Source organism: Myotis nattereri, assembly GCF_964212035.1.
Source record: "Myotis nattereri genome assembly, chromosome: 1".
Classification (NCBI taxonomy): Eukaryota; Metazoa; Chordata; class Mammalia; order Chiroptera; family Vespertilionidae; genus Myotis; species Myotis nattereri.
In genome coordinates, this window is record NC_138075.1 from 36970043 (window position 1) to 37114221 (window position 144179).

Genomic DNA, 144179 nt, shown 5'->3' on the forward strand with positions numbered 1-144179 from the left:
TTAATTTTCATTATTTTTCATTCTTAACACTTCCTTTCCATGACTGATATTAGCTGGATAGGTCTTTTCAGTGAATCAAAGCAAAGAAATACGGCACCTGCAGTGTGCAATCAATAGGATACCTTTGTGAAAATATCTGACAGTTTCCTTCTCTACTTAGTGTAAGCATGCAAAATGCATACAAAATGGAGCTGTTGTGTTTAAACTTTATCCTTTATCCCCGCAGACACTGACTTTATAATTCTTATTTCAGCCGACAAAAAAAAAAAATGACAGCTTTAAGTTACTGACTGAAAAGAAGAGATCCTCTGCCGGAAGCCGGACCACCCTAGCTGCTTGACACAGTCGCTGCGGGGAAGAAACATCTGATTTGTCAAACTCTGAAACTGAAAACAGCTCAAGTGCCATTTGAGGATGAAAGTGTTTTTTCTTTCCAGAAATAGATATTTCTTCTGGAAGCAAACAACAATTCACAAGAATTAGGCAGGAAATAACTGGCTCTTCCCAATTAAGAGAAGTTGGAAAGGAAGTTCTCCATGCCTTTCGAGCAGAATACATCTGAGGACATGTAAAGAAACATGCGACGTGGCCTCCTATAACCTCAACCAGCAGGTGCAGTGAATCTGTTAAGCAAGCCCGGTTAGCAGGCGAATGGCCTAAGAAAGGTTACTGGAAATACGCCGAATTCTCTGAGGTCTGACTTGAATTTGCAGGAAAGGGGCTCCAATTTGAGCCAGACTTAAGTGATATTGTCACAGATAAAGCCATAATTGAGAACCGCAACAAATGGACCTTTGAGTACAATGCAGAAGCGTATTTTAATAAATATCACCAAAGACTTCATCACAAAGACAGGTCCCGATTGATCCTGGCTCTCTTAAGTGGAGAATCAGATGATGTCAAGAAAAGAGTAGAGCCTTTCCTAACAAGGACATTGTGTGCACATGACCTCATTACTGTACTGGTGCCAAAGGAGAAAGAGTTAAAGGTTAAAGGAAGATACTTCTCAAAACAGTCCTGCAGTATTAGATTTCTTTAAGTTCAATTCTGCAAGAGCTTTGGGGGCACCGGAAGCACCAGCGCGTGGCCTTGGGGGGCTGGGGAAGTCTTTCTCGTGTCTGTGTCGCTGGCGTTCCCAAGCCGTTAGCTTCCGGACCTGTGGGCACCCTGTGTTTGCAGAAGCTGCGAGGTGCCCGCTGGGGGTTTTGCAAACATAGTCCTTTCTTTCTTTCTCTTTTCTTTTCTTTTTTTTTTTTCTTTTAATGCAAATTTTAAAAATCAGGGAAATATTATAAAGAAAACAAAAATAAGAACAAATTTACATAGTTTGATATTTCATAAGACATAATTAGATTTCCTACAAGTTTAGCTAAACAACTATACAATAATATTTACAGAAATCCTTTGTTGTATATAAAAGAAATACCTTAACACAGTAGAGCCTCATAATGCCTTGGCGAACACCAATTTGATGCGTTAGTATTTTGCTATGTTCACAAATTTTCAAACTCAAGCAAGTTTAGAAATGTCTTCATATTGAATTCCTTCAACTCTGCGTTCTTTTAAAGGGCCAGTTTCAATGACTATAGTAACTGAAAATGTCTTCTCATTGGTGGATTCTAACATGCCAAGTTGTGGGCTTGGTCCCCAGTACAGGGTGTGCAGGAGGCAGCTGATCAACGAATCCCTCTTATCATTGATGTTTGTATCTCTTTCTTCCTCTCCCTTCCTTCTGAAATCAATAAAAATATCTATACTAATAATAGCCTAGGTCAGTGGTCGGCAAGCTCATTAGTCAACAGAGCCAAATATCAACTGTACAATGATTGAAATTTCTTTTGAGAGCCAAATTTTTTAAACTTAAACTATATAGGTAGGTACATTGTTATTAACCTACCTATATAGTTTTACTGTTGATATTTGGCACCTCCCCCGCACTGCATATCCCGCGGCCCACCTGTGCCGCATCTCCGCTTGCTGACCGACTGACACCCCCCACTTCTTCTAATGCCACTTCTTCAAAATAGACTCGCCCAGGCCGAAAACCAACTTCTGTGCATGGGCCATGAAGTTTCAATCGCACTGTATGTGCGCACCCGCACCTGGTATTTTGTGGAAGAGCCACACTCAAGGGGCCAAAGAGCTGCATGTGGCTCACGAGCCACAGTTTGCCAACCACTGGCCTAGGTGGTCATCTCACCCTTACACATCACACCCTAATGTCATCACAAGATGGCCGTCAGAACAGAGGCGGGGCCTAGTGGAGGAAGTGGGTCATGGCAGGGGAGGGCAGTGGTGGGCGATCAGGCCAGCAGGGGAGGGCAGTTGTGGGTGATCAGGCCGGCAGAGCAGCAGTTAGGCATCAATCAGGCCAGCAGGGGAGTGGTTAGGGGCCTATCAGGCTGGCAGGCAGGCAAGCAGTTAGGAGCCAGTGCTCCCAGATTGTGAGAGGGATGTTCCAGATTGGAGAGGATGCAGGCCAGGCTGAGGGACTCCCCCAACGCCACCCCCCTGCACAAATTTTGTGCACCGAGCCTCTAATATAAAATAAAATGAAAAAGCTTACGTGATTTGTGAAAAATGCTCCCATCCCACACCCATATCCACACCCATTTAATCCATCTGTATCTTAGTGATTGTCAATTGGGATTGAAGAAGTTTATGTTTTATATTAAGCTAACTAGAGGCCCAGTACACAAAAATTTGTGCACTCAGGGGGGCCTGGTGCACGGGTGGGGGCCGGCTGGTTTGCCCTGAAGGGTATCCTGGATCAGGGTGGGGGTCCCCAATGGGGTGCCTGGCCAGTCTGGGTGAGGGGCTGAGGGCTGTTTTCAGGCTGGCGGGTGATTGAATCTCCCAACCGCTCCTTTTTTTCTTTTTCTTTTTTTTATTCTAGGCCAGCTTTAGCTCTGAGGCTTGGCTCCGGCTCTTAGGCCTCGGCTGCTGAAAGCAGGTATCTAGTTTGTTTGGGTTCTATAATCGAAACACTGTTTCAACTCCAGCTCTGAGATCCCGGCTGGCTGAAAGTAGGTTTCTGGGGTTTTGTTTAGCTTCTATATTTGTAACAGTGTCTCAAATTGCAAGCTCAGAGGCCGGCAAGGCAGGCGGGGAACGTTGGAGTCCTCCATCACTGAAGCAAGCAAGCCTCATGTTCGCTTCAAGCTGCCTGGCTGCCGGCCGCCATCTTGGCTGACAGTTAATTTGCATATCTCCCTGATTAGCCAATGGGAAGGGTAGCGGAGGTACGGCTAATTACCATGTTTCTCTTTTATTAGATAGGACTAGAGGCCCGGTGCACAAAATTTGTGCACTCGGGGGTGGGAGGGAAGGGTGCGTCCCTCAGCCCGGCCTGCGCCCATTTGCAGTCCAGGACCCCTTGGGGGATATCCATCTGTTGACTAAGACCCACTCCCCGGGGGATCAGGCTGAAGCTTGCAGTCAGACATCCTTCTGGCAGCCAGGGAGCCCTCGGGGGATGTCCGACTAAAGGCTTAGGCCCCCAAGGGTTGGGCCTAAACTGTTAGTTGGACATTCTTAGTGCTGCCACGGAGGTGGGAGAAGCTCCTGCCACCATCACTGCACTGGCTAGCCATGAGCCAGCTTCTGGCTGAGTGGCACTACTCCTCGGTCTGACCTAAACCCTAGAGATTAGTACTTCATTTTACAACTTTTTCTCGGTTTATAGGCAGCAGCAAACTCACACCACACAGTGGGGTGTGCAAGAAATGTTGCTTTCTTTATTGTTTAGTAACCAAACCTAACTTCAACTTCAGCCCCCATTCTGCCAAGTGAAAAAACAAAACAAAATATTTTTAACTTAGGTTCCCCACCCCCTTCTCTGGAGTTGTACTTCCATGTCAGACAGTTTATATCTCAGGCAGAGGTGCCAAAGAACCGAGCAGGGTCAAGGATATCTGGAACTCAGTCTTCTGTCTGGGCTGGCCCCCACCAGCTTCCCTTGACCCTCACCTCAGAGCTCAAGTCCATGCTGTCCCTGGTATAGACTCCTCATCTGGGCCTTGAGGCCTCTTGAGTCCAATTTGCTCTCTCCCTCCCTCCCTGCCAACTTCTCTCTCTCACACAAAGAGGTATTGGGCTTTCTGGGGTGAGGTCCTCTGACACCTCCTCAGCCCCGTTGCATGGACACCATCTTGGTGCCTGGGTCACGGCCACAAAGCTGTGTGGCTGCTCTCAGACCCTCCGTCTCCTGCTGCCTTAGGGAGTGACTCAGTGGGAGGGGAGGGTCCCAGTCCTTTTTACATGGCCGCCAACACACACTCAGCGTTCCTTCCCTCTAGTTCTCCTTCTCCTCCTCACCCAGTCCAGGCACGTCTATGTGCAGGGCAGGGGAGGGTGGGAGGCAGGGGTGTCTCTGACCCAGCACACAGGCTTCCAGATCCACTGCTCCCCCAGGAGGTCTTCCACGCTCTGGACCTCAACACCCAGAACCTTCCCCCTCTCAGCTGCAGGTCTTTGCCCGCAGTGGTCAAGTCTGTTTAGAGCAGTGGTTCTCAACCTTGGCTGCACATTAGAATCACCTGGGAATCTTTTCAAAATCCTGATTTCTGGGCCCCATCCTCCGGAAATGCTTGAAACAGCATTTCTTGAAACAGCATTTCCGGAGGATGGGGCCCAGAAATCAGGATTTTGAAAAGATTCCCAGGTGATTCTAATGTGCAGCCAAGGTTGAGAACCACTGGTTTAGAGGCTTGAAGTCAAGAAGTGCCTCTTTGTTCTCTGCTTTCTGGAGGCGGTCAGCGTGGAACATTCCTGCCTGGACTGGGGAGGGGTCTCTGGGTGTTAAGACTACCAGGAGGGGGAGCACAGACTCCTCCTAGAGCTCTGAGATGGGAAAGGCAGCACCCCCTCACCTCTAACCCCAGGACATTTCTTTAGAAGCAGAAGCCTCATCCTGTGCAGGGGCCTGTGCTGGCTGCCTCAGTTTCTCAGAGACAACAAATTTGATGAACATCCTTTCCCCACTGCAGTAGCTCCTTCATTTGTTCGTTCTTGCATTTTTCATTAGCTGCTAAATCGCCGCTGTGGCTGCAAACCTGTTGTGCCTGACTCAGCCAGTGGGGAGCTATGGGAGCTGTGCAGGGACAGGGGAAGGGGGAGAGGGGCCCCGCCTGCAGAGAGGGTCAGTGGTGCCTGCCCGGCTGTCTCAGAGGATGTGGCTTAGGATAGGTCCTGTCCTTTGGCGACTTTAGGAGGGGAGGCCGTGTCCTCCGCCCCCCACTTTGACTCAGGGGTGGAAGGTCTCCTTGCTCTCTGGCCTTATAACTCAGTGGATCATTGTGGGATGCGGCAGGCAGGCGGCTTCTGCGGCTGCACACAGGCACGGGCTGGTGCCTTCTGCAGCCACACATGGGTGCGGGCCTGCAACCCAGGACCGGATCTGGGAGAGTTTCTCAATTTCTCTTCTAATTCATATATTGAATTTCTAGTATTATACTTTTAATTTCCAATGATTCTTTTTTAAACTTTTCTGAATGTTCCTTTTTAATAGAACCTCCAGTTTCAGGGATACAATATTGTCTCATTTCTCTGAATATTTTAATGATAACTTTAAAAAAGTTTCCATCTCCTTCTATCGTCTTTGTTTCCTCTAAGTTGCAACTCATCATTTTTTTTCCCCTTTTGTTCATCTTGTCTTTTATGTTGGAGATTTTCCTCAGATATCTAAGGAGTCTTATCTGCTTAGTAATAATTAAGAGGATCACTTGCCCAGCTGGTGTTGCTCAATGGTTGAGCATTGACCCATGAACCAGGAGATCATGGTTCCATTCCCAGTCAGGGCATATGCCCAAGTTGCAGGCTCTATCCTCAGTGTGGGACATGCAGGAGGTAGCTGATCAATAATTCTCTCTCATCATTGTTGTTTCTATCCCTCTCTCTGAGATAAAATAAATAAATAAAAAGAAATAGTGGATCCCTTAAAAGCTCAGTGCAGCTTCTTTGTTAGCCTGGGAGGCTTGATAATTATGGGTCTCACTGTGGAGTGGTTGGGTGTCTGTCGATGAGAATTTCCACCTCACATCAGTATTTCTAGGTCATTCATCTTGGTGGGGTCACATTTCAAAAGAAGAAACTTTTCCGCTCTTGTGTGGGTGGTATGAACCTCACTATCTGCTTTTTTGGAGCCAAGTTGGGAAGGAGCACTGGCAGTGGTTTCAACATTTAGTATGTATACATATCTTACTTAATCCTCTTCTTTTCAATATAGTGCCCACACTATTAACTGTTCCTAGAGCCCCCAGTCCAGAGCCCCCTCCCCCTTTTCTTTCAGCTTTCTAAGGGAATCAGGCCCCAGTTGTCTGCCAGGCAGAAGAAGTGAATGCTGGTTTTTTGCTTTCCCCACCAGTGTCTTTGGTTTATTAGGTACGATACCTGTTGTCCTGCTTTCCAGCTTCCAACATTTTATTGCTCTCATTTCCTTTGAAACTTGCGCATCTTTAAAATAAAAAAGTACCTTTTTGTTTTTTGTGTTTTCTAAGGGTGTCAGAGGAAATGTGTAGGTTTAATCTGTCATCTTTAGGTGGAAGTTCAGCATGCCTTTATTGAGCACCTGCCTGGACTAGACTGTGCTGGAACAGTGGGGAATACACAGATATTCTGTTGTGTAATGTAATTGAATCATTGTCAGATCTCAGTTATGACCTGAAAATCTAGACCTAACCTTAGGAAGCACTGACTAATTCAAGATGCTGATGTCCTCATGATTGAGGGCCAAATTAAATGTGGGAAGTATGCTGACGGATGCAATAATTATGACAGAATGAGCAAGAAAACTTTTATATAAATACTTTATGTATTCAGATTTCTACACGCTGTTGTATTTTTTCATTCTTTTTTTTTATTGTTAGACCAGAGGAAATTAATGAAGAAGATGGAAAAAAGAATGACTTCACCACCTCCACCCCTGAGCAATGTCCAAGACAGTTTTGGATAAATAATTCCCCAGAATTCAAATATATTAAAATGGAAGCCACACAATCAAATGTCCATAGGAGCCACACTGGTACTATATTCAGTCACATTACAGAGAAATAATAGTACATAATAAGAATATATGGCAAGAAGCCTTTGGCCTCAGAGTGGGGTGACTGTAGAATGCTTAGGAACTGTAAAGAGAGTGCCCTGTGGAAGTGAGTCCTTGTTGTAGACTTCAGCCTGACGTTGCCTTGTGGAAATGAGTAACGCAAGTTTTCCATGGAAACCAGAAACCTATATATATTTTTTAAAATATATTTTATTGATTTTTTACAGAGAGGAAGGGAGAGAGACAGAGAGTTAGAAACATCGATCAGCTGCCTCCTGCATACCCCCTGCTGGGGATGTGCCTGCAACCAAGGTACATGCCCTTGACCGGAATCGAACCTGGGACCCTTCAGTCCGCAGGCTGACGCTCTATCCACCGAGCCAAACCAGCTAGGGCCAGAAACCTATATTTTAATATAACATATGAAAATGAGAAAGTAGAAGATGGAAATTAAAAAATATTAATATGAAATAATCCAATTTAAAGTTTTATTTATTATTATTATTTAATCCTCATCCGAGGATATTTTTTCCATTGATTTTCAGAAAGAGTGGGAGAGGGAAAGACAAAAAGAAATATTGATATGAGAGAAGCACATTTATTGGTTGCATCCTGCCCGGGCTGGGGAAGATCCTACAACCAAAGTACAGACTCTTGACCAGAATTGAACCCGGGACCCTTCCGTCCACAAGCTGATGCTCTACCCATGGAGAAAACCCAGCTAGGACCGCAATTTAAAGTTTTAAAACATTATCTAATAGTTTTAAAAATGTTTAAAAACTGTACAAAGAAAACATATTTGCAACCAAATTGAATTGCAGGTCTTTAATTTACAACCAATGCCATAGTCTTCATTTACCCTGGGTTCATTTTTCAAGATCATATAGGGTTATTCATAATTTTCATGGCAAATGTAATTCCGAAGTGTGACGTTAATCTCTGGGGAATTGTTAAAATGTAAAACAAACAAACAAACAAACAAACAAAAAAACAAAAGAGAGAGAGAGAGAGAGAGAGAGAGAGAGAGAGAGAGATTTACTAAAAAAAAATAATGGGTCTAGAAATTATGTATGCTCTTTGCCGTGGAATGAAACTCTTTCCTCATGGAGTTAACCCAATTCCTCAAAACCAACCTGCATTTCCAAGGTCCTTCGGATTAAAATGGATCCTATTATACTATCTAGCTGCTTAAAGGAGTGAAGAAGCTTTCTACCCATTGATAGGAGAAGGTTGACAAAGTACAGTTAGATGGAAAAAGCAAGGTGGAAAACAATAGGTCTAATGTGATACACTTTGTGTTAAAATAGAGGAACGTAGAGATACCATTTTATAGTAGCTTGTATATGCATGAAGAAAATCTTTAAGGTTACATAAAAAAAAGAATGTTAATATACAGGGTGGAAACTGGGCAGATGGGGACAATCTGGAGAGGAAGCTTTCACGATATCTCTTTTATTTCAGGCGTGCTATCACTTTTGTGAAAAATAAAATTTAAAAATATTTTTTATTTCAATCACAAATTCATATTCAATTAACTTACTCTAAAAGGATGGTTTGTTGGCTATGTACTGAGAGAGTCCAGTGGCAAGGTAGCTGGAAAAGCATGGCTGGATAAATCAGAACTTGTTTTTGTTCTCTGTCCCTAACTCTCAGCTCCTTGGTGTTGGCTGCAATCTCTCTTGCAGCAGATGGCTGCCCTGCAAGGTTCAGGAAAAATGGCCATAAGATGCATGAGTCATAGGCTTATATTATTCTGATAGCTTGCCAAAGAGGAAGAGAAAGCATCTTTCCTTCTCTGGCAGTGAAGTCCCAAGAAGAACTCTGGACCAACTTGGGTCACATATCCTCCTTGATCCCTGAACCTCATTGTGGCCAGGAGGTAGAATACTCTGATTGGCCAGGCCTAGGTCACATAGGGATGGTGAAGTTGCCCTCACTGAACTACATAGAAAGAGGAGGAATATTCCCCAAGCCAGAGGTGATAGGCAATGAACACATATCTACACTAATAAAAGAGAAACATGCAAATTGTGTCACTCCGCTACACCCACCAGCCAATCAGAGCGACTATGCAAATTAACCCAACAAAGATGGCGGTTAATTTGCATATGCAGGCACGGAGCAAAGACTGAAGACTGAAGACTGAAGGGGCTTGGCTTCTCCACTGCGGCTGGACCAAAGGCCTGGGTCCCGGGTGCCGGAGGAAAACTGGTGGCGGCAGCCAGGGACGAAGGCCTATTGCATGAATCTCTTTGTGCAATGGGCCTCTAGTCTACTATAAAGTCAAATGTGTTTAAAACCAGAAGAAATCTGAATTGCTGTGGCTCAAACCATTATGTCTAGACTTGCTGAAGAACTCGCTGAACCACAAGATGCTAGAGACATTGAAAATGACTGTTAACTTTACAACAGTATATTCTCCATTTAAATGAATTGCAAAGTTGAAACTGGAATATGACCTCTTTCTCTAAGACCCCGCCTAACTAAAGTTTTTGTTACAAACTGGCAAACACATCAAGCTCCTTTCCTTCACAGACTTTTTATTCCCTTCTGGTATTAGTAGTTTTTGAGTCTAAACTTAAACGATGAGACAAAGGAAAATTTTGGCCAAAGAAGGAGTAATACAAGAAGCTCAGATATCAGAAATGCTGAATTAATCTCCACAAAGCTGCCACATTTTTAGAAAATTAAAACCTCAGCTAAGCTTATCAAAAACTCATCTAATCTGATGACTGAAGGCAAAAGGGTGTCCAGTTAGCCAGTTACCTAACTCATGCATCTTGCAGCTTTTTCAGAACCTTGGGAGAACACACTTGCTTCAAGAGAGAACGAATGTACACTCAAAAATAGCTAGACACTACACATTGCAAGAGGAACCAGGTGAGCTAAGCCACTTGATACCCTCGAAATATCAGTTTCCTCATCTATACATGGAGATGATAAATTTGTTTTGCAAAATTATTGGGAGGTGTATTAGTGCCCTCTTGCTGCTATAACAAATTACCATAAACTCATAGCTTAAAACAACACAAACTTATTTTCTACAGTTCTGGTGGTCAGAAGTTGAAAATGGGTTGTCAGAGCTGCATTCTTTTTGGATTCCCTAGAGGGAGAAGCTATTTTCTTGCCTTTTCCAGCTTTTAGAGGTTGCCCAGATTCCTTGGCTTATGGACTCATCACTCTGACTTCTGCTTCCTTTGTCTTATCTTCTTTTCTGACTTTAACCCTCCTACCTCCCTCTTATAATGACCCTTGTGATTACATTGGCCCACCTAGATCATTAATAATAATCAAAACCCACACCTGCAAGTTCCCCTTTGCTCTATAAATTAACATGCAAGTTTCAGGGACTAGGACATGGACATCTTTGGGAGGCCATTATTCTGCCTATTACCGTGGTATAAAAAGAAGTAATGTCTGTGAAGTTCTTAGCATCGTGCTTGCCACATAAAAGATATTTGACCAATGCCAATGTTCAGTTTGTAAGTTTTAACAATCCAGATACAGAACTATGCATTAAATTCTTAATGTTAAATATCCTAATGGGGGTGGAATACATAATGTAACGTTTGCAATTTATTTTACATTTATGAGCTCCATGTACTGAACTTAGAAGATGATTTCTGTCCAAAAATAAAGGACAGTCCTCAAATGGAACAATAACATTTTGAACAGTAAAATAGTCAACAGGCAAGTTCTCTCTAGTTACTCTTGAGTGAAGACCAAATACAACACATAGGCTGTGGAGAGTGTTCACAGCACATGCAAAGTCCTAAAGAGTGTTCCATCTTGTAAAAGATGGGAAAGGGGTTATTTCACTGTTATGTGGTAGGAGGTCAATATCTGGCAATACAGGTGTTTGTGCTTCAACAGATCTCCTCATTGGTATTTCCCAGGTTCCCAGGACGACCCAGTATTCCTCTTTTGGGAAGGGTCCTGCTGGCTCCAAACTGTCCTCAGCACAGCCTCCTGGCCCTGAATCAGAAAGGTGGGTGCTGAATTTCTGTGTTTTTCTCCTGAACTCATTATACCCTACGGACTTCACAATGGCCAAACAAGGCTCCCCATCACTTTGAAGAGGGTGTGTGGTGGCCTTTGAGAGCATCTCCAAAAGATTCATGAAGCTCAGTTCATGTCTCAAGAAAGGTAAAGATTAACGCTCTGCTAATCTTAGTGAAAAAAATTAATACCGGTGATAGCCAGAGGGGTCAATCTTTGCAGGAATGAAGTTTATATTTGGTATGATGGGCCATCCCTGGTACATGTTCTTTGTGGTTAATAGCAGTCTTTGTTTAGTTGTCACTCTCCTAGGAGGGAATGCTAATGTAATACTCACTGGGTTTTCTGCTGCTGACTGGGAATTATCGATAGGTCATAAATAAACTACCACCACATAGGAAAGACAATAAGATTACAAATACTCCTACTACCTCCAATTACAGTAAGAGCAACAATTATAAGGTTGTGTTCCTAGAGCCACCCTGGGGAGAAAATGAGAGGAAAATGTTCCATTAGCTTAATGAAGAGAGCACAGCAGAGCTACAGTTGCATTTTCTCACTATTAGTACCTATGGTGTGCCCCACACCCGAGATGCAGGGGAACAATTAAACTTTCTGACAATTAGCCCCTACAATATACATTTCCTGAACTTGAAGGACCTATTTCAAAGAATTACATTTATATTTTTTTTCCACCTCTTCCCTATGAAGTTTGAGTGCGTCCTCTGCTTGTGGGAACGGAGGGAGTCGGGACCAAAGGTTTATCTTACAGAGGACTCTGAAGGATGGTTGGCAGCTTGCTGGAGAGCACACATGAACTGAGCAGCACCGTGTGGAAAAGGGGGCGTTAAGAAGATGCAAGCAGAGGAAAGGTCACACCAGCCTGGGTAGGGAAAAGATGGCTTGGATTAATGTGAGTCATCTAGCTTCAGTGTGCCCATGCTAGGAAGGAGATCACAAGAGGAAAAAAAAATACTTGTGAGGGCTCTCCAGCTGCTGAAGAATGAGGTTTGCTTCCTGGAAGGCCTTGTGTTAGCAGTGGCTCTCAACCTTCCTAATGCCGCGGCCCTTTAATACAGTTCCTCATGTTGTGGTGACCCCCAACCATAAAATTATTTTCGTGGCTACTTCATCACTGTAATGTTGCTACTGTTATGAATCATACTGTAAATATCTGATATGCAGGATGTATTTTCATTGTTACAAATTGAACATCATTAAAGCATAGTGATTAATCACAAAAACAATGTGTAATTATATATGTGTTTTCCGATGGTCTTAGGCAACCCCTGTGAAAGGGTCATTCGACTGCCAAAGGGGTCGTGACCCACAGGTTGAGAACCGCTGGTTTAGAGGGAGATGACCTGAGATTGGGGGCCCGGTGCTCACAGATTTTGACTTCACACTTAATCTTGTCACATGCCAATCCCTGTTCTACACAATGGAGGTTCCGAGCCTCCCTGGGTTACTGGGAGGATGGAAGAGAAAATGGCTAGGGATTAACTGATGAATGGAAAGTGCTTAACAGAATTTTATGGAGTTGTATGGTGTAAGGAAATATGTGATCATTTTATACTCTCAAGATTTCCTTGTGAGGACTAGGATTTAAACTTTATTTGGGTGGTAGACAGTGAAAAGTCACTTGGTTTCGTTTCCATTTAACCAGTAGAGATATTTGTTCAATTTGTAGGTGCCTGAATTGTTCTTCAAATTACTGATAAATGTTTGGATAAATGTGGACAAATCAAGGGTCTCTTCCCCCTTATCCCCCCTCATTAATCAGAGCACAGGGGGTTTTGATCAACTCTCCACACACGCAGCCAGATACTACTGACCTTGATCAGGCCAGTTCCCTCCTGTGCGCCAGTCAGCCCAGTACCTCCGGACCAGGACTGGTTCAGCCAGGAACCCACTCTCTCCATCCTTCGCTGGAGTTCACACCTCCAAGAATTGGGCAACTTCTCAGTATAAACCCTCAAAGCACCCTCAGAGGGGTTTCCTGTATTGCAAACTTCCAACCTCTGACTTTCAATACATTACTGATAGAAAGCCAAAAAAGAAAAATGGCAAGTTCAATAGCAGACTGCATCTTACTGAGAAACAGTATTCTCTAGGATAGAGTGTTTCAAGTATTATTTATGCTTAGTGTCTTGATTTTGCTGGTGTGTCAAGAGGTTAGTTGGCAACTGCAATTAGGTTTTAGATGTTTTGTGAAATTACTGCAGCTGTTTTAAAATCACTTACGTTGAGCCTGGCCGCCGTGGCTCAGTTGGGTGGGTGTCATCCCATGCACCAAGAGTCGCAGGTTCAATTCCCAGACAGGGCACATTCGTGCCTGGGTTGTGGGCTCGATACCCAGTGTGGGGTGTGCAGGAGGCAGCCGATCAATATTCCTCTCTCAAAATTCAATAATAAGAACATAACATAAAATCATTTCGTTTGTATCAAGATAAGGAGTTTGAGAAGTACAAGCATTTCTCAATTACACCTTCACCTGTTCTTGTGATACCTGCTGTCCTTGTGACAGAAAAGACCAGGTCACAGCACTTGTTGCTATTTTCCTGATTACCAGAAGGTTCACTCTTGCCTCTGCCACCCCCCTTTCTGTGACAGCTATGCATTATGTTATAAAAATTGTATCCACTTCCACCCCCCCAAACTCTTCATCCTCATTCTTCCATTTCTTCTTTTTTCAAACTCCAAAGACTGTATCCCTGGCTGAAACACTTTTACTGTTATGACTTAGCTAAATTAGCATTTGTAAGTAGAGGCCCAGGATGTCAGATGATAAGCTGAAGGTTCAACAAAAGACCAAAAGGGAAAGTGAAATAGAGAAATTTATTACTCACAGGTTTTGGAGGAGGTACACGGAATGTCTTGAGGGGCCACAGGGATGGTGGAGGGGGAGAGGAAGGCAGGTTGCAGGTAGAGCAAGCAGCAGAACCTGGAGCTCGTCTTTATTAGGGTCCACGGGTGGAGCGTTTTGGGTTCCCAGGCTAAGACATGATCAGCCCATTGAAACCAAAAAGAGTGGGGTTTGGGTAAGCGCCATGGGGTCACTGAGAGAGTTATATCAAGAATTTAGATTTATTTTGTGACTCTGGGCTGTTATCTAGTGCAAGCACTTAAGGGAGGGGCTAGTGTCAGTTCAAGTCCCCTGCAGGGTGCTTGGCCAGACAAGTGGATGCCGTGGCAGCAATACTATGGAGTAGCTTAGCTAAACACTCAACACCACTTATTATGTCTTTATTTGTTTTTATCTCCCTATACATAGGATGATCTCCATGGGAACAGTTTTATTTTATTCATTGTTGAATTCCCAGTCCCTAATAATGCCAAACACAGCAGCTGCTTAATTGATAGGTTAAATTAAAGAAGAATCTGTGGATAGAATTTATCAAAATCTTTGTGTGTGTGTGTGTGTGACCCAACCAAGAAAATCCTATAAGGGAAAGATTTTTATACTTCCACAACTTTCCTTCCTAACCATGAGCTTTGAAATCATTGTCACGCCATAATTTTTTTCTATTATTAATAATTTGTACCCTCTCTTTCCCAAAATTACATGGCTACACATGATAACATTTAGTTTATGTAACATTTGGTATGTCTATCTATCATCTATCTATCTATCTATCTATCTATCTATCTATCTATCTATCTATCTGAAGCAAAGAAGGTGAAAGGGACCTTAGAGATCATCCAAGCATCTTGCCTTGTTCCCACATGCTTCAGCTGAGGAAATTGACAATAAACAATGTAGTTGTGCCCAGCTACTGTGGCTCAGTGGTTGAATGTCAACCTATGAACCAGGAGGTCAAGGTTTGATGCCTGGGTTGCGGGCTTGATCCCCAGAGTGGGACATGCAGGAGGCAGCCAATTAATTATACCCTCTCATCATTGATGTTTCTCTCTCTCTCCCTCTCCCTTCTTCTCTGAAGTCAATAAAATATATATTTAAAAAATAATGTAGTTGTGATTGCATAGCTACCAATGCTGCCTGAATCTTGGGGTTTTTGCTTTATTTTATGATAGAAAGGACTTCTGACTTTATAAAAAAGATCTGAAAAGGTGTCCTCATCAGGATAGAAGCTCCTATAAGCTCAGGAGCCCTAACTCCCCGTTTGTAACCATAAGTAGTCGTTTGGGCTAAGTCACTTTATCAGGGTGGACCACACGAGTAAGGAGTCCTTGATTGTAGTATAATCTGAGAGGTAGTATGGTGGCCCTAATATCCAAAATATAAAATACTCCCAAAGTCAGAAATTGCACCACTGGTCTTTGTGCTAAGCTTTACTCACTGGAATCTTACTTGAAAAGCAAATCCTCTGAGTAGTGAGAGACACAGATTCCTACCACTTTAGTGGGGACACAAACTTTAAAGTGATCTCAGAAATCTAGGACTACAGGAGCACTGAGATTCTAGGTTGGGGAGGAACAGGGTGAAAACCTAGGAATATGCTCAAAGGAAAACAAAAAAGCTGAGGGTCAACTGCCCATTTACAGCCAGCTCTGAATTTCCTTTCCAATCAAGTGTTTTGTTTTTCAAAAGGTCTTTATAGTGTAAATAGTGGGGGTATAGGGCAGAACTAATCATGGTGTGTAATAGCACTGGGATGCAGGGACAGGGTTATTTAACAATTGCTAATTTTATTAATGGAGAGCACCCTCGGAGCTCCTCACTAAGTGGACCTTGATGGACAGGTAAAGTGAGCTTTGTGATCGGTGAGGGACCACTCTGGATACCTGGCACAAAACAAACCAGGCTTTGTTGGGTAGAGATGAAATTAGTAGGAAACCCTGTGTTGAAGGCAGGGTGGTCCTTCCTGACGTAGGCAATAAGGAGACGCACTGTTTGGAGAGAGGCTAAGCAAAAAATGAAACGGACCAAAAAACGAAGCGGTCTGCTTTTCATTCTCGTCATGTGCCAAGAATTCTAAACAATGTTAGTTATGAAACAATCCTCTTCCAAATGATCTCTTATTCGTCTAAATTCTAATCGATTGCTGTGGCTATTGTTGAGTTGAAGTAAAATACATGAAAGTTTCATATTAGCACATTTTGATAACTTATCCTTTCATAAACCTGCATCTTGCATGTAAGTCAATTTGGAGAATTCCCAGTTACACCATTAGCCCCTGCATTGAACTTGCCTGCCCCCATTTCTTTCCAGAGTAATAACGATGGCCGATTGATTGTTGACGCTTGCTTGCTTTGAAGCCATTTCTATCTCCAAACTTTGTGGTACTACGTAATTCTATGTTTAAAGGGTATATTTGAAATTAACAATTTAGCACAGTGATGTGAAAGATGAAGAAATAAAATTGAGTTACTTTGGTCATTCGGGCAGATTTTATTACAGTAGTGAAATAGCATGCTAACTTTGAGGTGTGATGTTTCCGTTTGAGAAGTGTAAATTTTATTTCAAAACTCAGATCTAAATTTGATGTTTTATTGTTAATTATTTGTTTTAAACTGACAAGTAATATTTTGTTTTAAACTAAAGAGGATCTTCAATCAGGGATATGATTTAATTGTCTAAATCAGTGATGGCGAACCTTTTGAGCTCGGCGTGTCAGCATTTTGAAAAACCCTAACTTAACTCTGGTGCCGTGTCACATATAGAAATTTTTTGATATTTGCAACCATAGTAAAACAAAGACTTATATTTTTGATATTTATTTTATATATTTAAATGCCATTTAACAAAGAAAAATCAACCCAAAAAATGAGTTCGAGTGTCACCTCTGACACACGTGTCATAGGTTCGCCATCACTGGTCTAAATTGTAGCTTTTGCAGATGTTTTAGTTTTATTAAAGTTTACTTATCATTTACTGTAATGTTATTATGCATTACTGTGACAGACCAATATATAGGTATAAATTCATCCCCTTTTCAAAATATATTCATGTAATTTAAAAGTATTAGTATATTACTTATTTGAGTTATTTTGAAATTATTTTATTTTGCATTTTTTACTGGCATAATTATGATATATATGTATATATCATATGTATATATATAACACACACATATACACATATACATTTAATAAAACACAATTTTCAGTATCTGCACGCCTTTCCTGGTTACCATTCTTATTCGTTTCATGATTATTCCTGAAAATATTATCATATGGAGGTGATGGGTGTTAAAAAATAATCCACTCTGGGTGTCAAATACTCTAGGTATGCTACAAATGTCCACTACACCGAGATCTTCTTCTAGGATCTATAGTAACTTGTTGCAGCATTGCAAACATACCTGCACTTTGGTTGATTTTTCTAGTGATTACTAAGCCAGTGATGGGCTATATAAAAACAATTTTAGTTCCATTTTTAACTACATCAGCAGATAAGAATTCTTATTATTGTAATTATTTTGCCTTTATTGGTTAAATTAACATTCAGCTTTTGGGGTTGCTGTGCAATATACGATATTATTTTACCTACTGTGTGTTCAAAGCAGTCTTGTCACAGTAACAGCATGCTAGCATGAAAAGCCTTATACCAAATAGGTAAATACATGTCTCTTGTGGATTAAAAGGGGGTAATTATGTCAGCCTTACTGCATTTGTGAGTGAATGGCTAAAAATAATAGAAGTAAAAATGTCAGGAAATATTTAACATTGAATACAAATAATCACAAGACTGTCATAAGCATGAGAATGTCCTATTAAATACAATTTTTAGTTTCTTTTGATAGAGTATTCAAATTAGAATATAGAAACACATACACAAATAATCTTTTATTTTCCTTTGATTTTAAGCAGTCCCAACCCTGTATACTACAGGTATAATTGCTATAATTTTCTTGTCAAAGTAGATCTTTGCTACAAAGGACCCCCAAATTATTATTTTTATTTTAAAATTTATCTTTATGCTTTATACAAACAGAACCCAAATAAATCCTGATATTGAAAATATTTGGCTTCCTAGAAACGTAGGATTATGCTGTATGAGGTGTGCTTATTATTGAGAATAATTTGAAAACAAACACACCAGACCTTGCAACTGAGCTTCAAAGTATTCCCTTTGTTAACCACACACTTACTCCATGACTCGGTCATCGTGTCAAATCTCTCTTTGTGAATGACCTGCAAGCCATGTGGCATATTCTTCCAAATATTTGATTTCTTAAAATTGAGCTCCATGAACATAAGATGGTTGATTAAGCTAGGTAAAGTAGTTTTTATTTAAAAAGAAGAGGCAATCATAAGGTTAATTTTCTTCTGTAGCTTCTAAGTTAGCTTGGAAGGCTTCGGCAAAGGAAAGTCCCCTGAATATTTTCTAGCTATGATGGCTTCACAAGTCATCTCTTGTAATTTGAAAGACAATCTATTTGACTACATGAACTGGTAGAATTGTTAATGATGTTAGTGTCATTTACAAAAAATAGTCAAATGGATTCATATGGCTTTTGATATAAAGCAATGATTGGTAGAATAACGAAATTAGTTGTGTTTGAGGAAGAATAAAATGCTTAAAGTTAGAAGTCATCAGGAAACTGACAATCAGTTTCAGGATCATAGTAAATTTTCTCCAATCTTTGTCTCTTAAATTTTGCCTATCACATTTATCAGTGGTGGACTAATAACACTACTTTGCATATAGAATGATTTTTAACCTTATTCCAAAAATAATTTGAGAAAGCTAACAATAAAAGATATAATAGTATGTAACATTAACAAAGATCAATATAACAGGATAGTATAGGATAATAGAATACAATAGGACAAGAAATTGAAGCAAAGGGAAAATAAAGAGAACAGTAAAATGAATACAATACAAAGATAATAACAAAACATGTATATAAAAATGTTCTGGAAAAGGTCAAATTTTCAGCTCTCAGCTTTTAGTTACCAAAAGAGAAGAAAATGACCCATTATAAGAATATACATGTGTGAGTGCATTTTCTCCGTGTGTGTGTGTGAGAGAGAGCGAGAGCGAGAGCGAGAGCGAGAGCGAGAGAGAGAGAGAGAGAGAGAGAGAGAGAGAGAGAGAGAAGCAGGGGGGCCGATTAGTGTAACTAGATAAAAATCTAAATCCGACTTTGCCATTAACACAAACTTTTAGTTTCTCTGTGTTGTAGTAAATGTGGGGATTTAATACTTCTCTTTTCCTCATTTTGCTAGCACATTACAGAAAAATGGAGTGTAAATAATTGGGACCTACTTCCAGTTCCTAATCTTTTAAGGAAATAGAAACAGCTGATATTATATTCGAGGGAGAGTCGAAGGGAATGAAGAAGGATTACCTATGTCCCATTCACTTTATATGTGCGGTGTCAGTTAATTCATACACCAGTCTTATGGAGTCAGATTCCTATTTTACAAATGAGTACGCTGGGTCCAAGGCTTACTTAAACAGAAGTAGCATTTGAACTGTATCTAACCCCAAGTCCAGGGTATATTTCCCACTAATGGCACTGCTTATTAACCCCTCCCAGGGCTTTACTGAAAAACTGTCTTAACTAGCATAATAAAGTTATCTCTATTTCAGATGCTCTAGTCTAAGCATCAATCTTTGACTTTCAAAAAACCCAGGATACTTTTGTGCACTTATTTGAGTTTCAACCTTTCTGTTAGCCATATAGCACCTGAACTATTTACTATTTTATTTTATATGTATTCATTTTTAAATGAGGAAACTTTATGTCACTATTAAAAATTTTAATCCAGTGTGTTTGCTAGAAATAAAATGAAGTATAAAGAGAAGTAACTATTAATAGATATGACTCCATGCAGCCCTTAGGAATCTCTCCGGCACCACCAACTGGGCATATTCAGAACTGGGAAGTTAATAAGCTCCTTCCCTCCTTGGGTATAGGGGCGTGGTCTTCAGCAAGAGTGCGTAGGTTCAGAGGGGCTCTGGCTCTCTGGTAGGTGAATGAATATGCCCACTGCTGTTAGAAAACTGTAGTTACAACCTAGAGTACTTTATTCAATAAAGTTAATTTTGGCAAAAGGGCTGGTAGAATGAAAAACAAAATGTCCCTATCCTATGAGAAGAGAACAAATTATTTTCAGATCTTTTTAGCATTGCTAAGATTTAAGTGCCCTTGTTCTGAAACTTCAGATTTCCAGGAAGGTAAATTTGACAATTCAAATAACGTTTCATTAAATCAATAAATCAAGTAATCTGACATTTAAAAATATGTTGTCAACTAAATCAATATTTTCTATTATTCTTAGAAAAAATATTTTAAGAAAACCCTAGGGATAAATGGCTGGGACTTAAGGCATTTCTACTATCTTTCAGATTATAAATTCTGGAAAAGCAAGCACCCAATCTTTACATTTTTCCCCCTAGAGTTTAATACAGTATATTACATAGTATATTACATAACAAATGTGTGTGTCAGAATATTCTGTATTCATTTCCTTACCAGACATCAAATTCAGGCTTAATCTAGTTTATTTTATGAAGAAATGACTTCCACTCATAGTAATTAGTTATGAATGGCACAGACCATATCTTGGACAATATAAACAAAAGCTTTCCAGAAGTTAATTGAGCTCTATTAGTAGTTGGTGGGTTATTACTGCATTTGTTCTATGTTCCTGTGGATGAATTTCAGTTTTGTTCAATCCCATTTTTGACAGAATAGGACTATTTTTTTCAAACCTTATTTGAATTTTGAGTAAATATCTTTCCATGGATAATGATGAATTGTTAAACTTGAGCAAACCTTTATAGAACACTCACACCCACTTAATTCTATGGATGTTTTAACTTCAAGCAATGGAGTAGGCATTTTTGCAATATGATGCATAGCTGAACATTAAAAACAAAGGTCAGATGGACAAGTCATACAATTTTGATAATTTGAGGGCATAACGGTAATTATAGACAGAACAATTGCATGTAAAGGCCATCCTTAAAACTCTGATATAGCAGGGAATGAGTACTGACTGACTACCTATGCAGGTAGAACTTGCTACCATTTAATGCTCACAATAATCCTATGAAGCTAGGAGGAAAGCGAAGACCAAAGAGGGTAATTGACCAGGAACCACCCAGCTTGTAGACGGCAGAGCTGGGATTTGAAATCAGGCCTGTATGAGTTGGAAGATTGCGTATGTCCTCTATACCATTCTGCCTTTATGGTTAATGGAAATGTACAAAATAATCACAATTCTTGGGTACTGGCAATTCTATTCCATAGGCACACAGAATTCACTGAGAAGCTGTGGCGTTATGGGGTGAGGGGAGTCGTATCAGGTCACATTATGTTGAACAAAATCAGGATCCACTTGGGTGAACAGTGGAGAGCTCACAAAGCCATTGGAGAGTGAGTTCCAGGAGGGAATTTCTAAGATGGGAGGACCAAATGCTTCAAAGTTCACTGACGCAGAATTGCAAGGATGTGACTTATGATGGGCAGCCACTGCAGGTCTCAGTTGCAGCTGGTCTAACAGGTTGAGCCGAAGCTCTGCAGTGTCTGAAGAGCAGTGTCATAGCGCCACATTCTCTGAATAGTGCCAGAGATGGCAATCACTGGCAGAAATCACCTGTGCTTCCTGTGGACTGAACTACTGTTTGCACAATGGACATTTTATACACGTGCAAAACAATCACTCAAACATCACTGATTTGCTTTAGGTGGAAAACAACCTACTTTCATATTTAATATTTTGCTACTTTACTGAATTAAGACTAAGCTTCTTTTGTGTTCTCCGGGCACTGAGAATACAACCATGCAAAGATGAATGTCACCCTCAAGTCAAAATATTGGCATGTGAAGTGTTGGAAAGTTTAATATAGTGTTCTAGAGATCGCATTTGTCTTGTTATACACACACGTACGTGTGCGTGTGTATCTATCTATCTATCTATCTATCTATCATCTATCTATATTCAACTGATTCAAGGGTAAGAATGTGTTCCAAGGTAGAAATTCTACCATAGGTAAACTATCCTAAACAAAAATTTAGCTTATCAATTAAGTATAATATATATTAAACAGATTATGTAACAGTTCATTTCTATAGTTTCCTCATAATCCTATTTATACATCATATTTTCTTCACTGGTAATACAGAGGTAAATCTCATACAAGCACATGTGAACATGCATCCATAATTAGGGACCAAGGGAGGTAGAAGGGGGAGACTGAGTGGGAAAGTACATTTTGTATGTAGGAGTGCCTTCATATTTCTGTGTATACTAGGCTGGAAATTAAATATGGAAACTACTTTCCTTAGAAATTTATTTTTGTAAGTTCCCAAATCTCAAACTTTTGGAAGAAAAAAAAATATTCTCCTGCATGCTTACTCTTACCATATAATATGTTCAGGTTCCTGGGATTCTGCTTGTCAGATAGACCTACAGAGATATGTTGCCCCTAGGATGCCCTTCTTTCGGTTGTCTGCCTGGAGAACCTCAACCACCACTTATTTGGACAATTTCTGTATTAGCAATATCCAGAAGTCTCCTGTATTACAGTGTTGATACATTCCAGGACTTACACCATTCAAAATCAGGTAGAATTGTTTTGTCTATCTAGTTCTGGAGTAGCATATAATAGACGCACAATAAAAGTTTAACATTAATTACCTTTTATTGACCAAACTAGAGGCCTGATGCACAAAATTCATGCAAGAGTAGGCTTTAGCAGCAGCGGCAGTTACCTCGATCCCTCCCTCACAGCTGTGGCCGCTGCCTTGATCCCACGGCTGCAGCCCCACCTTCGTCTGGAAGGACATCCAGAAGGTCCTTCGACTGGTCTAATTAGCATATTACCCTTTTATTATTATAGAAGATTAGGGTTTCCCTTTATTTTTTTTAAAAAAATGTATTTTTGTTGACTTCAGAGAGGAAGGGAGATAGAAACATCAATGATGAGACTCATTGATTGGCTGCCTCCTATACAACCCCCTACTGGGGATTGAGCCCACAACCCAGGAATGTGCTCTTGACTGAAATTGAACCAGGGGCCCTTCAGTCTGCAGGCTGACTCTCGATCCACTGAGCCAAGGAAGCCAGGGCAGGGTTTCCATTTCAACTAGATTACTCAGCAGTTTTTAATTCCAAGTCATGCCTTGTTTGTGTTTAGGCCTTTAAAATTAAATAAGATGGCATGTGCTATTTTAATATGTATAAGGGAAATACGTATTATGGGCACGAAGCCACTGATATTCATATTAGTTAAAAAGTCCTCTTGCTACGATTAGTTAACAAGTGATAAGCATCACTAACCACTTCTGGTTACTTCCTTAGCAAAGCAGAATTAGTGGCTTGCCATTTGCTTTAGATTAAAAAAATTTTTTTTTACATTATGGACAAAGATTGAAGTTCCTTAGGAAAATATTAAATAAGATATTTAAATATAAACTGATACACAGGTAATTCATAACTTTAAAAACAATTTTTATAAATTCTTCCAAATTTAATTAATATGATCCTCTGTAAATATATTATTGTAATGGTTAATAATAAAGTATCTGGCTAAAAGGTTCTCAGGAGCCTATTGCATGGGCTAATCATCTTTGCTGTGATAAGATTTTTAGGCTGAAATATGTAAGATTGTGATTTTACTGTTGGTGAATCTCAAATTAGTTCTTCAAAAATTAGTCAGTCCAAAAGAGATTACAGAATACTGAATTGTTGTATTCAATAACACCTGCTAGGAGACCAGGTTAAAAAAAAAAAAAGGGGACCAAGTAAAAAATGGTACTTTAATTCTTGTTAAATTCTATACTTCTATAACATGAGTTAATTTAAATTGTTCATTTTAGATATGTGAAAGCTTAAATTCTTTCTGAATTTTTAATTAACTTTCCCATTTTATAATACTTATTAAAGTGTTAGAAGTCCGATTGGCATGCATGGTTTCAACCGTTGTCTATTCTCAAGTTAGTTTTTATGAAGTAGCTTAAAATAATTGCTCACAAATGCTCTCTCAATTATCAAGCTGTTTCTCCAATGAACATATTATATATTCAATTACACACTCACTTCAGCAATTTCACAATTGTTTTCATATTTGCTTAATTTTCAGTTTATTATTTCTTATGCACTGTAGTTCCTAGGGGGAAAGTTACATAAAGCATTTGGAAATCCTTGGATTGCTTCTCGACCTTTTGGCTAAGAGCAGGTGTGGAGATAAACAGAAGGTATATTTAATGAGTTTTTTTTTTTTTTAATGAGATACATTTGCTGGAGACAGAAATCTTTAAATAAGAAAGTATTAAGTTTGATATTTATGCATTTTGAAGACAATCGACAAACACTTAAGTTAAATGTTACTTATTCTTTTAAAATGTACAAATTATTTTTATCATCACTCACGCAATATTATAGCAGGGAGAACAGTAGGCTGAAGTTGCAACAAATATTCTTTCAACACTTCAATAAATACAATGTAAACATTCACTTTAATAATGTTTCCTTTGTTAACACCAAACTGCACTTTTCTTTGCCTCTGGCTGAGCCATGACTAGCTGAGTAGCAACAGCAGAGTGCTGAAAGAATTTTTCAATAGCAATTTGCTTGTTCTAATTTACTTTTCAAGGTTGATGATCAGGATCACTATGTTCTTGCAAAAAGATCTATTTCTATTAATGTGACCCAATCATTCTTCTTGTTCTCATCATATTTAGTTCCCCTGGCAGCTTTAAGTGAATCAGATGTAAAGCTTTTTTAGTTTGAACACAATCATCACTCATCAACAAAATTAAGAAATAGAACTCATGTAATTTAAAAATTTTACACAATGCATATTGAAAAAGTAAAGCTTATTTCAAATGTATAAATAGTCTAATTATGTAATGGGAATTAAATCAAGTTATTCTCTACATCTTCAATAAATTTCAAAATAGCTAAATTTTCCCAATCTCCTTTCTGTGAGGGGCTTTGTATTAGTTCCAATGTGTATAGTTCCAATATTCAAAGAGCCCTAGCTAAGTGATTTGTAAAATTCAATGATATTACTTCACACTAAATAAAACTGGCCAGGAAAAGAAACTCTTCCTTCAATCACTGGAAAATCAACAAAGTTAACAATATAAATAAAATGGATCACATTTATGCAGGCTGTGCTTCTAAAAGGGAAAAATCACTGGTTTAAAAATAAATATTGCCATTAATTATCTCTTTATAACCTGCAGAGGGCACTCAAGTCCCTTGAGAGAAAAAGTAAAAATTTTAAGAGGGAAAACAATATTCTTTTACAAAACTATCATTTAAAAAGACATTTAAAGGAAACATACACTTTGACTTTACATGTTGACGGATTATTAAAATATACAAATTTTCACATATCCTATTGGAGAAACAATTCATCAGGTGGTTTCCATCCCAGGGCATCCGTCAATCTGTAAATGCTAAATGCTGTGCATCATATATTAGCACTACACTGCCAACAATTGTGCAGATTAGCCAGGGTCTTAGAGAAATCAACCTTGACCTCAGAGCAGCCTGCTTACAAGACAATAAACTAGTCATAGAGATATGGCCTTGCACTGCTGCAGGCTATATGTGGACAATATTATCATACCTCTAAAACAGTTGATGAAAAAAATTAGAAGCTAGCTGAAGCTCATAAAAGTTTTAATCATTTTGTAACAGTGATCTCATGAGTTCTTTGGAAATTTTTATGTTAATGAACCTCTTCCTTACTATTAACTAACACTGTGTTTGGAGGAAAGATATTTGAATATTTGAATTATTTCCTCTGACATGACACTTAACATATGTACTATATATATTACATATAGATACATGTACATATGATTTATACAGATTCTGATACATATTTCAAAATATATTGCAACATTTCATTAAAAATATTTACTGCATAGTGAATTATTAAAAATACTAGTTTCCTTAGCAACATAGCCAGGGGGTCCTCCCTTTCATCTTATATTTTTTCTGATCCTCAATTTCTGTGATTAAGTAACCAGCTATCAAAAGATATTTCGAAAGTTTGGTTACTGAATTGAAACAGGAGAGGCTGATACCCAGGGAAGTTAGAGGTACTTCTTTGAGTCATTGTTTCAATTTAGAAATTGGGTCACAGAGACTTTGGAACAAAATAATGTATAATTATGTAAATACATAACTTGTATTGCAAACTGCTACTAGGATAATGAACAATTATAAAGCACTTAAAATGCTCTGTCTGTAACAACATTAATCACTAATAATAACTTACTACTTAAAAACAAATTTTTGTTAAAGATTGTTTCTTTTTTAAGGGTCTTAAACTATATGCGGAATAGATCCGCACATTTGATATCTTGCAAGATAAATTTTGACAATGGTAAGTTTTTAAAGATGAATTTTTTTGAGAAACCGTAGCACAAAATGTATCTTAAAATGTTATTCTTAAAATATTGTGCAAGATTCCAAAGAATATTTCAAAGTCTTAAAGTTATGGAAGAAGAGGTACACAGCTAAATGGAAAGGCAGAAAAATAGTAAACAATGCTGTGGAAAATGGTTAGTTTGATAATTTAAAATACTTAGAAGTATTCTTGTAATGGCATCATTTACCTTTCTTTATGAACAAAAATCTTCATTCTGAAAGTGAACGCAATTATTCTTATGATGGGAACGTAAGTTGTTTTCCTCAAGAAAGGACAAAGTTAACAAATAAAGCCTTGAAATCAGAAGTCTTAAGATGAATACTTGTGTATTACATGTTTCCGCAATTGGATTTACCACATAGCATGACCTTTTAAATGGGAGGAGGGTGAGAAGAAACCATGCAATTTAATAAAACTGAAGCATTTTTTCAACCTAAATTGTAGTGACTGCTTTGATTTTTGGGCTATCTCAGGGTCAACGAGTATATTCTCTAGTACATGAAACAAAACTAGAAGATATGCTTAGAATGTAGTCTTTCTTCTTTTTTCAAAGCCTATGTTTCCTAAAAATCATTGTTAGACAAAGCAAAAAAGAAATGTTTGTTCTATTACGTAAGAAATAAACTTCATTTGGTATTCAATTGACTTTCTAACTTAGCAGACAGGACTTTACATCTTCAAATACTGAAAATAAATTGCATTCTTGGCCCTTGCTTTAAAAGGTTAGAGAGAATAAACGCACACCCTGGTAGTGTTCTAGTGATCTCCCTAATCTCAGTTGCACTTTGTCAGAACGAGGTAACTGGTAGTTAAGTGAAATACCCTAGATCAAAGGGGGATTAATCACCAACTGAATCCTTGCTGAATAAACCTGTCATTCAAGAAAATTATTTCCACTGAACTTAGCAGAGGATTGAAGGTATTTGCATAACAGGGACCAACGTACTTCAGCCAGGTTAAAAGGTTCAGAATTTATCCTATGTTTAGCTTTTTGCCTCCTTTTCCTTTCAGCAGCGTGGTACAATGGTTTCTAATCTGATAATACAGCCAACTATCTAAATGATGTCAGAACAGGAAAGTATTGCAAAGTTTGGATGAGGGATGGATCAATTTCACTTTCAGTAACTCCTAAATCTGATTTGTTGGAATTTAAGATGTAATCCTAAAAAAGTCCCTTAAACCTGAGGACTGTTTATTAACATCCTTTTCCTGACCTTTGTCTTAGAAACAACCGTTCTGCTGTGGCAGCAGTCCCTGCAGAGGCTCTGGATGCAAACTCGACCTCCCTCCCTCCCAGGGGTGGTATAGAAGTCTATGAATGGCTATGAAGTGGTTTGAAATACTATAATAAAAAAAAGGAGAATATTAGCTGTTGTTATGTACAAAATTGTGTTCCGAGAGACCTTAAATTATACAATACATAAAATCACAATTTCAACTCAAATACTTGGTTGGTGTAAAACAGAATTTTATAAGGCAGACTAATGTTTAATCAAGAAAACATTTTTAAACAAATAATTCTCTTAAGAATTTCTGACAGGGCTATTTACTTCAAACCTGATATTTAAATCAATTATTTTAAGAAAGTTAAAAAATGCCCACCTCTGTAAGGGCTTAAAAAAGTTTAAAAAATATTGTTTAGAAAAGAAGGATTTCACCAAAATCATGAACCATTTTTTCTGGAGCACATTTTCAGAAATTTAACACTTTTTGTACCATTTGGATCTACTGAAGAATAATCACCCATATGATAGATAACAGATTTCATAATCATATTTTGCACTAAAAAGGAATTTAGCAATTTTGCATCTAGAGTAGGTCTGACACCATCCAAATCTTTGGAAATAGGTGCTCATATTCACTGCAAACGCAAAGCATCTTCCAAGTTAAAAAATGCAAAGAATAGTTATCAAAGAAAATGAATAAAATCCATAGTGAGATAATTTTTTAGAAAATGATTGAAGTTTTAACCCAAGAAAGGACTCTTAAGAGTGTCTTATAGCTTAGAATAAGAACATGTCAATCACGATTAAGCTTCTGGATCGGAATCCCTTTGAAATGCAGCTGTTTCTTCTTTAATTGTGGCAGCAGAGTCTGAAGAAAAGAAAGGTCCAGCCTTAAAGATGAGTAAGGAATACAAAATAGCTCAGGATTAGTTGTGGAGTTCAAAGGTCGCTAATTACACTAAGGAGTTCCCAGACACAGGGAAAACATTAAACAGGTCACCTACCAAACGGGAAGCAGACTTTGTCTTCAGAAATTATTCCGAAGTGACAGGTTTCTAGACAAAATCAAAAGCATCACAATGTGTCCAGCTGATCTCAACGGGAAGAAAACAAGAGCTGGTTTTAGTTTTGTAGCATTATGTTAGAATGGAATGGCAACAGATGGCCTTAGGTTGCCCATGGCCCCACACTTTTCCAGTCCGCCCTAGATTTTCCTCAAGTTTCTAGAAATGTCAAACCAGATTCACTGGTTTTCTGATTGCTTACAGTTTTCCCGAGGGGATTATTATACTGAATCTCTGCCTATTCACTAGATAAACGCCTCATGCCTATTTTAGTATACTTTGCTGAACATTTATACAATCAAGATGTTCAAATGGCTCCATTAATATTAACATAAATTAAATATAAGCTTTCCTTGAGTTAAAGAGGGATCAAATGACTAAAGGGGAGTCTTTTTTTTATTCTTTCAAAAGGAAGGTTTCTACTACTATGATTAAGCTAGACTAATAAGTTAAAGTTCTGATCAGGCAGTTATTCTATTTCCTGTGTTACTAGGATAATTTTGAACAGAGAACATTATGCCACAATAATGCCTTGCAAAAAATAAGAGTTTATAATGAGTAGGATTGACCTTAATTAAAAAATCACATTTCAAATCCTAAATTTATATGCAATATCCCTTCAAACTATCACAATTCCCTTTCAAGGAGTTAGCAGCTTTTGCTAAGTTTTTCCTGAAGAGACTCCTTAAAAAATAGAAACTAAGATATAATTTAATTGAATACTAATCTGTAATGTGTATTTTTTCATAACACTTCTAATTCTGTTCCATGAAAAGAAACTTGACATGGATTAAGATTTGAGGATCTTGAGATTTTATCTTTTCTTGAATGGTCACTTAAAATCCAACTTGACAATGAACTGCTTGGAAAACAGAACGAGACATATAATTGTCAAGACAGGTAAAGAATAAAGAGTATGACTAGATGATTCCTGAGGAAACTAAGATAATGCTAATAAGAGAGTGACAATGACAAATTTAAAGAAAATATGCTATATGAATTTTTACCTGAATTTATTCATTAGTGAATAATAAAATATGAAAAAGGCAATATAATACCTAAATTTATCTTTAAAAATTTGGCTGCACACATTAAGTGATCACAAAACACCATGCTCATCTTCTGAAGATATACCACCCCTCTTACTATTCTTATTGACACCCTAAAGCAAATTGTTATTGTGGCAGATAATAAGCTTACCTGAAAAGTAACTCCAGAACAGAGATAAACACCGTAACTAGAATTATGCAGATTCGTTATAAGCCAATTGGGTAGTTCTGATGAAGAACAGTTTACCAGTTAAAGAATTTTGCTTTGTTTTCATTGGCTGTTTTTTTTTTTTTCCTCTCAAGAGATTTACAGTTGTTTCTAATGTGGTCTCTGGCATTCTGTAACAACACAATGTACTAGCTAGAAGCTTGGTACTCAGGTTCGGAACACCAATTCATCAAGAGTGGCTGCTTGCAGGTCTGAACTGAAGAGGAACCTGAGCCTGTATCCAGGAAGCTCAGTGGAGTAAAAGGGCGGCAATCGATTAGCCATGTCTGCCGTAGGTACAGGAAGGAACATGTGGCAGGGGAACTCAGGACTAGAATCACTACTGGTTTATGCTCTGAATCATAGTTGAGAAAAATCAAAGAATAACAAAATTGGAGACATTAGTCTTGAAAGTGTTTTTTTTTTGCCAAACTATGTCAGACTAAAAACATCAAACAAGAGCATTTTTATAATTAAATCATTTAATGTTTTCTCATTCATGAGTTATATGCATACACATTAAAAATAAAAGACTATGATTTAATTTAGGCTATGTTACTATTGTATAAGCCTTATTTAAAGATGAGATAATTACAGTAATAATGATCCATATGTTACTGGAGCAGGAGCTTTAGAATTCCAGATGTAATAGTCAGAAGAAATTAGTTTCCGGTCTGAAAAATAAAAGAAATAAATGATCAATGTTAATAAATTGTATTAACAAAAATTCAGTAAGAGACATATTTTAAAGTTGTGGAATACAATTATTTAAAGGAAGGCAATACTTTGAAATATCCATTTTAATTTGACTTTTTCAAGGCATTATTATAACTCTTACCATTTCAAAAATTTGGTTTCACTAAAACATTTAAATAATCCATGTTTAAGTTTATTTTTGTCAAATTTATGCCAAAATCGGCCATTTCCCCTCCTCACATTTTCCCTAAATTTTGTTTCTATGGATCATTACTTCAAGCACAAAAACAGTAAAAAAATTTACATTGGTTTCCCTTTTATAACCTCTTTACCAAGGTCCTGATTTTGACCTTGCAATTATTCTCTACCCATTGAAAGTTTCAGAGATAGAACTTTCTAAAAAGTTTTTAAAAGATTGCTTCAGTGGTTTCTCTTTTTTTTTAAATTTTATTATTTTTTTTATTGCTTAAAGTATTACAAAGAGTATTACATATGTCTCCTCCCCCCACCCCCCTGATATTCCCCCGGTCCCCCCTCCCCACCAGTGGCTTGTGTCCATTGGTTGTGCTTACAATGCATGCATACAAGTCCTTCGGTTGATCTCTTACCCCACCTCTCGGCTTCAGTGGTTTCTCATAGTTCTGATCAAATCTAAGCTTTTTGCTTTAATAGCTTTATAACTTTGGACAAATGACAGCTCTTTTTGAAGTAACGTTTTTTGCTATGTAAAATTAAGATAATGTTCATTTGGAGCTAGACACCTGTAAATTCTTATCACATACATCACTAAATATCTAATTCTGCCTTTTCTACCTTTCTTCTTCATGCCCGTCTTCACAGTGAAAAGGATATAGTTAGCATATATTACCCTGTCTTTCTATTTATTTATTTTTTCCCAGTTCGGGAACTTAGTGACACTGAGAGGCAACATAGCATATTGGGTAAGCGGCCAGGCTTCAGAGCTAGACTATGTGGGCTTGATTCCTAGATCTGCCATTTACTAGTTATGTGACTCTAATCTCTGTTCCGTCAACATCCTCCTCTGTAAAATGGAAATAACATATAATAGGATTATATAAAAATCAATGAGTTAACACATAAAATACTTAGAATTGTTCCTGGCATACAATAAGCAATACATGTTAGCCCTTATTATTATTATTATTATTATTATTTTTATATCTTATTGATTTTTTACAGAGAGGAAGGGAGAGGGACAGAGAGCTAGAAACATTGATGAGAGAGAAACATCAATCAGCTACCTTCTGCACACTCCCCACTGGGGATGTGCCCGCAACCAAGGTACATGCCCTTGACCGGAATCGAACCTGGGACCCTTGAGTCCGCAGGCCAACACTCTATCCATTGAGCCAAACCGGAGAGGGAAACCCTTATTATTTAAGTTAACATTTTGCATTCTGTATTCCATAGATACATTCTAAAATATTGGTCTGTTTGAATTTAGACGAAACCACTGGTTTGTCCAAACTGACATAACTATATTATGCCTTCACACACACACACACACAGACACACACACACATACACCATTATGAAGACCATTCTACATATAATCATCTCTTTAAAAAACTGCCCCCAAAAAATGGTGCAGGAGAAAACAGGAAAAACCTTAAGAAGGTAAAGAATATGACATTCTAATTACATTACACAGAACTTATTATTGTCCTTAACAAGTAATTGCTTAGAATCCTGAAGTAAATAATACTATTATTTCCATTTTACAGATGCGGAAACTAAAACTTTGAAAAGTTAACTTGCCTAAAATTACACAGATAACAAACTGTCTGAGCTAGACTTACACCCTTGTCTGTGCAACATCAAAGCCCCTATGAATAACCCCTGAATAAAAGTGCATATTATAAACAGAGCAAAATAAATCCAATTTTAAAGTCCATCTCTACACCAATTCTTGCCCATCCAGATAATTTCATAAACAGAAGAAGGCAGAGGACAATATAAAGTACACAAACTCTTACACAGAATAGGATCAGGCCAGAATTTTATAAATTGGGATTATCCCCTGATCTTTTTCAGTTACATTTTACTTTTACCTTAGGTAATAACTGTATAACATCATTTTAATTCCCTCAAGTTAGTATGAATCTATACAACTTACGTGTGCTTATTTTTGGTTTTCCTGATGCAAAAACTTGAACTGAATGCTGATCCGTGTAACACCCAGTAAGTGTGTAATCTAAGATCCTAAAATGAAGCTAGACAAAGAAGAAAAATGTTACCAAATTGAGGTGATTCTTTGGTAAAAATAAAAGATCACATTATTTTCCTTGACGCAATTTTGGGAATTCACAAAGTTCACAAATTTTAAATTACAAATATTGAAGCTGAATATTGTGTGTGTGTGTGTGTGTGTGTGCATATGTATAAATATACACACACCATTTCCCCTTTGCATTAGGGTCATTTCCTTGTAAGGCTGGCATCATGAAGTCCTTCACATATACCGGGCACTTCACTAATATGAACTCTGATCCTTACTGCAAGGTATCCTTATTGTATAAATGAGAGAACTGAAGTTCAGAGATGAAAGCAATTAGAATCGCAGTATGTAAGTAGCGGAGCTGGCACTTGAACTCAGACCTGACTGATTACCAAGCTAATGCTCCTTCCCCTATGGTGTCTGGTGTTCTGGATATTCTCTTCTACCTCTAAGGCTATGTGGTTGTGATATATTTAGATCATAATTCTTCTACAGGCAGAAACATAGATGTTCTACCAAACCACAAAAATACAATTACGAAAAGAAAAACACCAGCTTATTCTGGGGTTCAGAAGAAATGAGATGCTCTACTTAATTTTCCAGAAAAATGAACTTTATCTTTTATATAACTAAACTTAGAAATCACCCCTTCTCTCACCTGTAAAACCTTTCTAAAATGTAATCCATAGGTCTCGGATTTAATTGATAATATTGTGTCATCAGTATAAATGCCAATTATTTTGTGGGATTCTAACAGCAAGGGCCATTAGTACCTTCTCTGAAAGCATAGCCCTGGGTGCCTGAGTCACAATGATATTCACATTAACCATGAAGGTTCTATATCTTACATAGCTCCAGTCCCCTCGGTTCTCTTCATCTTTGCTGCTAAAGTTCATGATTTTGCAATACCCTGATAACATTTTTTATACTTTTTCTTTCTTCTATCTCTCCCTTCTTTGCAAATTTCTCCCACTTCCTAACTTTCTCATTTTGATTACAAAACTAACTGATCACTTGCATAGAATGTAATTTCCAGATCTTTGCAATGTCTTTCCTGTTGCAACTCAAATTATCTCAACAATAAAGGGCTTTTAATTGCTTGTTTAGCATAATTCTGGATGCTGAAAGTTATATGACATGGTTGATTTCCAAAAAGCTAGATATTATAAAAATAAGTCTATTTAGTGAACACAAATATGTAGTACATGCTTTCAATAAACTACATCTGGTTAGGTGATGGAAATGAATAGAAAAGTCATTAATCCCTACCTCTGAAAGACATACAATGTAGTAACCAACATCCCCATTTTTTCTGAAAAATATCTGGAAGCAGAAATATTTATAATAATCCTTGAAACAAAGCTTGTGGACATAGTTGAAATTAAGACAGAAGAAATAAATGTCACAAGTGTACTTCTGACTTCAGAAGTACTAATGCTTTTATGTATGGATTTCAATCTCTCTTCTTTGATACTATTCTATTTAGATTTTGCTGTTACTTTTGATCACCTCTCCAATTTCCTTCATTGGTTCTTCCGAATCTTTCTCCTTATTTTCTCGCTCTCTTTTTTAAAAAATCTTATTTCCGCCGAAACCGGTTTGGCTCAGTGGATAGAGCGTTGGCCTGCGGACTGAGGGTTCCCAGGTTCGATTCCGGTCAAGGGCATGTACCTGGGCTGCAGGCACATCCCCAGTGGGAGATGTGCAGGAGGCGGCTGATCGATGTTTCTAACTCTCTATCTCTCTCCCTTCCTCTCTGTAAAATAATCAATAAAATATATTCAAAAAAAAAATCTTATTTCCACTGACTCGACTATTTCTTTTCCGTGGATAACTCCTAAATCCTATATATAGTTGAGCTCCCTCCTGAGAATCCTGCTCCAAGTTTTTAGCTACCTTCTGAACACTTACACTGGGATACATTGCTATGACCAGCAACATTCATGATATGAAGCCCGCTCCCTCTCAACTTTCTCCACATCAGTATTTTCTTCTAACTACTATATTGATCCATTTATCAAATATTTATTGTGGCAGGTATTGGACTAGATGTTGGTAGTAAAACAATGAATGAATGAGACTCACATGGACTCCACTCTCTTGGAGCCTCAAGTCTTGTTTAAATTACATACGTTTTTAATAATACCATCTTTGACTTTCAAGTACTTACTGTCTCTATATTTAATTAGTGACCAAGGCTTTATATTTATTACAACTCCTACAGCAGTCTCTTCCTTTTATTCTCATCCTTTCTCTTTCTGTGACACTACAGGAGCTCAGCATCATTAACTTACACCTTTCATCTCGAATACTAACAGAGCTAAAAAATAGTTTGTCTATGGTTATTTTTTTCTCTCACCTTCTTCACATACATTCCAGCTTAATCTTTATAGAGTATCACTTTCTGAAAGACCACTCACTCCCCTACTCAAAAAAATTATAACATTTTCTAATAAATGAATAAAAATTAGATTGAAACCCTCTACAATCCACACCTAAACCATGTATCCAGCCTTATGTGCTACTATTGTTCCTGGCACTGGTTCCTAAGCGTGCTTTGTTATCCTTCAATCTTCTATGTTATCTCTTTAATTCATACAAATGTTAGTCTTCATGGCTTCACATTCATGCTTATCTGGGCCTCAGAGTTTTGCTTAAATTCCATTTCTACTGCAATGCTTTCCTTGACCACATTGGTCAGAAGTGCTCACTTTGTCTTTGAAATACCAAAAGCAGTTAGCACTGATCAATTGTTGACATGGATTATTGAAAATAACTCTAGGGGAAAAGGACTACATTTTACATTTTTGGTATACAAATTTCACATGTGATAATGATAGCTGGGCAGAAATAGATTAAGGTGAGGTGTTTAGGTCATACTTACCTGCTTCAACTTAAAAGTTTTACAGTATTAAGTGAAATAGAAAGTTACTAACACTAAACAAAAATAATCTCACAAAAATAAAAAAGGAACAGCACAGACAAAAAAACCCAGAGTTTTAAAAAACTACTAGAAAACATTAAAAATCAATTAGGTATATGTAATTTAGAAACAAAGGAAAGGTTTCTAAGGGAGTGAGTTATACAAATATATTTACCTTTAAATATGCTGTACCCCCAATGCAAATGTGGTCAAATGGCTGCTTCTCATGGCTCTTGGCTCCAAAAGTTACAGTTCCAGAAAGATTAATTTCCATTGATTTTGGGAACTTCTGTCCTAAAAACAAAAATTTACTAATCAAATAGCCTAAATTAAGTAGATTCTAAAGCAAATGAATGAAAAATAATCAATAAACAAAACCTGGCTCACCAATAATCCAGATCAATAAGCTTTTCTCTCGAAATACTTCGAGCTGGCCAAAACTAACTTTGTATTCCACATGTGTGATTGGACCTCTTTAAAAAAGGACACAATACAAAAAAAAAAAAAAGTCACAGATAGAACAATTTTAAGAAATCTAAGTCACATCTTGCTACTGTTACTTAATAGAAGGGAAGCATAAAAGCATTTCTATATTCAAGTTGGCAGAATAGAGTAGAACAAATAATATTATATCTCAAAAAATGCCAGAAGCACAATAAACATTTTGGTGATGACATATATTTCATTATTAATTCTAAAGATAAATATAAAATCATATAGAATATATTACTAGTCACATAGATTGACATAACATTAAAACTATAATTTTAATATACATTTAGATACACTTTGCAAAGAACTATGCTGCAGAACAAGTTTAAAAGTAGAATGATGAGGAAGTACAGTTGACCCTTAATTAACACAGGTCCCTACACAGTTCAAACCTGTGGTGTCCACAGGTCAACCTTTTCAATCTATACTTGGGAATCCGCAGGTGTGGAGGGTCAAGTGTAGATAAGTTTTTGAGGAGCCAAAAGTTATACATGGGTTTTCCACTGTGCAAGGTTGGTGGCCCAACCCTCAACTGTATATGAGTCAACTGTAATCTTATGATATGATTGATTTAATTCACCAGATAGTTGATAGCAAGGCATGACTTATATAGAGTAGAGAGAAATTGCTAGAAATAAAGCCAGGAGTGAAACAATCTCGGAGAAAGCTATGCTGGCTTATGTTTATATTTATTAGCATGTTTAACCAGAAAAATAAAGACACATTTAAAGGTAGAGATTATTTCTATCACTATGTTTTGGTTCAGAATCAGTATTCATTTGAATAGTATTAAAAAAATCTTATAAGTAAGGTTAAAAACAAAGACAGGTAATTCCCTGTAGGGCAGTGGAAATGTACTAGGAAGGCAGAAATCATGGCATCATGTTATTTTATTCCTACCTATTGTAAAATGGTATATGAGCTTCACAGAATTCAAAATTATTTTTCACACTTTCATGAAGTTTTAAATTAACTGTTATTTTTAGTTGTACTTCTTCCTCTTTCATTTGATAAAAGCCTAAAATTGGTGGGACAGGAACCTGGAAATAAACATATACAAACTTTTACATAATTGTCAGGTTAATGGGTCTAAAATATCAATGGCAATTGAGAAAAAAGTCTTGCAGTAATATATTCATTATTTAAAGATACATCTTTAATGACTAATGGGTTACTCCACATTGCTTGGATAATAATAGATGATGAAGCTACATTCATTGTAAAGGCAAAGATTCTTCCATCTCTTTTTGTTTCCAGAGATGAGAAAGGTGCCTGACAAAGGCGTGCAATTCATTTTTACATTCTTTTTCCTACTCTTGCTTACCCAGGTTCCCCTCTTTCGGGTTCTCTATGACCTGCCATTTAGGACAGGCAGTGACACTCTGCCCACATTTCCTGTTGCCCCATTTGTATACTGTGACACCCCACCTCACATCCAGCTCAGCAGTAGCTTACTAAATTGGTTATCAATAATTGATTGAAAGTGAGAGAATCTGTAAGCTGGGGTGAGCCCATCAATATTTCTAGTACATCTGAAGAAATAGGAAGGACCTACTTTTACAGTACACATTCTAGTACTGGAGGACATATGCAAGCTGAGAAAGCTAGGTGGGAGAGGAGACTGAGAAGCAGAGATGCACAGTGTAGACCTTGAGCATAGAGTGCTTTTAATTTTAATTTCTGATTCTAGTTTCAGTAAAGCCTGGGTCTACTTCCTATCCTTGAATGACAATGAGATTGCCTCTTGACTTCTCAAAGTAAATTCAGTTTACTTAAGCTAGCTTGAGTAGGCTTTTTTAAACCACTGATTCACAATTACAAGAAACAAATGGTAAAGTAGGTTTTGGAGTGTGGAAAATTTGGGTTCAAATCTAAGCTCTGCTACTTATCAGTTATATGACCTTGTACAAGCCATTGAACTTCTCTGAGACTCTCCTCTTCTGTAAAAGTGGCGATAAAAATACAAGGGTTTTGAAAGTGTTAGAGAACATACATGTAAAGTGCCTAGGACAATGTCTGACACAGCAGTTTTTCAATAAGCAATAAACAGCTACTAATAATATTATATATTTGTAACCACAGCTGCCTAGGATTAAAGGCATTTTTACATGTTCATGGTTCAAACCATAATTATACCAAGGTCTTCCCTATGACCATAAACTCCTTATTTGGGAACATTAAAAAAAATTCCATGACTTTGAAAACATTAAGTGCTGTTACAGACACCAGAAATAAGAAACATTTTATTCAAAGAACTGAATCTTCATTTTCATTCATCTGGTAAATAACTCATGAAAAGTTCTCCTTTGGACCAAATGTATGAATGATCTGCAAAGTCTCAACTTTTTCAAGGTTGTTTACCTGGGAAGTGTAGTAGCACAAGTTGAATGATTCTAAAGGTGGAGTGAATGGAAATTTGTAAGGTCCACTAAATGCAGAATCATCCATTGCATCAATGCTACTAGAAGTCAGAATGGCAGAGTCAAGAGAAGTCACACAAGGATGGACTAGAATATCCTGAAGTGGAGATCCATTGGTGGGGAGACTCAAGCTGATGGTAACATTTGGCATGATTCCTTCTAAATCACACTGTAATACAAAAGGAAAATTATTACCAAGATCTTAGAAGCAAACATCTTCTGGGCAAGGCTTTTCAGAATTTATCTGAGTCATTTTCCACAACATACTTACTTTTCTCTTAAGACATTGTTCTCTGTGCTGTCTGTTCTCCTTAATAGTGTTATCATGCTCTCAGACACCCAAGCCAGAGACTAGGAAAACCTTCCTGGAATCCTCTGCTTACATTTTCAACCCTTAAAAAGCTACATTAAACCCAGTGACTTCTCTCCATTCTTGTTGCAAACACATTGGTATAGGACCTTGCATTTTTGGTCATAGTCTTCTAAATGTATTTAGATTTGTTTTCCTCTAATCAATCCACCCTCCATTAGTGTCGTTATCTTAATGAAACATAATTTTAATTATACTGTATCCATGCTCAAAACCTTTCAGTAGTTGCCTCTCCGTTTTGTATTACTTTGAAAGCCTTTCATTGTTTGGCTCCCACCTACATCTTCAATCATTTTCTACCCTGCAACTAATGCTGTAGACATGACGAATTCTTGAATTTCCTTGAATAAGTCATAATATCCTATACCTCCATGCTTTTTATGTGCTATTCCCTCCAGCTACCATCTTTTCTCTTTGTAACCTCAGTTCATGTGATGCTTTGTGTGAGGCCTTACATTCTGTATTGTCAGCTCCACAGCCGACCTCTGCAATATAGAGAAGCCCAGGATCTTTTTTCCTGTGTGTTATTGGTTAGTTTGCCAATGAGAGGTGATGAGAGGCTTGGAAGGTAGAGGGGAAAGGGAAGTCAGTATTCTAGGAAGGTCGTGGAAGCTAGATTCGACAGCTTCACAGACCTGTTTTCTTCACCTCCTTAGTGTCTAGCACACTGCTATGCACATGAGACACCAAAAAAAAAAAAATGTTTGCTGAATGGATATAGTTTTCTAATTATGGAGCCTACGTTTGTTTTCCATTTTAATCTGAAATATTTCACCTTTTTCGTTTTATCTATTGATTGACATATATATATAAATTCAAGAATATATGTGCGATAAATGTAAGTACTTAGAGACTAGGCAGGCATATAAACAGCACCACGCATAACTACTGTCTTATAAAGGCCTTTCAGTGACAGTTACAATAATATCAATCACATTTGAAAATAAAAATGCCATATACTCTCACTATAAAACTGAAAAATATTTTAGTGTTTTAACTTCTACACCATGTCATTTCATCTCCATATATAAATTAGCAAGAAAAAAGGTTTTGTTTTTTGACAGATATTTATAAAATAACAAAATATGCAAATATTAATAGCAAATACTATTATAATTTTAAAGCAGTCAATTTATATTTCTTTAATTAGCTTCTAACATTCTTACAGGGATCAAGAAAACGCAGCCATTATGGAAACCACCAACAAATTATCTGCTTCCTAAGCATTTAAAATACCAGATCACCAGTCATTTACTATAGAATGAGGACATCCATTTTAGAAGAAATTTATGTACTACCCTTTAAACCAATCTGGCATATGTAAATGTGGACTTTTAACTAGAAATTATAAAACAGAAGGGCCTAGGAACTTGATTTTAAAAATAAAAAAAAAATTTAAGAATTAAGATTTTTCCAAAGACATGGAAAATTAGCGGTAAAGTGGGGGCTAGAACTTTAGTCTACTGGTTTTTGGTTATCTACTAGTACAGTGGGGCTTTGACTTACAAGTGTCCCGACTAACGAGTTTTTTGAGATACGAGCTCTCTCTCGGCCGATTTTTTGCTTTGAGTTGCGAGCTAAAATTCGGGTTACAAGCCAGCTTCGGATACCCCACTGCTAGTTGGCGCAGCAAATGTCACAGTGAACGCCACAACATCAGCCCAGCATCACGTGTCTCACTCGTTCACTTTATGATTTGACATACGAGTAATTTGAGTTACGAGCTCCATCACGGAAGGAATTAAACTCGTAAGTCAAGGCCCCACTGTACTAAGATAAAATGAGGATAATTACTTCCATTTACAACAGGCTTCACAATAAAACTTTGTATACTAAGCTTCTGAAGTACTTAAAAAATGTTTGGCTAACAGATATACTATTTACATACAAGTTTAAAGAAACATTTAATATGTGGGTTAAAGTAGAGCCCTACTCTTTTTACTTTTAGAAGAAAGTTTTTTGAAGAAGAAAGTTTTCCATAACTTGTATCAGACAAAAAAATAGAAATTGACCCAAAATTCCAATACACAATAAACTAGGGTCAGCTTATTAATGAGCTGAGACATTTAAACACCATAATATTAATTAGTAGTAAATTATATGTAACACTAGAGGCCCAATGCACAAAATTCATGCAAGGGGCTCTGCCCTCGCAGCCCGTTTCATCTGGAAGGTCATCCAGAAGGTCATCTGGACAGTTGTTCTGCTGTTTGGTCTAATTAGTATATTAGCTCTTTATTATATAGGACTAGAGGCCCGGTGCATGAAATTTGTGCCACCATGTTGTGTCAGCTGGGGTGGGGGTGTGCTCTAAGCTGCGAGGCCACTCGGAGCAGGCCCCCGGTCGCTGCATTGTATCTGCTGGGGTGGGGGCAGGCGCTCCTATGTGTTGTGTCTCCGCTCCGGCCCGCCCCCAGCCCCAGCCTCTCCGTGTGTTGTGTCTCCACTCTGGCCCGCCCCCAACCCCAGCCTCCCCACGGCCGCTGGGGTGAGGGCGGCACACAGTCCCCTCCCGCCCATCTGTGCACGCAGCTCCTCCTGAGCGGTCATGATGCTTGACTAATTAGCATATTCCCTATTTAATAGAGAGATTCCCTATTTATTGTCACAGAAATATAAGAAAAAAGACTTCAACTGTGTTAAGACTTACAAATAACATAACCCACGAACACCTCAACATTGGAGCTATTTATACTTCTGATAAACTTAATAACTGCTATGTATTTTTGATCATGATGGAAGTGAGTTTAAACACATATATTCATAAATCACTTTAAGGTTAAAAGGAAAAAGGAAGACCCAATTTGTCCCAGGACCGTTCTACTTCTCTATTCTTAAAATCTACTTTTATCTATAGGATTTGTACATAACCATTCAATATTAGGTTTGATATATAAAAAAGTTTATATTCGTAAGTACAGAGAATAAAGGAAAATAGAAAAATAAAGGTATCTGAGAATATTAATATCCACTTGTAAAAATTGTACTTGGAGGCTTTTATTTTAGATCATTATTCAACATGGTACTGATCACTGCTATCTATTATTATTTCTGTTGACTTTTCCTACTTTCTAACCAGAGAACCCCCATATTTACTCATTGACTTGTTTAAATAAATCAAGAGCCTTTCAAAATAGCTTTAGATATTAAATTCAAAGTTTGTAAATTTCACCCCTTCTAGGGAAAATGGTAAACAGATATGGTGGTTTTAAAATATTTTCACAAATTATTTGACTCTTTTTAAAAGGTGAAGCCTAATTCCAGTCCCCTTGAATGCAGACCAGATTTAGTGACCTGTTACTAAACAACCGAAAATGGTGGAAGTGAAGCTATCTAACCTCTCAGCTTTGGTAATAAAAAATATAGCTTCTACTTGTGCCCTGTGTCTGTCTCTTGTCTAATCATTTGATCTACAGAAAACTAGTCACTAAGTTGTGAGGACATTCTTAAGCACCATGTTGAAAAGTCCACATGGACAGGAACTAAGACCTCCCACCATTAACCAGTCATGTGAGTGAGCTACCTTGCAAGTAGGTCTTCCAGCCCCAATCAAACCTTCAAGTGACTACTGCTCCACCTGAAATCTAGACTGTAATCTCATGAGAGACTCACACCAGAAGTTCCAACTAAGTTGCTCCTGAAATCCTGATCCACAGAAATGATAATAAATGTTCTTTGTTGGGACAATGGGGCAATTCATTACTGTAGCAAGATATAACTAAGTAAGGAATGCAAAAAGATAATTTTACCAAATATGATATGAATTTAACATCTATGTATGATAAAAAATCAACAATCTATAATCATCCTATCTAATAAAAGAGAAACATGGTAATTAGCGTACGACCGCTACCCTTCCCATTGGCTAATCAGGGCAATATGCAAATTAACTGTCAGCCAAGATGGCGGCTGGCAACCAGGCAGCTTAAAGCGAACATGAGGCTTGCTTGCTTCAGTGACGGAGGACTCCAACGTTCCCCGCCTGCTGCTGCCGGCCTCTGAGCTGCGACTTTAAGCAACTATGTTACAAATATAGAAGCTAAACAAAACCCCAGAAACCTGCTTTAGTCCACCGGGCTTCAGCCAGCAGGATCGCAACATTGTTTCAAATACAGAAGGTAAACAAAGGCCAGAAACCTGCTTTCAGCAGCGGAGGCCTAAGAGCTGGAGCCAAGCCTCAAAGCTAAAGCTGGCCCAGAATAAAAAAAAAAGAAAAAAAGGAGCGGTTGGGAGCTTCAGTCACCCACCAGCCTGAAAACAGCCCTCAGCCCCCCCAGACTGGCCAGGCACCCCAGTGGGGACCCCCATCCTGAAGAGTGTGTGACCAGCTGCAAACAGCCATCATCCTCTCACCCAGATTGGCCAGGCATCCCAGTGGGGACCCCCGCCCTGATCCAGGACACCCTTCAGGGCAAACCAGCCGGCCCCACCCGTGCACCAGGCCTCTATCCTATATAGTAAAAGGGTAATATGCCTCCCAGCACGGGGATCAGCGGAGCTGAGAGGCCTCCCGGCACTGGGATCAGTGTGACAGGGGGCAGCGCCCAAACCCCCTGATCGCCCTGCGGCTGTGTGTGTGACAGGGGGTGGGGCCACAACCTCCCTATCCGCCCTGCTCTGTTCGTGACAGGGGAAGGCGCCCCAACCCCCTCCCTGATCAGCCCTGCTCTGTGCCTGATAGGGGGAGCTCCCCAACCTCCTGATCGCCCTCCGGCTCTGTGTGTGACAGGGTGTGGCGCCCCAATCCCCTGATCGGCCCTGCTCTGTGTGTGAAGGGGTAGAGCCATAACCTCCCCATCGGCCCTGTCCTGAGCGTGAGAGTGGCGGTGCCCCAACCCCCTGATAGGCCCTGCTCTGTGGGTGATAGAGGGCGGCACCCCAACCCCCACCCCACGGGCCCTGCTCTGTGTGTGATGGGGTAGAGCCATAATCTCCCCATTGGCCCTGCCCTGAGTGTGACAGTGGCGGTGCCCCAACCCCTGATCCACCCTGCTCTGTGTGTGACAGGGGGCGGTGCCCCAACTCCCCTATCGGCCCTACTCTGTGCGTGACAGGGGGGAGCTCCCCAACCCCCTGATGGGCCCTGCTCTGTGCGTGACACGGTATGGAGCCCCAATCCCCCTGATGGGCCCTGCTCTGTGTGTGACGGGGCAGCGCCCCAATCCCCTGATTGGCCCTGCTCTGTGCGTGACAGGGGGTGGCACCGCAACCTCCCCATCGACCCTGCTTTGAGTGTGACAGGGGGCGGTGCCCCAACCCCCCAATCGGCCCTACCCTGAGAGTGACTGAGGGTGGCATTGCAACCTCCCAATCCGCCCTGCTCTGTGCATGACAGGGGGCGACGCCCCAACTCCCCAATTGGCCCTGCTCTGAGCCCAACCAGGGGCTGCACCTAGGGATTGGGCCTGCCCTCTGCCACCCGGGAGCAGCGTTATCTCCAGAGGGGTCCCAGACTGCGAGAGGGCACAGGCCGGGCTGAGGGACCCCCCTCCCCTCGAGTGCACAAATTTTTGTGCACTGGGTCTCTAGTCTATAATAATGGCATAATATGCTAATTAGACCGGACAGCCAAATGACTTTCCGGACAAAGCTGGGGCTGCAAGGGCCAAGGGAGCAGCTGCAAGGGCCGAGCCCCTTGCACGAATTTCGTGCATTGGGCCTCTAGTGTCATGTAACAATGTAAACTAAAATTAGTAAATTTTACTTTTCTCTATAGGTGTAAATGGTATAAAACAAGTTCCAGAGAAAAATCTCACCTTGCAAGTGACAGTTCCAACTACTTGCCATGTATCTGCTATATCCTGTTTATCATATTGCATAGATTTTACTTTTTCAGTGATAGAAATAGAAACTTGTGGTTTTCCTTTGTATGTTCCAGGTTTCCAGGCTGGCTGCTTTTGTGGATGAGTCACAGAAGCAAAACTGATACTATCCAATGAATTCTGTAAGTTGGCATCTAGTAAAGTTCCAAATGGGCAAGCCTGTAGAAGCAAGTCAGGCAATTGGCTCAGTTTTGTATTTAGCTCAGTATCAATTTTTTGACTTGAGTAAAGAAAATCCTGTATCCCAAAAAGAAGTTCAAAGCCTTGTGAAATTGCACTAATGCTAATTAGTGCTGGACGAGGGGATAAAGTTTGTTCAACTAGTGGAACACAAGCATATACTATGCCATTCTTCAGAAAAGCAACAACTGGCCAGAGTTCTTCACCTCCTACTTTAAGTCCGTACACAGATGTTTTATTGATGCGAGAACAGCTATCACGACTCTCCATGAAGTCTCTATCTTCATCCAATAATCTAAGTTCGAAGAGTAATGATTTAAGAAAGGGACCATCTTCAGGGATAGGCACATAGCTTGTTCCATTGAAGACTTTGGCTCGTTTTTCAACAGTTGGATACCGTCTGCAGTATGGAAACAAAAACATTAAAAATTATTCTTCCAAGTAAAATAAAAATGGAAGAATCCAAAAACAAAACACAAACTAAAAACTAAAGGTAAATAGGAATAACAAAATACAAAGTAACACATACATACACACCCACGAAAACCATAACCAAAAATAATTTATATTGCTTGTTAAGTTCTGACTGTAGTAACTAACTGTTGCATAGTTGGTATATTATCTCAAATGATAAAGTATCGTTATCTACTACTAAACATAATTTAATATATTTTTTTAAATAGGTAGAGAATATAGTTCTAATCTGAAATTCTAGTTTCTTGGCCATTGAGATTCCCACTTGGTAGGCAAGGAATGTATATACCTGGACACATTTTAGGCGTCAATAAGAACTTTACTTTCTGATACCGTCATAGTAGAGTAGGATCAAAAGAAGTGGTTTGATTTAACCCTCTACAATTTTTAGTTCATTAGTTGAGATGATACAATTACAAGAGGATTGTTCTATTCTATTTAACCTATAGTGAATAACTGGTACCCCAAGTTTTCTTGCCAACCCCTAGAAAAATATATGAGCATTTTACTAATAATGGTTTACCTCTCTGGCCCTTGAAGATAGTATGAGGTAATAAAAAAAATCTGAATAATCCTTTATGATTTGCATGCTTTAGGCTGAATGGTAAGTTACTAATTCATCCCTTTTTGGGGGGAATCAGAATAGAAGGTGCTTTTGTTCATTTATAGAAATGTTAGATCATATTTTCTTAGTTCAAAAAATATGTGCTTTCCCTATTCCTTACCTTCCCACAATCCAAACAAAATCAACCTCTTGGTTATTAACTTCTGTGTAAATTACCTAACTTACCCAAGTCTTTTTTCTTATTAGTAAAATAAAGAGGTGGCTAAAGAACATACCAGTAATTCTCATCAAGGATCAAGAACATACCTTGGCCAAAATAATTTTTTTTCACTAATTGTACTAATAAAACATTGGTGTTTACTAATATTGTTTAAAAAGAAAAACAATGTATTCAAATTTATCAGTGTATTGGTGATCCTTATTCATTTACATTCTGATGCATTTTCTTGGTTGAGAAAGGGAAAGAATCAGTTAGCATTCCAGTAATGTAGTTGTAGGTGGATGCCATTTCTTTCTCCGAGTCTCTGGATAAGAATAGCTGAGAACTTTGGACTAAATTCTACTACTACACATAATTTAATAGTTAATTAAACTATTAGAACAGTATCTTACAATCTAGTTACTTAAAGGATAATCAAAGTTCTTAAATGCAAGAATCTAATGACTGAATGTAAACTAAGAAGTTAATCTGGGACCTTTTACAATGCTTCAATGTATGCTCAATAAATATTTTTGTTGGATGATTCAACTTGCCATTCTGGATTTATTCTAGGCCTTTTCTAAAATAGGACTCACACCTTGAGTGGCCCTACAACTGAGGTCCAATAACAACCTCAGCCAGACTTAACCTGATACTATTACTAGTATCTATCCGGGCAGCAAACTTCTAAAACAGAATCTAAATCAAGTTGCTTTTGTGGGGAAAAAGTAGTTAGACACAGGAAAGATCATTTCTTTTTTTAAGTATTAAATTATGGCCATTATTGTTTGGTATATATGTGGGTAATATGCTAGAGCATATCTGTTTAGCCCTACCACTGGTCCCAACAAGTCAGAAAACTGAAATAATAAAACTTAACTAACTAACTAATTCGGTCAACAATACAGAATAAGTGACAAATGAATTATTTGAACCGAACTTGTTGCTTCCATAAAGATGTTGAAGCGCTCAACCAAACATATCTGAATTTTTCTTCTGAAATATTCTGAGTTCAGCGGAAAAAAATTCTAAAAACAAACATGACTTCTTCAAGGAAGTTATTTTTGTAAGCGGGTAAAAATCTTACCGCTATGAGATATTGAGATAAGCTACAAAGCTACAGTTACAAATACAGTATGGTATTGGTACAATAACAGACAAATAACAGAACTGAGACAGACCAATGGTTATATGGGAAACATAATAAACTATCAAATAGCTCCACAAATCAATGGAGAAAATATGTATTGTTTGGAAGACAATGTTGGAAAACTGGCCCACTGTATAGAGAAAAACAAAATGGGATTCCTATATTAACACCATATCCAAAGATGGAAGATGGATAGATTAAAGATGTAAATTTAACAAATAAAATGATAAAGTTAAGAGAAGATAATGTACAGAGATATCCCGCGAAGTACTATTTTGTTTGCAATAAACAGTGATTTCTGTTTAATCAAGGACAGCATTAAGTTCATTAGCAATAAGTGAAGAGAAAATATCTGTAATAGCTAAAATGATGACATAAGACTATATTTCAAGAATACACAATTAACTCCTGCACATTAACAGAAAAAAAAACAGCAAGTCTCAAAGAAAAAAAATGAACAAAGGATATCCATAGGCAAGTCACAGAAGAGGAAACCGAAAGGGTTAACAATCATGCTACACAGAGAAAATCAAATGAAAATAAAATACTATTGTGGCCAAAACTGATTAGGAAAGAAAGGAGATACAGGAACCCTCACTCACGGCTAGTGAGAGGGTAGACTGGAGAAAGTATTATGAAGAGTCAATCATTTGGCAATATTTAGTCAAATCAGCATAGATATGCCCCATACACATTTTGAGACTATCTACTACAGCACTGTTCTCATGGCAGAGTTGGAGCAACCTGGGATACATCACTCCTGAAGAGGATTGGTAAATATCAAAGGTGTAAACCATGGATTACTACAGAGCAAGTAGAAATAATGATTTAGACCTGCACTGTCCAATATAGTAGCCATTAGCCATATGTGATTAAACATAAAGTTAAACAATATTGAATTCCTCAGTTGCAATAACCACATTTCAAAAGCTGCATGTGGTTAGCATAGATTTAGAACATTTCCCATGTCCATCACTGCAGAAAATTGTATTGAACAGTGCTGCTCTAGATGAATACAAAATAATGCTGAGAAATCTGAATGGGAATGAAGTCGAAGGAACAATGATGTAATTTGAAAAATACACAAACACACAAATACAAAGATAGCAACAAAGATATGTTACCTATGAGGCAAGAAGAATGGCAGAAATAGATACCCAAGAGAATATATAAATAAAACGAAGAGTACTTTGGATAGAACAATGAGGCTGATAAACCACACTAGCGAATATTATTATCACCCTTACCTGAGGTAAAACAACAAAAAGTCTGTATTGGGGGCAAATGGTAAACTCCAACTTGATGCCCTTAGTAACAAAAATTATTTAGGTTGCAAAGCGAGAATTTTTCATGTCCACATTGCCAACGACTTTTCATTTAAAATTACACTCATCTTTATTTGCTTCGATCTCACTCAGCTCTGCTACTTCACTACAGAGCTTTCCTCAGAGAAGAATGAATTTGTTGGCAATACATAAACTGTCAATAGCCACTGAGAATAAAAGGTGAAACAGATTATTCAATTGCCACCCACATTTTATGAATTTATTATATAGTACCCTTCACAGTTATTTTGATACACGTGGCAAATTCCAGAAATAAAACCAGATCAGCTTACACCATCTAAGAGAAAGTGAATACAATGTAATTTGGTCCTTCTTCAATTTTCTTCAACCATTAGGAGTTAAACTATCTGAAATTTTCTAGGAATGAAACATGCTACGATGAAAATAACAGTCTAATACTGCTCAGCAAGGATTTTCCAGAAGAATGAGTTAAAATCTCATTGACTGATTTTTAGTAGTGAAAGAAAAAAATTTAAACACGTGTAGTGCTCAGTAAGTTTCTTTCCTTTCATCTCTGTATCAATACTAAAGCAGGTGCAGTAATTTTAGACGTAGTACTACTAAATAACACTACTAGAAAACACACAATACTTAATATGTGCCAGGCAGCAACTCATTTAATTCTCACAACACGATGAGTTAGTTATTAAAAGACTCATTTAACAGGTGACATAGAGGTTACGTAACTCGCACTAGGTTTCGGATCAGCGATACACTGCATCACAAAACTGTGCTCCATGACCCATTCCTCCGACGGATCATCCCGGAGGATTCAGCCTTGCATTTACCTGGAGAATCTGACCGTGCCACCAAGTGGAGTTCCGGGTTCGTGGCTGATGAGCCACACTGCTCGCTGAGCCATGCTAAGCCGCTAGTCTAGTGCATCAGTGCACCCCGAAGGCCGCCACGGAGGAAGAGCGCAGACCGCCTTTCTCGGATGGGTTCTTAACGGAAGCCCCAGGTTCATGCATCCGAGCTGCCTTCTGCCCCACCACGAACAGGTGCGGCTCAGCAGGGAAGCTAGCGCCTTCAGAAGTGACGAAAGCCTCGGAGTCCGTCCTGGCCAACACAGGCCACAAAAGACTTCTGCGAGCCCGCACCTGGAATCTCGAGAACTTATGCTTCCCCAGCAACCCTAGCACTTGCTTCCTCTACATTCCACTTCCGGGATGGTGGCCCACCAGGATCAAGATTCCTCACTCGCCCAGCGACGCGCCTCTCCGCGGTTCGCCGGCTGCGCGCCCCTCCCGACTGCCGAGCCGGCGCGCGCAGCTCCACTTCCGGCGTCGAGGCGGTGACAATGGGAGCGGCGCGGGCGGCGCCAGGAGGCAGCTGACAGGCGTCTGCGGCTTCGCTTCATGGCCGCTCTCCCGCCCTTCCTGGGCTCGGAGGGGAGCTGGGGAGCCCGTGGCGGCCGGGAGCCGGAGCTGGCGAGCGGAGCGGGAACCTGTGCGCGGCGCCGCTGAGGCGCAGCATGTGAGCGGAGACGGCGTCCAGCACGAGGCGAGCCTCCCAGCCGGCCGGGATGGCTACGACGGCCGAGCTCTTCGAGGTGGGTCCCGGCGGGTCTTCGGGGAGTGGCAGGCCCGGGGTTCAGGCAGCGAGGTAGGCGGACTGAGGAGCAGGTGTCCGCCCGCGGCCCGCGGCAGCCCTCGGAAGAAAGGTGCACAGCGGAGGGGTGGGGTGACGGCTCCGGTGTCGGCGCAGGCGGAGCATGAAATGGGGGCGGGTGGGGTGGGGGTTCGGGTCGGGTGGCGGGCGGGGAGGGGAGCCTGGAGTCCTGAAGCGGGAGAGAGGAAGCCTGGGAGGCCGGCGCGTGGGGAGACGAATGCGGGAGGGATGAGCGGTGGGGAGGCTGGCTCGGGCGCGGAGAGGCGAGTCCGGAGCCCCAGGCTGAGCCGGCCCCTCGCGTCGCTGGGCCCCTCGTGTGATTTTCTCGGGGCCGCCGGCGATCGGAACGCCTCGGGGCTGCCCCTGGTGTGTGATCACCCCGTTAGTGACCGGAAGCGGCGCTCACCTGCCAGCCCGTTCACCCTCACACTGGACAAGGCCGGCCGACGTATTGTTTTAGGATAATAAAGGCCCGTTTGGTCCGCTGGACGGAAGCGGGGCAGAACTGAAAGGAACACTTGAGTGCCCGCCTTCCCGCGGAGACGGCGAGCTCCCCGAGGGGTTCCCTGGCAGTTTCCAGGCTCCAGGACGTAAAGTGTCATTTCGGGAAATCCAGTGTGAGAAGCTGCGCGGTGTGAGATCGCAGGATGGGAAAGTTCTAATGGGACCACAAAACAATGACACGTGAAAAGAACGGATCTCCTTTTGTGAAAGAAATGAAAACAGAGATATGAAGAAAGAGGAAGGAAAGACCCCTTTTGTGTGTGCTTGAGTTTCATGTTGAGAAACAAAGGAAGTAATAAGTGAGAAGACTGCAGTCGGCAATAGAGAATATCTGTCTGAGTGACAATTGGATCCTTTTTCTGCTTAAGATTCAGCAGGTTTTTTGGTGTATTTTTTGTGTGTGTGTTTTTGGCTTAAAGTGTAAATGCCGCAGTGTTTATGACTGGGAACTTTTCACATTTGTTACTGTTCCAGTATTTCGGGTTTCTGTCAGCTTTTGGATAGATAATGCTTTTGAGAGGCATAAGGTGCCATTGTTATAATAAATTGTAATAAAATAATAAGGTGTGAGTGAAGGATTTATAGTTACAAGGAAGAATTTGGAAATGCTAATTGCATTCCTTCAGATTTAAGTGATGAGAGAGAGAGCACATTAACTACTCCAATTCCATCTGTTTATCGATTGACACGGGCAGGGAGATATTCTTTTTGCTACAAGCTTTTACTGTATGTTGTTGGGAAAGGTACTAAAGGAGTTCTGTAGTTCCTTGTTTTATTTCTTTACATCTTATAAAGGTAGAAAACTATGTATGAAGTTGAGATCTTTAATTTACTTAATAAAATACTGGACTCGCTAGCTTTTAATAGAAAAGTTGTTTTGTCATACAGTTCATAAGGCATTAGTCTTTGAGTTAATGAATATTGCTTGACGTTCCTAATTATGTCTCTTTTTTCTTTAAACGTTTGACTATGAGTTCATATAACTTACTTGAAGTGTATTTGATTTCTACTCCTATTGGTGGGAAGGGGAGGAAGTAGAAAAATACATATTTTGCTTTCTAGGGTCCACCATTTAGTAAAGTAGTTAAACCAAATTAGGATTTAACTTCACTCAGTGACTCCAGTTATGTGACAGCTGGTAATATTTACTGACTGATAGAGCAGCGATTTTCAACCAGCGTGCCTCTGGCTGCAGTAACTTAAAAATATATATTTTTATTGATTTCAGAGAGAAAGGGAGAGGGAGAGAGAGATAGAATCATCAGTGATGAGAATCATTGATTGGCTGCCTCCTGCACGCCCCCCACTGGTTATCTAGCCCACAACCCTGCCATGTGGGAATCCTGGTTCATAGGTTGATATGCTCAACCACTGAGCCACAACAGTCAGGCTGCTGCAAGAATTTTTAAAATAAGCAATACTTGACCAAAGTCAGGGGCACTGACCTCTTTTCCCAGGCTTAGATTGTCAAATAAAAAAATGACAACAACCAACACAATAGCTATCCACTGTGAATGAATCAAAATTATACCTGTTTTTCTGTTAGATCAGTAAAAAATATAACAATTTTTTGTTTTCCACAGAATTTTAGTAATTACTTTATGTGTGCTGTGAGATGGAAAAGGTTGTAAACCACTGCTGATACAGACTAGTTCTGTGGCCAGAGGGTTCATAGAGCAATCTTAAACATGCTTATGGATCTTAACTGATGTGAATTTCTTTTTCCTGACCATATGTAGCTTGTTGTATCATCAATATGAAAAGCATTATTACATTAATAGTTACAATGAAATTTTAATAGTATGATTAAGAAAAATATTTACCTTTTCAGCCCTACAACGGGCTCTACTCTTGAATAAGTTCTCATCCCTAAGTGAAAATTGGTCTCTTAGCTTTAGAGGGAGGAGAGGGATTTAAAGAAAACCCACACAAACCTTAGTCATTGCTGTTATTTCCTGTTCCTATTTCCATAGGCTCTAGGTTGTAGGACAAGTCAGGGAATGTTTTTTTCTCTTCCCTTTCTTAGTCACAGCTGGGGAACTGTGAGAAGCAGAGGTCAGGACATAGACAAGGATATTTTGTTTTTATGCATCCTGGTTTTAGGATGTAGTCAAGGATATTTTGTTTTTATGCATCCTGGTTTTAATGCACTATTAAGTTAAATTTTGCATTCATTTTTCCATGTTGAAAGAGGTCAAATCAATGCAAAATTATGCTGTGAATTCATGAAATTCCATGTGTTAATTATACTTCTTTTAAAATATTATTGATCCCATGAGACTGCTTTTTTTTATTATTTATTTATTTATTTTACAAAAACACCTTCACACACAAAATCAACTATAGGATATTTCCTTGGTTGACAGAAATGATTAGTAATAGATTATTCAGTTATTTTAATAGTGAGTATCCTGGAAATACTATTTCCTTCTTAGTTTCAGCCCTTGTTGACAACTCTTTCTAAAAGGATCTATGTGTTTGTTTCTAAATGATCACCTCAGGATGGACATTCTGACTAGGAATTCCTATGTGGTTTGGAGTAATTATTCCTCCACATATAAAGAAGTCGCTGGGGTAGTAAGTTCTGTTGTTGCAAATATTCTTCTCTTACTTACTACTGAGGATATTATACTCCCTTCTCACTTGCTAATTTTTTCTCTTGTTATTCTGGAGTCTTCTCTTTGGGCAAGTTATCTTAATGGGAGAGTTTTTTGTTAACGAGGGTCAATTACCCATTTATTCAACAAATATTTACTGAGGATCTATTAAGTTCAAGATAAGGTGCCAAGAGTAATGAAGCTGCATGCCATAGAAATATTAATCTTACTCAATGCACTGTAAAAAAACCACACAAAAAAACCCACCCAAATGGTTCACAGGCCAAATAGGGTTTGGAAATGGGCATACTTTGTTTTGTTAGAGATGTACAATATACCTTAGTATGTTAGAAATTCTGAGATGTTCATTTTTAAGCTTTTTTGACCATGAAACGTTTATTTTGTAGTGTTTATTAATTTTGTGAATTCCATGTACATACTTTGGAAAATGTTGAATTCTATATAGAACCTGCCCTTATTGTTAAGTAGAGGGAGGGGAAAAATAGATACATAACTACACTAGAGGCCTGATGCATGAAATTCCTGCAAGGGCCTTGGCCCCTGCTGCAGTGGCGGCCGCCCACTACAGCTTTGTCTCGAAGGACAGACATCCAGAAGGACGTGTGGTCTAATCAGCATATTACACTTTTATTATTATAGATACTCTTGAAATAAAGTTATAAATGGTGTCAGGCCTAGATAAAGTGATATAGGAGTTGAGAGGGTGGGAAAATGACCTCTATAAATGTGAAAGGATTAGGAGGTGTCATTTGAATGATATATAGAGGATAAGTTTTGAATTTGTGGAACTGGGTGGAGGAATTTTCTAATAAAGTAGACAGTAAAATCCAAGCCATAAAGGGAGGTAAGTGTAGACCCTGGGGACAGGGGAAGAGTTCATTTTGGCTGGAGTGTAACATGCATGAAGAAGAGGAATGACATGCAAGGAAAATTGGGGGTTAATTGCATGATTAAGGAGTTAGTTGTTGTTTTTTCTTTATTGTAAATGTTGATGCCTTGGTAATAGTATTTGCGATCATGTAATTTGACTGTGGTGACAATGGCTCTTTGACTTCCGGGTTGGAATTTGAATAGCCAAGAACACATTTTTTACGCACAAATTTATGTCTCTTAGATTTTCAAACTAAGTAACTTAAACATATTTATGGAAAGATCTCTTGTTAATGTGATAAATATATATTGATGAATGTGAGATATACAAGTAAGGACCACTCCTTTACCTTTAAGGTGCTGAAATGCTGCTTGTTTCAGCCATATTAGCTGTTAAATAAATGTTTAAAGGTTTTAAGAGATGTGGCCAGGAGCCGAGTACAGAGACAAAAATATGTATTTCTTATATCACATCATCACAGGGAGATATTCGTTAAGAAACAATATAGTGCAGTGGGAGTACAGAATCTTTTCCTTGGATAATTAGGAGAGGTTTCATATAGTAATCACATAAATTGCATATTGATAGATGAGTGGAAACTTTTTGGAAATGGGCATTCCAAGGCAGAGGTGGAAGATGACTACAACTTGTAAGGTGAGGTGTATTCAGAGTACTGAGGAGAGATAGAATCTGTATTTGCATGTTTTAGGTGTGGAAGTGGTGGCTCACAACAAGGCATTGAGATCTCAGGGGCCGTTGGGGGGAACTTTGAGAAGGCTTTATAAAGTCCATGCTTAAGGGAGTTGACATGCCTTTTTTGGGAGAGAGGGGGAGTGGAGAGACAGATATGGGTGGTTGTAACACATTGTACTGGATCTGTTTTGATAAAGATGTTCTGAGAAAATATAAAAGTTTAGTTGGGTATCTCAGAAACAGTGTTAAAGATTCATGTTCCTGTTGAAGGGCTTGATGTCTTAATATTTAACAGAAATTACTACAAATCCCATGTTTTTCTTAAATTTGGTAGCATATGTAAGGAGTATGAAATCAGTTTAATAGAGCAATCAATAACCAATTACTTCAAGTTGAATTTAATATGTTAGTATCTTAGCCTGTGGTTGTATACTTCAGTTTTTGTTTTGGCAATTTTTGCTTTTAATTGCTACTATAGTAAAATAGAAGGTGAAGATATACCTTCATTTGGTTTATGAAATTCTAAGAGATTTCTCTTTTGACAGTCCTCTTGGGAAGACTTGGTCATTTGGAGGTCTTAGAATTTGTTAATTTGTCGTTTTCTCATTGTAAATGCCTTTGTAGCAAGGTTGAGTATAAGAAAGCAAGTTATTGAGATTCATTTAGTTTTATAAGCAGGAAGATTTATTTTTGTTTCGTTTTTTGCTTTTTTGTAACTTCAATTACATTAAGCTCAGTAGCTGATTTATCTTAAACTTTTGTGGTAATTTGATTGCCTCTGAAGATAAAACCTGTGCGTTGTTTCCAGGACACTGTTCTCTCCTAATTTTTCTTCTTCCTGCACTGTTCCCTCCTTCTTTGTTTTTTGTTTGTTGATCTTTTCCCTCTTTCTCCAAATGTTATCATGTTTCTCTTCATTCTGATCTCATCCAATTCAGAGGTTTTAAATAATACCTTTAAAATTATATCTAGCTTCAGTTTCGTCCCTGTAATACAAACTTATTTTTCTGACTTGTATATCTAACTAGAGGCCTGGTGCACAAAATTCGTGCACTCACGGGGGTTCCGGGGTCCCGGGGTCCCTCAGCTGGGCCTGCGCCCTCTCACAGTTTGGGAGCCCTTGGGGGATGTCCAACTGACGGCTTAGGCCTGCTCCCCACTGATGCCTAAGCCATCAGTCAGACATCCTTTTAGCACTGCCGCAGAGGCAGGAGAGGCTCCTGCCACCACTGCTGTGCTCACCAGGCGGAAGCTCCTGCATTGAGCGTCTGCCCCCTGGTGGTCAGTGCATGTCATAGCGACCGGTTGTTCCACTATTTGGTCGATTTGCATATTAGCCTTTTATTATATAGGTTTGTCTCTGTACTGGTGCTCCAGCTATGTCTTCAGTAGGCTGTTCCAGTGTTTTGAAAGACTGGCAGCTACTTGGTTGTGTGGTTTATAATGTGATCAGTGGATCCTATAGTCACCTCCTTTGCTGTAAAATGGATCCCTTGGTCTGATGTGATATGCAGGATCTCATGCCAGGGGAACAAACACTCCCTCTGTGAGAGACAAACCCAACTAGGAATGTTTTCAATTTTGGCAGAATGAATTACTTTTCCACAATGGAAAGGGTACAATGTAGTCAACTTGCCACCATGTGGCTGATTAGTCTACTTGTAGGATGGGGCTGTTTTAGGGCTTAGAGTTGGTCTCTGTCACTGTTAGGTTAGCTCTCTGGCTTTGATAGTAGCTGAATCAGCCTTGGTGAGTAGGACCTCATGCTGTTGGGGTCATGTTGTATCTATATTATGTTTGCTCTGTTCAGTGTGCTAATGCTGGGCAGAAGCTGGCTGATGTGAACTGGTAGAGGCATTTTGTCTTCATTGATTAATTCTTTTTCCATGGTGGATGTCTGTCTTTTAGGGGTGTTAACATGTGTCACCAAGATTTTATTTCTTCATGCCCACTTCCAAATATCCATCCACATGACTCTGCACAAGACTTCTTATCTTCATGTACTAATCTTTGTCCTCTGATAGCCAGGCTTTTTGCTGTTGTCTCTGAGTCCCTGTATATTCTAATCTTAGGTCAGTTCTCTTGTCCACCGAAGAGAACAATCAGGTATGTTTCCCTAACCTTTGCCTATTGAGAAGATATTTTTCTTGCCACTGAATTTCATGGCTTTCCCTGAATGAGGCTGTAATTGCAGCTGCTGTTCATTTTTAGTAGACATATCTGCCTAGCCAGTTCTCCATGAACCAAACTCAGTGACTTAATGAATATCCTATTTCCATGTCCCAACTACCTACTGAGTTATAACAACTCACTCAGCAATTTTAACACTGAAGTTTGTGCATGCATTTTCATTTACTTACCACATACTACTGTTGCTTTTTCCTATTGTTAGACTATGAGTTTCTCAGTTTGTATTTATACATCTTTATAATCCAAAGCCTAACAGAGTGCTTGACTGGAAATGGTATTGTTCAGTTAATTTTTATCAAAGAAAATGTTTTTTTAACTATGATTAAAAAATGGAAAATTTTATAGATAAAACAATTTAAACTGGAATCACTAGCAAGTGCTACCAGCTTAAATTATATGCTAAGTGGGAGACAATATATGATATTTATTTGCAAGAGGGTAGTGTGGAAAATATGTAAATAATTGTGTACTAGTCTAAAAAATGCATTATCAGCTGATGGTGAACATTTGAATATTTATTTTAAATATATTTTTATTGATTTCAGAGATAAAGGGAGAGAGAGAGAGAGATAAATCAATGATGAGAGAGAATCATATCGGCTGCCTCCTTCACACCTCCTACTGGGTATCGAGCCCACAACCTGACATATGCCTTTGACAGGAATCGAACCTGGGACCCTTCTGTCTGCAGGCTGGCACTCTATCCACTGAGCCGGCTAGGGATGAATATTTATTTATTTTTGGATTGGTCCTTCTATTCTAATATTTTTTTGTTTTCTAATGTTTTTTCCATGAGAAAATTTAGAAAATGCTTTTATCTTGTTTTTTCCATCAGATATTGTGAGCATTTTCCTCATTTTATTTTAATTTTTTATACCATGATTTTAATAGGAACATAGTTTTTCATCTTACAAGTTTACCATAACTTTTCAATGATGATTTTGTTGAATATTTATGTAGACAATTTTACCCAGCAAACATTCTGTAAAAAGTTTTTATTTGCTTTTCCCTTAAAATTTTAAAAGTAGAATTACTGGGTTAAAAGGTAAGAACATTTGTAGTATTGTTGATATTACCAAACTATTACCTATTGCCTCCAAAAATATTGTACCTGTTAACATTTCTAATAGTAATGAGAGTATGAATGTCAGTTTACCCTCCCCTGCATTACATATTATAATTTTTAAAAACTTTGTCACTTTGTGAGATAAAAAAAAGTGAAAATTTGACTATTTGTGCAATTGCATGTTTTTTATGTTTCTTGACCATTTGTATTTCTTCAATAAATTGTTCACTTTTCTATTGGGATGTTTTAACTGGTATTGGTAATTTAATTTCATTTGAAGTTCTCACATAGTAGAACCTGTTTCATTTTTGTAGGTGTTTTTAAGTTATCTTCTATGAAAAATTTTAAAAGAACATTTATTTTATAAACTAGGAACCTTTTGTGGCAGATGAGTATATTGAACGTCTTGTATGGAGAACCCCAGGAGGAGGCTCTAGAGGAGGATCTGAAGCTTTTGATCCTAAAAGGTGAAGTGAAATTTTTTTTTTCATAGACCCAACCTAGTACAAATTTGTGTTTGAAATAGATGTGACTATTGGAATTTCTTTTAACATTCATGTAAAGGGATTTTAGTTAATAATTGGTCATTAAAAGACACAAGCATTAGAAGTTTGGTTGATTTTTCACCCCTTTACATTCCTTTTATTTTAGAGAAGGACTTTAACTAGTATGAGGGAAGGGGTTTTGTTACATTATAAGAACTTAATATTTTCTCCAATTACTAATAAATTAGAAAGAGTTGGCAATAAAAACATGTTAAATGTGTTGTTTTAAGTATAGTTGTAAATTGGGGAACAGAAAGTCACTGAACTCTAGAATACACAATATGATTTTTATGTAGTATATTTACCTATTGACTGTTTCTTTGAAATTGGTTTCTATTTTGGAGGTTAATGGAGATTTTAGGTGAGGTTTTCTTTCATGTCAGAGATAATTCCTAACAAGATACTATAGAGAAGATTAACATGATCATCCTTAGTTCAATTCAAGTTTATTAATACCTTACAGTTCTAAATGAAGTTCCTAAAATTAATCATAGGATTGATACATATTCTTATTTTCCTTTATTAGGTTATTAGAAGAATTTGTAAATCATATTCAAGAACTCCAGATAATGGATGAAAGGATTCAAAGGAAAGTGGAGAAACTAGAGCAACAGTGTCAGAAAGAAGCTAAGGAATTTGCCAAGAAGGTACAAGAGCTTCAGAAAAGCAATCAGGTAAATATTTAGCTAATCAATGAATACTTTATATAGACTATATCTTTATTTCCTTTCAGCTTTTAGTTCTTAATAAAAATCTAGTCAAATGATATTAACTGTTGAGGCTTCTCTCTAGTTCTCCCATATCATGGGATAAAATGTTAATGAATTGTTATCAAACACTCCTGGCAGTGGCTTACATTGGGATCACAGTGTTCCCTTCTTAGGATGGGGTGCTGTCCAGTATAGTGTGGTCTTTGCTTCTCCTCTAACAATCCAACTTTTCTAGAATGATGCTTCAGCAGACCTATATCTTTAAGGGCTTATTGTTAGCTTGGATATTTAGGTAGTCACTTGCATTTTCATTTCATCATAAAACAAAGTAATATCAGAAAATTATTGCCTGGATAAGGTTTTTCCCCAGAGGAAACCTGGTCTGGGAAGTTTCACAAAAATCATGAGTTATGTGCCCTAATAAGAATTACATTGTAATTGGAAAAATGGGTGCAGAATTCTTCCTCAATTCATTTTGGAGTAAAAAAAAAAATAAACTGGCCTTGGGGCTAAGTAGGTCAAGCTTCTTAGCCATTCTTTAGCTCCAGACTGAATCTGGAACCTCCAAACCCCTTGCACAGCCTGATCTAGACTTGATTGCCCTTTGTGAGTGTGTAAGTGTATAAGTTTAAGGAACAATGTTTAGCTCTGCTGCTTCCCAGGGACTATTTGTTTTTTTTAGCATTGGGGATTAGCAAACTGATCTCTGCTCAGATTTCATTTATTTAGATTCCGTTATTTAAGCATCTATGGCTGTGAGAAAATATTTAATGAAGTCAATAATTTATATAAGATAGAAAATATATTTTTAAGTAGTTAAATTGATAGATTTCAGGTACTTCTAATGCAATTTTCCCTTGATAATAATAATTAAACATTAATAGTTTAACAAGTTCTGAAGCCAACTTTCTCTACCAAGTGTTAGCTGTGTCACTTCAAGCAACTCAAGCTTTTCTGTGCCTCAGTTTTTTCATCTGCATATAAAATAGATTGTTGTAAAGATTACATAAATAAATATATTAATATGCTTAGAATAGTGTCTAGCATAGAGGATATCCTTAGTATATCTAAATTATCAGCAATTTTATTATTGGCAATTCTAAGGCATTCATAGTGTATAATTTTTATCTACCAGAAGATAATCAGTATACTGTGGGAAAGGGATATTCTAGGAAGTAATATACATTTGCCTCAGTAGAATAATTGTAATCTTTTCTGTTTTCAAAGCTGAGCAAAAAAAAAAATATTTTACCTTACTTAAAATATTATCATTGCTCTTTAAATATTTAAATGTTTTTTAAATATTTTTTTAAATCAGTGTCTTTTACTTCTAACATGTTTTTAACTCTTTTTAGTGTAGTAGCAAGTGAGTTGTTCAGATGACTGGTCTTTTTGATACTTAGTTCATTGTTATCAGAGCCATTATTTATGAGTAAGTGGTACTGGGAAACTTTGTTAAACAGAATGAATAGTAACTAATCTTGCTGTTTTATTGATTAGTAAATGTATTCATGATAAAATATAATTGTAATAGTTAAAAATATAAAATTGTTAATTCAGTTTGAGAGTAGTGATGAGTTAGTAGTTTAGTTTTGATGCGAATTATAAGTTAATCTGGGTGCTGTCATTCTATTATAAGTAAAAACTGCATTCTGTCATTGTATTTTATGCTTATGCATATTTTTTTTCAGGTTGCCTTCCAACATTTCCAAGAACTGGATGAGCACATTAGCTATGTAGCAACCAAGGTCTGTCACCTTGGAGACCAGTTGGAAGGGGTAAACACACCCAGACAACGGGCAGTAGAGGCTCAGAAATTGATGAAATACTTTAATGAGTTTCTAGATGGAGAATTGAAATCTGATGTTTTTACAAATTCTGAAAAGGTGAGCACGATTGAAGGATAAAAGCAAATTATAGCATTAATAACAATGTCCTAATTATTAACTACAGTTACTACTTTCCAGAGAAGAACTTCAAATCACTGAGTAGCTGACTTATTGTTCTGATGTGTAAATTAGTACACTAGCTTACAGATTGCTGATGAAGTCTTCTGATTTTTAAATGGATTGGTTGGCTTTTTTTTTTTTTTTCATGAAATTATGTGTGGTTTAGAAATGCCAAGGAGACTATATTAATGAGTGTTTCTTTTTTGTAATTGACTTTTAATATTAGCAGAATTTCTGTAGGTTTGGAATAGTTACATTTCTTTGGATGAGGGTGGTCTGATCTAATCATTGAAAAGTTGAGGTGGCATTTTTGTTGTTTTATTCACTTAAAGTGGGATATATGCAGCAGAATAATCTGAATTATTTTCATATATCTTGTTTACCCTTTTTGGATTCATAAACTCAGAAGAAACTTACACTTCTGCTTTCCGTAAGTAATTAGTTGAATTTTTTCAGAGTAAATGAACTATAGGTTTCATTGGGAAGGTGATTGTGGCATTATGAAATGGTAAGATTTCAGTGCCAGAAAGACAAATGTGTATGTTTTATTGACTTATTGGTGATACCCCAAATGTATTCCTGTTGCTCAAAAAGTTTTATTTGTTGAGAATTTTAAAAGAAAATTGTTTGGGTGAGGGTCTGTGGGCATACATAGGGGAATATTACTATTTTCAAATAGAAACATTTTTGACATATATATAAGGGTTTTAAAAAAATTATTGCTTTTATTTTTTTAATAGATAAAGGAAGCAGCAGACATCATTCAGAAGTTGCACCTAATCGCCCAAGAGTTACCTTTTGATAGGCAAGTTTATTTCTCAAGAGCTAATTTAGATATATGGTGTAATTTATAGAATAAACTTGTATTTTTTCCGGTATGATTTTGCTCATTAATTCAACAAGAGTGAATTGAGTACCTGCTTTGTTTAAGGTACAAAATGTAATAGTTGAATGAAAAAATATGGTCTCAGTCTCTAAATTTAATAATATACCTTGAAATAACTTCACTTCTTTGTTTTCCCCTGGGGAAAAAGTGATGAAGAAGAATTTTGAAATTTACTGAAGTGAGATTTTAAATTTTCATTTTTTGGACTTTCATAATCTAGATGAGAGGAGACTGAGAGTGTTTAAACATGGAACCACCCAGCTGCTTTTTCCTATCTCTAGATGAGAGTTCTTAAGTTTTTAAAGATCTGAGACAATGAAAAGCTGATGAAAGCTATAAAGTTTCTTCCAAAATGTCAGTTTTACACAGATTGTTATATACAATTTTATGTAGTTTTTACACTCATTAGCTTATCCGCAGTCTCTGGATAATTCAGGTTAAGAACCCTTGCTTTAGTTGAAAGGCTTAAGGCCATCTAAATCAAGTATTAATGGTTTTATCCCAAAATTAACTTTACTGAGATGGAAATTTTTGCATGATTTCCTTTGTCCTTGGAATATCAGACACTTTAATAAAATATTGGTAGTAGTAGTTCCTGCATGTGAATATCTGAAAGAAATATGTCTCCCCATATAATAGACAATATATCTTTATTCTTTTGGTAATACTTGGGAGATCCTCTGGTACAGGTAGAATATAAATGTATTGCTATACTTAAAGCTTGACCATATATCGCAAACATAGAGTTCCCTACCCACAAAATACCTTATTTTATTCTCAACTATGTCCTCATAAAGGATTAGCAGTAATGGTCATCTGTCACTTAGATATTATTAATAATCTCATTCTTGCCCAGCATGAGAGTAATGATTTTTAAAGTGACCCACAGAAATCTCTCTTTTAACTTTATCTCATTTCATTCCTGTGTCATTTACTTAAATGGGTAAAATGTGAAGCTCACGATAGGTACATAATAATTGTTGGCTACCTCTCCCATCCCCTCTCTATCCTCTCTATTATATGTTTCTATAAAACATGGCATATACTCATCTCTTCCATTTCTCAATTTATACAATTGCATACTTCTCTTACAGTATTGTTTTAGCCTCTCTGCCAGTTCTTGGAGTTGAATATATATCCTAATCAGATATAATTTTTTTTCACAAAGATTCACAGCACCTTACGTGCACTGTGTGATCTGCCATGACTTTGATACAGTCATGCCTCACATAACGTCGTTTTGGCCTTCCACAGACTGCATATATGATCCCATAAGATAATAATGGAGCTGAAAAATTCCTATCATCTAGAGCAGACATGGGCAAACTACGGCCTGTGGGCCAGATCTGGCCCGTTTGAAATGAATAAAACTAAAAAAAAAAAAGACCGTACCCTTTTATGTAATGGTGTTTACTTTGAATTTATATTAGTTCACACAAACACTCCATCCATGCTTTTGTTCCGGCCCTCCGGTCCAGTTTAAGAACCCATTGTGGCCCTCGAGTCAAAAAGTTTGCCCACCCCTGATAGAGACATTGGCCATTGTGATGTTGTAGTGCTATGCATTACTCATGTGTTTGTGGTGATGCTGATGTAAACAAACCTATTTTGCTGCCAGTCATATAAAAGTGTAGCACATGCAATTATGCAAAATACATAATACTTGATAATTATAATAAACAACTTTGTTTCTGGTTTATGTATTGTACTTTTTATCATTATTGCAGAATGTACTCTTTCTGCTTATAAAAACATTTTTCTGTAAAACAGTATGCCTGGTTACACTAGCAATGGCCTCTTGTGTCTCAGGTTTATTGGGTCTCTTGATGGCATAATTTTCTCCTGTGGTTGATTTAATCTTGTGTTTTGTATGGTAACATGCTGTATAGGCTTGTAGTTTAGGAGTAATAGGCTTTATACAATATAGCATTGGTGTGTAGTAGGCCATACCATCTTCGTTTGTGTAAGTGTACTGTATGATGTTCACACAACAGTGAAATTGCCTAATGACCCATTTTTCAGAATGTATTCCTATTATTGAGTGGCATAGGCTGTATATCAATTATGTATAACTTCAAATTTTTATTACTTTCTTCATCTGTCTTTGGCATCTCTTTTGCCAGTCACTTTTCTCTGTCTTCACACTGATTGTGTAGGAACTTTCGGCATCCATTTTCCATGATGTGTATTTCCCCTGATAATTTAAGATTTGAGAAAAATTCTAGTGTATGGTATGTGTGATATTTTAGTTTCTGAATTTGCAAAGATTGATTACTAGGCACAATGCTTGGTCCTTTTTCTGACTTCTACACTAGTTTTAAAATAACTCATTTGTATGTACTTTTTATTTTTATTTTAAATAACGATAATTGAACTTTTGAAAAACAATCCCAACAGAGGGAGGAATATACAAATATCAAGTGAATTTAAAATGCCAGAGAATATGACTGGGGGCAGTAGCTCAGTGATGGGGCTGGCTGGACTGTTAATGCTTCATACAATTCTTCGTTGTTTGACAATTGGTTTTTCAATGTGGGTTTCTTAAATGAGAACCAGCCACTCCATCTGAATATCCCAAATTTAGTTTTGTCACCTGGCATGCTTCCTGTCAGTACTGTCTCCTTTTGACTTTATCTTTTTCTCTCTTCCTTATTTTATGATGATCTTTAGTACAGAGGACTCACATATATCCCCAAACACAGTTTCCCCTTTTATTAATATTTTATAATAGTACCATTGCTATGGAATATTTGTCACAACTAATGAACTTCATCATTGGTTTTTATCTTTCAGATTTTCAGATGTAAAATCCAAAATTGCAAGTAAGTGGGGTTCTGTTTATTTAACTGTTTTGAACAGGCAATGAATTACTTGGGTAAAAGAAAAAAAAATAGTAAGAGAGATAGTGGATCATGTCATCCTTCCATCCTATCCTTGGCTTTGATTGCTTTTCCTTGAAACCAACATTAGCAATTCCTTGAGTATTCCTCCAGAGTATTCTATAGATAAATAAGCCTAGGATATAAATCATGTATATTTGTGTAAAATTTAGTTCTATCATCCTCATTTATTATTTTTTTAAATATATTTTATTGATTTTTTACAGAGAGGAAGGGAGAGAGATAGAGAGTTAGAAACATCGATGAGAGAGAAACATCGATCAGCCACCTCCTGCACATCTCCTGCTGGGGATGTGCCCGAACCCAGGTACATGCCCTTGACCGGAATCAAACCTGGGACCTTTCAGTCTGTAGGCCGACGCTCTATCCACTAAGCCAAACCGGTTTCGGCATCCTCATTTATTTTAAAATAATTAGTAGCATTCTATATAAATAGTTTTTGCCTTCTGTTTTTAATTTAACAGTGTATCTTCAAGATTATTCATACAGATATCTCTAGAGTAGGTCCTTTTTTTAAAAAAAACTAAGTTTATAATTTCTTACGTAACTAGTTTGATTTTTGCCAATCTTTGGATTATATTTTAGGCAGCTCATTCTAGGTTTCTAGAAAAGCCACTGTATTTCAGGTTCCTATGGTAGCCCGATCACTGTTTGCGAGGCCATTTTCTATAGAAGGTTCAAAGAAGTTCTATTTGGACTTCCTGTCCTGTTTTTGATCACTATAGATCAGTCAAAAGTTCAGTTACTCATTCAGAACTATAATAGCCTCAAGAATATAGTGAATCAAATATCACATATTATCTTAAGGTAGAATTTGGTGTTGAATCCACCGTTTTGTTCAAGGCAAAGGCATCTGAACTCAAAAATTTCTGTAGTCCTCACTCTTTCTGCACTTCCAAGTTTAAGATTTTTCGTTTCTCCTGATCTAAGAGATACCATCGGGAAGATTTCCCCTGTCAGTTGCTTTTAAAGTAATAGTGGTAAATAGCAGTCAGACTGTGGGAGTTCAACTCTTTTATTTGGGAAGATAGGAAAGATGTTTTTGTCTTGAAAATATAGATTTATATATCACAATATATTGTGGTGTCTAGATTCATTGTAATATCTTACTGTTTTGTAATATTTCAAAAGAGGGCTAGATCCATAGTCATTATATTTATAAACTAGAGGCCCCGTGCATGAAAATTTATGCACTGGAGGGGGTGGTCCCTCAGCCCGGTCTGCCCCCTCTGTCTGGGAGCCCTCAGGAGTGGGAGGCGACCTGGCGATCAGGGGAAGGCGATGCCTCCATCACACCTCTGCTGCTGCCACTGCTGGCAGCACAAGCCTCGGCTGGCCCTGGTTACCCGAGCCTCAGGTGGCCCTGGGCAGCTGGGCAGCTGCCACCCGAGACTTGCCTGTGCCTCAGGCTGGCCCTTGGGTTGCTGGGGGGCTGAGGGGACGGGGGGGACTCTGGAGGCAGGCACATGGCAAGGTCCCAGTGAGGCTGAGGGGACTGGGCACTGCCATCTTTGAGGGCGTGGTAGTCAGTTAGCATATTCCCTCCTTATTGGCTGTGGGTGCTGCCATCTTTGAGAGCAGGGCAGTCAGCATATTCCCTCCTGTTTGGTTGTGGGCACCGCTATCTTTGCAACAGCATTAGGGTCAATTAGCATATTCCCTCTTTATTAGATAGGATAGTTCATATACTAGCAAATAGCTTGCATACCTTGTTTGTCTCATTGACTTCTTTTTATTTTTAGGCAAATACCATGATTTAGAATGCCAGCTGATTCAGGAGTTTACTAGTGCTCAAAAAAAAGGTGAAATCTCCAGAATGAGAGAAGTAGCAGCAGTTTTACTTCATTTTAAGGTAAGTAGCAAAAATTATAAGTGAAAATTAGTCTTCAAGGCTGGAAATTATATAAATTCTGTATATTACAGTCTCTGATTTTCCCCTGTTGTATGACTATCAGGATGATAATTTTTGTTTTGAATAATCTTACTGTACATTTTATCTTTCTCTATAAGACATGTTAAATTTTAGGTGTTTAATATTATTTAAATGGGGATTTTATTTTCTATAACATTGATATTTTATCAAACACCAATATGTATATTTGATATCATATGTCAAGCTATATATGAATTTTTATATAGTTTGCCATAGAAAGTCATATTTTTTTTGCCTTCTTTATAATGTATTGTTCTTTTCAGTCAAGCATGTTATGAAATAGGTCAAAAGCAAGAAGACTTGATCTTAAGTATCTAGTGGAATGTAGGAACCACAGAGTGGGTGGAATGTGACTTGTAAAAGACAAGTTAAATCCAGAGGATCTCAGGTGTAATACAAGGAATATTCTATTCTAGAACTGTCTTCTTGGAATTTGAACTACAAAGATAATCTTTGTATGGGAATGCATTTCTGTAAACATAATGCTTAAAGGAACAGTGTTTCCTTTAGTCTGTTTCTTTATATTTATATCAGACTAGAAGCCCAATGCACAAAAATTCATGCAAGAGTAGGCCTTCCTTCCTCTGCTGCCAGCACCAGCTTCCCTCCGGCACCCAGGACCCAGGCTTCCCTCCTTTGCCCACCGGCAGGCACCCAGGACCTGGGCTGCTTCCCCCCTCCGGCCACCGGCAAGCACCTGGGATTCGGGTTGGCTTCCCTCCAGCCCTGGCTTCGTCAGGAAAGACATCCGGAATGACATCCGGAAGACATCTAGTCTAATTAGCATATTACCCTTTTATTATTGTAGATTAGGGAAATATAAGCCATTTGTTGAACTTTTCATTTAAGTACCATATTTAAGTATTAAGAATGGCTCTTGAGCCCTAACTGGTTTAGCTTAGTGGATAGAATGTTGGACTGTGGACTGGAAGTTCCCAGGTTGGATTCCGGTCAGAGGCACATGCTAGGGTTGTGGGCTCAATCCCCAGTAGGAGGCATGCAGGAGGCAGCCGATCAATGATTCTCTCTCATCATTGATGTTTCTATCTCCCTCTCCCTTCCTTTCTGAAATCAATTAAAAAAAAAATGTATATATAAAAAAAAAGAATGGCTCTTGAGACATTATACTTCATATTGCTTACCTTTTTTTAATTAGCTTAATATGACAAATTATTTAAACATTCTATTTAAATGGATTCAGTTTTTAAAATAAATTTCCAGAATGTCAGTTAAGTGCAGCTCTGTCTATATTCTTGCAAGGGAAAGCAAATGCTTTGAATCCAAGAGGAAAGAAGGAAATATATATTTCTAAAACCTTTTCTCAATATCTTGAATCTGTTTGTGTGCGTGCACATGTTTTAGAGTTGAAGGAGATGACTTGATGATGATTGGGTAAAATGACTATAAAGAACTCAGTTATACCTAATTTTTCTTTGAAGTCCAGCAACTATTGGCCATTCATGGGGACACAGACATAGCTTTATTACATTACATAGGTATACTTTTTTTAATTGAGATTATTATTACAATTTAACAGAACAGTGATAATGTATTTCTTTCTTCTTCTTAGGGTTACTCCCATTGTGTTGATGTTTATATAAAGCAGTGCCAGGAGGTAACATAACAGTACACTTTTGTATTTCATTTCATTTTATGCTAATTTGTGTTTTAAAAACCATTTAAACATTATGTATTCACTATGTAAAATGCCTCTGCTATTTAGGGTGCTTACATGAGAAATGATATATTTGAAGATGCAGCAATACTCTGTCAACGGGTGAACAAACAAGTTGGAGATATCTTTAGTAATCCAGAAACAGTACTAGCTAAACTTATTCAAAACGTATTTGAAATCAAACTACAGGTAATTTTAAATAATGACTATGTAGTTTTTAAAGCAATATTTGATTTTTTTCTCTGTGTCTTAAAAGTTTTTTTAAATACTAGTTTACTGTTTAATGACCATAGGAATAGAAATCTACTTATTCACTGAAGGGGGAAAGGAGTGATAGTGTCATGCTTTTTAAAACATTTTGTTGCCCTATCTGGTTTGGCTCAGTGGATAGAGTGTCGGCCTGCAACTGAGGTTCACAGGTTCGATTCCTGTCGAGAGCATATACCTCAGTTGCAGACTCCTGGCCCTGAGTTGGGGTGCACATGGGAGGCAACCAATTGATGTGTCTCTCTACATCAGTGTTTCTCTCTGTCTCTCCCCCTCCCTTTCACTCTCTAAAAAATCAATGGAAAAGATCCTCTGGTGAGGATTAACAACAACAAAAACAAAAAAGAAAAACATGTTATGTTGAAAAAGTATGCTAATCACTAAGTGTCATAAGAACACATGTTTGAATTTTGTTTACCAGTAGTAGTAGTAGTAGTATCAATTGTAGTAACAGGTTATAGTATGGTAGCCTCAAATTTTTATTTTTATTGGGTCTTCACCTTGACCAATAGATGGCATTTGTGAAACTGAATAAGAATTACAAATGCAGTCTGTAGAATTTTTTATAATATGGTACTAACATGAAAAAGAAAAAACAGGAATTTAATTTATAGCCTATACTCTCATAGCATTATATTTTAAGGCAACATTTCCTAAACTATATCATTGGATTAAAATACATTAAATATGTTTGTTTTTAAAACACAACTTAGGGCTTTTAAATACCCTTTAAAAGTAGTAATATGTTGTATTTCTCTTGAAATGGGGGTGAACTATACAGCATTTCCCAGGTTTAGAGTAATGCCTATTAATGTTTCAAGGGACAATAATGTTACCAAGACCACAGTTTGGTAAATGCTGCTTTAAGAAAATGCTTATATTGGTGTAGACTGGGGTTTTGTTTGTTGTTGTTGTTGTAAATGTACTTTATGAGTCAGGGTAGGCCATTTTCAAGGAAAAAGATATTTTGAAATTCTTAATGCTTATTCCTATGACTGATGTAGATGGACTAGTAAATATAGCGGTAAAATTTTAAACCTATTTTTGTTATTGGTATATTTTCTATACATTGCCTTTTCCATTGAATTGTAAGTCAGAAAAATTTAAGGATGTGGAATTAATTTCAGAAAAATACATCTTGAGTATGTAATTTAATATTTACTTAATTGACAAAATGTTGACTTTTTTTTTTTTTTTTTTTTTTTTTAGAGTTTTGTGAAAGACCAGTTAGAAGAATGTAGGAAGTCTGATGCAGAGCAGTACCTCAAAAATCTCTATGACTTATATACAAGGTATATTTTTAATTATTATAAAGTCATAACAGATCTTAGATTTTAATGTTTTTTTGGAAAATGGGGAAGTATTCAAGTATTTTTGAATAATAGTTTGCCAGATAACAGTCTGTCTTTTAGCATTAAATACTTGGCTTATAAACTAGTATTGTACAAGAGTAGCATTCTTAGTACATTAATTTAGGGGTGTTATGCTTTATATTAATGCATCTAATGAAACAAAGTTTTGTTTACATTGTTTAAAACTAAGACTTGAAAATTTTGTTTCCGATTTTAATTGTAAGCTAGTTCACTGTTCTTTAATTTTTCCTCCAAGAACTAGTATAATTATATTTATCTGCAGTTGCAATTTTAGAAATTGAGGAAGTGACAAATTCTTTTTTTTTAATCTTTATTGTTGGAAATATTACATATGTCCCTTCTTTTTTCCCATTGACCCCCTTCAGCCCACTAGTGCCTGACAAATTCTTTTAAAAATGACAATTTCAGCCTTAAGTCTAATGTGAGAATCTGTTTTTGGTAAAAGACAGTGTTAAACTTAGAAATATTATATCAGAAGTTTCATATGTAGTTTTTACCCAATCCTATGGCTATTGTTCAGTGTCATCATTTTGAGAGGAAAATTTTGAAAAATAACCATAATCTGAAAGTTCTTATCTACACTAATAAAAGGGTAATATGCTAATTAGACCGGGTTGACTGGACATCTTCTGGTTGTCCTGCCTTCCTTCCGGACAAAGCCACGGTTGGCGGGGCTGAGGCAGAGGCGGTTAGGGGCAATCAGGCTGGCAGAGGAGGGCAGTTAGGGGCAATCAGGCAGGCAGAGGGGTTAGTAGTGATCAGGCAGGCAAGCAGGTGAATGGTTAAGAGCCAGCGGTCCCAGATTGTGAGAGGGATGTCTGACTGCCGGTTTAGGCCCAATCCCGTAGACATCCCCTGAGGGGTCCTGGATTGGAGAGGGTGCAAGCTGAGCTGAGGGACTCCTCCCCCCCTCTCCCCTGTGCATGAATTTTATGCACTGGTCCTCTAGTAAATAATAACATTATTATGAGCCTGTCTTCAACAATGGGAAACAGAAAATTAGAGAGACGTCCACATGGACAAAGACCAAAGGGAATGAACAGAGAGTAGACCCCTCATTATTCTGACTTGTGTACCATGTCATGAATAGCATTAGACCATACTTGAAGAATTTCTGCCACTTTTTGCCATTTCTAGACTGGTTGGTTGCCTCCGTTTCCTCTCCTAAGCCATCCCTAGCCGTTTATGGCAGTTTCAAAACCATAATGTTCATAGCATTCATTCTACTTTAAATATAATCTTAAATAAGCTGCTCTCTGCATCCTAATAAGTATCTTCCCAAACTTTAAGAAATGGTGGTTTAACATAAGCTGTTAAATTCACATTGTAAAAATATATATTCGTTAGTATTGTTACTATACCTAAAATATATATTAATCTTTTTTCCCCCTCTTCCATGAAAAGAACCACAAATCTTTCCAGCAAGTTGATGGAGTTTAACTTAGGTACTGATAAACAGACTTTCTTGTCTAAGCTTATCAAATCCATTTTCATTTCCTATTTGGAGAACTATATTGAGGTGGAGACTGGATATTTGAAAAGCAGAAGTGCTATGATCCTACAGCGCTATTATGATTCAAAAAACCATCAAAAGAGAGCCATTGGCACAGGAGGGTGAGTGTTTATGATAAATTTTATATAATAAGACTAAAGATATAAAGAACTTTATTATATTTGGACAGAGTTGTCAAATATTGAGTCATTGGAATTTTCTATGAAGAACTCTTTTAATCCAATTTGTTTATAATATTGATCAAATCCTGTCCCTTGAACCACATGTTAAACATGACCTAACATAATATAATTAAAATGTAAAGCAGAATACCAGTCCTATAAAGAGCTCTATAGATCCTTTTTTAGTTTCAAACTCATTAAAGTATTTCAGGTTATTAACTAGGAAGCACATTATTTTGTTGTTGATTATTACAGGTGTGAAAAAAAACCCAGCCAATAGACAGTTCACAGTTTAGATACCCTAAGCTTTTTACTGACTTATACATAAAATTATTTAATTAATACCTTAAAACTTGTGATTATTCACATACTAGAAGATAGTGATTTTCTGAAAGAATTGGTGGCACCTCAGTAATCCAGATCTCAACTATCTAGAACCCAGTTGATTCTAGGATGAAGCAGAATGACTTCTGTGGAGCCATATAACCAGGGTCCAGAGTCCACATACATACATTCAAGTCAGTATTTTATTTTCCAGTTTGTTGAATATTAAATAATGATCAGGGGGAGGTTGCAATTAGGAATAAAAATTGACAGCTGAGAGGCAGTAGCAAGTAAAGAAAAAGAAAAACTAAAGAATAATCAAACATTTTTAAGTAAATTAGTTCACAGTAGTCTGGAGCTACATATTCTAAGATAAAAAAAAAAAAATCTAACCTAAGATACCATGTTCTAACCTAATAATAAACGTTCAGAGTGACCCTTTAGTCATTAAGGAAAGCTAAATTATGTTGAACATATCTTGTTTAATAATAATGAAGAAATGTTTATTGGGATTATTATAACCATTATATTTAAATTGTTTAATATATTTTAAAAACATTACATTTTAAAGATTATTTTAAGCAGGACCGTTTAGTTATCTGGAATACTAACTTATTTGGAGTAGCCCACTTTCTAAAAAATAGAACAAGGACTTCTTGGCTATCAAGTTAGAATTGTAGAGCTGAAAGAGCCTTTGGAGATCATAACTCTGAATCTCCTAATTTTTCAGGTGAAAGTCGTCTGTTTAGAGCAGTGGTTCTCAACCTTCTGGCCCTTTAAATACAGTTCCTCATGTTGTGACCCAACCATAAAATTATTTTCGTTGCTACTTCAAAACTGTAATGTTGCTACTGTTATGAATCATAATGTAAATATCTGATATGCAGGATGGTCTTAGGCGACCCCTGTGGAAGGGTCGTTCGACCGCCAAAGGGGTCGCGACCCACAGATTGAGAACCGCTGGTTTAGAGATTTAAGGCTGACTTCTCTTTTCAGAAATAATTATTGCAATTAGAACTTTTAGATCTGGCTATTGGTCCATATTTTTATTGTTGTTGATGTATACTAACTTTGAGAGTACTTGAAATGAAATTCTATGTATAGTGAAGTGTTCTTTTTTAATTGGTTAATATGATGCTCTAGTATTCAAGATTTGAAAGAGAGAATTAGACAACGTACCAACTTACCTTTGGGGCCAAGTATCGATACTCATGGGGAAACCTTTCTATCCCAAGAAGTGGTGGTTAATCTTTTACAAGAAACCAAACAAGCCTTTGAAAGATGTCATAGGGTAAGAGTAATTGTAAATTTATTTTATTTATACATAGTTGTGTATTTTAAGTTTTGCCTCATTTATACTAAGATATAAATCTGCTGTCTGGTTAGGAACAACTATTTTTTTGTAATAAAAATATATAGGATTTTTGTTTTAGAGAACAAAATTACTTTAAAATTATTTAGAAGTACATTTGTAAAAATGTTACGGTATGACACACCTAGGTGGGTGATGGGTATATTTGGTACATTAATATATTTAATTTTCTGAATACTGGAAATATGGTAAAATATTTCTAAATATAGTTCAACATGTATCTCAGATTGTCCAGCATGTAGCTGTCAACATTATACAGGGTGGGGCAAAAGTAGGTTTACGGTTGTGAGTAAATGAAAGTTTATTCTTGTGTTAATATTTATTAATTATTGTATTATTTTCCATATAAACAACTATAAACCTACTTTCTCCATACCCCATATTTATTGTTTGAATCATAGCAACTCTAAATTATCACCTTCTGCCTGGAAAGTCACAAGATCAAAATTCAGTTCAATTCAGTGCAGCCCGATCCAACAAATTATGCGTTTACTTTGTGCCAGCTGCTGTGTTAGACATTGAGGATATAAATATTAGATACATACACTACTTTTGAATAGTATGGAGAAAGAGAGTCAACATGTAAAGAATTGATGCAAAGTTTGTCTGCACTGTTGTGACCAAAGAGGAAGCAACCAGTTATGCCTGGTTAAGGAATTGAAAAAAAGTATATCAGGAAAGGTTTCAAAAAGGAGGCATTTGAGACCTAGATCTTCAAAGCTAAATAGATCATCTTTAGGAAGATACTGCTAGCAGGCTGTTTCAGGTAGAGAGAATAATATATGTACAAAAACATATACAAAGATCAATTATGCAACATGAAATGCTTGAAATAAAAATGTACATGAAGAGAGGAGGTTGAAAAGATAAAGAACTCTCTGTATACCATGCTTACAAATTTGAACTTGACCTTGTAAATGATGATGGCAGCTTTAAAGGATATAAAAAAGGGCAGTGTAATATAATAAGCAAGCAGGTTGGTTTTTATTTCCTTTTTAAAAAATAACTTTGAACCCTGGCCAGTTTGGCTCAGTGGATAGAGCATCGGCCTGTGGACCAAAGGGTCCCCGGTTCGATTCCAGTCAAGGGCACATACCTCAGTTGCAGGCTTCTCCCCAGCCTGGGCCCTGGTTGCAGGAGGCAGCCAATCGATGTGTTTCTTTCACATTGATGTATCTATCTGACTTTCCCCTCTCTCTGAAAATCAATGGAAAAATACCCTCGGGTGAGGATTAAAAACAAACAACTTTGACATTCAATAAATTGCATATATTAAAAAAATTAAGTAAATTTGATAAATTATGTGTACAGTTGGAAGCTATAACTAGTCAAAATAATGAAAAGATTCATTACATCAAAAAGTTCACTCTTGCCCTTTTCCACTTATGTATGCAGTGATTGCTTCTCATGTGCCCCGACTGGGGATCGAACCCACAACCTTGGCTCATCAGGACGATCTCTAACCAGTCGAGCCACTCAGCCAGGGACTCTTGCCCTTTTATCATCTCCTTTTTCCCTACCTCCACTTCTATATCGTCAGGCAACCCCTGATCTATTATATGTCACTACAGATTAGTTTTTTAAAAGAGGGGACATTTGAGGACTAAGTCTTAAAAGCTAAAAAGGATGTCTTCAAGAAGATTAATTTTATAGAATTTTTTATAAATGGAATTATAGTATAGTATATAGATATGTTTCTGTCTCCTTTCACTCAGTATAATTATATTGAGACTCATCCATGTTTTGTGTATGTATTAGTATGTTCCTTTTCATTTCTGGGTAGTATTTTATTGCATGTATGTACCTAATTTGTTTATTAATTTACCTATTGATGGAAGTTAAGATTGGTTCCAGTGTTTGACTATGATGAATGAAGTTGCTGTGAACATTCATGTAATATGCCTTTACGTGGTCAATGCTTCCATTGCTCTTGGGTATGTACTTAGTAACGATATGGTAGTAGTCATCAAGATACTGCCTGTTTTCCAAACTTATTGTTTCATTTGACATTCCTACCAGTAGTGTGTCAGTGTTCCATTTTTTCCATATGATGTGATCTTCAGTATTTGGTATGATGAGTCTTTTTAATTTTAGACAATTTAATAGAGCGTGTAGTCATACCTCATTATGGTTTTATTTTTGAATTTCCTAATAACTAATGATGTTGAGTATCTTTTCATGTGTCTGCATTCCACGTTGGGTGGGACAAAAAAAAGCTTTACAGTTGTTCATATGGAAAATAATAAATAATACAAGAATAAACTCTGTGCTGACAACTCTAAACCTACACTTGCCAAACCCTGTATGTATGTATATATATATATATATATGTATGTATATATATATATATATATATATGTATGTATGTATATATATATATATTTATTTATTTTTTAACTTATTTTATTGATTTTTTACAGAGAGGAAGGGAGAGAGATAGAGAGTTAGAAACATCGATGAGAGAGAATCATCGATCAGCTGCCTCCTGCACATCTCCTACTGGGGATATGCCCGCAACCCAGGTACATGCCCTTGACCAGAATCGAACCTGGGACCTCTCAGTCCGCAGGCTGACGCTCTATCCACTGAGCCAAACCGGTTTCGGCTATATATATTTTTTTATTAAATCTTTATTGTTCAGATTATTACATATGTTCCTCTTTTTTCCCCCCATAACTCCCCTCCTCCCAGTTCCCGCCCCACCCTCCGCCCTACTCCCCACCCACTGTCCTCATCCATAGGTGCACGATTTTTGTCCAGTCTCTTCCCGCAACCCCCACACCTCTTTCCCCCGCAAGAATAGTCAGTCCACTCCCTTTCTATGCCCCTGATTCTATTATAATCACCAGTTCATTCTGTTCATCAGATTATTCACTTGATTTTCAGATTCACTTGTTGATAGATGTGTATTTGTTGTTCAAAATTTGTATCTTTACCTTTCTTCTTCCTCTTTTTAAAGGATACCTTTCAGTATTTCATATAATACTGGTTTGGTGGTGATGAACTCCTTTAACTTTTTCTTATCTGTGAAGCTCTTTATCTGGCCTTCAATTCTGAATGATAGCTTTTCTGGATAAAGTAATCTTGGGTGTAGGTTCTTGTAATTCATCACTTTGAATATTTCTTGCCACTCCCTTCTGGCCTGCAAAGTTTCTGTTGAGAAATCAGCTGACAGTCATATGGGTACGCCCTTGTAGATAACTGAGTTTCTTTCTCTTGCTGCTTTTAAGATTCTCTCTTTGTCTTTTGCTCTTGGCATTTTAATTATGATGTGTCTTGGTGTGGTCCTCTTTGGATTCCTTTTGTTGGGGTTTCTCTGCGCTTCCTGGACTTGTAAGTCTATTTCTTTCACCAGGTAGGGGAAGTTTTCTGTCATTATTTCTTCAAATAGGTTTTCAATATCTTGCTCTCTCTCTTCTTCTGGCACCCCTATAATTCAGCTGTTGGTGCGCTTGAAGCTGTCCCAGAGGCTCCTTACGCTATCTTCGTATTTTTGGATTCTTTTTTCATTTTGCTTTTCTGGTTGGGTGTTTTTTGCTTCTTCGTATTTCAAATCGTTGACTTGATTCTTGCAATCCTCTAGTCTGCTGTTGGGAGTCTGTATAATATTCTTTATTTCAGTCAGTGTATGCTTAATTTCTAGTTGGTTCTTTATCACAACATCAAGGGTCTCATTAGATTTCTTGTAGATCTCATTAAGTTTATCGGCAGTTTCTAGAAAATTATTGAAAGACCTTAAAAGTGTGGTTTTGAAATCTATATCCAGTAGTTTACTTTCCTCCATTTCTGTCATTTGTGTCCTTTTTCTTTGTCTCCGCATTTTTTATGCTTCCCTGTGTTGATACAGTGGTTTTCTGTGCTAAGTGTCCTCTAGGGCCCAGTGGTTCAGCCTCCCCAGTTACACGAGGAGGACACTTTTCGTGCCCCCTCTTGTGGTCTTTGTGCACAGTCTTGTTGTAGTTAAACCTTGATTGTTGTAGGTATCACTGGGAGGAATTGGCCTCCAGGCCAGTTGGCTGTGAGAATCAGCTGTGTCTGCAGTGGGACAACTTCTGTGCTGGAGACACCTTCTGGGGCAAGACTTGCTTCAATGGGGCTTTGGTGCTCACTGAGTCCGCCCCCTGAGTGTGTCCTTTATGGTTCCACAGAGCTTCAAACTGGATGGTCCCACTCTGACCTCTGGGCTTCCTGGCTCCTGGATCTCTAGGGAGGTGCTAATCTAGCCTTTGCCTGAGGCTATCCTGCAAAAGCCTCCCTGCAGGGCTTGGGCGGGGCAGGTCCCACGGGATCAACAGGGCAGGGCTAGCAGTTATGGCTGCTCTCAGTCTTGCCCTGAGAGGCTTTGCTTCTCAATGTCCCGGTAATCGCTGCAAGCCCCTCAGAGAGAAAGCTGCCCTCCAGTTCCGACCGCTGCCAGACAGTCCCGCTTCTCCCGTATGAGTCTGGGTCCCTAGAGACTCGCCCGGAACTGGAGCTCAGACCCTGAGACTCCCTCCCGATTGAAAACGACAACCGCGCCCTCAGCCGCCAGCCCACTCCGCAGGCACCTCCGCACCTTAGTATTTTACTTCCGCACTGCACCTCCTCTGAGTCTCAGTATGCTTTTCTCTTTCCTTCTAGTTGTAGAATTTCCACTCAGCCAGCCTTCCTGTGGTTCTGGGTGATGTCTATTCCATCTTTTAGTTGTATTTTTGAAGTGGTTGTGCGAGGCAGCAATCTCCAGTGTTTACCTATGCCGCCATCTTGGTTTCTCTGTATATATATTTTTGATGCATTTTTGTACATTTGTAAAATTAGGTTGTCTGAATTTAAGAGGTAATTTTCTAACTTTTTAAGAGATATTTTATTTTCTCAGCATAACTACTAATAATTCTTTTACTGAATAGTTAATCAGCACCAGCACCAATATCAAAATGAACATATATTATTGTGGGTTTACTATGTGCTAAATATTACGTTAAAAGTACTTTATGCTACATGCATTTTCATATTTTATTCTCACCTCAAGACTAGGATATAAGTATGATTGATATTATTCCCACCTTGCAAATGAAGAAGTTGAGGCTTTGTAGGGTTAAATAACAACTCAAGGGTTCACTCAACTAGGAAGTGATGAAGCTAGGATTTGAGCCTTTCATATTTCATAGTGCATCAGTTTATTGATTTCCCCATCCCATCCCCCAATAAAGAGTACTTTTTGTTTTGCGTATTGGTGGCTCAAACTTTTTTGACCATACCCCCCAATAAGAAATGTACTTTACATGGCAGCTCAGAATATGTACTATATGTGTGCGTGTGTGTGCATGTGTGTATTTCATGAAGCTATATTTGGTTTTACTGTGTACATCAAGAGGGATTTTATTATATTTTATTTTCTATTGGTTCTCTCTCCCTTCTCGTCTCTTTCTTATCACAATCCACTAATGGGATTGCAATCCAGGTCAGCAGAACATTATTGATCTAGTCTAAGCCAGGAGAGTTGTAGGCAAATATGGGGCATTGTATGTATGTGAGAGAGGCACTGGAAGTGGCAAAGAAGAGGTGTAAGTTATTATTTTGATACCTGAGTACTGATTACATCTTATACAAAGTTGATTGCTGAAATAAAAATGTTGCCTTTTTTTAAAGGTAGACTTGAGGAGTGATGTATTTGTTTTTTGTTTTTAAAGCTCTCTGATCCTTCTGATTTACCAAGGAATGCCTTTAGAATTTTTACCATTCTTGTGGAATTTTTATGTATTGAGCATATTGATTATGCTTTGGAAACAGGACTTGCTGGTAAGTATATTTGTGCTATAATTTGTATCACATTCCTTTGATCCTGCTAGGTTAAATTATATGCATGTTTTACATATATTCAGCTCTATGTCGAATTTAGTTCACTGCAATGAATAATGATTTTTGAGCTATAATGCAAGGATTTGTCAGATGCTGAAAGCTATACAAAGACACAATTCTTTCATATTGCTCACATCAAGCAGGACAGGGTAAAATTCCAGAAGTGAAATGACCAAAGTGTGTTACAAATTCTTAAGAATTCTATACATGTAAACTGTTTTCCTAAAGGCTTATTTCACTAATTTACACTGCTCCTGGCATGTATGACTGTGTCAGTTTTTCTGCACATCATTAAATACTTTTATTGAAAACTTTAATAATTTAGTGGTTAAAATATGTATACATACCTTAATTTTCATGTCTTTCATGAATAGCAAGGATTAGTATTTCCTACTTGTGTATTGATTTTACTTTTTTCTCTTGTAAGTTTATGTTGGAGCCTTTAATTTTCTTATCAGTGGGTGATTTTGTTTTTTGTGGGAAAATAAAGCACCTTTGATTTTCATTTTTAAAACTTTCAAAAAATCATCATCATATAAAGAACTCTAGGTATTTTTATTTCCTCATTTCCTGTGAAAATTTTTCCTTATCCTTTATGTCTTTTATTTATTTATTTTTCCATCAGATAATTTTCCCCCAAAGCTTTATTTGCTCTTAGATAATACAGTATATTTTGGATTTGACTTTTTTTTTTTAATTGAATGTATTGGGATGACATTGGTTAGTAAAATTATATAGGTTTCAGGTATACAATTCCATAGTACATCATCTGTATATTGTATTGTGTGTTCACTACCCCAAGTCAGTCTCTGCCCATCACCATTTCTCTCCCCTATAACCTCTTTTATCCATCTTCTCTCTCCTCCCCCCCCCCCCCTTCCCCTGCTTCTTCCCCTCTGGTAATCACCATACTACTGTCTGTGTCTGTGAACTTCTTTTTTTTCTCTTTGCTTAATCCCTTCACCTTTTTCACCCAGCCCCCAATCCCCTTCCCCTCTGGCAGCTGTCAGTCTGTTCCCTAGAAAGGTAAGTATCCAGGGTTAGAGAGGGACCTTAGAGTTTATCTATTATTATTACTCTTTTATAACAAAGGGGGAATTGAAATTTGGAACAGTCAGCTGTCCTTTGGGGGGCCAGAATGTGGAGTAGCCTGAATACTGTTCTGAAAATTAATAATTTATTTTGGCCTTAGCTGGTTTGTCTCAGTGGATAGAGCGTCGGCCTGAAAGGTCCCAGGTTCGATTCCGGTCAAGGGCACATGCCCAGGTTGTGGGCCCGATCCCCAGTAAGGGGCTGTGCAGGAGGCAGCTGATCAGTGATTCTCATTATTGATGTTTCTGTCTCTGTCTCCCTCTCCCTTCCTCTCTGAAGTCAATAAAAATATATTTTAAATAAGAATTTATTCTGTAAACAGTGAGGAGAATATTTTTGAGGCAGTAGTGGAGAATATGGTGAGTGAAATGAGTAAGTTTAAATATGTTGCTATTGCATAAAAAAATAAACAGATTTGAACCACGAAGCTAGTTTTAAAATTATTTTAACTGTTATCAGAGATAAAGAGACCTGGCTATAAGAAAAATGGTAGAAGTGTGTTCATGACTCAAGTGATTCATTGGGCACAAGAGAGTGGAAAAAGGAAGAAACATGTACAGTTTAAGATGATGCATTGATTGATTTATCTCAGCAAATAATGAAGACTGTAGATGGTGAAAAATTGGGCATAAAAACTTTGGATTAATTTTGTTATGGTTATTAAGTTTAATTTTACTTTTCTGTGAACAAAAATCATTGTTGATTTATTAAGACAGTAATTACTTTTATTCATATTGTATATACAAAAACCACATTCATTTTTCTTTTACCAAGATGAACTTCTTAAAGTATGATTCTAACATATATGCACATGCCTTCCAACTTTAGGAATTCCTTCTTCAGATTCTCGGAATGCAAATCTCTATTTTTTGGATGTTGTGCATCAGGCCAATACGATTTTTCATCTTTTTGACAAGCAGTTTAATGACCACCTTATGCCACTAATAAGGTTAGTCAAATTTTCTTTGGTATTTCAGTAAATATAATATTCTACAAATTTTTTTAAATATTAAAATACATGTTCATAGTAACATCAAATGGAAAGGTGTGAAATTAAAAGTAAAGGTCTTTTGCCTTCTTCCTTGTCTCCTATTTTCTGTGGTATTCATTTTGATTTATTTGAAAAGACTGAATCTCATGTCATAAACATATATCTGATGTGAAAGAAGATCTCTAGCTTGTACCCAGTTGTAATATAAAGACATACAACAGAAATTTTATGAGAGTAATAGGATAGATTTTGATGAGGCATTAAGTAAAATTTGGTTTATATCTTCCTATCTATGTGAATTTTTAAAGCACGTGAGGATTAAATTAAACATTGTATATGTTAACATGCTTTATAAAATTATGTGTGTACTTGATTATTAAAGAGGAAAACTATTAATATAAAGGATAAAATTCCAGGCATTTTGCTGTAAACATTGATATGCCAAGACATTAGTAGAGAAACAATCCCAAAGATATAAATCACTTGTGATCTGTGGATTACACTTTGAAAGGAAATTTACTTATTCTCATAGCAGAGAATTCACATAACTACTAGGGAAGCATATTTCCTATTATTTTGGGTTTGATATTTAGGTAGCATTCAGAAGGCAAATATTACTGTCAAGTTTTTTATTTTTTATTTTTAACATAAGAAAGCTAAATACAGCAGTTGGTCTCCAAATTTTAATTAGTATAATTTACTATGTTCTTAAGACTCTGGTAATAGTCTGTAACTTTTCTTACAATTGTAATAGATATTTAATAAACAAGAAAACCAAATAATTACAAAATTTCAAAATCACATTTTTATATTCTTAAGGGATGGCTTCTCAGAGCTGAAAGTAACAAATCTAAATATTGCTTTTCTCTATTAACTTACTATTATAATGAATACTAAATACAGTTTACCCTTGAACAATGTGTGGGTTAGGGATGCCAACCCCCTAACTTCTCCCTCAGCAAAAAATCTGTATAACTATTGACTCCCCAAAAACTTAACTATACTAATAGTCTGTTGACTGGAAACCTTACTGATAAAATAAATAGTAGATTAACACACATTTTGTACATTATATGTATTATATGCTGTATTCTTACATTACAGTAAGCTAGAGAAAAGAAAATGTTATTAACAAATTATAAAGGCCTGGCTGGGCATGGCTCAGTGGTTGAGCATCGACCTATGAACCAAGAGGTCATGGTTCGATTACTGGTCAGGGCACATGCCAGGTTGCAGGTTTGATCACCAGTGGGGAGCATGTAGGAGGCAGCCAATCAGTGATTGATGTTTCTATCTCTCCCTCTCCTTTCCTCTCTGAAATTAATAAAAATATATTTTGTGTGTGTGTGTGTGTGTGTTTTTTAAGAAAATCATGAGAGAAAATACATATACAGTACTTATTGAAAAAAAATCCATGTCTTAGTGCACCCACACAATTCAAACCCATGTTGTGCAAAATCAACTATAATTACTTTACTACTTATGCAACTTTTGGATTTGAGAGCATATTAAAACATGTATGTGTATAAATGTATATAACAGTACACATATGGATATGAAAAACTTCGAATTGTAAGGCTACTAATGTGATCTTTTTTCTTTAAACATTCAATAGCTCTTCTCCTAAGTTATCTGAATGCCTTCAGAAGAAAAAAGAAATAATTGAACAGATGGAGATGAAATTGGATACCGGTATTGATAGGCAAGTTGTTAGTTTTACTTTTTCTCTTACATTTCTAAAAATTATAAAAACACCATTATCTATATTATAAAAGGCCAGTGGCCGGAACGACCAAACGACTGGTCACCAGGAGGTGCATGGAGCACCTCTTGGTCCCTCCCCATGGCCCATGAGCTGCTCGCGGCGGTGGGGCAGGGCTCGCGGCTCATGTGGCATGGTGGGGCTTGCGGCTTGCGCGTAGCAGTGGCTTGCGGCAGCGAGCTACTCAGGCGTTGTGGGCCTGGAGTCCCACCATCACTGCGGGTCTGGGTCTCGCGTGACTTCGCACGCTGCGTCTCTAGTAGTAGTATAAAAATGGTTTTCAGAAAAGAAAAAAGTCTTATCTTATTTTACCATCCTGCTATACAATTTGACTTTATTTTTACATATTGCTTTTATCCTTCTTAGAATATTATTTTTATTAGTTCCTTAAGTTTATTATTTCTGGAAGCCAGTATATTTATATTTACTTTTAAACCAAATTCAGTTAAAAATCTTTTTGTAACACCCCCCCCCCCCCCCCGCCACACACACACATGTTCTCTCTCACTCCTTCCTTCTTTCTCTAATATATAACAGGATTTTATTTTCACTTAGAATTTTCAGACTTATATATGAAATGCTTTAAGTAAATATACTACTAATTTTCTAAAGGTAACTTCCACTAAGTGAATGCAAACTCTACATTCAAAATATTTTTATAATGTTTATAGTAGTTAATTACCTATTCTTAGTATAGTGCAGTGGGTCTTTTTTTTTCTTTTGAGATCACGGTGGGCATTTATTTACTGATGATTATAATAGCTACTATGTATCAAGCATTTACTATGTGCCAGGCACAGTGAAAGAATCTTTATATTATTTCATGTATTAGGTAGGAAATATTTTTCTATTTTACAGATGAGGAAATGGAGGCTTAAAGAAATTAAGTAATTTGCTCAAGATTACTCAGTTAATGTTGGTAGAGCTGGGACTCAAATTCTTAAGCCCATTGTACTAGGTCTGGGCATACCTTTCTTTTTTACTGTAATTCTACTCCTCTCTCTCCTATTCAGGAAAGTATGTTTAATGCAAGTCTAGTTATTGTGCTGTTATGAAGAAAACCTGGAATCCACTTTATTTTATTATAAAGTAAATAATTTTTGCTTTCTTAGTACTAATAAACTTGTGACTCACTTCCCAGTTTTCTTCTAAGATCAAGAACTACCATAGAATATGTGACAATAAGGGGAAAAAATAAAATTGAAGAATAAAACGAAAAACAGGATGTTACAGAATTAACTACTGAGACTGGTTTACTGAAGAATTAGAAGAATCCTAGACGCTGGTCTCTCCCTTTGTTTTTAGTCAGGACCACATGAGATTATACATACATAAAACTTCTTTTAATGAAATTATAATATATACATTATGTACATGATAATCATTACTTAAAGAATGTATGTGTTTTTATAATCTAAATCCCTCATGCTAACTTGTTTCTTGCTTTGCCTTAAGACTACCTGAAAATCATGTTTCAGAGGTGGGGAAGTTGAATATGTTAAGCCTTCAAAAGTATGGGAAGTACAAATTTCCTAGTTGTCTTCTTCATATATATTAGGTCATTTATTTTTATCTTACATGTAAGCCTCAGTTTCACAGTATTTACATTAGTTGTCTAATTGAAGGCACAGTAGTCTGTGGTGGTCTTTTGAATGTGAACTTCAGTTCTCCTTTACCCATGTATGGTGAGGCCAAGAGGTGTGCTCATCATTCATCTGCATCCCTGCTGATATTTTCAGACCAATATCTATCTACTGTTAGGCTCTTTGCCTTTGAAGCTCACATCATCTCCCCCTCCACACACACCTTTTTTGTTGTTGTTAATCCTCACTTGAGGATATTTTTTCCATTGAGTTTAGAGTGGGTGGGAGGGGGCGGGAGAGAAAGAGAGAGAAACATCGATGTGAGAGAGACATATCAATTGGTTGCCTCCCCTACCCCGACCAGGGCCGGGGATAGAACCTGCAACCCAGGTATGTGCCCTTGACTGGAAATCAAACCACCTGCTCTTTGGCTGACACTCTAACCATTGAGCAACATCAGTCAGGGATTCCCCCAACCCGCCCTTTTTTTTTTTTTTTTTTTTTTTGCTGTTCTCTCTCATTTATATCAGTTTCCTAAATTTGTTGAGGCTTTGGGCAGCTGATTCACAATTTTTCTTTAAATCTTAAGTCTTAGGTTATTTCCACCTCCATGTGTGTGACACAGTCATTTTCTTAATAATCTCCACATTAGCTATCCATTTTCATATCCTGTTCAACCTTTTTATCACTGGTAACAAAAACCTTGAATCTGAGTAATCCCACTCAGTGCTCACAACCTCCTCTTCTTCCAACCTGCTTTCTGACCTCAGAGGGAACTCTAGCCCTTAATATTGTCATCATTTGCTAGTCTCTCATTCTTTTCCTAGCTTTACTTGATTCATTATTATGCTTAGATTGCTTGATTCATCCTTGAATTACTCTCATAATTATCCTAAAATTCATTTTATTTAACCGTAACTACCTTAAATATTCTAAACTCTAGATCAGTGCAGTCTTTTTTTTATTCTCATAACTAGGTGACTGATTACTATTGGAGAATATCACATAACTCAAACATTATTGGGGTTCTTATAAACCCATGCGTTCAGTGTTACTTGTCCCCAGCCTCCTGCTTGTCTTCAGACTTTGAAACTCATGTTCTTCTCACCTGTTCTTCCAAATTCAGCCATTCTTCTTAAGCCCTCTATCTTTCCCCTTTTCTAGGCATTATTTATATATATACTTGTTAAGGAAGTATGTATATACAGGCTTCTAAGATTTTAAAGATTTAAATGAAGTATTGGGTAAATGAATCTTTACCTCGTTTTGAGCAGGAAACTAATAAAACCGAGAGTTCTTTGACATCAAGAGAAATCCAAAGTCTATCAATAGTAAAATAGTTATTTGTTTTTTTAAATATATTTTTATTGATTTCATAGAGCAAGGGAGAGAGACAGAAACATCAGTGATGAAAGAGAATCACTGATGGGCTGCCTCCTGCATTCCCCCTACTGGGGACCGAGCCCCCAACCCAGGCATTTGCTCTGACCGGGAATCAGACTGACCTCCTGGTTCATAGGTCGATGCTCAACCGCTGAGCCACGCTGGCCAGGCAGTAAAATAGTTTTCTGGTGATATTAAATTAAGTAACTTTAATTTAGCCCTGGCCAGGGTTTCTCAGTGGTCAGAGCATCAGCCTGCGCACAGAAGAGTATTGGGTTCAATTCCCAGTCAAAGGCTTGTATCTGGGTTGCAGGTTCATCCCCGCCCCAGTTAGGGCCAGTCCGAGTGGCAACCAATTGATGCTTCTGTCTCCCCATCCCTCCATCCCTTCCATTCTCTCTAAAAAACAATGGAGCCGGGCCAGTCAACATGGTGGGCTCGATCCCTGGTGGGGGGCATGCAGGAGGCAGTTGATCAATGATTCTTTCTTATCATTGTCTAGTGGCCCAGTGTACAAAATTTGTGCACATTAAAAGGGGATTAATTAGAGGAAATATTTTAATATTGCTATTTGCCTTTTCTCTATAATAGAAGTGTCAGAGATGAAAGAAAATTAGTAAAATGTATATGAAAATATTCCTCCTGTCAGAGTCTGGGGTGCACCATGGGACCCAGAGTCAAGTCCCCACCCACCCACATGTGCCTCAAAATTGTGTCAGACCCAAACCCAGATTCGGCTGGCCCCTCCATCCCCATTGGGCTAGATCCAGACCTGGCTGGTCCCACCCTTGTCAAGCCCTACCGGACGAGGGGCGATAAATATTTTAATATTGCTATTTGCCATTTCTCTATAATAGAAGTGTCAGAGATGAAAGAACATTAGTAAAATGTATATGAAAATTTTCCTCCTGTCAGAGTCTGGGGTGCACCACGGGACCCAGAGTCAAGTCCCCGCCCACCAACATGTGCCTGAAAATCGCACAAGACCCAGACCCAGACCTGGACCTGGCTTGCCACCCTGCATTGGGCTAGATTCAGACCCGGCCGGTCCCATCCTTGTCAAGCCTCGTCGGGCGGGGGGCGCAGCCTCAGGTCCCCTGGCCCGGCGCCAGGATGGGGTTTGTGGCCTCAGGTCCCCTGTCAAGCCCCGCTGGGCGGGTGAGCGTGGCCTAGGTCCCCCATTAAGCCCTGCCGGCGGGGGCATGGCCTGAGGTCCCCCGTCAAGCCCTGCCAGGTGGGGGCGCGGCCTGAGATCCCCTGGCCTGGCGCCAGGATGTGAGGCACGGCCACTGGTCCCTTGTCGAGCCCCACAGGGGCGGGGGAGAGGGGGCGGCGCAGCCTCAGGTCCCTGCTGATTGCTTGTTAAGGCTTGTTATGGACACTCAGCCTCCACTGTGGGTGGAGCCATCTTGTGTTACGGAAACCCCACTCCTCCACCTCCGCTGTGGGTGCCGCCATCTTTGTGGTGGACTGATGATCAATTTGCATATTCCCTCTTTATTATATAGGATGTTTCTATCTCCTTCATTCCTCTCTGTAGTCAAAAAGATCTTTAATAATAAAAGCATAATGTGCTAATTAGACCAGACAGCCAAATGACCTTCCAGATGTCCTTCTGGACGAAGATGCTGCGGCGGGGGCCAGGGCAGAAGCAATTAGGGGCGATCAGGCAGGCAGAGTGCTTAGGGGTGATCAGGCAGACAGGCGAGCGGTTAGGAGCCAGTAGTCCCAGATTACGAGAGAGATGTCTGGCTGCCAGTTTAGGCCCGATCCCTGCAGGATCGGGCCTAAACCCACAGTCGGACATACCCCAAGGGGTCCCAGATTGCGAGAGGGTGCAGGCCGGGCTGAGGGACACCTCTCCCCCCCCCCCGCCCCCCCCCCCCCCCCCCGGGCACAAATTTCATGCACCGGGCCTCTAGTCTATATATAAAAGAAAAGCAATGGAAAGGCTATCCTCAAATTAGGATTAACCAACAAAAAAAAGGAAATTTTAATTTAACTTAGTATAAATAATATAAATAAGTTAAACAGATCAAATACATGCTGTTCTCAATTCTCTAGGACATTAAATTGTATGATTGGACAAATGAAGCATATTTTGGCTGCAGAACAAAAGAAAACAGATTTTAAGCCAGAAGATGAAAACAATGTTTTGATTCAGTATACTAATGTGAGTAAAATTATTTGATATGTTAGTAAGAATATCTGCTTTCTTAATACTTGTGTTAACATTTTCATTGGTGTATCCAACTATATTCTATAGTCTGTTTCTTTTTATACTTAGATTTTAATGAGAAACTATATGTATTTTCTCCTTAGCTAACATGATACACATTTCTGTGTAATAATTGTAGAAAAATTTTACAGGCCTGTGTTAAAGTCTGTGCTTATGTAAGGAAACAAGTAGAGAAGATTAAAAATTCCATGGATGGGAAGAATGTGGATACGGTTTTGATGGAATTTGGAGTACGTTTTCATCGACTTATTTATGAGCATCTTCAACAATATTCCTACAGTTGTATGGGTGGCATGTTAGCAATTTGTGATGTAGCTGAATATAGGAAGTGTGCCAAAGACTTTAAGGTATGTATTCATAAATATCAAACTTGTAAATTGGCTCATGAACATATGTCAGACCATTAAAAATCTGTACTGACTTACATCTGTGTAAAGTTTATAACTTTTGTTGATACTATAATGACATAAAACATTTCCTAACTGAAAAAAAGTACTCTAATTATATTTCCAATATTAATACATTTTGCTTCATGCTTTATTTTAGACAAAGTCGTATTTCTATTCCACAGTCCAAATGACCTTATTGACTTCCATTGCTAATGCTGTGTATGTCACACATCAGCAAAATATATTCCCTCTTCATGTGCATCTCCCTGAAGTCACTTTTTCTTAAGGTTTAAATTAAGAAAAGTGCTAAATAATGATAATTAGTTCTAGTTCACAAAAGTATAAATGATTGTTACTATTGAAGAAAGTTGACAAGATATGTATCTTTTCAGAAAGATTATAGCTAAGTTTATGTGATGATTGAAATATTTGAGTTTTAACACTTCAGGAGCTTTTAAAAATTCTAATATATTAAACTGTCCCACATTAGTAAGTTCTGATTAACAGTTATACGTGAGAAGAATTTACAGAATAATTGTAAAACTGGAAATTATTTTAATGTTTTTTTCTTCTCTTATCTCAATTTAGATCCCACTGGTGTTACAGCTTTTTGATACTCTGCATGCACTTTGCAATCTCCTGGTAGTTGCCCCAGATAATTTGAAGCAAGTCTGTTCAGGTGAACAACTTGCTAATCTGGACAAGAACATTCTTCACTCCTTCGTACAACTTCGTGCTGACTATAGATCTGCCCGCCTTGCTCGACATTTCAGCTGAGGTTAAATTTATAAGGGAAACGTGTTGTACTTCAGCAGGCCTTGGTTGATAGAAAGCACAGGAAATTTCTTATGATATAGCCAACACTTTATGGAAAAATGACTGTTTGAAAAAACAGCAACCATACCCTGGAGATTTTTTTTTTTTAATTTGGACTACTAGCCATATTTTATTTTTTCCCCTTAAGTTGATTTTTAGTACTGTCCTTGAACATACAAGTTTCATATTCTGTGAAACTACATGTCATGGTTTTCATCCTGGAAATCTTAGTGTCAGAAGGCAAATGAGATGTTACCAGTGATCCAATTCATGTTCTTTAACATAGTCCACTGGAAAATTTCACCATCCTATTTTATCAATTTTAATGACCTTTTCCACACTGATGATTGTTAATCAAGTTAATTTAGGTATTCCTAGAGAACTTTTTCCCTCAAAGGGTTAGCAATTGAGCATAATTTCTGTAAATGATTGGATTTTTCTGAGGTACAACTGTAATACTATTTCAAGGAAAAAGTTTTACACTAAACTAAAACGATGAGATGTTTTATGTAGATATTAGGTATGGATCAGAATATATCTGCCTCCTGGGTGAAAAACACCACAACTTAAAGTTTACTATTTATTTGGTAGACAGATTTTAAGTCATTGCTAGTAAATTAATAAAACTACCTTATTTTATATTTCACTTAAGATAAGGTGGAGGACCTTAACATAAGGACCATATTTATTCATTATTTTAATATTATAAGGGAAGTAAAAAAGTGAGGTATAATCTAAATGGTGTATATGAGAAATATTGACAATATTTAGCAACAATGCAATTCTTTAATATTTCGATCTTAATGCTAAATTGGAATAAGATGGGATGGGTAAATATGCAGATAGTCTTCTATTTTAAGAGGAATTGGGAATTGATAGATAACATATACCCTAAGTCTGGAGGTGAGCTTTGCAAAAGTTAGTTGCTTTTCAAATCAATAACTTCTGTTATCTTTTTCAAGGCATTTCTGAACCAATTCCTAGTGAATGTAGTTAATTGAATTGGCTTAATATGGTGACTTAATAAATCACTTATAAAATTTTAAACATCCAGTGGAAATTTAGAAAGGCCATTACTCTATAAACTTGCTCTGTGAGAATGCATTCTTAACTACATGTAATTTCAGCTTCCATTGTATTCATAGCCTTATAGGAACAGATAAACTTTAATGTTCAATTCATTCTTGGTATTTTTCTCTAAATAGGCTTTTTTGGCCTAATTTTGGAAAACTTCTTTTAAGAATGTTTCTGAATGGTCATCCACTTTACCTGAACTTTCAGGTCTAGAGCTAGCTACTGTTTAAGTTACTGTTGACTGAATTTCCTTCTTTTTCTGTTTAGCCCAGTGTTATCAAGTAAACAAGAGAAATGAAGTATGCCATTTCTTATTAAAGCATTTAAGAAAATTGTGGCAGCTTTAGAAGGCTGTCTAGTTTTCTGTTCTTTAGCCAAGGGAGAGCCAGAACAGGTTTTGGATACTAGAGAAAGTTATATGCTTGTACTATTGCCATTTTTAGAAAGCTCTGATGTGAATTCAAATTATACCTCTGTTACTTAAAGCCAACAATTTTAAAGCAGTAGTTTTACTGGCCATTTGAACTCTTTGTATACAGTGTCAATTTGTAAAAAATGGGGAGGAGGGACCTCAAATAAAACATGGGAGAACATTTTAAGACTTCCAAATCAGAGAAGTGCTTCAAATTATTTTGTTTGGATTAATTTTTTAAATGTACAGCATATACTTGTTGCATAGATATTTTGTTTATTATTTCCATGCTTGAGTTCTCTGCAGTATTTTCCATTATGTCCATTGACAGGGCAGTGACAAAACTCAAAAGTGAATACTTAATTTAGAAGTGTTAACATTAATGCTCAATAAACAAATTCCCTGCAATTGTTTTTTTTATTTCACTTCATATTTTACATTTAAGAACACCCATACTGAATTTCATAAATTATTTTTATTTAAATTTTTAAGATGTTCCTTAGTTTTCATAGCATAGGTCTTCTCACTTTCTTTTTCAATAGAGAAATACTTCACTATATAATCAAGATTAGAAATTTCACCTGAACAGATTAAGAAAAATTTTTTTTGTTGTGCAAAGCAACGTGCATTCTTCATATTCCAATTATTAAAAATATTTTTATATTCACAGCCACTATAAAATTTTGCCCAAAATTTATGCTCAAAAGAGATGATTATTGAGTAAAATGTACATAGTAAAATTTCAGATAGCAGTAATGGAACTTTGTATATTAGTAACGTTAGCCAACGTTTAAGGTTAAATAAGGATAATCTTTGCAATTTTCTGCAGTTTCACATGAATTAACAGGCAATATTTAGGTAATATTTTGAAGTTGAAAATATACTCTAAAACATTGAAAATTAATTATTTTTCTAAAACTTGAGTATATTATGTTTGTATAAAATGGTACAGAAAGTGAAATACAGAACACAAGCTTAGGAAGGAAGTCTAGCCCAGTCGGTGTGACTCAATTGTTTGAGTGCTATATCAAGGGGTCAATGTTATATTCCTGGTCAGGGCACATGCCCAGATTGCGGGCTTGATCCCCAGTATGGGGTGTGCAGGAGGCAGTCGATTGATTTTTTTCTCTCTCTCTCTCTTCCCTCTCCTAAATCAGTAAAAACATATTTAAGCCCTAACTGGTTTGGCTCGGTGAATAGAGAGAGCATTGGCCTGTGGACTGAAGGGTCCTGGGTTTGATTCCCGTCAAGGGCACATGCCCAGGTTGCCGGCTCAATCCCCAGTAGGAGGTGTGCAGGAGGCAGCCGATCAGTGATTCTCATCACTGATGTTTCTATCTCTCCCCTCTCCCTTCCTCTCTGAAATCAATAAAAATATATTAAAATTATATATATATATAAAATAAAAGATCAGACTTTCACCAAAAAGAAAAGCTGCTAAGTATCTTATGATATATTTTAAGCCATTTTCCTTTTAAATATTTTATTATCTGGCTCTTAGTGAAATAATTTAATTATCAGCCAGTAGATTGATTCAAAGTGGAGAATGTACTGCTCCCTTAAAGTGCCTTTTTCTTATCTGTGATGAGTATTTATATGTATCCAGATAAAGAGATACATGTAATGTATTTGGTTCCTGAAATACCACAAAAGCCCTAAAGGTGGTCATGTTTATAAGGCAGTGCCTGAGGCATGCTTGAATTGTATGTGAGAGTAATTAATTAAGGTTCATTCAGTGCATAATTTGTTAGTGACTTAAAAAGTTCACATCTGGTAGTTATACTTTTTTTAATGCAAAAATATTCTGCATATTTCCCATAAACTGCCCATTCACTCACAAATGTGAGATGCTTTCTAGTAGCATACTGAGTTCTGATTTCTAATGGAGAATTTCATAGCAAACATTGTGTGCTTTCATCCACTTAGTTTAATTATATTCGGTTCCTGCAGTACTTTTTTTTCTGCTTGAAAAACTTTGTCCTGAAATACAAGTGTGCTTAGTTTAGAGTAAAATACCAGCCCATATTGTTAGAGTAAATAATTCTACATTAAAAGCAGCAATTTTTAAATTAATAAAGATAACTACAGCTACATTTATTGATTTAAGTCCTATGCACTATGCTAAGCCCTTTGCATATATTATATTCTTTGATTTCAAAGCAGCCCTTGGGGTTGGGTACTTTTATATCCATTTGACAGATGCAACACCTAAGGCACAAAAAGGTGAAGTAGACCTGTTAAAGGTGTATAGCTAGTAATGAGCTGAAATTGGAACATCTTTCTTGCTCACTCTATGTTCTGTATACAATTCTGTTTAACATTAAATAGGTCCTTTTTTATAGGCTCAATAGTTTTGGTTAATCTGATTTTCTTTTCATCAAATGTTTATTTCTCATTGTAATGTTTAGATTATGAAGTGGACATACAGTATATCCAATTTAGTATTGGGTTTTTTAAATGCTAGGCAGATAACTGGGGGCTTAACAAGATTGGTCATAGTTTTTAAATTTGTTTTTTAAAATTTTATAAGTGGTCATGAAATTTTAATTGAATATTAATTTTGTACCTAGTAGAAATAGTTCCATAAAAAAACTCTCTTTAGTGAGTATTATTTTACATAATCACTACTGTTTCTGCTTCATAATTTTGTACTAGAAAGAGTCCAGGTATTTTGTATCATATCTTGTAACATGGGAGTAAATGACACCTCTTTGGAAGATATGACGAAATCAGGACTTCTGCCTTCAAAAACAAGACTCTTTTTGTGTCATAAGTTTGCCAGTTCTGTTAGTTAGTGCATTGGTAGTTTTTAAATGGCTAATACTGGAATTAAAATGTAAAGGAAAATGTACTCAGTTTATTAAGACTAGGTAGTCATTTTTATGTATCAAAAATTGCATGTTTAATCTTTTTAAAAATTGCCTTAACTCTTAACTTTTACTTCTGCCACTGATCAGTTCTTTTTTTTTTCTCCAAATTTAGGGGAGAAACAGCCCCTCAAGAGCATATGAGAGAGAAACGTGATATATTAGAGTAAGAATTTTAATTGGAGATTTGGAGCAGCTAGGCAGATAACCATGGGCTTAACAAGATTGGTATTTTTAAACTAGGTCCTGTATACTTTAACACTGTATGATTAATGTCACTTTTGGGGGGAGAGACAAGTAATTAACCACACTTGCTCATTTTCTAAGTGGTTTAGAAGGCTGCAGTCTGCCACATCATACAAAGCCAATTTAAATATGAATATATCACATCATACTCCAACAGCAAACAACCTCAGAGAAAAGTCATTTATTCAGAAGGCATAGATTTGTGCTAGACAGCAGTGATGCATTACAAATATATAATTATTTGCACTAATATTTGAGCAGGTGGAATGGATTAGAACATGGTCAACATTATGCTGCTGATAACATGTATTTTTCTATATTAATATGTACTGTGCAACATGTATTAAATTTGTCAATAATTCATTTTAGCCAAGATACTAATATTTATATTACCGTGTTGAAGAGACAGTATCCAACTGAGCCATTTTTAATTTAAAAGTCTGAAACAAATTAAGTTTACTTTCAAAAACCACTTAAGTTATAATCACTGGAAGGTCAGTACAACAGAATTATCAGTGTCTAGTAGTGACTAGTAGGAAGGTGCATAGAGGGTTAAGAATAGGAGTAAAAATCTGGAATAAGTTAAGTTTCACTTGTAGTTCAGATGAATGACTTACTCTTGTTTTCAGCATTGGCAATTTTAAGTGAAGGAAAATGTTTATCCCTTCCAGAGTATCTTCATATTAATAAACTAAGTGTGAAGATTGGATGGAGCCAACACCAAGGAATTAATTTCCAATGGTGGGCTGTCAAATTTTTTAGATTAAACTTGGAGACTTAGGAAGCATTCTTAATTCCCCTGTTATCTTAAATAGGCTGACACTTTTGAAAGACCATCCCTTTTTACCTGCCTATCATTTTAACCTTTATACTGTGGGTAAATTTGAACTCTGGTGTTTTGTTATGGCAGTTCTGTTAAATCTGTAGCCTTTTGTTCTAGGGAATATTATCCAAATAGGATCTGGAAAATGCTGACCTAAAGAAAACTGTGAAACTACCTCTAAGTATATTGTTTGCAGATGCGGTGTACTATTTAGAGGATTCACGTGGAGTTACCAGTATGTGAAAAACTTTATATGGATCAATACTAAGTGCCTCTATATTAGGATTCTCCAGTGGGATGTATTTTTAATTTTTGCCACATGGGGGAGATGTTATTTTTATAGTAATACCTATATTTTTGTTTGATTTTAAAAATAGAACTCACATAGCTTCTCTCTACTGAACAGCACCTATGAACATGTCACTATCCTAACAGAATTTGTGTGTACGTGTGTGCACTTGTGTGCACGTGCTGATGTTTAAATGAAATTCTGAAAGCTATTTGTGAGAAAAATTTGGGGCAACTTAATGACAAAACTAAAACAGTTTTGAAGAACATATGTACACAGTGGACACAGGAGTTGGACAAAGTCCATTGTAATTAAAGTTATGTTTTTTTAGAGTTATATATCTCATGAATTCCTTTATCAACTCTTAAGAATCTGTGGATTGGTTCTCTGCATTCTGCTTTTTAAAGAAAAAATTTGAAACAGTCTCAAACTTACAGAAAGGTGGTAAATACAATACAAATAAAAATGTTCCACTTTGAGAGTACATTGCTGTCATGGTGCCATAACACCCTTTGGTACTTCTGTATTCCCAGGAAAAAGGAATTCTATATAACCACAATACAACCATAAAAACCAGGAAGTTAACATTTCTCCCATGTAATCCTCAGACACCATTCAAATTTCACTAATTGACCCAATAATGTTTTGTAATGATTCAGTTCAGAATCATCTGTCACCTTAGGTTGTAGGCTCTTTTGTTTCTTTCACTCTGGAACAGTTCCTTGTCTTTCCTTGACTTTAGTTACCCTGGCACTTTTGTAGGCCAGTTATTTTGTAAAATGTCTGTCCCTAAATTTGGATTTACTACTGATTAGACTCCAGTTGTGCTTTTTAGGCAGGGATATTACAGAAGCAAATTTGTGCTCTCATTGCATTGTTAGGTAGTACACAATTTCAATTTTCCTCATTTCTGATGATGATCATCTTGACCAGTTGGTTAAGGTACTACCTATCAGGCTCCTTTACTGTAATGTAAATGTACTGTTTTTCCCTCTGTAATTTTTTTTGGGGGGAGGGGTAGTTTTAAGCCATCTATATATATAAAAGCCTAAACAACCATTAGGACTGAATGACCAGTTGACCAGTCACTATGATGTGCACTGACCACCAGGGGGCAGACTCTCAATGCAGGAGCCGCTCCCTTGTGGTCAGTGAGCTCCCACAGCCAACCTCCCATGGTCCCTGCAGCCCCTCCCCCACACATCATCCGGCCAACCTCCTGCAGCCCTAGTCAGGACCAGGCGAGATGCCCCAATTGACCCCAATCACCCGCCAGGCTGAGGGACCCCACCCATGCACGAATTCGTGCACTGGGCCTCTAGTATATACTAGTATATACTAGTATATATTAGTATATACTATATTATAAAAGGCTAATATGCAAATAGACCAAACAGCGAAACAATCGAACAACCGGTTGCTATGGCATGTGCTGACCACCAGAGGGTGTGTGTGGAACATGGCGGGCATTGGCTGCAGCGGGATGGTGGACCAGGTGAGCGGGGGTGCCAGACCAAGGCGGGGCACTAGTCACTGTCATTGGGGCAAGCCTCTGGTGGTTGCTGAAAATTTTTTGCTCCCACACACCATGGTCTTGCCCGGTGCTTGCACCTGCAGCCGGCACTGGAGTCTCCTCTTGCACCCGCTGCCGGTGCCCGGTGCCAGTCCCGATCATCAGCACCATCAGCGGGTGTGAGTGGCGGCTGCCGGTCCTGACCGCCCCTGAGGGCTTCTCCACCTCCCTCTTGCTCCTGAGGGGTGATCGGGGCAGCAGCTGCCACTCATACCCACTGATGGCACCGGCCCCGCTCGCACCCACTGCTGGCAGCTGCCCCAGTCACTCCATGCCGTCAGCGGGTGAAAGTGAGGCCAGTGCCATCAATGCGTGGGAGCTGTGGCCACAGGAGTGAGGCTGCCAGCAGACAGAGGACTTGGGGCCATGGTGCGGAGGATGGGCTGAGACCCACCCCTGTGCCTACTGCAGCCTCACCGCCCACAGTTCCTTTCAAGGTGCACGAATTCGTGCACTGGGCCCCTAAAATCTTATCTAATAATAGACAAACTTGGTAATTGACCATACCTTCGCTACGCCTCCCATTGGCTAATCAGCACGATATGCAAATTATCCACCAACAAAGTTGGCGGTTAATTTGCATATGTAGGCGTGAAGTGGCCGAGTGAAGACTGAAGGCAGCTTCGGCCGGAGCAGCAAAGACTGAAGGAGGCTCTGGCCAGAGCGAAGGCCTGGGTCCCGGGTGCTGGAGGAAAACCGGCGCCGGCAGCCAGGGGAAGGGAAGGCCTATTGCACGAATCTTTTCGTGCAACAGGCCTTTAGTATATATATAATTTGAAGATATATGCAGTGGGGCCTTGACTTACGAGTGTCCCGACTAACAAATTTTTCGAGATACGAGCCATCTCTCGGCCGATTTTTTGCTTTGAGTTGCGAGCTAAAATTCAGGTTATGAGCCAGCTTCAGATACCCCACCGCTAGTTGGCACAGCGAACATCACAGTGTACGCCACAACAGCCCAGCATCACGTGTCTCACTCGTTCACCTTATGATTTAACATACGAGTAATTTGAGTTACGAGCTCCATCACGGAACAAATTAATCTCGTAAGTCAAGGCCCCACTGTATATATCTTGCTCCTAATCAAAATTTAATTTATTAACATTAGCAGAGATTTGTGGTTTTCTAGTCATTGGATTATCTGTTATTTCTTTTGACTCTTAAATTATCCCCCATTTGGCCAGTGGGAGCTCCTTCAAGTTGGCTTCTGTGTCATTTTGACATGTTGTCAACATTTTATTAAGCTCTTTCTTTTGTGCACACAGGATTTCCAAACTCGTCTTGTACTTGCCTTGTCCAGCTCTGGAATCAGCCATTTTTACACCTTTTAGTGAAAATTGCTATTTAGAAGCCACGATTTGTGCATGAGATGTGCTTATGATTGGGATGTCACTGCCCTCACTCCTCCTTGGTGGACAGTGCTAGAGGGCTTTGTGTGTGTACAGCACACACATGGACATATTTTAAATGTGTACACACACACACACACGTTCCTTTCTTTGTGTGGTACCTTTCTCACCCCTCTTGAACTCCAACGGGTTTTTTTCCTCTCCACTCAAGGAGGGTTTGATCACCCTATTCAGCCCCCAAAGCTTTGGCTTTAGGATAAAGCTAGAATGAAAAGAGTCATTACAGAAAATGTAAAGATTTTTAAATTCTGAATAAAAATTACTCATAATTCCATTATTCAGAAACAACTATTTTTGGTGTACTGGTATTTTTCTTTTACTGTGGTGAGCAAATTAGTAAAGCTGAATTGAGAAGGTTAAAGTGTTCATGCCCAAAACATGGAATTTATATTTTAAAGGAATTAAATTTCAAATGTATACAATATGTTATTCAATAATGTATCTTCTTGCTACTATGAGTAGTTGCTAATTAATGATAGAGAACATCAGAGAAACTGATTGTGTGAGTGGAAATCTGACCACTAAGGATTGAATACCAAGAGGGTGTTTTTACTAATAAAGTTGAAAGAAAATATCATTATTCAATTGTTTTATAAGCCATAGATAAAAATACAATTAAGATCAACTTTATGTGAGAAAGGAGTCTATATCTGGATTGTATTAATGCATGTAAACTTTATGAACTAGAAGTCTACATACATGGGCAAATTACTCAACTCTCAGTTTCCTTATTAGGTCTTAATGATCATTGTTAGGGCTAAAATTCTATAATTCTAAATGCAGGCTTTCTGTTAACTTATGAGATGTCAGAAATAGATTAAGTGAAGAAGTCATATCTGAACCAACTGAGACTATCTGAGAGTCAAATCCTCCCACAACACTACCAGCATGCAGTGACCATATACCATTGTGATTAAGAGCTAAGGTTCATGAATCAAACAAATGGCAGATGTATGCATCTTGGCTTTGTTACTAATTATATGACTTTGTGCAACTGTTGTAAAGTGAGGAAAAAAGACCTTTGTGGTCATTTATCATCCTTACCACTTTTATTATTTTTTGAAGGTGCTTCTATTCCCATGTGGGATCACTTCATTCAGTCATTCTTCATCTGACAAACATTGAAATTCTTTTTTTAAAATTTATTTATTGATTAAGGTATTACATACGTGTCCTTATTCCCCCACTCATGAAATTCTTTTTTTTTTTTTTCAGACACTGAATTAGAAGGTAGGAATATTAGGGTAAATAGAAAGATCCTGCCTTCGAGAGTCTAGCCTAGTGAGAGAGTTAATGCATGCAACAGATTATAATACTCTCTAATAAGTGCTATAGTAGCATGGATCCAGGTGCTCTAAGAGGCCAGAGAGTTATTAAATTTGTGGGCTAGTTAGAGTTGAGATAGGTAAAGCTGTTAAAGTTACCTTTTATTAAACAACTACTAAATGTCAGGCATCTTGCTAAGAACATATTACACTTAATTCTCACACTGGGACTTAGGTACTATTATCCCCATTTTGCAACTGAGGGAACTGAGGCACAGAGACATTAGATAACCATAGGTTTAGGGGGAATATCAGTGAGTGAGGGAAGAACATCTATTTTCTTACTAGGAGAAGTTGGTTAAGTTCATGTAAAAATTTTTAAACTATTTTGCCTGGCTGGTGTGGCTCTGGTTGAGTGTTGACCTATGAACCAGGACATCACGGTTCCATTCCTAGTCAGGGCACATGCCTGGGTTGTGGGCTCAATCCCTAATAGGGGCCATGCAGGAAGCAGCAGCTGATCAATGATTCTCTCATTATTGATGTTCCTATCTCTCCCTGTCCCTTCCTCTCTGAAATCAATAAAGACATGTCTTAAAAAAGTTGAATCTGCATTTTTCTCAAAAATACTAGAAATGTGGCAGAAGAAAAAAATCTACGTTCCAGTCCATGTCTTTGTAACATAGGGGAGTGGTTTTGAAATTTAAATAATACATTATGTGATAGATGTATAATAATTTTTTTTAAAAGCACAAAAGAAAAAAACTTTCTAGCATTTTAGTGTATGGATATAATGTGTAGACTCAAAAGGAATGACAGCTGGAGTCAGTCCTTCAGAAAGTTTAAATCGGGAAGTATATAGGTGACTTCCTGTAGTCGGACTGTTTACAAGCTAGGAATGCTTTACATCTTGATTCCCACTTCGGAGCCAGAATATTCCACTTTAATTCTGAGGATGTCAGGTAGCTACTTCTTGGAAGACACCGTAGATCTTGAGATACTAAAGATCTATAACATAGTTCTTAGCTATTATACTTAACTGTAATCCCAAAGAAAACATGTTTATCTCAGCAAGGTTAACAAAAATGACTACTTGACAATAGTATGTGGAAAAGTGTAATTGCAAATTATGGATATACCACAACTAATTTTCTTATATTTGATGGATCTCAGGTGTTTAAAAGCATATTTTTTGGGTCTTTTAGAAGTTTGACATAACTAGGTTGTCTAAAGCAAGCTACCAGTTAACCAAAGGGTTAGCAAAATTCTCTAGAGGTAATTTATTTCTAAATCTGAAAGGAAAAATAAACCATATTGTCATTCTTATATTTCAGCTGCCTTTATTCTGCTTCAGCAATTTTATTAACAATGAAAATTATTTTTGATCAAAAGAACATTTTTACAATATTGAATATTAGAAATTTATGGATACAAATGTCATTAAAATTCTGGAAAATTTTAATTTTAATACAAGTTTTACTTTCATCAGTAAAGAGGTCTTTAAAATATATTTTAATAATTTGATTTTTCTATAAAGATTATATAACAGTAAATGGTAGTCACACATAACCCCAGGATGCATGTTTACTTAAAGTGCACATAGAAATTTACAAAGTTGATTATGTACTAGACTGTAATGTCTTAACAGTTATAAAAAATTTGAAATTATTCAGAGTATGTGCTGTGATTACAGTGGAAGTGTGCTAGAAATAAAAGTTTACTAAAACCTTTTCTTATGCTTGGAAATGAAATAATTTCTAAGTAACTCAGAAGTCAAAAAATTACTATAAAAGTTAGAAAAGATTTGAACTGTATGGTAAAAATGCAGCTTATCAGAACTTGGAGCCAGCTTAAGTAATGCATAGAGAAAAATTTAAAGCTTAAATGAATTTATTGGAAAAGAAACAAAGGTGAAAACAATTATTTAAATATCCATTTTAAAAGGTTAGAATAAAATATCAAAATAAACACATAGGAAAGAAGGAAAATAGAGTAAAATATAAAACATACAGGAGAAATGATTAGTAAAAACTTTTATATCCCACATATGAGTGAAGTTATAAGGTTCTTGACTTTTTCTGAGTTAGTTTGCTTAGCACCATATTCTCAAGATCCATCCCTGTGTTGCAAATGGCAGTTTTATCTTTTCAACAAATGAACAATCGACAAAACTCATAGACACAGACAACAGTATGGTGGTTACCAGTGGGAAGGGGGTGGGAGAGTAGTAAAGGGTAAAGAGGGTCAAATATATGCTGACCGAAGATTTTACTTTGGGTGGTAAGCACAATGTGGCATACAAATGATGTACCATACATAGAGTCGTACACTGGCAACCTATATAATTTTATTAAAATATGCCACTCCAATAAATTAATTAAAAAGTTGTTTTTCTGAAAAGACTAATGAAAACTGATAAACCTCTGCAAGAGCTGATCAGAAAAGAAGAGAAAGCACAACCAACCAATATCAGAGAAGAGGGAAACCTATGTACATGTTCTTCAGACATTAAAAGGAAAGCAAAAGGTTAATATGACCAGAACTATTTGCCAATAAACTTTAAAAATTAGATTAAGTGGTTATACTTCAAAAAAAATTTTTTTTTAAAAAATGGAATAACAATCATATAAAATAGAAAACATTAACAATTTTATGTATATTAAAATATGAATCCTTAAAGACTTTGCTGTGAAGAAAACTTAGGCTCAGATGACTTTCTTGATTCCTGTAAACATTAAAGGAAGAAGTAATACCAATTTTTCACAAACAATAGAAAAGGAGGAAGAAATTCCCAACACTTACGATGCCAACATAACCTTGATGCTAAAGCAAAGATATAAGGATGGAAAATTATAGAGTAAGCTCTCATAAACCTAGATGCTAAAGTCCTAAATATTAAAAATCCAAACTCAGTGATATATATAAAAAGGGAACTATATCACAACCATATTAGGCTTATATTAAGAACGCAAAATTGATCAAATATTTGAAAATCAGTGCAATTTACCATATAAACAAGGGAAAAATCTCAAGCAGAAAAAATGTTAAATTCAATATCCATTGTTAATATCACTGCAAATTAGGAATCAAAAGGAATTTTCTTAATCTGACCATATAAAAAATTATACAGGTAGGCAAAAGTAGATTTACAGTTGTAATATAACTAATGAAATAAACTCATGTACTCACAACTGTAAACCTACTTTTGCCCTCCCCTCTATACAGCAAACTGGTGAAATACTGAAAGTAATATTCCTGAGATCAGCAATGAGGGAAAGATGCTTGCTATGACCACTTCTGTTTACTATTATAATGGAGATTCTAGTCAACACAATAATGCAAGAAAAAGAATTGTTAAGGCAAATAGGAACAAATAAAACTCATTAGGAGATGATGTGATTATGTACTTAGAAAGTCTAAAGATTCTACAGATAAGTTATAAGTGACTTTAGCAAGGTTGTTGGATTCAAAAATCAATATACTGCAAATTATACAAATTAGTCTTTATAGCAATAAATTTGAAAATATTTTAAATGATACCTATTACAAAAACATCAAATACCTAAGAATAAAGCTAGTGAAAGACATGCAAAACATGTATGAATAAGACTAAAACATTAAGAGAAAGGTATTGAAATGCTGTATTTATGGATCAGAAGACTCAATATCATAAATCAATTTTCCACAAAGTAATCTACAGATTTAATAAAACCCTAATAAAAATTTTAGCTGGCTTGTGGAAATTGACAGACTGATTCTAAAATTCATATTAAAATGCCAAGGTCCAATAACAGGATATTCTTAGAGAAGAAAAAGTTGGAGAACTTGCATCACTAGATACCAACACATTAAAAAGTTACCATAATTAAGACAGTGTGACATTGACAAAAGAATAGAGAAGTAGACCAATTGAGCAGAATAGATGGTTTAGAAATAGACTGACACATATATGGATACTTGATTTATGGTAATATTAGTGCTGAGGAGTATCCTATATAATAAAAGGGTAATATGCAACTTGACCCTAACGGTGAAATGACTGGTCACTTTTAGGGATAACCAAAAGACGCTCAACACAGGAGCTGCCCCTGGTAGTCAGTGTGCTCTCACAGGGGGAGCTCCACTCAGTCACAAGCCCAGCTAATGGCTGCAAGCACAGGGGTAGTGGTGAGAGCCGTCAGTGGGACATCCCCGGGGGGCTCCTGAGCTGCCAGGGGGATGTCTGACTGCCAGCGTAGGCCCGATCCTCTGGGGAGCAGGCCTAAGCTGGCAGGTGGACATCCTCCGAGGGGTCCCAGACTGCGGGAAGGTGCAGGCCGGGCTGAGGGGGGTCCCCTTCCCCCCCGAGTGAATGAATTTTCATGCACCAGGGCCTCTAGTATGTGTATATGAATCGTGATTCCTCCTACTTAATACCATACACAAAAATAAATTCTAAAAGGACTATGCAGCCAAATGTGAAAGATAAAGCTCTTAGAAAATAGTAGATAAAAATCTTCATGATTGTATAGGCAAAAATATCTTTGCAAATAACAAAAAGAATTCTAAGTTGGATTACATTAAAATTAGAAACTTCCAATCATACTAAGACATGAAAATGATTAGACTTTGCAATTAGGAGTGAGAGAGTTAGAATAGAAATCCTCTGAATCTCTGGGGTCTAGAGGTTTGAGAACTAGATTTAAAGAGATGAAGATTCTTGAAGAAATTGTTGGTGGGAGTTGAAAAGGCAAAAGAGTAAGAAAAATATTTGCACAATGCAGAAATTTAAAATATTCATATTTAACATATATAAGAAATATCTACAACATTAAGAAAAAGACATTCCAGTAGGAAATGGGCAAGAGATTTGAAACACAGTTTACAAAAGAGGTTACCCAATGCTCAATAGGGCTATGAAAACGTCCTCAACCATATTCGTTATCAGGGAATTGCAAATTAAAACCACAATAAGACACCATTACACATTCCCAGAATGGCAAAAATTAAGCTTTGACAATTCCATGTGTCGGCAAAAGTGAGGCAGGTGGAATTCACATACACTTGTAGTGGGAACAGATATATTGCTCTTTGGATAATTATTTGCTATTTTATACTGCATATGCATACCCAGCCTTTCCACTCTTCTCCTTTGAGAAGGACAGGAGGGTAGTGTTTCAAGAGCATAGCTTCTGGGGTGCTGTTTACTTTCCTGGCTACAGTTACATGAGTGGGTTCACTTTGTAATAATTTATAGAGAAGTGCATTTATAATTTGTGCACTTTTCTGAATTTAAGTTATATTTTAATAAAGAGGGTATTTGAAAGAAAGTAATTGAATGTAACAGAACTACTTCAGTCTTATATTCATAGCCTTTAATGGTGCTGTTAAAACATACTATAGAATTCAGAGGCAATTTTCTAGAACTTCCTGGAGTGTGCTGTTTGTTGAATAATTAACATCATCTGACCTCAAAGGATAAGACCCCACTATAGTAATTTTTGTGTAGATGGATTAAAACATGTGTATATATGATATTTTTTCTCTTTTGTCATTTTTAAAGTAATGTATTAGTATACAGGTTATAAATACTTCAAACATTACAGAACTAAGCAATGTGGTATAACTGAAATATGTAGTGTTGTGTACTCCTGCTTTAGTGGCTTGGTCTACAAAAAGTCAATTTTTAAAAATTATTAAAATGTTACATCTCCAGTCCAATATCTTGAATTCCCCCCAATTAAGGTCCTAGTGGTTAATAAAGCTTTACTGCATGCTTAGGGATAACCAAAAGACAGCTCCAAAAGTGATTTATTCTGCCATTGGCTGTGATTTTTCTCAGGTTCAAGAGCCTGAAATTCAATATCAGGGACCCTGTGGAGTTTCTATCAGGCTCCCAGATACTGAGGCCAATTTAACGCCCATCAACAAAACTCTCCAAGAACTTTCATGCTCCAAATCCAGACTCAAAGAGGCTCTTTCTGCCCCTCCCCCATACTCTTGATTCCAAAGCCCATTTAGTTTTCTGCTTGAAAATGATTGAGAGAGGCAGTGGAAGGCTAGTTACGGTAGAGTGGATTTCTCAAAGCCCAAATTAGTTTGTCTTAATAACACCACATGGGAACACAGAGTCCTATCTAAATCTACTTTTAGGAAAAGCATTTTTCCATTGCTTCTTGAGCTCAGCACAGTCAACACCATATCTAGTTACTAAGCAGAACTAGTGATGATAGTTAACACTCATGGAGCTTTTAATTTGTGCCGGATGTTATTTTAATAATACATTCAATCTACGTAAGAACTCTATGAGGTATAGTAACATTGTCATCACTTTTGATGGAGGAAAGAGTTGAGTCATGGAGAAACCCAATGTAAATCCACCCAGGTAGGGGCAAGTAGAGACAGGATTGAGCATGGGCTGTTAGACATTAGTACCTGTACTCTTAACCACCATGTTACATTTCTTGAAAAATCAGCTGCTGATATTGTAACATCTGGATTTGGACTTATGATGACTTCACATGTTTCTCCAAGATCAGCTGATGAACTCTTAATTTCGTGTAACAAAAGATCCTATTATTGAAAATTCTCCCCAAACAGAGGGTGCACCTCAGAATATAATGGATTTATCTACTACCAGAAATCCAAACTACCCAGCAACACCTCCCACACCCAAGCCAGATCACTTCACAAAACAAACCAGAACAGTGAGAAAGTGAAAAATCCCAATACTGCTTAGAGCTCAACTCTGTTAAAAGTCATACCATGGATTTTGACTGGTGTAGCTTCTCAGACTTGTTCTTACATTTAAAGAAATCCATACTTTTCATACTTTAATATGCAGCAAGTTGATATTGTTGTGGCTCTTCATAGCATGAGCAGAGGTTGAGGGTACCTGAGTCAGCAGAAAGAATTGAGGGAGGGAGCCTTTCCTTTGTTATTTAGAGCCAGTGGGTAAGAATTAGTAGGCCAGTTGGTAATGTTGCCTAAATGTGGGGCAAGGCCACACCCAAAGCTTAGTTCAGATTCAAAGATGGGCAATATAACCAACTTGGGACCATTTTAAGGTTATTTTTACCCAATGAACCTGCAAATGAACAGCAATACAAGCATGTGAGTGAAGGGCCTAATGTCTCCCTTGCTCTTCATTGACGTTCAGAAGTCAACGCAGCATATGTCCAGTGAGGAGTCACCACAAAACTCTACCTCAGCGTTTTTCAACCTTTTTCATCTCATGGCACATACAAACTAATGACTAAAATTCTGCTGCAAACCAAAAAATATATTTTTTGTTGATCTGACAAAAAGTAGGTATAATTTTGATTCATTCATACCAGACCGCTATTGTGTTGAGTGTTGTCATTTTTAAAAATTTGACAATCTAAGGGAAAAGAGGAAAATAGGTATTGCATATTTTCAAAATTCTTGCCGCACACAGCTTGAAAATAACTGCTCTACCTCATAGAGTTTTATTAGTCTAGGATAGAGGCCCTATTAGCACTTGAGGGTCCATTTTATCATTCAATTCAATAAATATTTACTGAACACCTACAATGTTACAGGCATGTTAGAGGCACATGGGATGATACATCAGTGAACAAAATCCCAGCCAATCACTCGCGGCCCCTCCCCACAGATGACCTAGCCCTGATCAGGCCCTGATCATGGTGGGCTGGCCGGCCAACCTCCTGCCGTCTTCTCCTCCCAACAGGCCGGGCCCCGATCCGCCCTGATTGGGGCAGGGCCAGCTGGACCCCACCCATGCATGAATTCGTGCACTAGGCCTCTATTTAATAAATAATAATACAAGAATAAACTTGTGTACTCGCAACTGTAAGCCTACTTTTGCCTACCCTGTAGATATTTTCTATTTAGGGTCTGCACATTTCTTTCTTATTTATTTGAATTAAAATTATATTTGAATGTATTCTTAGGACTTTTCTGGAGGTACAGCAAGGCATATTTTTTTGGTATTACTTTTTGTCCTTTGACTTTTAATCAGAATAATTGGAAAAGTTTTGGAGAAACATACAACTACAAACAAATAGTTTATTGTTTTCTGCCACACTGTATTTCTAGCTGTCTTTTGCTTGTGAGTGTATTCTTTTCACTTAAACCCATTTAACTAGGATAAATAATCCCTTTCAGGGGAAAACAGAGAGATCAGTGAGTCTCAAAGTCAGTGTAGTAGTGGACAAGACAAGGCCTGCCCTGGCCATGAGAACAGGCTGCTCTGTGTGGTTACTTGTTGGGGTAGGCATGGTTGTCAACAAGACCAAAGAGAAGTAGCTCTAGAGGTCAATGACCCCATGACCTCTTAGGTGGGGTCTACATATTTACCTTTGTCACTGATGGTCAATGTGGACTGAATGCATAAGCAGGGACCACAGGGGCTGATGTGATGTGTGGTCCAGGCCTGATTTGTGCAGACCAGGGAAATGGAGCTCATCCCACATCAATAAGGCTGTAAATCTTATAAATCACAACAGACACATTTAGTCAGCAGAAACATTTTCCTCAGCTGTGTAGAATGTGCAAATGCAGAGATTTTTACCTACCAGCTAGGTAAAAATTAAGAGCGAAGTCTGAAAAACAGCAACAGCATCATGACAGAAATAGGAGGGCATTCTAGACTATAATTAAGGGGACACAGATATTTGGTATGCTGCTATAGCCTGGCAGCATATTATTGGAGACGCTGTCACTCACAGAAGGCAAACAGCCCAGCAAGACAAGCATGGCTCCCAGAGGAGACAAGGCAGAGAGGAGGTACAAGACCAGGTCTGAGACTGCTTCTACCCTCTTTGGACTATAGGAAAATACCTAGCCTTGGAGAAAATACATGGAATACAGTGGATTAGAGGTGCCCAAACGAACCGGTTTAGTGGACCCACATGCCATTTACTCATAGAGATGTAGTTTCTTAGCAATTCATTCCTTTGTTTATAATGGCCAAGGAGATCTTCATTTAGGTATTAAAACACAATTGAAACAAATTTAGCACCCAGCTAAATTTCAAGCCATGATATTGGTTTCTACCAGAACATTTCATTGTCAGTCCCCTGTTTCGTGCACCCCTGCAATTTTGAGGTTACCGGAAAGTAGCATGGAAACTGTTGCTTGGGCCAAGAATGGCAGCACTATAATTCTCGAGCATTCATTTTTCCAGCTGAGCATTGTGTGAGCCACAGGCAGGGAAAGAGTTAAGTATGTCAAACTACATATGCAATAAGAAAGAGGGAGAAAGAAATGTTACTAGCATATTTTAAAACAAAAGACATGGAAATGGCAGCTCTTCTGAGTAGGAAAAAAATTTCCTTTTCATGCATACTGACAGCCAGAGGGGGTTATTATTGAGAATATGAGTAAAGTTACTGCCAGCTTCTGCTGGTACTCATGTTTAAAAAGAAACTATGGAAACCAGGAGAAGGAATATTAATTAAGTTCAAATTTGGAATGTCTTTGCCAGGAGCGGATGAATGAATTCAATGAAGCAACCTGTTGGGTTGTAATTCAGTGTTTTGTTAGCAATTTAATAAAATGCTGAACTTTTCATAAATTAATACTTTGTTCTAATAATCTTATTAAAAGGTTATTTCTTGATAAGATTAGTGCTGGAATGTGATTTTGTTTTAAAGAACTAGTATATATTTTTTAAAATTTTAAATAACCACACGAGCAATCATTACTAAAAAATGTTTAATACAGTTACATGTTAAAAATAAAAGGCACAAAATAATATAGATAAAGAAATGTCTCTCCCATTTTAGACTCTCAGTTTCCCCTCCCCCCTCTACATGGAGAAACCTGTTATTAGTTTCTTGTGTAGATTTTAGAGATTATTATTTGGACATCTCTTTCATACAAATTCACAAAATCTGTTGCTTGTTAGACCTGTTATAATACTTCTTTAAAAGTTCCCTTTTATAAATTTATATACAAATATATATTTTTATTTTAAAAAATATTTTTATTGAATTCAAAGAGGAAGGGAGAGAGAGAGAGAGAGAGAGAGAGAGAGAGAGAGAGAGAGAGAGAAACATCAATGAGAGAATAACTGATTGGCTGCCTCCTGCACGCCCCACACTGAGATTGAGACTGCAACCCGGCATATGCCCTGACCGGGAATAGAACTGTGACCTCCTGGTTCATAGGTCGATGCTCAACTACTGAGCCATGCTGGCCAGGCTATAAACATATATTTTAATTGAATTGAAAATATAAATATATATTTTAATTGAATATATTCAAGGCCCTTTGATGATTACATCTTTGGGCTATTATTCACTAAGAACGCATGCCTTAGAAAAGAATGTTTTCTAATAGTGAAAGGAATATAGATGTCTAGAGAGGGTAATGCTAATGAGAGAATACAAAATGGGAAAATTATTCACCTGAGTAAAACTGGAGAGGTTACAAGTAAAGCTTCACTGGTTGCTGCAGGATTTAAAGGGAGTTTCCACTTTACAATGTGAATACGCTTTGGGCGTCTTAGTTCTGAGACTAATTTGCTTCTTTCTGGTGGGGAGGAAAGCAGTGTTGAGAAAACACTGACAAAACCGAAAATCAGCTCCATTTAAGTGTGAAGCTGCGTTCTAAACACATGCATCGTCTGCAAAGGGCTCTGAACCCTAAGCTGCATGCCTTGCTGAGTTTTATTCCAAACAGTCAACAGCAGATGGTAACAATGCACTTCTCATAGATGGTAGGAGGGAGGCAGTCTTGTTTCAAGTAATGCTATTTCTGGGCGATAATCCAAAATGCACAGTAGTCAGAAGTTAAAAGGAAGCTCTTGCTTTTAGGTTTTTAAAATATATCCCTTAATCCTGAGTGATGATTGACAATCATGATTTATGAGGGGCCTCTCTTTAATCTGGCAAGTTTGATGTTATTTGCGTATCTAGTAGGGCTTTTATTCAACTAAAACTAAGTGGAAGTCTGTGCAATTGATGCTGCATTTCAGAATTGATTCCTGGCCTGGTACTCTATTTACAGATTAGTAAGTGCTCAGGATCTGTCCTCCTCCTCTTCTTTTCAAAATTTAAAGGCTCTAAAAGGCACATTTACAATGAAAATGTTTCTTACTGTGTAAGACTATGACCAGGGGATGACTTTTTTCCTCTATAATTTAATTTATTGAGGAAAGGAGGAGTTTATAAAATTGTAATTGTCCTGATTTGATTCTTAAAATATAATGTTAGCTGTTGGTATTTGCAATGATCAAGATGTCAGTTCTGGCTTCATGTGGGTCATTATAATTTTAGTGAATCACCTCCAACCCACCTCCTCCTGTTACAAGTTTTCAAGTGAAGCTTTGGTAAGAAATAGATCAGTAATTCAGCTATTGTATGCCTGTTGTTTTACCAGCTGTGACAACAAATCGATTTAAAAGCACGCATTATTAAAATAAAATTAATTAAATCATAAACTCTAAAACAAGATGCAACTGAGAAAAGAAAATGCACAGGAATGAAAGTTACCAGATGCATTTTACAATAGTCAGAGTCATGTTTTTCGAGGAGGCACTTAAGCACTGGCATAATGTCACTAGTACAGTTGCAATTAAACACAGCAAAATGGGCTTAAGAGAGGTGACAAAGAACTATATGTGAAGAGCAAGTAATTTAGTGTTTGACCTATGTTCTCATTATTATGTATTTAACTAGAGGCCCAGTGCACGAATTCATGCATGGGCGGGGTCCGGCCAGCCTGGCCCCAATTAGGGGGGATCAGGGCCAGGCCTGTTGGGAGGAGGAGACGGTGGGAGGTTGGCCAGCTGGCCTGCGATGATTGGCCCCGATCAGGGCCAGGTCGGCTGGGGGAGGGGCTGCAGTGATTGGCTGGTGGGCCCCGCCCCTGACTGGGGTGGGAGGGGCTATTGGGGGTGGGGCTGGCCATGGGAAGGGGCTGTGGGTGGTGGGCTGGCTGGCCCTGCCCCCAAATGGAGTATGGGGAGCCAATGGGGGGTCAGTGGCTGGGGAGGGGCCGTGGGAGGTTGGCTGGCCAGCCACACCCCTGATTGGTGTGTGTGGGGCAATCAGGGCAGAGCTGGCTGGGGAAAGGGGCCACAGGCTGATCAGGGTGGTGGGGGCCCATCAGGGGTGGGGCCAGTCTGGGGGAGGGGCTGCAGGTGGTTGGCCAGCTGGCCCTGCCCCTGATAGAGGTGGGGGGGCCGGTCTGGGGTGGGGCAGGGCAGAGGGAGGGGCTACAGGAGGTTGGCCGGCCAGCCCCACTCCCTATTGGGGTGGGGAGAGAAATCAGGGGTGGGGCTGGCCAGAGGGAGGAGCTGCAGGAGGTTGGCTGGCTGGCCCTGCCCCCTATCGGGGTCCAGGGGTACCATGAGTGGCGGGGCTGGCTGGGGGAAGGGCCGTAGGGGGGGATTGCCTGGACAGCCCCACACCCCAATTGGGCCTGTTCACTGGCTGCAGTGGGTGTCATAGCGACTAGTCTTTCTGGTTGTTACAGCGTTCTGGTTGCTGGCATTTTATATATATATAGATTATCTAACTTTGGGAAATATCTTAAGAAGTAAAACATTCATTTAAAAATCTTGGAAAATCCCAGTTTTTATAGATAATCACAGTCGAGTACAGTTGTCAGTCCCCCTTCCACCCTTATCTTATTGGATTGCAAAGATCTGAGGGCTAAAATATACTTCCCAGAGACTTCATGGCTGCTGGGAGCACGAAGCACTGAGACTTTCTTGCAGCCTCTGCAGTGGGGGCGAGTGGCACAAAGTGCTACAGGTTAGGTCTGCGTTTTGTAGCTGCATCCACAGAGCTTTCTTCTTACAGAAACCCCAGTGGTGGAATCCTGTGTGTTTAGAATACAGTCTAACCCAGTGGTTGGCAAACTCATTAGTCAACAGCGCCAAGTAGCAACAGTACAATGATTGAAATTTCTTTTGAGAGCCAAATTTTTTAAACTTAAACTATATAGGTAGGTACATTGTTATTAATTAGGGTACTCCTAAGGCTTAGGAAGAGCCACACTCAAGGGGCCAAAAAGCCACATGTGGCTCGCGAGCTGCCGTTTGCCGACCACAGGTCTAACCTAATAAATGAATGTTGATAATACCTCTTTCTGTTAACATTTCAAAATCCCATTTTTGCTGCAGAATCATGTGTTTGATATTTAAAGGCTAATACAAAGTAGTATGCAAATTCATATTGGAATATCCATTGCAAACAGCTATTAAACCCAAATTTCCTTTTTGCCTTTGGACTTGCAGTTCCTTGCCAGTGAATGATTGAGTGATTGTGAAAATGGAAACACTACTTTCCTTCAGCTTTGCTGAATTTATAAGAATTGCATAGGTAGCTCATTAAGTCTTAATGAGGATTTTCTGAAAAGGATAGTAGGTAAACCTACGTCTTCAGGCTCAAAAATTAAATACCAACCCCTCAGAATGCCAAATCCAGGGAAAAGTCAAGGGCCTTGCTCTCCCGTCAGTGATGGCCATGGTCCCAGAAACCTAACCTGTCATGTGGCTTTCCGTCTGCCTGGCATGCCCGTGCCCTCCCTACCTCCCACCCTCATGTCACTGGCTGCACTCTTTCTTCGAGATGCTGCTCGAATGTCTCTTGTGCCATGAAATCCTTGCCTCCTGCCTTTAGCACAGTCCCGGGCCCCTCCCTCTGCACTGCCAGGGTGCTTCCCCCACACACGTTCACAGCAGCTCTCATCGCTAGTTATTTATTGTCTATCTTCCCTTACCTGTGAGCTCCCACCACTTAGCACAACGTTAAAAAATGATGTGTTGACTGATTGAATTACTAAATAGATGAATAAGCAAACAATGATGGGTGAATTTGCTCATGAGATAAAGGTGTCCAGCACTCAGCTTACCAGCTAGCTAATACGCCTCATAGCAAAAAGTCTCTGATGTTCATTCCTCTTACTGGATAGTTATTGTGTTCAGCACTTTAAATGAATTACTCATTTATGGTGATAGGCTTTATCCATATTTTACAGAGGAGAAAAATCTGAGGCTTAAAAGGAATAAATCACTTGTTCAAAGGCAAACAACCAGTAGTTCGCAAGGTGGGGGCTCACATTGATGTTATCCTTCCAAAGCCTGTGTGCTTACCCTTGTCAATACTGCCTTTTCCTGCAATGGGCAGTCAATACTTGTTGAGTGAATAAATGCATGGATGAATGAATGAATGAATGAATGAGTATCTCTGTATGAGAGGACTTTTGGTAAAAAGTAAAAAGTTATAATAAGACTTAGTGCCAGAAATAGAATTAAGTGCTCAATAAATGGCAGTGCTATTGGCTTTGTTATTTATCATACAGAATACATGGAAACAACCAACCCAAATAGCATCAGTGGAATCTGACATGGAATGAGGGCTGGATTCACATATGTGAGCAATGTGGATGTTGAAAATACTTGTTCTACATGTGTGTAGTCAGGAGGGGTCAACACTGGCAACAATGCTTTTCTTCCTTTTACTTTCTTCTGAAAGGTCACCTACTTCAGTAGAAATGGGGCTATGCTACATTTTGCCTTTAAATTAGGAGGTATGCATAGAGACCTGAGTTCCCTGGCGGGACATTCTGTGGTATTTTTATCACTTCCAGTGTATTGATACCACAGGCATTTGTCTGGTTGGTTCACCCCATAATCTGGCTCTGTACAAAAATTGAAGTTATTATGACAAGCGCCAAAAGAGATCACAAATTCCAGGTGATCCACATGGCTCGGAAATTCTCAACCTTAGTTTTGAATTGGCTCATTTGTGGAGTTTTAAAGATCTTAGAATTTCTGATTAAGGAGACCTAGAGAGAGTTGTGGTTGGCATATATATTTTTAGGAAGTTCAGCTTATGTTCAGAACTAATGAGGCATATATGCAGTGTCTGGCATATAAATATAAATATAAGTATAAATATAAATCCTATATAATAAAAACCCAGTGACTGAATGGTGGAATGACAAGAATGACCAGACCGACTGGTCGACCAGTCGCTATGATGCGCACTGACCACTAGGGGGCAGACGCTCAATGCAGGAGGTGGGTGGTCAGTGTGCTCCCACGGGGGGAGCGCCGCTCGGATGACTGGGATGAGCGGAGCTCCCACAGTGGGCCAATGCCCGAAGGCCATGCCCCCCACCCCGCAGTGCATGAATCCTGTGCACTGGGCCTCTAGTATAAATATAAAAATAAATACAAATATAAAAATAAATATAAATATACTTTCCTTACCCTGAACCCTCCTAAACAAGGTTGCAGACAGAAAAAGGGAGCTGGGGTTTATTTCCAGCCTTATCTGAGGGAGAAGGGAATCTGACTGTGGATATGCTAATTGGTTACACAGATGGAGTTCCGTAGTTCACACGTTTGGCTTTTCTTTGGAATCACCCCAGGGGAATTTAAAAAAAATAACCTGAGTTCATTGGCAACACATTTCTGTAGTATTATTAGAACTCCTAATATGTTGATGCCGTGGGTTCCCATCCCTAGGGGCACTGATCTGATTGCTCTAGGGTGTGGCCTAGGTATCAGGATTTTTTAAAGGTCCCACATAATCTAATGTGCAGAAGACTTGAAAACCATTGGTCCGGCAGTTCTCAACCTGTGGGTCGCGACCCCTTTGGCGGTCGAACGACCCTTTCACTGGGGTCGCATAAGACCATCCTGCATATCAGATATTTACATTACAATTCATAACAGTAGCAACATTACAGTTTTGAAGTAGCAACGAAAATAATTTTATGGTTGGGTCAGAACATGAGGAACTGTATTTAAAGGGCCAGAAGGTTGAGAACCACTGCACTGGTCTAATTGAAGAGACTACCGCAGATGTCTGATTCTCTGGCAATGTCCTATCAACAAAGGTGTCCTCTTGGGCGGATTCTTCTGCCAATACCAAAGTCTAACTCTTAGAAAGCAGGTCTTTTCAAAGGCAAAGAGACAAAGGGGCAGTGAGTACGGCTAAAATGTAGGAATCTAGTTTTCTAGAATTTCTAGGTAGGATCTCAGGGAGCATTTTGTGGAGGCCCTTCTTTGTTTTAGACTTCTGCTGCTCTCCCTTTATTCTCACTGAGAAAGTTCTTGCCCTGAATTTGATTTCCTAAGCTAAGGTGGGGGCTGGCCAGCAGGCGTAGTCCATTTGGCAAACAAAGCTCTCAATAAAAATGGTTACATTGGGTTATGACTTGTGGGGTAGGTTAGTATATGAGCCACCCCATAAAGGTCCAATTATCCGCCAGTGCAATGATAAAACTGTGGTGCAGAGCCCACAAAGCTGAGAACCAGACCCTGCTTTCTCTGATCCTACCAAACTGCCAGCCTATGAGTCCTGGCCAGAGTCAGCTAGCTTTAATCCATCTCTTTATAGGAAGACCCAGAGACCATCATCACAGCACTTACTTACCATGTTAACTAATAGGGGTCCCTTATTCCCTTAGCTGATGGAAATCCTGGGCAGATATTTGAATCAGGCCTGAGAGGAAAATAAGCTGACAGCCTGGAGAAAAATAGAAATAACTGAAGGATCCAAGTGTAGGAACATGAGCACCAGTCGAAAGTGTGTTGTATCTAAGAGGCAAACCATGAGATAGAACAATGCTAAGCCAAAGGCACGTCTGCAGGACTCTCCCGTTACTAGTCCCACAAAGCTGACAGTGGAGATGAAAACCATAGGCTATCCCCCCAAATGGGGCGATTTCAACACAGGGTTCCTCTCTTCTCCCTCCAGTTCTCCCTCTGCTCTGTGTCTCATAAGGCTTCATTATGATATAAATTACAAATGTCCCCAGAAAGGGTACTATAATAAGCCTTCTCATGAATGCATAGGCCATGAGTCTCACCCTGGCTACATGTTAGAATCACATGATGAATTTTTTTAAACACTAAAGCCAGAGTTCCATTGTCAAAGATTCTGTTTCAATTGGTCTAGGAAAGGGCCCAGGCATTAGTGTATATATGTTTAATAGCATAAAAGGTGATTTTAATGTGTAGCTAATGTTGAAAACCATTGGTCCAGAATGTGAGAATTTTGATCACATCCTTTCTGGAGGGCAGGTTTTGATTGGAAAGGAGAAAAACCTGAGTCTTTGAGTGAAGGGAGGTAGGAGAAGCACCAGGGGTTTTTATAGGATGATGGTGAGAGCGGGGATTAGGGTTGAGGAGGTGGTGCTGAAAATAAACTTCTATTTGTCAGTTTTGCCTAGGGCTGGCTCTGACCCAGGACATGAGCGAGATAAGAAGCGAGGAGGAGAATGAGCTTACGAGAAAAGTGCATCTTCATGAATACTTATTTAAAAACCGTCTCAACAAGCATTCTCAACATCACTGGGTTTCGGAAATTGACCACCTCTAACAAAGCACTTTTAGTTCCCGTAGTACCGATTCTTCCTGGAAAATCCTAAAATAAAAACTAGTGCAAAATTGAGTATTAAAATAGGCCTATGGGAGTAGTGTGGTGAGTGAGGTGTCTGCTTAAGGATCCTTTTAATAGTTTATGTAAGAACTTTGAAGTGTGCCCTCAGGGAAATGTCTTATTTTATTATTGTGAAACTGCTGTGTAAAAGTCTCGAAAAAAATTCCAAACTTGATCTTGCTTTTGTTTGCCTCTCTATCATTTGCTGGCCAAACAGCTTGCCCCTTGTCTGTTCACTTGTCACTTTGCTTGGCTTGAAGAATTTTAATTAGTTTTGTGGGTTGTCCTACTCATTTTTGTTTAGAACATTTTCCAGGGCTGCTGCTGTATGTGTGTTCCATGGCCTCTGAGAGGCAGTGTGGTATCATGCATTGAGCTTGAGTGGCCTGGGTTTGAGGCTCAGGTCTTTGACCTTGGGCAGACCTTATTGATTTGCACCTGTAAAATGGGATGAATGATAAGAACCAAATGACAATACATGTGAAAATTAATTTGTAAACGATAATCTGCTGTGGGAAAGATCTCCCCCCACTCCCCGTACCCCCTCCCTAGGCCCATTCCACAGGGAAGGCTTGTTAAATCTCTTCAGCATAGTGTAAACAGGCTGGGTTATTTGGGGCTATTTGAAAGTCATCTGCTCTTGACTATTTAAGAACAAAGGTGCTGCGATCAACCTCTGGCCTGTCTGAAGACTTGGCTCAAGAGTCATGGTCACTGTCTCTGGGTGCATCACTCATCGGGTGCTCTGCCCCAGAATCTGGCACCAGAGAGATGTTCAGGGACTGCTGGTTTGCGGATCTGACCTTGGGGAGGGCTCTAGATGAAGCCACTTCAGTTTGTGATAATCAGATGAGCCATGTGGCTCTGAGGATATTGGACTCGAATTTCCTCTCAAGATCACCATTTTAGCTTTGGGTCCATCAGTCTCTCAGTCCTGAAAGGCCCCTTTCTTGGTCCTAATTCCCTGGGCATGTGAGAGTCTCCTAAAACATCAATCCACGGCAATCTTTGAGTAGAACTTGTGTCTGTTCATCAATACTGTGTGATGGAATCTGCTATGCAAATACAATCAACAGGAAACATAGGGGTTTGTTTATCCTTTCCTGGCCTAAGACGGTCCTTGATTCTCCAAGTGTTATCCCCAGACCAGCAGCTGCAGCATCACCAAGGGGACCTGTTAAAAATGCAAACAAATCACCAGCTCCACCCCAGGCCTTCTGAATTAGAAACCTGGGGGGTGGGCCCAGCAATCTGGGTCTTAACAAGCCCTCGGGTGATTCTGATGCTCATTAAAGTTTAAGAACCACTGATCTGAAAGAACGTGTATGCGTATATGCATAACCCACGGTCACAGATAATAGTGTGGTGAAGGCCTGGGATGGGGGCTGGGGAGAGCGAAAAGGGTCAATGGGAGAAATAGGGAACAAATGTGATACTTTCAACAATAAAAATTAAAAAAAAAAAAGAACCACTGATATGGAAATCAGCTGCCTAAGAAGCTGTGACCACCTGTGTTCTCTCCTGGGTTCATTACCAGTAGGAGTGGCGATCTTCAGGGGCTCTTTTTAGGAACCCTCATTGTAGTCACCCAATGAGGGAGCCATTATGAATGGCCCTCACCGGCTGCCGTTGGGTTCCCCGTCCAGCTGGCTGCACTCTCAGACCTTGGCTTCATCGACTTCCTGGGTTCAGGGGCTTTTACTTTCAGATCTAACAATTTTGGGAAGCGAGGCCTATACTTTTTCTTCCTGGGTAAGTGTGCATTTTGTTATCTGACCTCAAGAAATAGCATGAAATTAACTTATTTCCCCTACCCTTGGTTAAAAGAAATGTAATTTTGTTCTGTGGCTCTTCACACGTTTGGTAATATCTGACCATAAATAGTTTTAGGACTAGAGAGGGTCAAGCAAATAAAACCGCCTTGCCCATAAGCTGGGGGTGGGGGGGTGGGTGGGCGGATTCTTCCCAACAAATTTAAATTGCCTTTCCTTTGATCATAATGCATATTGGTGGCCTGAAGGAGCATAGTGCCAGTGTGCTGAAGGCTAAAATTTCCATTTCCATCACTTTCGCTCTACCCACTGGAGTGGCTATCTGGGGGACTGCTGGTCATACTCTCTCTCTAAGTAGGGTTCTGTGTCAGTGTCTGCTTTCAAAATGTGCTGGAGATCTGTGTAAAAATGGCACTTTTTGCTAATAGCCAGTAATATATATTTTCTTGTTTTGCATATTAATATCTGAGTAGGTACATTAGGAAGACGTGGGGAAAATACTTTCTTACCTTATTATTGGTCCTGGGCCCTCAAAGATTGATTCTAATTGATAAGGCAGAGAGACATTCAGACCCTCCAAGTCCAAAGGCGGTTTCTGACTGTTACTTGTAAGATTCAATGAGAATGGTTCCATGCTAAGCAAGATCCCCTCTTCATTTGGTTACAACTCAAGATTCTGCTATGTGGCAATGAGCCCTTCACCAAAGCTTTATCAGTAGGGCCAATGGGCTGGGTCTTTTTATTTCCTCACCACCAAGTACTTCAGCTGAACATCAGTGATATTTGGCTTTTCACCCCATTTTAAGCCAATTTTGTCAGCATGACTCATCTCATGGGACAAGTGGGGGCTGAAAAAATAAATAGGCTGAAATGCAAGTGACAGAATTATAAGGAAATGGTCAGGGCGACCCTATACCTAGCTGCTGGGTCCTGGGTAAAAATGAACCACCCCCAGCCATTCCTTTCCCAACTTGGGTTGGCACAACCTGTAGTGACTTTTCCCTCTGGCTTATGTGTCAATGTGGGTAATTCTGAGTTTGGTGGCTGTCTCGTACTGACAAGACAATGACCGTAATTCCAACTATCTCCCAGATAATTTCCTCTGCTTGCATTGGCCCAATGGTGGGAGACTGGGCTGGGAGGATATGGGAACGTGGGGACCCTTCAGCTTCCCTGCTTCCCATGCTTTCCCCTAAAACATCGCCCCATCTCCATAGAAGTTAGAACCAGCACCATTGGAGAATGAGGGCTGGGGGAAGGCAGGAGTCAATTGCTAGCCTTGGTAATCTACACTAATTGGTGTTTTCTGTATTAACATGGTCAGCACACTTGAGGTAAGAAAATGTTCACTTTATGTCTGATGAATTGAATTGAAAACAAAGACCCCCTGGGAGGAAGTGCTAATTTTTATTAAAACTTTAGCTTTTTAAGAATTCATCTTTATCTTCTACTGCATTTTAGTTCTGCAGCATGGCATTTGGGTACTTTAGAGCCTCCTTTCATAGTCTACATTTTTTCAGGTGAGGGACCTGAGGCCCAGAGGAGGCCTGAGATCACACAACCAGACAGAAGTAGAGACGAGACCCACATCCCTGCTTGTGGTTTCCAGCCAAATCCTTTCTCTCTCTCCCTTGAAGCAATGAGTGTTCGGCAGTATGTTAGTTACGTGACTGAGACGGACTATATTCTCCTTCCCCCTCAACCAGACGGGTAAGCCAAACAACAGGCTAGCATTCAGCAAGACAGAAACACCTCTTTAAAACAGAGTCAAATGAACAAAATGAGAATCAGACTCAAAAGAGATGAGATTTTGGTGCATGTACCCAAGGTTTTGGGAGATGGTTTCATGCACAGTCATGAGCCCAGTACACGCTTTAGAGTATCAGCCTCCCAAACTCTGCTTCCTCAACACCAGAGCAGTATGGGCTTGAGGAGCGCCCTTCAGCCTCTCGTAAGTTCACAGGTAAATACGTACATTTCATTTAGTTCATTGTGCATGTTTTGGAATTATTTTCTGTGCCTAGAAGAGCTTTTAGAAGGGCAGAAACCACCAACTTACATCCCCATCTCATTATTGCACACAATGATATTTAAATGAGTAATTATTTAACTTAGTTGAAAGCAGTGCTGTTGTTTTTTTCCCCCTCTAAGGAAAAATAAATATTTATCACTATTTCTTTCCCCAACTCTTTTCACCTTCAAGGAATTGAAGACTTTATATTAACCCCATGAGCTGCTCCCCCCACCGCCTGTTATTCTTCATTATATAAATCAACCAGGCAACTATGTACTCTTGCTAGTCTGAGACTATGGGAATAAAGGATGATGATTTTATTTTATAACTTGAGTACCCCCTGGAGAAAGTAACTGGCAAAATGTCTTGGTATTTTCAATTCAAGTTTTAGTTTTCCATAACTGACTGTGAAGTGTATGGATTTAAAAATCAGATAGCTAATTGGAACAGTCCTGGTTTCTGGACCTCAGAGGTGGTATAGCCTTCAGCTAGATCTACCAAGAGGCTTCTTTTTGGTGGTAAAATCTACTTTGTCGGCTGATATGCCCATATTATTCATCTAGGACAGATCCGCATACTTTTTCTGTAAAGGGCCAGATAGTAAATACGGTAGGTTTTGTGGGTGTGGTATAAGAAATATACTTGATCTTTGTCCTCAGTTCCTGTACCGAGCTCCTAAAACCCTTTAACTTCCTGAGTGATAGTTGGTGCTAGGAGCAACTTTTGTTCTCATATTTGCTCATTGATTCAGGTTCCCGACATAAGAATACCTAAGGCCCTAGGAGTCTCTGGAGTGTAACAGTGTCTTTTTGTGTGCCAATGAGATGACTGGCGGCAGCTACATCGCTTTAAATGGCGGTTGGTCATCAAAAAGAACAACCCATGATTAGAACTTCCAGCCCCACCTCCTGTCCTCTGGGGCTGGAGATTGAGTTAATAATCAATCCAACCTACATGATGAAACCTCCACAAAAACCTAAACTTCAAGGTTCGGGGAGCTTCTATGTTGGTGAACACATCACGTGGTGGGAGGGTGGCACACCCCAACTCCGCTAAGGACAGAGGCTCCTGCACGCAGGACCCCTCCAGGCCATGCCCTACGTGCCTCTTCATCTGGCCGTTCATTTGTATCCTCTATGATTTTCTTTATAACAAACCAATTAACCTAAGCATTTCCCTGAATTCTGTGAGCTGTTATAGCAAATTAACAAACCTGAGGAGGGGGTTGTAGGAACCTCAATTTATAACTCGTTGGTCAGAAGTACAGGTGAATACTGGGGACTTTGCGATTGGTGTCTGAGAAGGGGGCAGTCTTGTGGGACTGGGCCTTTAACCTGGGGATCTGCGCGAACCCTAAAGAACTGGCGTCAGAATTGAATTGTAGAACATCTGCTTGGTGTCTGGAGAGTTGGAGGATTGGTTGGTGTGAGGGAAAACACCCACACATTTGGTGTCAGAAGTTATGAGTAGGGAAAGGAAATAATTTTCCCTTTAAGGGGCCATACAATCTTTGTCACAACTACCCGCTCAGCTCAGCCATTGCAGTGTGGAAGTAGCTGTAGACAATATGTAAACAGATGGGCATGGCTCTGTTTCATTAGCACTTGATTTACAAAAAGGCAGCGAGCTAGATTTTGGACCCCGGACTTTGGTTTGCTGAACTCTGATCTAGGAGCTTCTTGGAATAAATTTGTTATTTTGAATTGTAGAACATGGTATCACATAAAAAATAAAAAGTTCATTTAGTTATAGACAAGTAAGCTATGGTTTTATGACTCCTATGATTCAGTCTCCGCAGCTATACCTTTAAAAGAGGGACTTCCTATCCTCACATCAGGACTTAGGATGCACAATCAAGAGAACTTTATTTAAGTGATTCATGATAAAATACAACTTTTAAATGCAGTATGTTCCTCTTGAAAATGTATGTTATTTATGTGCATGCTTGCATACGTATATTTGTATATATTGTATCCATGTATATAATGCATCTATACTTATAGCTAGTATGCTGTGAAACCCTACTACTTTTTCAAACTTTATTTTTAGTAACTACTTTCACAAATAATAAGACTTCTATAGACTCCAAGTGGAACAAGTATCCCCGATCTGCCATATGTCTGTGATTACGGGTGGTCTGTCCAGGTGAGAGCTGTTTCTGGGGCCGGTGAATGTGTGGTATGTGTGCCTCTAAGGCTAGCCTCTGCCAAAGTGATTGCTTGCCAGGTTGTTTGATCGAGGTAAAGGGATGACAATCAGAGCCCAGGCCATGAAGACCACAGCTGGAATCTGGTAAGGGGCATCAAATGGGCAGGTTAGCACTCAGCTGGCGTGGCTCAGTGATTGAGCATCGACATATAAAACAAGAGGTCCCGGTTCAATTCCCAGTCAGGGCATATGCCTAGGTCAGTGAAGGCGAACCTTTTGAGCTCGGCGTGTCAGCATTTTGAAAAACCCTAACTTAACTCTGGTGCCGTGTCACATATAGAAATGTTTTGATATTTGCAACCATAGTAAAACAAAGACTTATATTTTTGATATTTATTTTATATATTTAAATGCCATTTAACAAAGAAAAATCAACCAAAAAAATGAGTTTTCGTGTCACCTCTGACACGCGTGTCATAGGTTTGCCATCACTGGCCTAGGTTGCGGGCTTGATCTCCAGTGTGGGGCCTGCAGGAGGCAGCCGATCAATGATTCTCACTCATCATTGATGTTTTTCTCTCTCCCTCTCTCTTTCTCTCTGAAATCAATAAAAACATATATTTTAAAAACTGGGCAGGTTAGGTAGGTAGTAGGTAGACAGGAGAGGTTTAGATCACTGAAAGAGAGATGGAATGAGGTGTAGAACAGGCAGGAGGGCAATTTGGGAGCAGATCCTATGACCCCCGTATCTGCCGGGACAGCCCTCCTCAAGGACAGCCTGGAACCCTTTGCTGGATGGAGCAGGCTTTCATGGTGACTGATCCTGTGGGTTACTCAATGACCCATTCTGGGGATTTGTAGAGTCCTGAAGGGTCAATTCACCGTGGATCTGACAGCATAAAGTTGACTGGCCAGAATGAAGGTGAGTAAAACTGTCATCAAACCAGTTTCAAGCACAGAATCTCCTTTAATTATTTGATAAAGTGCATTTCAACGTGTATTAGGGCCCCAGATATCCTTGGAGGCAGTTAAAAGAAAAGGGCTCTGAGTTTCAACTGCCAGGGTTCACACGTCAGCTCCAGGCTGATTAGCTGGGTGATGGTTCTGTGTAAAATAACCCAATCTCTCTAAAATTGTTGACTCTGTAAGATAATCTATTCTTCTTTCTAAAATGGTGTGTGCCCCTGCCTGCCCACACTGCTGTCCCCACCCCCACCCCACGTATTTTCCGCTGGCTGCCACAAATTGCTGGATGGAATCATCTGAATTCTAAATTGCTTTTTAAAATTGACATTACTTTGCTGCAAGCCAACTACTTCATAAGCTGTGTCAGCTAAAGGTCTCCCCACCAGTTAGTCTGAAGAAGTTTTTGCTGTCATATCTGTCCTGTTAATTTAAGCAGAAACTGTAATTAGATGTAAGTGGTCCTGTTCCCACAGAAATGAATGGCAGCATCTGTAGAGAGACAACCGTTCCAAACCTTTTTGGCTACCAGTGCTCTACAAGTTAGCAGTATGGAGTGAGGCCCAGATCCAGACTTCTGTCGGCCTAATTTTATATCTGGGGACGCACAACACTAAATCCAATATTTCTAATGCCTTGCTGTGATGGGTGCAAAGCCAAGCACATTCCAGACTTTTATGCTGGTGGCTCCTCCTGAGAAGGACACATTACCAGTGTGTGTGTGTGTGTGTGTGTGTGTGTGTGTGTGTGTGTGTGTGTATGTGTGTTTCTATTTTCACCAAACACTTAGCATAGATAGGAAACATAAATAGGTTTGATAAGTAGCTAGGTCCAAAACCAGAAAATCAGAAAAGAAAACTAGAAAGTTGTGTTTATTACGGAGCAATGGAATCACAAAGGTATTTTGAATAAAGATGCTTTGTTCTTCAGTTTACTTTTCTGGTAAGAGATTGAAAGGATTGCATCCTCAGACTGTGGCCATTGACAGAGTCAAATGTGGGAGCCCCTATGTGTGTGGGACTGTCCATGGCGGAGGAGTATCTAGGGTAGGCAGTTTTGTATCCAGGAAGTTACAGAAATCTATATTGAGTCAATTTATACTCTCCTAAAGCTGCATCAAAACAATAAAACGGAAGTTGTTGACTATTTGCCCCTCCTCCATATCACACTAGACCCCGGGGTATGCCAGAGCGATGGAAAACGACTCCGCTGCCCAGCGAGCTTGCGATTTGTCTGGGGGTGGAAATATGCAAACTCAGAATTAACACTGCATAAAGTTAACTGCAATAATAAGTAAAGTTCTCTTCGTGATGAGAGAGGCATGGTCCCAAAATTCACTTGCTTAAAACCTGGCATCATATTGCAAGATTAATGAAATGGCCAGAGTGAGGTTGCCTAACTAGCCATCTGGGAGTTCCAGGGGTCTGTGCCATCTAAATCCGCCCTGGTCCTGGCCACAGTTTGGTGCCACCTGGTGGCAGTTGCCTACTCCAGCTTAAATACACAGGGAATGATTCTGGGCCCTGTGGTTAACGGGACGTCCAGGAAAGAGACAGTAATTCCAGGAGTCCCCCAGCTAGTTGGCACCCATTTCATTAGCTCAATCCAGGAAAATTGGGGACATGGAGACCACCCTTGGCTCCCCTGCTTCCTGAGGGGTTACCTGCATAGGCTCCCCTTTCCCATCCAAGCAGCCAGTCTTCCCACCAACCAACATCTTTGAGAGCAGTGCTGGGCAAGGAGTAGCTGTCAATCATTACCCTATTCAAATTTGCCTGTTAGTGTTTTTAAAACATTTTGTTATTTTTTTTACTTTATTAATGTGGAGCAGAGTTATTTCAATATAGTTGGTAGTAGCCAAGGTTTCTTGAAGAAAGTTAGGCGCGGGCCTTAATGGAAATGTGGAATGTGGTTGTCCCATGGGGTAGTGAAAGCATTTCAGGAAAGACAGACTTTATATATATCAAGTAAAGACTATTCTCCTAGCTGATGATGCAGTTTTCCAGAAAACATGGACCTGGTTTAGTATGTATTTGACCGAAGAAGATACACTTGGGGAACTTTGGAATCTTTTGGGGTAGTGGTAAGGGACAAGAGTCTAGATTGGCACCTGACAGTGTTTTCTGCTTTCAAAATGTTTTCTGGCCCCTGGGCACGTTTGGCAGTACTGGAGAGAAAAAGCTTCTTTTCATGGGTAGATCTGTAGCTGCACTAATGCATGACTTACAACACCATCAACTGTGACATGTTTGAATGTGAAGATCAACAAATGAGAGTGAGAGAAAGTGACAGAAATTCAGGGATGATGGGGAGAAAAAAGTGCCCCAATGCTTGCCTAAGAATTAAGTTACCTTGGATTTTTCTAATTTAAAAAATGGGCTTGCCTTTAGAGAAACACAGCAGCTTTGCCTGGAGATTTGATTTTAGTCTCAATCAGGTAAACTACAATACTCCAGGGATCAACACAGGAAATTTAAGTTCATATCAATCGTGTAGCTCATTTTTAGCAAAGGCTTACCTTCTGGCTGATTCACTTGTTACTGACGCTCCCCTTGGTGATTTTCCTGTTCCTCCCTATGGCTAATGCTTTGCTGTTTTATGTAGTGCATTTTAATCTTTAAAGCACCATGCAGGCAAGAATTAATCTCCAGTGGAATTTTCCCATTTTGTTGATGGAAAAGATAGAGAAGAAGATGTAGATAGATTGTCTGGGACCCCAAAGTGGAATGTTTTCACAGCTATGATTTGGTGAGCAGTCAAAGCCCTAGAAATCCTGAGGCAGCACTAGCATATCTGTTTGCTCCTGGATTGTAGATCCTCTTGACCCACATTTGTGAGTGTATGTGCTGATTGATAGGGGTAGGGGAAAAAGAGTGACCAATGGGTAGAGTTAAATGATATATTGTCGATTGGTCCAATTATATAAAAAAACATCTACACCCAAACAAGAAATCTGATGGCCTCAAGGCAATTACTTTATCCCATTGGGGTACAGTGTCCTTATCTATAAAAATAGAAACAAAGGCAAAAATGTTTACTCTGTATGGTCATAGGCCTGAAACTGAGTTAGGTCTATTCATAATGGCCATTGAATTTTCCCAAGTCCAGCATCTTATGAAAGAGAGACTCAGAGTGACACCTTAATTGGTTCATGATTTATCATAGTTTATTAATTATGAACAGAAGAGTCTAGTCCTTGGATGTAGAGCTAGTACTCTTTTTGTCACATCATAGCTGCTTCAAAAGAGAGAGGGAAGGGGGGGTTGGTGGGAAGAGATTAACCAATGAACTTATATGCACAGCCCATGGACAGACAATAGTTCAGGGAAGGCCTGGGAAGGGGTTGGGGAAGGGGTGAAAGGGGTCAATTGGGGGGGACATCTGTAATACTTTCAACAATAAAGATACATTTGTTAAAAAAGTAAGAGAGAGGGCAAGACTAACCGGGCTTGTCGGACCTGGATGGATGTAACATAGCCCCATGATGACTGAGAGGGTACAATTCAGCGATGAGAAATGGTTAAAGGGCAGATTGTTGCCTTGACGGCTCACTGAGTCTACAGCAGTGGTTCTCCATCTTGACTTCACATCAGCATCACCTCATGAACTTACTAAAAACCCTATGCTCTTGCCAGACACACTGAATGGTGGGCAAGGGGTCTAGACATCAGCCTTTTCAAGTCTCCCCAAGTGATTCCAATATGCAACCAAGGAGGTGTCCAACTGCTTTAGATTTAGGAATTCATACTAATGAACTTCCTTTTTTCCAGGTTTTTGATACACTCCTCTGACCCTGTCCTGTACCTCAATCTCCCTTTGCGTTTGCCAGCCAAGGGGAAGGACAGCAACCTTCAGCTTCCTTGCTTGTTCTCCTTATCATTTACAACAGAGCCTGTTTGCTCTAGGGGAGGGGAAGAAAGAAAATTAATAACAACAGGCATGAACAACAAACATTGGCAACAGGTCTATTTCTGACAAAGACTTAGCAGTGCATAATCATGACATGCCAAAACATTAGCAAGGAAACTACTCATGCGTGACTTGCCCCGGTTGCTTTGCCAGCAGACATCAATGGGCTCTTGGGATAGCTTCCATCCAGTGTAGCTCCTTAAATGGAAGGTGTTGTGGCGTTACTTTAGAAGAAGAAACTAAAGTGATGTGCAATGTCAAAGTATTCCCATGTTCGAAATGACCCAACACCATATGGGCCTCTATGAGCTAGAAAATAGTTGATTAAAATTTCAGTCCCCTTCACAGACTAAAAGGGATTTGATCCCCAAATCTGGCATACTTAAACTGGAGCTGCTTCTAGACTTGGATTACGTCCTCATGAAATGGGTCTTAATGATTTCCATGGGTTCTTATTCAGAGTTAGGTCCCCTGTTTTGGAATCTGACTGCAAACCGTGACAGATGGAAATCCACACTTCTTGAAAGAATGAACATGGTAGTTATAAGCAAATATCCAGATCACATTAAGTTTAAAATACATATGTTTAATTATTAATAATTTTCAACCTTTTTATTGTGAAACACATAAGAAAACGGTAAAAATAAAAAATGTTCAGACCAGTGATCTATCACAAAGAACATTAATCGACCACCAGGCCAAGGAACAGAACAGAACAGGCCCTCTGGTCGGAAACTTTTCGTGCAAAAAGAGGCCAGCATTTTGAAATTCTAAATTTCTCTCTGGGAAAGTAAGAAAGTAAATATCCAAAGCTGGCCCTGAAAGATTCCTAATAGGGAAAAAGAAGGAAAGCATGTCAGTGGGGAATGTTGACTTCATCTCAGTTGTTGAGGAACCATCTCTAGATCAACTAGAATGTTCACTGTTGCCTGAATATATTTTAGTGACTTTTCCCATTCTTCCCTCTGGGAATACTCATGTTAATAATATGCCTTATCCAAGAACAGGGTCACACATGGGAATTCTTCGATGTTGTATATCACTTTAGTTTCTCCCTCCTAAATTGTCTTGAACTGAATTTAAAGAATAACATAAATTGAATGTGAGTAGAGGTTAGGGATACTACCTCTTAACCTCATATAAGAAAAAGGACAGTCTGTTAAAAGATTAAAAAATATGGAGCCTGGCCAGTGTGGCTAAGTGATCGAGTGCTGACCTATGATCAGAATGTCACTATTCCATTTCCGGTCAGGGCACATGCCCGAGTTGTAAGCTCGATCCTTAGTAGGGGGTGTGCAGGAGATAGCTGATTGATGATTCTCTCTCAGCATTGATGTTTCTATTTATCTCTCTGAAATCAATAAAAACATATTTAAAAATATAAAAAGTGTTGAAAGACTGCAGAAAGCATTGTGTTGACCCTGGAAGGTTCCTGAAGACTTGACTGGTGGTGGTTGGGACAGAGAGATCTGAAAGAAAGGAGAGAGCTAAGTTATCTGTTTGGATGGGGGTAGTCTTTCTTATAGTTCTTTGCCGAGATCCTCTCCAGTCTGTGGGAAGCATATCTAAACTCATCTCCTGTAGGACAAAAGCTGTCATTAGGATCAGTCAGACCAGCAGGACTGAGGGCATGAAAATGGACAGTGTGTGACCACCACAGACATTGGCTGTGACCACCTGGGTGGTAAATGTGATGAGAAAGAAAAAGGGACCAGTCAAGCCATAGATGACCTGAGGCCAAGTAGACAGTGGTTGGTCCTTTTTTGTAAAGTGTCAGGTAACCTAAGAGAAAAATGTAGCCTCAATATAAAATACGAGGAACATGAGGAAGTGGTCACCTGAGACCACATAATGTAAAACAATGCCTCGGTGCAAAGGCAGTGATTTTCAGAAAACAGTAACAGAAAATATGTAGAGACTTTAATAAAATTTGCTTCTAGCAATCACATGGTGTGACAGAAAAATTCTAAAACAATGCCTATGTTTCTGAAATTTCAGTTAAAGAACCACACTGGAATTGTCTGTGGTAGGAATGTGTAAATATGATTCCATCCAGCATAATGTTCACCTCAGTCATTGCTATACAGTCCTGAAGGGAAAGATTCCAAAGTCATCCTCCTGTTGTTCCTGATTGATGGTTCTGATTCTGAATTTCTAGTTCCTCGGTTATGACTTCAGGTTTATGACTGATTGCAACTACTCATTCTCCCCAGGCTTTATGAAACAACAGCTGGATCAAGTTGCCCAATCCAACTTCCCTTTTCTTGTCAGTGGGACCACAGTTTCATAATCTTTTTTATCCTTAACATTTCCACTTTCTTTGCTTCCCCATCTTTCTTTGTATATTTCTGGAATCCAGAAATGCCCCTGTCACTTGAAGGATCTAGGGCAAGAGTGAAATAATAGTGGCCCACATATTCTGTGTCTAAGTACTTAAAAATACTAAAAAATTGAGCTCACAAACTGTGGAATAAAATATGTTCCCTTTTGCCTGGACAAATAATACCTTCATAATGATACAATAGAATAATATAAGTAAAGCTATGGTTTATATGTGACTGAAAGTTGGCAAAATGTCAAAGACAACCAAATTTAATTACTATAATTGCTCATGTCTGGGTGTATTGTTGATGAGCTGACAATGTTTAGATGAGTGCTAAAATAAAGACATACATATTTTCTAAATGATTATGTCTGTACTTAATAAAATTTATTTTCTTGTTTTTTTATCCAGCAAAGTCACCAATAATATTGTTATAATCAAGATTTTCACATAATTTGTATTCTATTAACAGGGATGATCTAGAGGATTAAAAAAATAAAATGTAATTGTATTCAAGTGTACAAAATTTAAATATATTTTAGCAAGAATGGAAATTAATTTTTTAATGTGTTTTCAAAACAGTTATTTTCTTCTAAAATATTAAATTTAGCTATTAATTTTAAAAGGTAAAATACAAATAATGAGTTACAATTTTTAAAAAAAAATCACTTAGATAAAGCTAATCTTTTACTTTAATTAAAAAATTTAATTCAGGCCCTAGCCAGTTTGGCTCAGTGTCAGCCTGCAGACCAAAGGGTCCCAGGTTCTATTCTGGTCAAGGGCACGTATCTGGGTTGCAGGCTTCTCCCTGACCCAGGCCCTGGTTGGGGTGTGTGCAAGAGGCAACTAATCAATGTGTTTCTCTCACATCAGTATTTCTCTCTGACTTTCCCTCTATTTTCCACCTTGAAAAATCAATGGAAAAATAGCCTCGGGTGAGGATTAAAAAAGTTTTTTTTTAATTCAGTCTTACTAACTATTCTTGTCAAAATGAAACTATTAGCAGTAGTGAAAAATCTTTATTACATACATATTAGATCCTCAAATTTAAGAGTAAATGAATTGTTTCATATTGCAAAGTATACTTCAGTTTCCAGGTGCAATTGTTTTAAAATATACACCAATTCGTGAGGACTCTGGAACTACAAACTGAAATACAAAGAGAAGTAAGACGATGGTTGCTCAACTTTACTAGGAAATATACTTTTAATGCAACAATCTATTGCACTTATGCTAAGAGGTTGGCTTTTATAAATTATTGTTTGCACTTTTTTAGGTTTCTTAATTATTAATATTTTACCACATTTGCTTACTAATCTATACATTTTTTTTAAAAAAAATTAAATGTTGAAGGATGACATTGGTTAATAAGATTATACAAGTTCCAAGTGTACAATACTATAACACAAAACATCATCTGTATATTGCATTGTGTGCTCATCATTCAAGGTTTAGTCTCCTCCTGTCACCATATGTTTGACCCCCTTTACCCTCTTCAACCTTCCCCAACACTCCACGGTCTGTTCTTGAATTTAAGCACTCCAGCTGCTCAAGCCCTCCTGTACTCCAAAGCAGTGTCTGGAGTAGCTGACAGCAGTAGCACAGCCGACAGCCTTCATGGTGTTGGACACAGGGCCAAGAAAGGTGCAAAAGCATTTCGCTGGGACCTAAGAGGTGTTAGTACAGGGGATGTTTAGAGTTAAGGGTTTGCTGTGTCAGCGCAGAGCATTGGATTCAAAAAGACATGTTCACTAAATTTATTTATTTTTTAATATGTGAGGCCCTCTGAAGCTTGAAATCTCATTCCTCTTGACTAGGTCTAAGAACGGGACCGTCCTAATATGCCTTTTCCTCCCCATTTCTTACTTCTGGTTCTAGTTATCTCATCCCTTGATATTGAAATAGCTCTAACCACCTATGGGTTCTTCTCCTGCCAGCCATCTGAATTGTCTACAAGATAAGTTTGTCTAATAGTCTGTGACCTACCATGTAATTTCTTTGTCTTAGAACCAACAATAGTTACCTGCTTACTGGATCACTTCTCAGATGTAAATAGACTATCTCACCTTGAAGCTATCTGAAACTGATTTCCTTTGTTTACTTAAATAATCTTTGTTTCAGTGAGCTATTCTCTTTGTACCCCCAAAACTTGTAGTTCTAATTTTTCTTTGAATTAGTTTGCTCCTATGCATCCCTGCTTTTTAATCTGTATAATCTTGGCTCAGACAACACCAAGCATCCTTTGGCTTATACACTTCAACTTTTGCGAGGTGGTTTGTGGATAGTTACCAGCTGGGTTGTAGTTTTTCTTCCTAAGTAGTAGTTGTATAAAAGTATGAGAGTTTTATTCTTCTTTATTCTCTTAACCCATAATTATGTTTTAATTACAAGAGTAATTATTTTAATTACAAGAGTAAATGCTTAGTTTTAAATAAAAATTTAGAAGTAAATGAAGTAAATATGACACTATCTCTCTTTATAACTATTTCCCCAGGAGAATTTAGTTTGTTGTTTCAGACCTTTTTTTTAATGTACAAATGCTTACAAATATTTTTGTATACATCTTTTTAAAAGCAAAAAAGATAATCACCCTAAATATTCTTTGTTATGATTTTTTTTATTGGCACAACAATATATCATGGAAATCTTTCTCTGTAAGTACATCAGACTACCTCATTCTTTTTTTTTTATCCTCACCTGCAGATGTTTTTTCCATTGATATTTATTTATTTATTTATTTATTTTACAAAGTATAGGGACCAGAGATAGGCCCCCCCTTTTTTATTTATTTATTTTTTAAAATATATTTTATTGATATTTTACAGAGCGGAAAGGAGAGGGATAGAGAGTGAGAAACATCGATGAGAGAGAAGCATCAATCAGCTGCCTCCTGCACACCTCCTACAGGGGATGTGTCTACAACCAAGGTACATGCCCTTTACTGGAATCAAACCTGGGACCCTTGAGTCCAAAGGCTGACGCTCTATCCACTGAGACAAACTGGTTACAGCTTTTCCATTGATTTTTACACAGAGTGGAAGGGAGGGAGAGAGCCACAGAGAGAGAAACATCGATGTGAGAGTGACACACCAATTGGTTGCCTCCTGCAGGTGCCCAGACCTGGAGCCAGGGATGAAGCCTGCAATTGAGGTATGTGTCCTTGACAAGAATTGAACCTGGGACCCTTCAATCCTCTGAGCCAAACTGGCAAGGGCAAGACTCCCTCATTCTTTAAGAGCTGGGTATAATGTATAAAATCCTATATAATAAAAGGCTAATATGCAAATTGTCCCCTCAACTGAGAGTTTGACCAGGGGGCAGGGCCAGCCGGCCAACTGCCCAAGGCCCCTCCCCGCCAGCCAGCCCAGCCTGATCAGTCCCAATTGGGGTGGGCTGGCTAGACCCTACCCATGCACAAATTCGTGCACTGGACCTCTAGTTTGAATATAATATCCCAATTAATGAGCATAATAATAGTATATAGTATATATTTCAAAGAGTTATGGTGGGGATTAAAAAGGTCAAGACATTTGAAGTGCTTAGTTAGAAGTGTGTTTAGCACATGGTAAGGACCAATACATATAATTTATTTAAAAATAAAAACAACAATTATAATAATAACTAGAGGCACAGTGCACAAAATCATGTGGGTAGGATCCCTAGGGCCTACCCTCTTGTGATCAGGGTCATCTTCTGCCCATTTGCCAGTCCCCAGGCCTCTGCCGCCTCTGCTGCCTGGCCATTGGGATCACCAGCTCATCCCCAGCTGCTCGGGGGCTCAGGCCTGTGGGAAAGCAGGCGCCAGCGACTTCACCTCCACGTTCATGGGCTGGGCCGGCTGCTGATGGAACACACTGGCCGCTTGGGGACGCTCACGTGGGCGCCACCGCCACCACCACCGCTGCCACTGCCGCTGCTGCTGGGCTTGAGGCACTGACAGAAGCTGTGGGGTGTACCCGCAACCTACCCCACCTGGCGTGAGAGGCCCCGAGAAGGCAGCACGTTCCATCAGCAGCCGGCCTGGCACACGCGCATGGAGGTGAAGTCGCCGATGCCTGCTTTCCCACAGGCCTGAGCCCCTGAGCGGCTGGGGATGAGCTGGTGATCTCGATGGCCTGAGAGCCAGCCTGGTCCTCCCATCACCCACCCTGATTCTCCCGTTCACCATCGCTGATCCATCAGAGCCTGCCGGCCGGGGGCAGGGACCAAGAGGTCAGCCATTCAGCCTGCTCGCCAGTCCCGAGTCCCGCCCTGCCCTGCTCGCAGGCTGGGGGGGTCGGGGGTGGGGAGGGACCCAGAGGTGCTCAATGCACCTCATGGTAACCAATAGTTTGGTTGTCATGGTCTTCATGGACACTGGCTTTTTATATATGTAGATAATTTGATCATTAATTTATTTGACCATTTCCTGCTGATAGACATGTTTTCTCTAATTTTTCACTTTTACAAATAATGTTTAAGTGAACATCCTTACATATACCCTTACACAGTAAACAATGCAAATTCATTTTTCCAATAACAGAATAAAAGAATCCAGTGTGGCAATTTTTAAAACATTCATTGTATTTCTGATTATAAAAGCAATACCTCATTGTAGAGAATTGGAAAAAATATTAAAAATGTCAAAAAACCAAACCTCTTCATAGGCCTACCATTCGGAGATAAAATCACTATTACCATTTTAATGTATTTCATTGGGGATCATTTTATTGGAGAAATGTATGTATTTTTTTCACTCCATTTTATAGAGAAAGCCACTGTCCATGGCATGAAATATTTTATCATGAAATTTTTAACATTTTCTTAACTGTTCTCCATTCTTGGATATTTAAGTAAATTCCTAATGTTTCACCATATAAGTAAGTCTGTTTTTGCTCCCATTTCAGTTTTACTGAAATGATGAAGAATGCAAAAACTTTTTATAGCAACGGTACTTTCCTCTTACATTGTCAGCAATGTAAGAGGGTGCCTGTTCCAGGAACGCAGAGGTCAGCCTCCACTTTCCCAATCTGGAAGCTTCCTCTGGATCACTGCTTCTCCACCTTCCTAGGGCCAGACCCGTCCCGGCAAGCTCAGCCAGTTACACTAACATTCTGTTCTTTCCTGAAGACTGACGATCCGTATGCTGGACTCCCGTTCTGTGTTCAAGGCTTATCTAACAATGCCATTTCTTGCTCTTCACAGTCTTCCTTCCTAATTCTTCATGGCACCACGTCATCCTCTTTTAGGGTAGATTGGCATCTCAGTGACTCCAGGTTCTATTTTCTGCTCGGGTGGGGACCGGCTGTGTGTCACTGGGGAGTGACTGCTCCTCTCTGTGTGTCAGTGTTCTAATCAGTGAACTAGGAGGAGGTGGAATAGGCCTTTTTGCAATATGGCATTTTTTTGCCATAAAGTAGTTATAATGATCACATATGGTTCATAGAGTTGCTGCTCTGCCAACGGAGAGGCCTAAGTTTGGATCAGGCTGATTTTAGCATTTCTGTGGGCTCTGGAGGAGACACTGGCACTGCCTTTACTGGAAAATGTAACCTTACAACGAGGTCCGCAGTGAGAAGGGTGTGAAAGAAGAGAGGGGAGGCAGGTGATGCCTGAAGGAGCTGGAAGCACAGCCCACCTGTCAGGTGTGTTGATGGCTTAGGTCAAGAATTCACATACCAGGAAGTCAGGTACAAAATACTACAATTTCTTTAGCCACAGGCAGAGAGCTTGTGGGTTCCTTTCTTCCTGCTTTCATCCATATGCAAGCAAGTGATAACATGTACTAAGTTAAATAATGCATGGTACTTCAACTATTCTTACTTTCTGTCCTTTGGTTATTGTAATTACATGTAATTTTGTGACGGATTTTCTATTTTTTAAGAAATCGCACTTTTGTACTTGATCCAGCTAACAGGATTTTCTTACATTACTTCATAAAGAGACCATCTTTTAAACTTCTAATGTTATTTCTTATTCATTAGTACATTTGCCTGTGGGGTATGTTCATAAATGGGTTAAAGTTACAAAGTTATGCTTATAAAGGCTCATGGTAATTTGGAGTATCAGGAGGATTTATTAATTTTGAAATCTTAAAAGAGCAAAAGCTAAAATGAGATTGGATTAAATATATTCTTGCACACAGTTATTCTAAACACCCTTAAGGACCAAAGACTAACTTACAGAGGACATTATGCAAATGTGGATATATCTCTCAGTGCCTCATAGGCTTGCTGATGTAATATTTTACATGGTTAGTTAAGTACATCCAGTAAAAGGGTTGACCTTGATAGAGTAGAAAGGTGCTTATTTCAAAACAACTCCGTTGTTTTCCAGGCCATTGCAGAACAATCCACATAAAGTGAGTGACACCTAGAATCTCATCATCAGTGTCTTAGTCAGCTCAGCATTTGCTTCACAGGAAACTGAATCCTTCCTTTATAATACACCCTTATCTTCTGTATTTGTGTTTGCCACCTACATGTCACACGTGCCGGAATGCTTCTTCAGGACCACACTGTTGCAATGTGAAGAAATTGCCACCAGACGTGGCTGATCCCACGAAAGGAAGTGTTATGGGGTTTTTGTTGTTGTTGTTTTTTTTAAATCTAAAACCCCAGGTCTCACCAAGATTCAATCAAATTATTTTTTTTTGAGAGTGAGCCCAAGAATCATGAGCTTTTAAAAAGAGCTTTCCTACATGAAGCACGTGATCTAATTTAGGACCTACAGAGGCCTCATAAACAGCAATTGGCAGTCTGCTATGGTATTTTTGTGTCTTTCCTTTTGGCCACATTATCATCTCAATATGATATGGAGGAGACATGCTTTTCTAGGATTTATAGCGTCTATATTAATATGAGAAGAAGAGAGTGTTAGTGGAGGTATCATGACTTAGTCTCTAGAAAATTGGAGCAAGTCATTGACCATTCTGGTACACTTACCTCACCCATTATTAGCTGGCATCATTTGTGGTGCCCATTTCTAGGTTGGCTGATAGTAAGGAAAGCATTTAGAGAGGAGGAGAGAGGAGAATGTTACAGAGAAACCTAGACATTCATTACCTTCAAGTGGAGTTTTTTTCCCCCCACACAACTTAAATAAATAAACTCATCACCAATTGATCACTAATTTATACAAGCATTCAACTTTTTAAAATTTGGTCAACAGCCCGGCCTGTGTGGCTCAGTATTTGAGTGTCGACCTAGGAAGAGATCACTGTTTTAATTCCTGATCAGGGCACGTGCCTGGGTTGTTGGCTCAATCCTCAGCTGGGGGTGTGCAAGAGGCAGCCAATTGATGCTTCTCTCTCGTCAATGTTTCTATTCCTCTACCCCTCTCCCTTCCTCTCTCTAAAAATATCAATAAAAACATATTTTAAAAAAATTGGTCAACAGATATTCACTGAGCATTTATAGGGTACAGAGCTTGCCAAAGGGTCAGTAGTTTTAACAACTTTTAAAATATTCTTTGAACTGTTCATCAGCAATGGGTGAGGAGAAAGCAGAACATAAATCTGATCAACAAAATATATTTTAGGGGAAATTATTCTGAATGTGTCTGTACTAGGATGGATGCAAATTCCTCATTTTGAGCTAATTGCTTTCCTCCCCATCTTCACAGAAAATGTTGGTGTTTCTTTCTGATCTTTTTAAGCATCACTAATGCCCCAGCAGATGAAAATGGGGACAATTGGCAGGTGGAGAAACGGATGATGGTAGAAGCAAGATGCAATTTCTTCCACTATAATTCTCCACAAGCGGTGGCCACTCTCCTCAGTTAAACAAACATTTCCAAAGACAAAGATTTTACATTTTCATCCAGACACCGCTGGTAACAACTGCTCACTTTCACTGGTTGGAGCGTTCCCAAACAGCCAGGAGATTTGCATTTTCTTTAATAGTCTCAGCAGTATGCTTCCTACCAAAAGAGAGAGAAAATGAGAACCTTGCATTTCCCTGAAAGCTGAGTAGAATAGCATGACTGTATTCCAGGTGGCATTGTGAATAAATATGCAACTATTATTATTATCATTCATTGATTTATACAGGAAACTTCCCAAGCATTTCAACTTCACACACTACCATTTTTATTTATTTTTGTTAATCCTCACCTGAGGATATTTTTTCCATTGATTTTTAGGGAGAGTAGAAGAGAGAGGGAAAGACAGAGAGAAACATCCATGTGAGAGAAACACATCGATTGGTTGCCTCCTGCATGTGCCCCAACCAGGACCCAGACCAGGGAGGAGCCTACAACCCGGGACCCTTTGGTTTGCAGGCCGATGCTCTAGCCACTGAGCCGAACTAGCTAGGGCCACACTACCATTTCAAATGATGTCATACCCTGCATACAAATAGGAGAGACCTTAAGCTTTCTTCACAATAGCCGGTGGATCATGAGCAGGCCCTCAAGTTGGAGGCAGTGGGATGAATCCTGGCGGAGCCAGTGGAAATTCAAAAGAAACACATATGCAGAGGATGTGAATTTTTATTTTTGTGGAGCGTTTTGGGTTTCTAAATTTCATGCTCGTGTCAGGGGACATGCTATATCTACAGAGAATGAATGTAGATGTTTAATTTCTCATTTGGGAATATCCGTCACATTCCTAAAACGAAGGCCCAGTGTGAGCAAAATGAATAGGAGGAAATGGATTACGTCATCCCCACGAGTCAGTGAGCATCAGTCTGGTTTAGTACGAGTTTCAAATCTCAGTTCTCCTCCTTGTCTGCTCAGCCCCTTCCCAAACCTGCCTCTTGCTCTTACCTGACTTTGCACATGACCAGCTCGTTATTGTCCTGCATGTCTCAACTCGTGTCACCTCCTCAGAGAAGCCTTCCCTGAACAGCCCAGATAAAGGGGCTTCCCTATCGCATCCTCATCAATATTCCCTTCATAGCACTGATCACATCAGCAATTATTATTTTTGTTTGTTTATTCTCTTCCTTACTGTCTGCTCCTTCCCAGAAGAACAAACGCAGAGACCATGTGGTCTGACCCAAGGCTTTATCCCTGGTCCAAGCCTTTGGTGAGCTCTCTTGTCTGCAGGGTGGTCTCTTTCAGAGCCATCTGCAAAGCCAACTTCTCCCCCATGAAGCCTGCCTCGGGCAGAATTGATTTCCACCTCCACGGTGCCACCACTGTGCCCCGCGCTCACCTCAGTCACAGCACCTGCTATGCTAGGCTTCTCTCCATGCCCACTACTCTGCTAGCACACAGCTCCATGAGATCAGGGCCTGAGACGCCTCTGTAGACCCACAGCCAAGCAGTGGTACCAAACACGTAGCAGGGTCTCTGCTGCTTAGTGATGGAATCAAAGCAACCCCAGTTAATCAGCCATCCGGGCCTGCATGCCTGTATGCTCATCGGGAAGGGAGGGGTGGAAAATCACAGAAAGGATCACCATCATTTTTAACATTATTTTCTGTTATAAAGGGGTAGGGGCAAAAGAATAACTTGAAACAATGGATGATGGGAAACAAGCAAACTTGCAAAGAAAGAGAACAAATATATTTTCAAGCATTTCAGACTCAATTAGTAGCCTCTGGTGTATAAAAGAGAGAGAGAGAGAGAGAGAGAGAGAGAGAGGAGAGAGAGAGAGAGAGAGAGAGAGAATGGCTAGGGAAAACCAGAAGACAGGTACTTGACAGTATTCCTTTCATGCTTTTCCTGTTCCTTGATGCATTGTCTTCCTGTGGCAGTATCAATACTGAATGTAGACGGGGGAAAAGCATCATCTTCAAAATGTAATGAATCTAAAATGCAAACAAGCCACACAGTTGGCCAGCACTGCTTTAAAACTGCACATCAAGAACGCTCCCAGTGACAAACACTTTCAAGGCAAACAAACCAAACAGAAATTAAAAAATCTCTGTGGGGTATAAATATGTAATTACACTCACACAGGGAGCATTTTATCAGGTAAACCATCCCACTTTGTTAATTGAAATGCTCCAGCACTGGGCTTTTTTGACAAAGCGTCTGAATATGTATGTGGAGGGTGTAGACACGCTGCTTCGCTGTGGCTCTCCCGAGCTGGGGTGAACCGCCTCAAAGCCGTTTCCCCGTGCAGCTGGGAGGTCAGTTCTTAAGCCTTCCTTTTGTTTGTTTGCTTCTGTTCTCATCTAGCTGACTGTCGCCAGGATGCAGACTGGTTTGGAATTCTAAATATCTGTCCAAAACACAGCCATTTTAAGAAACTGAGACGCAGGCATTATTTTTATATAGCTCCCTTGAAATATGTAGATAAGCAAGCCTCTTCGGTAATTTAGAAATATTAAGACGACTCAAAAGAGATGTGTTACGGGAATATACATTAGTATGGGGCTGTGGGAGAATATTGGGCTGGAATTCCTGCTCCTGAACTCTACTTTAGGCTCCACCCTGACCAGATAGATGGCCACAGGCATTGTCAGCTTAGTTTTCTCATCAAAATCAAGGTTGGTCAGTGATTGGGAATATTGCTTTCCGCCTCCAAGGCCTATGATGCAAAGCACTGCCTTTCCTTGAGAGGTGTTCTTCTTTGAGCAGCTGGATTATTAATTGTTGGGGAAATCACCCAAATGAGGCGCCACCTCTCTCCTCTGGCGTGCTTAGGCCTTTCTCCAGGGCCTGCCAGAGCCACCGCTGCAGATTTGCTGGGTGCTCTCAACACCCAACCTGTGAACACGCTGCCAAGGGCATCTGCAGAGGGGAGATGGAGGGCGGTTGGGGTCAGGGCCTTGGTGTTGACATCTAAGTCCCAGCATTCAGATCCTGTAGTGTAGGTAGAACCCGCTGTGTGGATGTTCCAGTTCCCAAACTAATGTATTCGTTTCCCAGGCTGCTGTGACAAATTACCACAAACTTGGTGGCATGAAACAATAGGAATCTATTCTCTTACAGTCTGAAGTCAGAAGTCTGAACTCAAAGGCAGTACTTCCTTAAACGCTCTAAGGGAAATTCCATTCTTTGCCTTTTCCAGCTTCTGTGGCCCCAGCCATCCCTTGGCTTACAGCTGGATCACTCCCGTCTTCACCCTCATGGCTACATTGCCTCCTCCTCTTCTGTCTCTCTGTGACTTTTCTTTTTTTTTGTCTCTTATGAGGACACTCGTCATTGAATTTACCACCCACCCTGGTAATCCAAGATGATCTCATCTCAAGATCTTTAACTTAATTACATCTACAAAGATCACTTTACAGCTCCCTTTTGTAAGAAGGTGATAATAATAACTGTGTTCTACACATGTGTGTATAAATACCCATCATAGTTATAGTATATATTAATACAAGTTAATATATTGTTGAACACTTAGCACAGTGCTAGCCATTATTAATGTCCTCATTTCATTTCCACAGTCACCAAGTTGCCCTTGGGTGTCATCCTCTGTGAGGCTGACAATTGAAGTCTCTGTTTCTTCATCCTTGCTTGCTCTTTGTCATTAGTTCTTCTTGGGCTAGTTTTCCACCTCCTTTGTGGAGAAAGCCTCAATCTTCCCAAAGTACAGCCATCTCCCCCACCTCTGCACTCCTATAGAGCTGTCCTCCTGAACACCAGTTTATCTTCTGTGGTGCATTAGTCATGATACTACATGTGCGATTTTGGTCTCTCTAGGATCAAGGGACATGATCATGGTCAGATTGAAAGGGAGATCAGACATTGGCGATGATGAGCGGAAACCCACAGTATTGACACAATTATAAAAGAACAGGTAGCTGTTTGCAATGATGTCAAGTCTCCCACCCTAGAGGAAATGTGTCACAATTGCTCTGTTCCCGATTTCAATCCTTTCCTTGCTTTTTCCACCTGGACAACATTTCCCAGAGATGCTTTATCGTCTTCCTTCTTCCCTTCTTCTCTAGATCCCTTTCTTCTCTGGCCCCCTCCTTACTTCCTTCATTTCTTTCTTTCACAAGTATTTATTGAGCACCTCCCATGTGCAGGCACTGAAGACCCACTGGTGAGCAGGACAGGTAAGGCCCCAGTCCTCATAGCATTTGCAGTTCAACAGGGAGGACAGAACCATGCAGCTACAGTGCAGTAGGGCATGTGCTTTCAAGGGAGGGCTGCAAAGGCCTGGGACTACGTGGCTAGGCACTTGTGGCTCCTCGCAGGTGAGGGAGGAATTTCTCAGAGCTATTGGGTCATATACCACTTTGGCCTGTAAGAGAAAATAAAAGAGAGAGACAAACTGGAGACATAGTAGATGGAGATAGGATGAACTTTTCTCAAGACCCCCCCAGTTTCTGATTTTCTATGCTTGACCTTTCTTCCACACTTTTAAAGACTTGGCTCCTGTCTTTGGCCCATTCAACAAATACTGAGTGACTGTTGTGTGACAGGTGCAATACTGGGAGCATGGACTAGGCCAGTGAATAAGACGGGAACAGTTCCCTGCCCTCAGGTGGCTGGCGATTCTACCTTAGGCCTTGCAGCCAGGCCTGAATTTGGTCATTTATAGGACAATATGTGACCCCTAAGCATTTCACGTGTATTAAGTAATTTGATTATTGTACCAGCCATAGGTGGTAAGTACTATTAATGTGTTTGTCTTATAGATTTTTTAAAAACCCACAAAACTGAGGTCAAGTAACTTGCTTAAGGTTCTATAGCTAGGTTGAATCTGGACTCTGCCACTTATTAGTTATGTGACCTTAGTCAAGTTTCTTATTCTTTACAACAACCTTACAAGGTAGGGATTATTATTATCATGCACATTTTATAGGTTAGAAACTCAGACACAAAAACATCACATCAGTTAACTCATCTAGAACACTCAGCATGGTGCCCAGTGACGGCTGCTATCATTATTATGAGGAAAAAAGAGGGGAAATGAAGACTGGAGGTGATCAAATGTGATTCCAAATTTTCATATTTGAATGATTCCATAAACTGGAACCTGATGAGCTAATATATGTTCTGCGTAAGGTTCTGTTACATTTGGCTAAAAGAATTATTCATGAATCCTTTAAAAAAAAGTAGTATTGAGCACTCACTTTCACAAAGAGCAAGTCTCTTTATCTCTCTCTTTCTCACGTAGCATTAGATATGTTAGGTAGACATGGCAACATATGAATGGGGAATAAGGATTGTGATCAACAGGATCATGAATTGGACTGCCTATGCTGCCATCATAAATATCACAGACTAGGTGGCTTAAATGACAGACATTGACTTTCTCACAGTTCTGGAGGCTAGAAGTCCATAATCCAGGTGCCATCAAATTCAGTTTCTGGTGAGGCCTCTTTTCCTGCTTGCAGATGGCCGTCTTCTCATTGCATCCTCAGCATCCACTCATTGCCTTTTCTCTGTGGGAGGGAGGGAGGGAAGGAGAGAGAGAGAGAGAGAGAGAGAGAGAGAGAGAGAGAGAGAGAGAGTTGAGAGAGTCTCTCTTTCTCTTCCCATAAAGACACCAATCCTGTCACATTAAGGCCTCACCCTATGAACTCATTTAACATTAATTACCGCTTCAAATACATTGGGGGTGAGGGCTTCAACATACGAATTTTAGAGAGACACACTTCAGTCCATAAAAGACAGCATTTGTCACCAGTGTGACATAGCTGCAGAAAACAGCAACCTGCAGTTAAGACATCAATACACTACATTGATAAAAGGATAGGGACCCCCAAACTATATTTTATTTCATTTTAACATAGGAAGGGGAAAAATAAACATTTATTGATCATATACTACAATTGACGCTGTATTTTATCCATATGACAATCCTGTAAA

At 38.7% G+C, this 144179-nt stretch overlaps 2 protein-coding genes across 2 annotated transcripts; one reads left to right on the top strand and one right to left on the bottom strand.

The window, feature by feature from the left end:
• Positions 1–26899: 26899 nt before the first annotated feature.
• On the bottom strand, positions 26900–49926 carry AP5M1 (adaptor related protein complex 5 subunit mu 1). Its single transcript, XM_081113827.1, has 10 exons — positions 49563–49926; positions 44795–45440; positions 38610–38837; positions 37149–37288; positions 36144–36229; positions 35932–36050; positions 32732–32828; positions 30494–30572; positions 28582–28632; positions 26900–28467 (listed from the first exon to the last, which is right to left on the bottom strand). The coding sequence occupies exons 1-9, from the start codon at positions 49634–49636 to the stop codon at positions 28605–28607; spliced, it is 1497 nt and encodes a 498-aa protein (XP_080969953.1). The 5' UTR covers positions 49637–49926; the 3' UTR covers positions 26900–28467; positions 28582–28604.
• On the top strand, positions 49439–91922 carry EXOC5 (exocyst complex component 5). The gene is made up of 18 exons (XM_081113814.1): positions 49439–50326; positions 58700–58794; positions 59399–59546; positions 61274–61468; positions 62272–62336; positions 65211–65239; positions 67060–67169; positions 68821–68865; positions 68974–69114; positions 70402–70484; positions 71970–72179; positions 73707–73854; positions 79605–79713; positions 81694–81814; positions 83472–83558; positions 88649–88757; positions 88955–89170; positions 89801–91922. Exons 1-18 carry the CDS (start codon positions 50300–50302, stop codon positions 89987–89989), a joined length of 2127 nt encoding a protein of 708 aa, XP_080969940.1. The 5' UTR covers positions 49439–50299; the 3' UTR covers positions 89990–91922.
• The last annotated feature ends 52257 nt before the right edge of the window (positions 91923–144179 follow it).

Excerpts from the sequence above, each read along its gene's own strand:
- AP5M1 (XM_081113827.1), bottom strand. The coding sequence starts at position 49,636 with ATGGCTCAGCGAGCAGTGTGGCTCATCAGCCACGAACCCGGAACTCCA. Across the intron at positions 36,230-37,148 it reads CATATACCATTTTACAATAG|AGGTCCAATCACACATGTGG; the intron begins GTAGGAATAAAA and ends CCTTTTTTAAAG. Across the intron at positions 32,829-35,931 it reads GGGGTACAGCATATTTAAAG|CTTCATTTTAGGATCTTAGA; the intron begins GTAAATATATTT and ends TTCTTTGTCTAG.
- EXOC5 (XM_081113814.1), top strand. The coding sequence starts at position 50,300 with ATGGCTACGACGGCCGAGCTCTTCGAG. Across the intron at positions 65,240-67,059 it reads TGTAAAATCCAAAATTGCAA|GCAAATACCATGATTTAGAA; the intron begins GTAAGTGGGGTT and ends TTTTATTTTTAG. Across the intron at positions 68,866-68,973 it reads ATATAAAGCAGTGCCAGGAG|GGTGCTTACATGAGAAATGA; the intron begins GTAACATAACAG and ends TCTGCTATTTAG.